This window comes from Lucilia sericata, unplaced genomic scaffold (assembly GCF_015586225.1).
Source record: "Lucilia sericata isolate MDLA Ls3-8-SP2 unplaced genomic scaffold, ASM1558622v1 Contig000448F_arrow, whole genome shotgun sequence".
Taxonomy (NCBI): domain Eukaryota; kingdom Metazoa; phylum Arthropoda; class Insecta; order Diptera; family Calliphoridae; genus Lucilia; species Lucilia sericata.
The window spans coordinates 33,121-172,500 of NW_023994463.1; the positions used below are offsets into that span (position 1 = coordinate 33,121).

General features: G+C 30.7%; 5 protein-coding genes across 5 annotated transcripts; 1 reads left to right on the forward strand and 4 right to left on the reverse strand.

The window, feature by feature from the left end:
* Positions 1-47,631: 47,631 nt before the first annotated feature.
* LOC119604986 (nuclear localization sequence-binding protein-like) lies at positions 47,632-48,359 on the reverse strand. Its single transcript, XM_037957924.1, has 2 exons — positions 48,197-48,359; positions 47,632-48,134 (listed from the first exon to the last, which is right to left on the reverse strand). The coding sequence occupies exons 1-2, from the start codon at positions 48,272-48,274 to the stop codon at positions 47,685-47,687; spliced, it is 528 nt and encodes a 175-aa protein (XP_037813852.1). The 5' UTR covers positions 48,275-48,359; the 3' UTR covers positions 47,632-47,684.
* A 2,309-nt stretch (positions 48,360-50,668) lies between these two features.
* On the reverse strand, positions 50,669-52,942 carry LOC119604985. Its single transcript, XM_037957923.1, has 2 exons — positions 52,428-52,942; positions 50,669-51,203 (listed from the first exon to the last, which is right to left on the reverse strand). The coding sequence occupies exons 1-2, from the start codon at positions 52,623-52,625 to the stop codon at positions 50,730-50,732; spliced, it is 672 nt and encodes a 223-aa protein (XP_037813851.1). The 5' UTR covers positions 52,626-52,942; the 3' UTR covers positions 50,669-50,729.
* A 941-nt stretch (positions 52,943-53,883) lies between these two features.
* Positions 53,884-58,932, reverse strand: LOC119604987 (AP2/ERF domain-containing protein PFD0985w-like). Its single transcript, XM_037957925.1, has 2 exons — positions 58,668-58,932; positions 53,884-58,596 (listed from the first exon to the last, which is right to left on the reverse strand). The coding sequence occupies exons 1-2, from the start codon at positions 58,764-58,766 to the stop codon at positions 54,097-54,099; spliced, it is 4,599 nt and encodes a 1,532-aa protein (XP_037813853.1). The 5' UTR covers positions 58,767-58,932; the 3' UTR covers positions 53,884-54,096.
* A 1,899-nt stretch (positions 58,933-60,831) lies between these two features.
* Positions 60,832-62,009, forward strand: LOC119604984 (mediator of RNA polymerase II transcription subunit 15). Its single transcript, XM_037957922.1, has 2 exons — positions 60,832-61,046; positions 61,161-62,009. Exons 1-2 carry the CDS (start codon positions 60,975-60,977, stop codon positions 61,818-61,820), a joined length of 732 nt encoding a protein of 243 aa, XP_037813850.1. The 5' UTR covers positions 60,832-60,974; the 3' UTR covers positions 61,821-62,009.
* Positions 62,010-78,659: 16,650 nt separating this feature from the next.
* LOC119604983 (cuticle protein 16.5) lies at positions 78,660-106,387 on the reverse strand. The gene is made up of 5 exons (XM_037957921.1): positions 106,208-106,387; positions 89,884-90,124; positions 89,113-89,529; positions 80,638-80,710; positions 78,660-79,150 (listed from the first exon to the last, which is right to left on the reverse strand). The coding sequence occupies exons 1-5, from the start codon at positions 106,217-106,219 to the stop codon at positions 79,084-79,086; spliced, it is 810 nt and encodes a 269-aa protein (XP_037813849.1). The 5' UTR covers positions 106,220-106,387; the 3' UTR covers positions 78,660-79,083.
* Between the last annotated feature and the right edge of the window lie 32,993 nt (positions 106,388-139,380).

Here is a 139,380-nt window from a genome sequence, read left to right on the forward strand (position 1 = left end):
ACAAGCTTAAATATTTTAAAATATTATTAAAAAATACTTGATTTGTTTTGAAAATATTTCAATATTTCAACCATAAAATACGTATGTAACTTTAACTAAAATTAAAACTTCACACTCCACTTACAAACAGAAATAATAGTATGTAATTCAATATCATAAAAAACAAACTTTAAAGCTTTTCCACAGGAATAAAACCAATAAAAATAAATCAACATCAAAATTCATAAAAAATAAACATAATAATAAAAAAAATATAATGTTGTTACTCTTATTAAATATTAAAAAAATAAAAATATATTAAATAAAACCAGTTGCTTTACTAAATAAAAAAATAAATTCACAACAGACAGTATAAACCGCAAGAAATAAAATCAGAATGAAATCAAAACAAATTCAAATGAATCTAACATTAACATTAAATGAACAGGAACATTATAATGGTGGTATTAAAAATATTTAATAAAAATTATTATTACAGAAAAAACAAACAAAAATTTATTAATTATGAAATGAACAAAAAGGTCTGTATAAGAAATCAATTAAGACACTCATCTCATCACTTTAAGTAAAAACATCAAAAATCGATTTTTTGAGTGAAAAATAAAAAAGTCCATTTTCCTTGAAAACTATAAGAGATAGAGCCAAAACAAGCGAAATCTGTGATCACTTATATTTCATATCAAAAATCGAGTTTCTGAGTGAAAACTTAAAAGTCCATTTTTCTTGGAAACTATAAGAGATAGAGCCAAAACAAGTGAAATCTGTGATCACTTAAATTTCATACCAAATTCGATTATTTGAGTGAAAACATAAAAGTCCATTTTTCTTGAAAACTATAAGAGATAGGGCCAAAACAAGTGAAATCTGTGATCACTAAAATTTCATACCAAAATTCGATTATTTGAGTGAAAACATAAAAGTCCATTTTTCTTGGAAACTATAAGAGATAGGGCCAAAACAAGTGAAATCTGTGATCACTAAAATTTCATACCAAAATTCGATTATTTGAGTGAAAACATAAAAGTCCATTTTTCTTGAAAACTGTAAGAGATAGGGCCAAAACAAGTGAAATCTGTGATCACTTATATTTCATATCAAAAATCGAGTTTCTGAGTGAAAACATAAAAGTGCATTTTTCTTGGAAACTATAAGAGATACGGCCAAAACAAGCGAAATCTGTGATCACTTATATTTCATACCAAAAATCGATTATTTGAGTGAAAATATAAAAGTACATTTTTCTTGGAAACTATAACCCAATAAACATCGATTCAAACCTGTGAATATTTTTGAAAATTTTCTTAACTAAATAATGTATTTTCCAAATTGTTTTCAAATTTTAAAGTTTAGCCTTTGAAATAAACATGATAATTTCAAAAAACGCTTAAAAAATATAATGTGTGATATTTATAAAATTTTCAAAGTTTTGTTTTAATTGAACTTAGAAAAGTTTCTTTCAAAAAATAAATTATTTTAGAAAAATAAAAACAGAACATTTTTTCTATAGCAAGGGAGCGAAAAAACGTTAAATATAGGAGAAATAATCGGAGATATAAAAGAAAAATATGCTAAAATAAATGTATGAATGTTTTATTTTCAGGTGATGTAAAAAAATATATGAATTTTGCAATAGTTAGCATCATAATTAGGGTTTGAAATATATATGAAAATAATAATAAAGAATACTTGAAATACGTTTGAAATTTTTTTTAGTTTCAAGCTTACCTCTAGCCTTTTTTTAAAATTTGAAATACATTTGAAAAATACGTTTGATTTCTAACTGCCTTTTTGTTTGAGAAGGCCATAATTTTCCATTTGAAAACAAAAATTTTCAAATTTGTTCTCAAAGGCTATGTATGAAATTTGAATAGGTTTTCAAATACACATTTACATCATTTCAAAGGTTTTTGCTTATTGGGAAGAGATAGGGCCAAACCAAGCGAAATCTGTGATCACTTATATTTCATACCAAAAATCGATTTTTTGAATGAAAACATAAAAGTCCATTTTTCTTGGAAACTATAAGAGATAGGGCCCAAACAAGCGAAATTTGTGATCACTTATATTTCATATCCAAATCGATTTTTGATCTGTGATCACTTAAATCTCATCCAAAAATCAATTTTCTGAGTGAAAACATAAAAGTCCATTTTTCTTGGAAACTATAAGAGATAGGGCCAAAACAAGCAAAATTTGTGATCACTTAAATTTCATACCAAAAATCGATTATTTGTGTGAAAATATATAATATAAAACATAAAAGTCCATTTTTCTTGGAAACTATAAGAGATAGGGCCAAAACAAGCGTAATCTGTGATCACCTATATTTCATATCAAAAATCGATTTTTTAGTGAAAATATAAAAGTCCATTTTTCTTGGAAACTATAAGAGATAGGGCCAAAACAAGTGAAATCTGTGATCACTTAAATCTCATCCAAAAATCAATTTTCTGAGTGAAAGCATAAAAGTGCATTTTTCTTGGAAACTATAAGAGATAGGGCCAAAACAAGCGAAATCCGTGATCACTTAAATTTCATACCAAAAATCGATTTTTTGAGTGAAAACATAAAAGTCCATTTTTCTTGGAAACTATAAGAGATAGGGCCAAAACAAGCGAAATCTGTGATCACTTAAGTTTTATATCAAAAATCGATTTTTTGAGTGAAAACATAAAAGTCCATTTTTCTTGGAATCTATAAGAGATAGGGCCCAAACGAGCGAAATCTGTAATCACTTATATTTCATATCCAAATCGATATTTTGAGTGAAAACATAACAGTGCATTTTTCTTGGAAACTATAAGAGATAGGGCCAAAACAAGCAAAATTTGTGATCACTTAAATTTCATACCAAAAATCGACTATTTGAGTGAAAATATAAAAGTACATTTTTCTTGGAAACTATAAGAGATAGGGCCAAAACAAGCGAAATCCGTGATCACTTAAATTTCATACCAAAAATCGATTTTTTGAGTGAAAACATAAAAGTCTATTTTTATTGGAAACTATAAGAGATAGGGCCAAAACAAGCGAAATCTGTGATCACTTAAGTTTTATATCAAAAATCGATTTTTTGAGTGAAAACATAAAAGTGCATTTTTCTTGGAAACTATAAGAGATAGGGCCCAAACGAGCGAAATCTGTAATCACTTATATTTCAAAACCAAATCGATTTTTTGAGTGAAAACATAAAAGTGCATTTTTCTTGGAAACTGTAAGAGATAGGGCCAAAACAAGCAAAATTTGTGATCACTTAAATTTCATACCAAAAATCCATTATTTGAGTGAAAACATAGAAGTGCATTTTTCTTGGAAACTATAAGAGATAGGGCCAAAACAAGCGAAATCCGTGATCACTTATATACCATACCAAAAATCGATTTTTTTAGTGAAGACATAAAAGTGCATTTTTCTTGAAAACTATAAGAGATAGGGCCAAAACAAGTGAAATCTGTGATCACTTAAATTTCATACCAAAAATCGATTTTTTGAGTGAAAACATAAAAGTCCATTTTTCTTGGAAACTATAAGAGATAGGGCCAAAACAAGCGAAATCTGTGATCACTTAAGTTTTATATCAAAAATCGACTTTTTGAGTGAAACCATAAAAGTCCATTTTTCTTGGAAACTATAAGAGATAGGGCCCAAACGAGCGAAATCTGTAATCACTAATATTTCAAAACCAAATCGATTTTTTGAGTGAAAAGATAAAAGTCCATTTTTCTTGGAAACTATAAGAGATAGGGCCAAAACAAGTGAAATCTGTGATCACTTAAATTTCATACCAAAAATCGATTTTTTTTAGTGAAAACATAAAAGTCCATTTTTCTTGGAAACTATAAGAGATAGGGCCAAAACAAGTGAAATCTGTGATCACTTAAATTTCATACCAAAAATCGATTGTTTTGAGTGAAAACATAAAAGTCCATTTTTCTTGGAAACTATAAGAGATAGGGCCAAAACAAGTGAAATCTGTGGTCACTTAAATTTCATACCAAAATCGATTTTTTGAGTGAAAACATAAAAGTCCATTTTTCTTGGAAACAATAAGAGATAGGGCCAAAACAAGTAAAATCTGGGATCACTTAAATTTCATACCAAAAATCGATTTTTTTAGTGAAAACATAAAAGTGCATTTTTCTTGGAAACTATAAGAGATAGGGCCAAAACAAGCGAAATCTGTGATCACTTAAATTTCATACCAAAAACTGATTTTTTTTTAGTAAAAACATAAAAGTGCATTTTTCTTGGAAACTATAAGAGATAGGGCCAAAACAAGCGAAATCTGTGATCACTTAAATTTCATACCAAAAATCGATTTTTTTAGTGAAAACATAAAAGTGCATTTTTCTTGGAAACTATAAGAGATAGGGCCAAAACAAGTGAAATCTGTGATGACTTAAATTTCATACCAAAAATCGATTTTTTTAGTGAAAACATAAAAGTGCATTTTTCTTGGAAACTATAAGAGATAGGGCCAAAACAAGTAAAATCTGGGATCACTTATATTTCATATCAAAAATCGAGTTTCTGAGTGAAAACATAAAAGTCCATTTTTCTTGGAAACTATAAGAGATAGGGCCAAAACAAGCGAAATCTGTGATCACTTAAATTTCATACCAAAAATCGATTTTTTTTTAGTGAAAACATAAAAGTGCATTTTTCTTGGAAACTATAAGAGATAGAGCCAAAACAAGTGAAATCTGTGATCACTTAAATTTCATACCAAATTCGATTATTTGAGTGAAAACATAAAAGTCCATTTTTCTTGAAAACTATAAGAGATAGGGCCAAAACAAGTGAAATCTGTGATCACTAAAATTTCATACCAAAATTCGATTATTTGAGTGAAAACATAAAAGTCCATTTTTCTTGGAAACTATAAGAGATAGGGCCAAAACAAGTGAAATCTGTGATCACTAAAATTTCATACCAAAATTCGATTATTTGAGTGAAAACATAAAAGTCCATTTTTCTTGAAAACTGTAAGAGATAGGGCCAAAACAATTGAAATCTGTGATCACTTATATTTCATATCAAAAATCGAGTTTCTGAGTGAAAACATAAAAGTGCATTTTTCTTGGAAACTATAAGAGATAGGGCCAAAACAAGCAAAATTTGTGATCACTTAAATTTCATACCAAAAATCGATTATTTGAGTGAAAATATATAATATAAAACATAAAAGTCCATTTTTCTTGGAAACTATAAGAGATAGGGCCAAAACAAGCGTAATCTGTGATCACCTATATTTCATATCAAAAATCGATTTTTTAGTGAAAATATAAAAGTCCATTTTTCTTGGAAACTATAAGAGATAGGGCCAAAACAAGCGAAATCTGTGATCACTTAAATTTCATACCAAAAATCGATTTTTTTAGTGAAAACATAAAAGTGCATTTGTCTTGGAAACTATAAGCCAAAACAAGTGAAATCTGTGATCACTTAAATTTCATACCAAAAATCGATTTTTTTAGTGAAAACATAAAAGTCCATTTTTCTTGGAAACTATAAGAGATAGGGCCAAAACAAGCGAAATCTGTGATCACTTAAGTTTTATAACAAAAATCGATTTTTTGAGTGAAAACATAAAAGTCCATTTTTCTTGGAATCTATAAGAGATAGGGCCAAAACAAGCGAAATCCGTGATCACTTAAATTTCATACCAAAAATCGATTATTTGAGTGAAAATATAAAAGTACATTTTTCTTGGAAACTATAAGAGATAGGGCCAAAACAAGCGAAATCCGTGATCACTTAAATTTCATACCAAAAATCGATTTTTTGAGTGAAAACATAAAAGTCTATTTTTATTGGAAACTATAAGAGATAGGGCCAAAACAAGCGAAATCTGTGATCACTTAAGTTTTATATCAAAAATCGATTTTTTGAGTGAAAACATAAAAGTGCATTTTTCTTGGAAACTATAAGAGATAGGGCCCAAACGAGCGAAATCTGTAATCACTAATATTTCAAAACCAAATCGATTTTTTGAGTGAAAACATAAAAGTGCATTTTTCTTGGAAACTGTAAGAGATAGGGCCAAAACAAGCAAAATTTGTGATCACTTAAATTTCATACCAAAAATCCATTATTTGAGTGAAAACATAGAAGTGCATTTTTCTTGGAAACTATAAGAGATAGGGCCAAAACAAGCGAAATCTGTGATCACTTAAGTTTTATATCAAAAATCGACTTTTTGAGTGAAAACATAAAAGTCCATTTTTCTTGGAAACTATAAGAGATAGGGCCCAAACGAGCGAAATCTGTAATCACTAATATTTCAAAACCAAATCGATTTTTTGAGTGAAAAGATAAAAGTCCATTTTTCTTGGAAACTATAAGAGATAGGGCCAAAACAAGTGAAATCTGTGATCACTTAAATTTCATACCAAAAATCGATTTTTTTTAGTGAAAACATAAAAGTCCATTTTTCTTGGAAACTATAAGAGATAGGGCCAAAACAAGTGATATCTGTGATCACTTAAATTTCATACCAAAAATCGATTTTTTGAGTGAAAAGATAAAAGTCCATTTTTCTTGGAAACTATAAGAGATAGGGCCAAAACAAGTGAAATCTGTGATCACTTAAATTTCATACCAAAATCGATTTTTTGACTGAAAACATAAAAGTCCATTTTTCTTGGAAACTATAAGAGATAGGGCCAAAACAAGCGAAATCTGTGATCACTTAAGTTTTATATCAAAAATCGACTTTTTGAGTGAAAACATAAAAGTCCATTTTTCTTGGAAACTATAAGAGATAGGGCCCAAACGAGCGAAATCTGTAATCACTAATATTTCAAAACCAAATCGATTTTTTGAGTGAAAAGATAAAAGTCCATTTTTCTTGGAAACTATAAGAGATAGGGCCAAAACAAGTGAAATCTGTGATCACTTAAATTTCATACCAAAAATCGATTTTTTTAGTGAAAACATAAAAGTCCATTTTTCTTGGAAACTATAAGAGATAGGGCCAAAACAAGTGAAATCTGTGATCACTTAAATTTCATACCAAAATCGATTTTTTGACTGAAAACATAAAAGTCCATTTTTCTTGGAAACAATAAGAGATAGGGCCAAAACAAGTAAAATCTGGGATCACTTAAATTTCATACCAAAAATCGATTTTTTTAGTGAAAACATAAAAGTGCATTTTTCTTGGAAACTATAAGAGATAGGGCCAAAACAAGCGAAATCTGTGATCACTTAAATTTCATACCAAAAATTGATTTTTTTAGTAAAAACATAAAAGTGCATTTTTCTTGGATAGGGCCAAAACAAGCGAAATCTGTGATCACTTAAATTTCATACCAAAAATCGATTTTTTGAGTGAAAACATAAAAGTCCATTTTTCTTGGAAACTATAAGAGATAGGGCCAAAACAAGCGAAATCTGTGATCACTTAAGTTTTATATCAAAAATCGACTTTTTGAGTGAAAACATAAAAGTCCATTTTTCTTGGAAACTATAAGAGATAGGGCCCAAACGAGCGAAATCTGTAATCACTAATATTTCAAAACCAAATCGATTTTTTGAGTGAAAAGATAAAAGTCCATTTTTCTTGGAAACTATAAGAGATAGGGCCAAAACAAGTGAAATCTGTGGTCACTTAAATTTCATACCAAAATCGATTTTTTGAGTGAAAACATAAAAGTCCATTTTTCTTGGAAACAATAAGAGATAGGGCCAAAACAAGTAAAATCTGGGATCACTTAAATTTCATACCAAAAATCGATTTTTTTAGTGAAAACATAAAAGTGCATTTTTCTTGGAAACTATAAGAGATAGGGCCAAAACAAGCGAAATCTGTGATCACTTAAATTTCATACCAAAAATTGATTTTTTTAGTAAAAACATAAAAGTGCATTTTTCTTGGAAACTATAAGAGATAGGGCCAAAACAAGCGAAATCTGTGATCACTTAAATTTCATACCAAAAATCGATTTTTTTAGTGAAAACATAAAAGTGCATTTTTCTTGGAAACTATAAGAGATAGGGCCAAAACAAGCGAAATCTGTGATCACTTAAATTTCATACCAAAAATCGATTTTTTTAGTAAAAACATAAAAGTGCATTTTTCTTGGAAACTATAAGAGATAGGGCCAAAACAAGCGAAATCTGTGATCACTTAAATTTCATACCAAAAATCGATTTTTTGAGTGAAAACATAAAAGTCCATTTTTCTTGGAAACTATAAGAGATAGGGCCAAAACAAGTGAAATCTGTGATCACTTAAATTTCATACCATAATTCGATTATGCATAAAACATAAAAGTCCATTTTTCTTGGAAACTATAAGAGATAGGGCCAAAACAAGTGAAATCTGTGATCACTTAAATTTCATACCAAAAATCGATTTTTTTAGTGAAAACATAAAAGTGCATTTTTCTTGGAAACTATAAGAGATAGGGCCAAAACAAGCGAAATCTGTGATCACTTAAATTTCATACCAAAAATCGATTTTTTTAGTAAAAACATAAAAGTGCATTTTTCTTGGAAACTATAAGAGATAGGGCCAAAACAAGTGAAATCTGTGATCACTTAAATTTCATACCATAATTCGATTATGCATAAAACATAAAAGTCCATTTTTCTTGGAAACTATAAGAGATAGGGCCAAAACAAGTGAAATCTGTGATCACTTAAATTTCATACCAAAAATCGATTTTTTTAGTGAAAACATAAAAGTGCATTTTTCTTGGAAACTATAAGAGATAGGGCCAAAACAAGCGAAATCTGTGATCACTTAAATTTCATACCAAAAATCGATTTTTTTAGTAAAAACATAAAAGTGCATTTTTCTTGGAAACTATAAGAGATAGGGCCAAAACAAGCGAAATCTGTGATCACTTAAATTTCATACCAAAAATCGATTTTTTGAGTGAAAAGATAAAAGTCCATTTTTCTTGGAAACTATAAGAGATAGGGCCAAAACAAGTGAAATCTGTGATCACTTAAATTTCATACCAAAAATCGATTTTTTGAGTGAAAACATAAAAGTCCATTTTTCTTGGAAACTATAAGAGATTGGGCCAAAACAAGTGAAATCTGTGATCACTTAAATTTCATACCAAAAAACGATTTTTTTAGTGAAAACATAAAAGTGCATTTTTCTTGGAAACTATAAGAGATAGGGCCAAAACAAGTAAAATTTGTGATCACTTAAATTTCATACCAAAAATCGATTTTTTTAGTGAAAACATGAAAGTCCATTTTTCTTGGAAACTATAAGAGATAGGGCCAAAACAAGCGAAATCTGTGATCACTTAAATTTCATACCAAAAATCGATTTTTTTAGTGAAAACATAAAAGTGCATTTTTCTTGGAAACTATAAGAGATATGGACAAAACAAGTAAAATCTGGAATCACTTAAATTTCATACCAAAAATCGATTATTTGAGTGAAAACATAAAAGTGCATTTTTCTTGGAAACTATAAGAGATAGGGCCAAAACAAGCGAAATCTGTGATCACTTAAATTTCATACCAAAATCGATTTTTTGAGTGAAAACATAAAAGTCCATTTTTCTTCGAAACAATAAGAGATAGGGCCAAAACAAGTGAAATCTGTGATCACTTAAATTTCATACCAAAAATCGATTTTTTTATTGAAAACTTAAAAGTGCATTTTTCTTGGAAACTATAAGAGATAGGGCCAAAACAAGTGAAATCTGTGATCACTTAAATTTCATACCAAAAATCGATTTTTTTGAGTGAAAACATAAAAGTCCATTTTTCTTGGAAACTACAAGAGATAGGGCCAAAACAAGTGAAATCTGTGATCACTTAAATATCATACCAAAAATCGATTTATTTAGTGAAAACATAAAAGTCCATTTTTCTTGGAAACTATAAGAGATAGGGCCAAAACAAGTGAAATCTGTGATCACCTAAATTTCATACCAAAATTCGATTATTTGAGTGAAAACATAAAAGTCCATTTTTCTTGGATACTATAAGAGATAGGGCCAAAACAAGCGAAATCTGTGATCACTTTATTTTCATACCAAAAACCGAATTTTTGAGTGAAAACATAAAAGTCCATTTTTCTTGGAAACTATAAGAGATATGGACAAAACAAGCAAAATCTGGAATCACTTAAATTTCATACCAAAAATCGATTATTTGAGTGAAAACATAAAAGTGCATTTTTCTTGGAAACTATAAGAGATAGGGCCAAAACAAGCGAAATCTGTGATCACTTAAATTTCATACCAAAATCGATTTTTTGAGTGAAAACATAAAAGTGCATTTTTCTTCGAAACAATAAGAGATAGGGCCAAAACAAGTGAAATCTGTGATCACTTAAATTTCATACCAAAAATCGATTTTTTATTGAAAACATAAAAGTGCATTTTTCTTGGAAACTATAAGAGATATGGACAAAACAAGTAAAATCTGGAATCACTTAAATTTCATACCAAAAATCGATTATTTGAGTGAAAACATAAAAGTGCAATTTTCTTGGAAACTATAAGAGATAGGGCCAAAACAAGCGAAATCTGTGATCACTTAAATTTCATACCAAAATCGATTTTTTGAGTGAAAACATAAAAGTGCATTTTTCTTCGAAACAATAAGAGATAGGGCCAAAACAAGTGAAATCTGTGATCACTTAAATTTCATACCAAAAATCGATTTTTTTGAGTGAAAACATAAAAGTCCATTTTTCTTGGAAACTACAAGAGATAGGGCCAAAACAAGTGAAATCTGTGATCACTTAAATATCATACCAAAAATCGATTTATTTAGTGAAAACATAAAAGTCCATTTTTCTTGGAAACTATAAGAGATATGGCCAAAACAAGTGAAATCTGTGATCACTTAAATTTCATACCAAAATTCGATTATTTGAGTGAAAACATAAAAGTCCATTTTTCTTGGATACTATAAGAGATAGGGCCAAAACAAGCGAAATCTGTGATCACTTTATTTTCATACCAAAAACCGAATTTTTTAGTGAAAACATAAAAGTGCATTTTTCTTGGAAACTATAAGAGATAGGGCCAAAACAAGTGAAATCTGTGATCACTTAAATTTCATACCAAAAATCGATTTTTTTTAGTGAAATCATAAAAGTCCATTTTTCTTGGAAACTATAAGAGATATGGCCAAAACAAGTAAAATCTGGGATCACTTAAATTTCATACCAAAAATCGATTATTTGAGTGAAAACACAAAAGTCCATTTTTCTTGGAAACTATAAAAGATAGGGCCAAAACAAGTAAATCTGTGATTACTTAAATTTCATACCAAAAATCGATTTTTTTAGTGAAAACATAAAAGTGCATTTTTCTTGGAAACTATAAGAGATAGGGCCAAAACAAGCGAAATCTGTGATCACTTAAATTTCATACCAAAAATCGATTTTTTTAGTGAAAACATAAAAGTGCATTTTTCTTGGAAACTATAAGAGATAGGGCCAAAACAAGTGAAATCTGTGATCACTTAAATTTCGTACCAAAAATCGATTTTTTTATTGAAAACATAAAAGTGCATTTTTCTTAGAAACTATAAGAGATAGGGCCAAAACAAGCGAAATCTGTGATCACTTGAATTTCATACCAAAAATCGATTTTTTTATTGAAACATAAAAGTGCATTTTTCTTGGAAACTATAAGAGATAGGGCCAAAACAAGTGAAATCTGTGATCACTTAAATTTCATACCAAAAATCGATTTTTTTAGTGAAAACATAAAAGTGCATTTTTCTTGGAAACTATAAGAGATAGGGCCAAAACAAGCGAAATCTGTGATCACTTAAATTTTATACCAAAAATCGATTTTTTTATTGAAAACATAAAAGTGCATTTTTCTTGGAAACTATAAGAGATAGGGCCAAAACAAGTGAAATCTGTGATCACTTAAATTTCATACCAAAAATCGATTTTTTTATTGAAAACATAAAAGTGCATTTTTCTTGGAAACTATAAGAGATAGGGCCAAAACAAGTGAAATCTGTGATCACTTAAATTTCATACCAAAAATCGATTTTTTTAGTGAAAACATAAAAGTGCATTTTTCTTGGAAACTATAGGAGATAGGGCCAAAACAAGTGAAATCTGTGATCACTTAAATTTCATACCAAAAATCGATTTTTTTAGTGAAAACATAAAAGTGCATTTTTCTTGGAAACTATAAGAGATAGGGCCAAAACAAGCGAAATCTGTGATCACTTAAATTTCATACCAAAAATCGATTTTTTTATTGAAAACATAAAAGTGCATTTTTCTTGGAAACTATAAGAGATAGGGCCAAAACAAGTGAAATCTGTGATCACTTAAATTTCATACCAAAATTCGATTATTTGAGTGAAAACATAAAAGTCCATTTTTCTTGGATACTATAAGAGATAGGGCCAAAACAAGTGAAATCTGTGATCACTTAAATTTCATACCAAAATTCGATTATTTGAGTGAAAACATAAAAGTCCATTTTTCTTGGAAACTATAAGAGATAGGGCCAAAACAAGCGAAATCTGTGATCACTTAAATTTCATACCATAATTCGATTTTTTTAGTGAAAACATAAAAGTGCATTTTTCTTGGAAACTATAAGAGATAGGGCCAAAACAAGCGAAATCTGTGATCATTTAAATTTCATACCAAAAATCGATTTTTTTAGTGAAAACATAAAAGTGCATTTTTCTTGGAAACTATAAGAGATAGGGCCAAAACAAGTGAAATCTGTGATCACTTAAATTTCATACCAAAAATCGATTTTTTTTAGTGAAAACATAAAAGTCCATTTTTCTTGGAAACTATAAGAGATAGGGCCAAAACAAGCGAAATCTGTGATCACTTAAATTTCATACCAAAAATCGATTTTTTTAGTGAAAACATAAAAGTGCATTTTTCTTGGAAACTATAGGAGATAGGGCCAAAACAAGCGAAATCTGTGATCACTTAAATTTCATACCAAAAATCGATTTTTTTATTGAAAACATAAAAGTCCACTTTTCTTGGAAACTATAAGAGATAGGGCCAAAACAAGCGAAATCTGTGATCACTTAAATTTCATACCAAAAATCGATTTTTTTAGTGAAAACATAAAAGTGCATTTTTCTTGGAAACTATAAGAGATAGGGCCAAAACAAACGAAATCTGTGATCACTTAAATTTCATACCATAATTCGATTATTTGAGTGAAAACATAAAAGTGCATTTTTCTTGGAAACTATAAGAGATAGGGCCAAAACAAGTGAAATCTGTGATGACTTAAATTTCATACCAAAAATCGATTTTTTTAGTGAAAACATAAAAGTGCATTTTTCTTGGAAACTATAAGAGATAGGGCCAAAACAAGTAAAATCTGGGATCACTTAAATTTCATACCAAAAATCGATTTTTTAAAGTGAAAACATAAAAGTTCATTTTTCTTGGAAACTATAAGAGATAGGGCCAAAACAAGTGAAATCTGTGATCACTTAAATTTCATACCAAAATTCGATTATTTGAGTGAAAACATAAAAGTCCATTTTTCTTGAAAACTATAAGAGATAGAGCCAAAACAAGTGAAATCTGTGATCACTTAAATTTCATACCAAAAATCGATTTTTTTAGTGAAAACATAAAAGTCCATTTTTCTTGGAAACTATAAGAGATAGGGCCAAAACAAGTAAAATCTGTGATCACTTAAATTTCATACCAAAAATCGATTTTTTTAGTGAAAACATAAAAGTGCATTTTTCTTGAAAACTATAAGAGATAGGGCCAAAACAAGTGAAATCTGTGAGCACTTAAATTTCATACCATAATTCGATTATTTGAGTGAAAACATAAAAGTGCATTTTTCTTGGAAACTATAAGAGATAGGGCCAAAACAAGCGAAATCTGTGATCACTTAAATTTCATACCAAAAATCGATTTTTTTAGTGAAAACATAAAAGTTCATTTTTCTTGGAAACTATAAGAGATAGGGCCAAAACAAGTGAAATCTGTGATCACTTAAATTTCATACCATAATTCGATTATTTGAGTGAAAACATAAAAGTCCATTTTTCTTGGAAACTATAAGAGATAGGGCCAAAACAAGCGAAATCTGTGATCACTTAAATTTCATACCAAAAATCGATTTTTTTAGTGAAAACATAAAAGTTCATTTTTCTTGGAAACTATAACAGATAGGGCCAAAACAAGTGAAATCTGTGATCACTTAAATTTCATACCAAAATTCGATTATTTGAGTGAAAACATAAAAGTCCATTTTTCTTGGAAACTATAAGAGATAGGGCCAAAACAAGCGAAATCTGTGATCACTTAAATTTCATACCATAATTCGATTTTTTTAGTGAAAACATAAAAGTGCATTTTTCTTGGAAACTATAAGAGATAGGGCCAAAACAAGCGAAATCTGTGATCATTTAAATTTCATACCAAAAATCGATTTTTTTAGTGAAAACATAAAAGTCCATTTTTCTTGGAAACTATAAGAGATAGGGCCAAAACAAGTGAAATCTGTGATCACTTAAATTTCATACCAAAAATCGATTTTATTGAGTGAAAACATAAAAGTCCATTTTTCTTGGAAACTATAAGAGATAGGGCCAAAACAAGCGAAATCTGTGATCACTTAAATTTCATACCAAAAATCGATTTTTTTTAGTGAAAACATAAAAGTGCATTTTTCTTGGAAACTATAAGAGATAGGGCCAAAACGAGCGAAATCTGTGATCACTTATATTTCACACCAAAAATCGATTATTTGAGTGTAAACATAAAAGTCCATTTTTTTTGGAAACTATAAGAGATAGGGCAAAAACAAGCATAGTCTGTGATCACTTAAGTTTCATACCAAAAATTGATTTTTGGAGTGGAAACATATAGGTCTATTTTTCTCGAAAACTATAAGAGATAAGGTAAAAATAAGCAAATCTGTGACAACACTTCCCAATAAAAATTAAATCATAAAAGACATACGAAATCAGCGATCTTTTTGAAAACATAACTATAATCGACTATAGATTGTTAAATGCTAATGTTTAATATCATAAATGGTCGGCCGGCCAGGCTTTATGTAAATTTTAAAAATAAATATTGTATGGGCCTTTGGCATAGGTATGTACTATGTGATTTAGTAATTGAGATGCCTATGTCTGCGGAAACCCATAACTCCCTGTCCTAAAGAAGAAATTATAAGAAAATTTTAACTCACCGTTATTAAGTGACTCAAGTTTAGACTGCTTGCTTAATCTTTTTTCTCTGTTGTTTATTTCTTTATTTTATAATGAATTCATACACATGAATGAATTAAACACAATCATTCCAGATTTTATTATTTGTTAAAAATAACCACAAACTATAAACATACATAAGTAAGAAAGTCTGCATTTACAAAAAATACTTTGTTCTACGGCACCGACTTTACAAGACATTTAGTTGTCACCTTAATCACTTTAAACTTTAACACTTGTAATAAATCTTCATATTCGTAACATGTATATTTTCCACTATAATAGATTAATAATGATGATACTCACAAACTAGTTTAATTAATAATAATACAGCACTTTAATTAAGTGCAAATTAATTTATCAACATTCCAACTACGTCTACTAACTGCCGCCAAATATAATTGTAGTTGGTGGCAAGTTGTCAAAATAGGAACGAATAGAAAAAAAAGAATGTTTATTTTTTGACACAAGTGTTAGCAATGTTGTGATTTTGTTTGCGATAGATAAAATAAATCGACTTTAAAATAATCGATAAATCGACCTTTTGTCGAAAAAAGTTTAAATCGACTTCAGTCCTAACGAAGTTGAAAAGTCGACTATCATGTATGAAGAAAGTCGAAGAATCGATTTTGCAAATAAAAGTCTAAATGTATGCTAAAAGTTACAAAAACAAAAGCTTAGAATGCCTTGAAGCGTAGAATACTTAAAGTATATACTTTCTACTTGTATAAAGCTGGAGGCCTATATCACGCGTTTTCGCTTGAAAGTATTGCGTGCGCGATTCTACATTTTTGATACATTTTTGATAGAAGCGTATAATATGAGAAATCGTAGAACGCATAATGTGTACAGTGGACGTCCACTAGTACGAATTATATAGTGTCAGGCCCTTTCGTAGTACCGAAAAATTCGTATTATTGAACAACACATTTTGTATGTTTAAATTCAAATAATGCACATAAAATGTTGGATTTTATTTATTTCTGTTTTATTTTTCATGAAAAATTACATAACGAAACAAAATATAATAAATGTGTATTATTTCAAATAAATTTCTTGTACATAAACAGGCATAAAAGGAACATATTTACGTATATGAATTGTTAATTTGAAAGTATCGTGAGTCCAATGGTTGAAATAAGATATATAAGGTTTTAAATTTTAATGTTTTTAAAAATATGTGTGCCAAAGACAATTTGCATGTACATATGTATCTGTTCTAAAATGTATTAAACATGTTCAGATTACATAAAACTTTTTATTAGAAACTTGAATGGAATATACCACTTTCAAAAACAATTCTCTAATTTATACTTTTCTCTTAAAAACTTGAAATAGTTAAAGGATCACATATAGTAATGCTTAAACCCGTTGGAATGTGGAGTCATACTACTTTCAAAATTGACAGTTCATATATATATATAAATAACTATTTATTTATTCGAAAATCCATCATTTAACATTGATGTTTATTACTTTGTAAAATGATACCTAAGCGCTTTTGAGGCTTCAATATTGTTCTCAGCAGAGTTATTGTCGAGAACTAATAAAATACTTCCTCATTGGCGTTATCATCCAATTTAATTTCTTCTCTTGGGTCATCGAAATTCCAAGAAAATAAATTAATAACACTAAATAATTGTTGATTTGTAAATATACATGCAGTAAATTTTGTGTGTATAGGATTTTTAAAAACACTTGTAATAAATACAAAAAAACTTCAAAATTACTGAGCTAAAGGTGAATGATACCGAAATAATAAAATAAAAACTTCATTCATATGTAAATAAAACCAAAATTCCCATAAAAATGCGTTATTCCTACTATCGAACAAAATAATTGTGACTTTATTCGTACTATAGAGTAGACAATGCAACAATTTTGACATTCGTATTATTGGACATTCGTCCAATAATAAGAATACGTCCACTGTACCTCCAGCTTAGCGTCACAAGCGTCGCACGAACATTTCAGCTGATTTTGTTAATTCATATTCTTTTTAAATGTGTATTTATCAAGTTTAATAAATTAAAAAGAAGTTTTTTGTGAATAAAATAAAAAAAAATACGTTTAAAAAGCGTCGCATGTAACTTGAAGAGTAGAATGAGAAGAAGGTATGAAAAGCACGCATATCTTTGACGCGAAGATGCGTGGTGTGGACCATCAGCTGAACAGCTTAATTACAATTGGAACCGTTGTCGACAAACCACACAAAAAGAGCGAGCGACGAATTAAAATTAAGCAAAAAATAAATGCAAAATGATGTTTTGTTTAAAAATTATAATTATTTTTTAAGAAATAAATAGGAATAATTGAAAAGTTATTCAGAATCAAATACGGGAACAGATATAATATGTTTTCTCATATTAATTTATTTTTATTTCATTTAGTATCTTCCATTAATAATAAAACATGGCGAAAAATGCGCACTATAACAACCCTGTTTTTGCAATTTTGTATGATTTTTAGCAAAATATTATAAAGCCCCCTTCACACGAGCACACAAGTAATATGATCTGTCAAAATTTTGTGTAGAAGAGAACGGGTGGGATCGTCTAAACGCAATATGTAATGAAACCATCACACATTGAGAGAAAATACGGATGGAAAATTTGACAGTCGTATGGCTCTCTTCATTTTTTGAAATGATTCAAAAAACAGGCAAGTCGCATTAGATCAGGGATGTATTTTTATGTAAACACATACAAAAAAAGTGAAACAGCTGTTCCATCTTACTTTGTTATTGTTTTATACCAATCGTGTAAACACAAAAAATATAAATCATACGACGAATTTCATTTTACTTTTTCATTAAACTTGTCGTACGTAAAGTGTGACCGTGTGAAGGGCCCTTAACGCTACGACATAAAAATAAGAGAACAATGACAGGAGCGCTAGAGAGCGCAATAAAAGTAGAACAGAATCTATCTCAACCACAATATCACCAACCACAAGACGATATTTTGCTCTCTATACAAAACTCATTGTCGGCAGCGGTTGTGGTTCCAATTGTAATTAAGCTGTAAGGGAGTCCAGAAACCCATCTGCTTTTTTTATTAGTAGATGTATTTAAAAATGCTTTTGTATCACTAATATTATATAACAAATTTCCAAAAATCCCTCCTTATATAACCAAAAAGACAGATATCGTTAATATACCTTAAAAATTGTATAATTCTAGGTTCAGTTGTTTGGGTTATGCAATGATGAATCCGTCAGTCAGTAACGCAACTCTTACAAAATAAACATCGCCAAAGTAAAATAAAAATCGCAACAATGTTTACACTCTTACCAATAATTCATCTTTTCATTTTCTTTTGTTTTGTTGACATTGATTTCACACTCTTTTACCCTTCACCCACTTTAAACGAACTCACTTGACTTTGTTTTGTTTTTGTATTTCCTCTTTTGACAACCTGTTTCTTATTGTAGAATAGTTTCTGGCGGCAATAAAAACAATACAAGAACGTGGTGAAAATTCTAACAATTACTTAATTAAATACAATTTAAATGCAAAGAAAAGTTATTGTTAAATTATAAAAGTGTAAAAAATGTGTAAAGAATTTCGGTATAAAGATTAATGACAGAGTTTTATGTTAAAACGGATAAATAGAATTAAACTTTTTGTTTAACTGGCTGGCTGACTGGCCGCTTCTAATAATAAAAATTTTTTATTATTCTACATTAATTACACTAAATAGGAATGTGTGTTTTAAAAATAAAATAAAATTTAATGTGTTGCAAGGAAAGTAATAAAAAGAAAATAAAAGTGAAAATAAAAAAATAAAAGTGTTTTGCTGTTATTGTTAATAAAATATTATGTAGTAAAAATTATGTTGGAATATAATATGTGCTTTATTTAATAAAATCAAATAAATTCCATAATATAGTTGGAAGATTGTATCTAAATAGAGGTACATAATAAAAATTGGTGTCAAATGAAAACTGTTGCTTCGCAAATACACAAATACATAATAAACTAAAGGAATAAAACTAGACCTGTGAAGAAGGTAAGTGGAATTTTTAATTTAATTCCTATCTAAGGAATTTTTTTTAAAAGAAATTGTTTAAAAATTATGTAATTTTGCTATGTTTTTATTTGAATATTATTTTCTGAAAAAGAAGTAGGACATTAAATAGTTGAAATTACATAAAGTAATATACAATCCCAAATATAAATACGTAAGTAATAGCTGAGTTGGAAGACTTGTGCTAACCAAAATTAACAACGGCGGTAGCTGATACACTGGAAGGCGACGGATAGATAGATAGATAGATAGATAGATAGATAGATAGATAGATAGATAGATAGATAGATAGATAGATAGATAGATAGATAGATAGATAGATAGATAGATAGATAGATAGATAGATAGATAGATAGATAGATAGATAGATAGATAGATAGATAGATAGATAGATAGATAGATAGATAGATAGATAGATAGATAGATAGATAGATAGATAGATAGATAGATAGATAGATAGATAGATAGATAGATAGATAGATAGATAGATAGATAGATAGATAGATAGATAGATAGATAGATAGATAGATAGATAGATAGATAGATAGATAGATAGATAGATAGATAGATAGATAGATAGATAGATAGATAGATAGATAGATAGATAGATAGATAGATAGATAGATAGATAGATAGATAGATAGATAGATAGATAGATAGATAGATAGATAGATAGATAGATAGATAGATAGATAGATAGATAGATAGATAGATAGATAGATAGATAGATAGATAGATAGATAGATAGATAGATAGATAGATAGATAGATAGATAGATAGATAGATAGGATAGATAGATAGATAGATAGATAGATAGATAGATAGATAGATAGATAGATAGATAGATAGATAGATAGATAGATAGATAGATAGATAGATAGATAGATAGATAGAAGATAGATAGATAGATAGATAGATAGATAGATAGATAGATAGATAGATAGATAGATAGATAGATAGATAGATAGATAGATAGATAGATAGATAGATAGATAGATAGATAGATAGATAGATAGATAGATAGATAGATAGATAGATAGATAGATAGATAGATAGATAGATAGATAGATAGATAGATAGATAGATAGATAGATAGATAGATAGATAGATAGATAGATAGATAGATAGATAATAGATAGATAGATAAATCGATAGAATGATTGATATACCTTGGTATATCAATCATAGATCGATATAGATACATAGATTGATGTAGATCAATATCGTCTACAAAATTTTGTAAGGGCCGAACAACTATAGCATTTTGCTACCACGTTGCTTGGATTCTAAGTCTCAAAAAATCTCCTAAATATGCCTATTAACATATTATACCTTGGTGGCATTGTAAAAGATTGAAGACCGCTTCATAAGCGACACTATTCTCTACGGACCAACTTTTACCTCCGGTCTTTTTTGTAACACATTTTTCACACACAATTTCTTCCAACATATTTTATAAACATTTTTAAGTTTGTTTACATTTTCTCCGGTCTTTTAGCATAATTAAGTTCATCTATTCCACGTAATAAAATAGTTACCTGTTTGCAAAATGCAATGGCATTAATTTACTAAAAGTAAACAGTGATATAAGGCGCTAGCTCTACTCTATGAGTTAATGAAAATTTTGTTTGTTGCATTCGTTTCGAGAAAACCCCATAGTCAACCATTTAAACATCCCCAGGTTCAGTCACCCGCACGTTTATTGTTAAATGCAGCATTAAATGACACATTTTACATAATGAAGAATGTAAAAATGTGCGCGTAAAATAACAAAAGCCATACATACTAGCAGCGTACTATATGTATGTATGTAGTACATATAAATCCTTAGCAAAGCGTTGGTATGAACAGGTAAAAGATAGGACAGACATAAACTAACAGAATGTTATTAATAAAATATAGAGTTTTTTTCATACTTAACTAAAGTATGTACCAGTCACTTGGCTATGTATAGTTTATAGCATTGTAAACATTTGCAGTAGTTTTACTCCCTGAAGTGTTTTGAAGGCATGGAAAAATAACAACAACAAACTTTTTAGTTTTTAACGCAATTTTTATCGATTTTGCAATTAATCACACATGTTTGCCTGACTTAAAAAAATTGCATTAGTTCGTTTTATTTGTTTATTTATTTATTCAATATGTCATAGATACACACAACTATACATATACATTAGCATCTATAGACTTTCCTGCAGTACAGGATGGCTATCCACCCACTCAGAATCGATTGCCGATTCTGAAAAACAAAACCCTTTATTTTGTGTCTCTTCTATAGATTACCTGGGTTCGCCAAAAGTAACTATTAATTCGATCTGGATGAGAACAAGTATTTATATCAAATGATCCTAATTACTCAAGTAGTTAGACATTTGGAGAAAATATTGATTAACACGGATACATTGTCTGCTTTGCAATACTACTGGGTAACGTTAACGTTTACCTTAACGTGTGTACAAACACTCAATTGCAGTAATTGCACCTTTGGCAACATATTGCCAGTTCTAGATACAAGTATTTATACTTAAATACGTGTAGAATGGCTGTTGAGTTTAGAGTAATAAAAATTTTAACTCTCAATGGGTGTATGGATAGATGTCTGATGGAAAATATGCGTTTTAATATCGTGTTTAACAATTAATATATTTTACTATGTTCCAGATATTAATGAGGTATTTATATGTAATTTGATAATTTAAAACTTTAACGTCTTAAGTAATAAAATACAAGATACTTTAATAAATAATAACGATGTTAGTTTAGAAATTTTGAACGTAACGTAATTTTGCAACTAAATGAAATCACATGTAGAATTCGTTAATAAAATGAACCCATTAACAAATATATGTATGTCTAGTCTATAGTCTAGTCTATAGTCTAGTCTATAGCTAGTCTATAGTCTAGCTATAGTCTAGTCTATAGTCTAGTCTATAGTCTAGTCTATAGTCTAGTCTATAGTTAGTCTATAGTCTAGTCTATAGTCTAGTCTATAGTCTAGTCTATAGTCTAGTCTATAGTCTAGTCTATAGTCTAGTCTATAGTCAGTCTATAGTCTAGTCTATAGTCTAGTCTATAGTCTAGTCTATAGTCTAGTCTATAGTTAGTCTATAGTCTAGTCTATAGTCTAGTCTATAGTCTAGTCTATAGTCTAGTCTATAGTCTAGTCTATAGTCTAGTCTATAGTCTAGTCTAGTCTAGTCTATAGTCTAGTCTATAGTCTAGTCTATAGTCTAGTCTATAGTCTAGTCTATAGTCTAGTCTATAGTCTAGTCTATAGTCTAGTCTATAGTCTAGTCTATAGTCTAGTCTATAGTCTAGTCTATAGTCTAGTCTATAGTCTAGTCTATAGTCTAGTCTAGTCTAGTCTATAGTCTAGTCTATAGTCTGTCTATAGTCTAGTCTATAGTCTAGTCTATAGTCTAGTCTATAGTCTAGTCTATAGTCTAGTCTATAGTCTAGTCTATAGTCTAGTCTATAGTCTAGTCTATAGTCTAGTCTATAGTCTAGTCTATAGTCTAGTCTATAGTAGTCTAGTCTAGTCTATAGTCTAGTCTATAGTCTAGTCTATAGTCTAGTCTATAGTCTAGTCTATAGTCTAGTCTATAGTCTAGTCTATAGTCTAGTCTATAGTCTAGTCTATAGTCTAGTCTATAGTCTAGTCTAGTAGTCTATAGTCTATAGTCTAGTCTATAGTCTAGTCTATAGTCTAGTCTAGTCTAGTCTATAGTCTAGTCTATAGTCTAGTCTATAGTCTAGTCTATAGTCTAGTCTATAGTCTAGTCTATAGTCTAGTCTATAGTCTAGTCTATAGTCTAGTCTATAGTCTAGTCTATAGTCTAGTCTATAGTCTAGTCTATAGTCTAGTCTATAGTCTAGTCTATAGTCTAGTCTATAGTCTAGTCTATAGTCTAGTCTATAGTCTAGTCTATAGTCTAGTCTATAGTCTAGTCTATAGTCTAGTCTATAGTCTAGTCTATAGTCTAGTCTATAGTCTAGTCTATAGTCTAGTCTATAGTCTAGTCTATAGTCTAGTCTATAGTCTAGTCTTATAGTCTAGTCTATAGTCTAGTCTATAGTCTAGTCTATAGTCTAGTCTATAGTCTAGTCTATAGTCTAGTCTATAGTCTAGTCTATAGTCTAGTCTATAGTCTAGTCTATAGTCTAGTCTATAGTCTAGTCTATAGTCTAGTCTATAGTCTAGTCTATAGTCTAGTCTATAGTCTAGTCTATAGTCTAGTCTATAGTCTAGTCTATAGTCTAGTCTATAGTCTAGTCTATAGTCTAGTCTATAGTCTAGTCTATAGTCTAGGCCTCTTCATAGTCTAGTCTATAGTCTAGTCTATAGTCTAGTCTATAGTCTAGTCTATAGTCTAGTCTATAGTCTAGTCTATAGTCTAGTCTATAGTCTAGTCTATAGTCTAGTCTAGTCTATAGTTAGTCTAGTCTAGTCTAGTAGTCTAGTCTATAGTCTATAGTCTAGTCTAGTCTATAGTCTAGTCTATAGTCTAGTCTATAGTCTAGTCTAGTCTAGTCTATAGTCTATAGTTAAAGCTGGAGGGAATACGGATCTAAAGCACAATGCTGGTAGCTATAGATGTCCTATATTTAGAAAGGCGTTAAGTTCCAGACACAAATGAAGTTTATTCAGCTTAATATAAACCATTGTAGTGCAGCGCAGGAGCTATTAAAACAGACCATCTGTGAACAACAAATTGACGTCGCCCTTGTTTGCGAGCAGTACAAAAACCTTGAGAGAAATGTTTGGGAAAGTGATTCAACAGGTAAAGCAGCAGTGTGGGCCTGCGGCAACAAAGCAATAGAGAAAGGTATGCACCATTTACAAGAAGGCTTCGTAAGAATTAAGATCGGTGGAATATTCGTATATAGCTGCTATATATCACCTAATATACCACAACATGAATTCGAGCAAATAATAGACAACCTAGTGAACGACGCAAATAGGCATAATCCAATTGTCATAGGAGGTGATTTTAATGCATGGGCAATAGATTGGGGTAGCCAAAGAACAAACAAAAGAGGCAAAATACTTCTGGACGCGTTTTCTAGACTTGACGTGATTCTAGCAAACAAAGGACAGGCACACACTTTTCGGAGAGCTGGTTATGGGTCAGTAGTCGACATAACCTTCGTGAGCTCTAGTTTATCAAAAGAAATGGATTGGTATGTTAGCGAACACTATACTCACAGTGACCATCAGGCTGTAATTTTCACAATTAATCCTAATACATCATTGAGTATAGTATCAGACAAATTTAAATTTCAAGGATGGGCGAAAGATAAGATCGATGAAGAAGCCTTTACCGAAACCTTTTCATACCAGCAAATTGAAAATGGCCCGGTATCCGATATGGCAGAAAAAGTCTTAGCAGCACTAAAGATGGCTTGTGATGCGTCCATGCCAAGAAAGAGATCAAACCATAGAAGGAAAGAAAACTACTGGTGGAATGATAATATATCAGCCCTTAGAAGCGAATGCTTGAGAAGTAGAAGAAAATACCAAAGAAGCAGAGGCAGACCAGACTTCATAGCTAAAAGGGAAATATATCACGAAGCCAGGAAAGGCCTACAAGAAGCCATTAGACGTAGTAAATCCGAGTGCTTTAAAGAACTATGCAACGAAGCCGATGCAAATCCCTGGGGTAACGCATATCGAGTTGTAATGTCAAAGCTAAAGGGGAAGAGGTCAGCCCAAATAACATGCCCTAACCTTATTAGAGAAATAGTATCAGTTCTATTCCCGGAAGGAGAACCGTACTCAGAGCCGTATTCAATCGTGCAACAAGGCGAGATAGAAGTGACAGAGGAGGAAATAATAAACCTCTGTGCGAGGATTGGCGATAACAAAGCACCAGGCCTTGACTTCATTCCGAATAGGGCTTTAAAGATCGCTCTAAAATCAAGACCAGAGATTTTTACCAGGCTGTTCAGCAGAAGTCTCAGAGAGGGGAAATTCCCCGAGATCTGGAAGAAACAAAAACTAATTCTGATACCAAAACCAGGAAAAACATTAGGTGAACCACAATCATACCGACCAATCTGTCTACTTGACACCTTAGGCAAATGCTTGGAAAGAATTGTCTATACGAGACTGTTAAAGGCAGTAGAAGAAACCTGTGGGCTATCGGATAGGCAATATGGATTTAGAAAGGCTAGATCAACAATTGATGTAGTGAATTTCGTAACTGAAACAGCTAAGAATGCAATCAATGGAAAAGGCAAGAATAGATATTACTGTGCCATAATTACACTAGACGTTAAAAATGCTTTTAATTCTGCGGGATGGAAACACATTATTTCCTCGTTAAGATCTCTTAATGTCCCCGAATACCTTATTGCAATAATAAAGGATTACTTCTCAAACAGAACACTGTGGTTCGAAACTGACAATGGTACGGAATCGTATAATATTACATCAGGTGTCCCACAAGGATCAGTCCTAGGACCACTCCTGTGGAATATTATGTACAATGGCATATTTGACTTAAGAATCCCAGAAGAAGCGACCGTTGTAGGATTCGCAGACGACGTCGCAATCCTTGTCAGAGCACGTCACCTGAATGAAGTCCAGTTATATGCGAACGAATCAATTGCAATTATTAGAAATTGGATGAAAGATATGAATCTGAAACTTGCAGAGCATAAAACGGAGGCAGTGCTTATAAGCGGAAAGAGGAAGAGAGAGACTCTTTCATTTACTGTGGGGACAACTGAAATCAAATCGTCTGAATCTATTAAATACTTAGGTATAATGGTTGACGATCGCCTAAACTTTAAGAAACACATAGAATATACATGTGAGAAAGCAACAGCTGTATCAAATGCCTTAGCAAGAATGATGCCAAACATCGGTGGCCCACGACAGAGTAGAAGAATTTTAATTTCAAGGGTAACGAACTCAGTTATTCTTTATGGAGCACCAATTTGGGAATGCGCAATATCTGAAGCATCTAGAAAAAACATTTCTGCAATACATAGAAGAAGCTGCCTAAGAGTATGTAGTGGTTACAGAACAATTTCTGCAGAAGCAGCAAATGTAGTAGCGGGCATAATACCTGTGGACTTAGCAGCCAAAGAACTATCGGCTGTCTACGAAGAGAAATCTAGAAACCCACATATCCCAAAGGTGGAAATAAGCCGGATAGAAAGGGAGAAAACTATGAGGGAATGGCAGAGGAGATGGGAAAGTACAAGTAAGGGCCGATGGACCTTTCAACTAATCCCAGACATCAATATATGGATAAATAGACGCCATGGTGAGCTGAACTACCATTTGACGCAATTCCTTACAGGACATGGTATCTATAGGAGCTATTTATACCGGTTTGGCCATGACAACTCACCAAGATGCCCGAAATGCCCAGATCTAGATGAAACAGTAGAACATGTCGTTTTTAATTGCCCACAATTCTCTGGACTACGAAGCAGGTTGGAATCGTGCATTGGTGAACAAATAAGGACAGACAATATAATAGAAGCAATTCTAAAATCAGAACATAACTGGTCATTGGTGAACATGTACATAACTTCAATAAATATAGCTCTGCGAGATGCAGAGATTATTCGCAAGGCCCAGAACGTGGCCTAGGAGACGAACTCTGAGAGTTAAGGAAGTTCAGCGTCAAAGCTGACCACCCCGCGAAGTAGTACCTGGTGGCAGTTCCGCGGAGTGTGGTGTTGACGATGGAGGTGGTTTTAGTCGGTAGGAATCCGACATACCCTTTATGGGACCTATGTAAGGTTTCCTCCTCCACTATACAAAAAAAAAAAAAAAAAAAAAAAAAAAAGTCTAGTCTATAGTCTAGTCTATAGTCTATTCTATAGTCTAGTCTATAGTCTAGTCTATAGTCTAGTCTATAGTCTAGTCTATAGTCTAGTCTATAGTCTAGTCTATAGTCTAGTCTATAGTCTAGTCTATAGTCTAGTTAGTCTAGTCTAGTCTATAGTCTAGTCTATAGTCTAGTCTATAGTCTAGTCTATAGTCTAGTCTATAGTCTAGTATATAGTCTATATAGTCTATAGTCTAGTCTATAGTCTAGTCTATAGTCTAGTCTATAGTCTAGTCTATAGTCTAGTCTATAGTCTAGTCTATAGTCTAGTCTATAGTCTAGTCTATAGTCTAGTCTATAGTCTAGTCTATAGTCTAGTCATAGTCTAGTCTATAGTCTAGTCTATAGTCTAGTCTATAGTCTAGTCTATAGTCTAGTCTATAGTCTAGTCTATAGTCTAGTCTATAGTCTAGTCTATAGTCTAGTCTATAGTCTAGTCTATAGTCTAGTCTATAGTCTAGTCTATAGTCTAGTCTATAGTCTAGTCTATAGTCTAGTCTATAGTCTAGTCTATAGTCTAGTCTATAGTCTAGTCTATAGTCTAGTCTATAGTCTAGTCTATAGTCTAGTCTAGTCTATAGTCTAGTCTATAGTCTAGTCTATAGTCTAGTCTATAGTCTAGTCTATAGTCTAGTCTATAGTCTAGTCTATAGTCTAGTCTATAGTCTAGTCTATAGTCTAGTCTATAGTCTAGTCTATAGTCTAGTCTATAGTCTAGTCTATAGTCTAGTCTATAGTCTAGTCTATAGTCTAGTCTATAGTCTAGTCTATAGTCTAGTCTATAGTCTAGTCTATAGTCTAGTCTATAGTCTAGTCTATAGTCTAGTCTATAGTCTAGTCTATAGTCTAGTCTATAGTCTAGTCTAGTCTAGTCTATAGTCTAGTCTATAGTCTAGTCTATAGTCTAGTCTATAGTCTAGTCTATAGTCTAGTCTAGTCTAGTCTATAGTCTAGTCTATAGTCTAGTCTATAGTCTAGTCTATAGTCTAGTCTATAGTCTAGTCTATAGTCTAGTCTAGTCTAGTCTATAGTCTAGTCTATAGTCTAGTCTATAGTCTAGTCTATAGTCTAGTCTATAGTCTAGTCTATAGTCTAGTCTATAGTCTAGTCTATAGTCTAGTCTATAGTCTAGTCTATAGTCTAGTCTATAGTCTAGTCTATAGTCTAGTCTATAGTCTAGTCTATAGTCTAGTCTATAGTCTAGTCTATAGTCTAGTCTATAGTCTAGTCTATAGTCTAGTCTATAGTCTAGTCTATAGTCTAGTCTATAGTCTAGTCTATAGTCTAGTCTATAGTCTAGTCTATAGTCTAGTCTATAGTCTAGTCTATAGTCTAGTCTATAGTCTAGTCTATAGTCTAGTCTATAGTCTAGTCTATAGTCTAGTCTATAGTCTAGTCTATAGTCTAGTCTATAGTCTAGTCTATAGTCTAAGTCTATAGTCTAGTCTATAGTCTAGTCTATAGTCTAGTCTAGTCTAGTCTAGTCTATAGTCTAGTCTATAGTCTAGTCTATAGTCTAGTCTATAGTCTAGTCTATAGTCTAGTCTATAGTCTAGTCTATAGTCTAGTCTATAGTCTAGTCTATAGTCTAGTCTATAGTCTAGTCTATAGTCTAGTCTATAGGCTAGTCTATAGAGTATTCTATAGTCTAGTAAATAAGTTGTCTTTAGTCTAGAGTCAAGTCTATGTTATGATATATATTCTAGTTTTTAGTTTGGTCCTTTGTCTAGCTTATAGTCTAGTCTATGGTCCAGTCTATAGCCTTATGTAAAGTCTAGTCTATTATCTGGACTACTTTCTTTTTTTCACTACTTTCTCAATTGTAGCTCTAGAAAAATCTTTTTAGCGGGACTAAAGTCTATCTATGATGGCAAATTGATTATGGATATTCAACATTCTTTAGCTTTATTAAATTTAAAAAATAAAATACTAGAGATGTTCCGGTCTATAACAAATTTTTCTTAAAATAGGTTTATCCCTTTACTCAATTACAATCAGATTTCATGTTCTTTATGGACACCGACTAAATTGACGTCAAATGTTTTTCCTGCATATAAGTTATTCCTAAAAAATTACACTAATACTTTTTAATACTGAAGATCAAAACTGTTAAGAGTCGGTTGAGTTTTCCCGATTATTAATACATCAATTCTTCTCTTCTGAAACATCGGTTCCAAATATTAATCAATTTTTGGTATTTGCTTATATATTTGCTACTGATTGCTTATCTGCTGCAAATAAATATGTATGTGTAATACGTTCATAGTAATGCACGTAAACACACGCTGTACATATTGAAAAGCGAATTATTTGATTTCATTTAAAAAAATATTTTATTTTATTTTTGCAATATTTGTTGCTATGGCTATTGCAATCGTAACATAAATAAAAAATAAATAAAAATATTTGCATTTTTTTCTTTAATTCAATTTAAATAAAAATTGCCCCTGTTATTTTGCCTTTCTAAATAAATAAATGAAATAACGTAATTTTTATTTATTGACCGTATGCAGAAAAACAAATCAATGTCTATTCTCGTTTTACGAAAACAATTCACTTTTGTATCACACTTCAGTCCACACTATGCGCAACAATTAATGCCAAACACGTTTAAAAATTGTGTTAAATAACAAAATAAAATTCCATAAAAAATAAGCAATTGTAATGAAGAGCATAAAATAAAGCTGAAAAATAAAATATTAAATAAACAATACTATTTAACCATAACATAGCAGGTCTATTTAAAGTTACAATTGTTTGTTACAATTTCCCGTAAATTCTTCTTTTTTTCTTTTGTTCCTCAAGTTATCGATTAAAATAGCATTAAAGAGAAGCCATTGGAAAACATTTGTAATCAATTCTTTATTAGCTTTTATTCATACAAAAAGAAACAAAAGTAAAATAAAGTTCATGTGCTGCTACACTGACATATCCTTTCTGAACCTTTAAACAATGTTTGTGCATATCCTCTTTATAATGGCTTTTATGTTTGTTTGGTTTTTTTTTCGTGGAGTTTCACTTAAAAATACATGAGTAGTTTCAACTATCCACCAACACCACCTTAACATTCTACAAATATTGTTCTTTACGTTCAATGGCCATAAATGTTCGAACAGAAATTCTTCATATCAGTGCATGCATCCATATTTGCATGCATGTTTCCCTTTAAATATGCCTAAGTTTATGCAACAGAAAAAGTTTTCCGTGTTTTTTTTTATAGTGATCTTTTCATTTGGGTTGGGATACCAGCATAACTGTTATAAATACTTTTGTTAGTACCCAGCAAAAGATTTTTAAAGACTTGTACTTAACAACTTACGTTTCAATGACGACAAAATAACAACCCAACAAAAACTTACATTGGAAAGTGAGTCATTATATTAACAAGGTGATCTCTCACTTACAAATAGGGAGTTAGATAAGTAGTTCCCTGTAAAAAGGGAACTAGTTTTGTTTCTGAAAAAAATCTCTACGATGATACGTCCACTGCTCACATTGTTCGATTCTTAGTTTAAGCTTTTTAACTTATTACCATTACTACTATTGTTAAACGATTTATGGGCTATTAACTGATTTTCTGTAGGAAGGCTAATATGGGAGATAGGGCAAATTATGAATCAATCCTCAATAAATTTTGCTTCTTATAAAACTTGTTTATGTCGATTTTAATTGTACGAGTCTTATTTAAAGGGGAATCTTACTTAAGGGCTAGGTCCGATGTGAAATGGTGGAAGGATATTTTTCATTTTCAATACCAAACAAACCTTATATATAATATTTGTTATAAAATACGATCCTGGTATGGGCCATATCGCGATTTTAACTTACAAACAGACTCAAAAAACAACATCACAATTTAAAAAAAAAATTCAGCATAGGCAGTTTTGGATAAAGATTTTTATAATTTTCCACTATAGTCCACACCACCATAATGGGTGTTTATGCTGATGTTTGTAACGCATTAAAATATTAGTACTATACCCATCTTAAAGTATACCGATTGACTCGAAATCACTTTCTGAGTCGATTTAACGATGTCCGTGCGTCTGACCGTAGTTTGCCATAAGATGGCAAACTATGTGTTATAGCAGCCTTGCCGAATTTCGAAATGACAGGGCCCCATTTCACACTAGTCAAAATACAAAATCGCCTTTATAAAATTATTTAAATTATATTTTGTTAGTTAGTAGTAGTTAGTTAGTTAGTTAGTTAGTTAGTGTTAGTTAGTTAGTTAGTATTAGTTAGTTTGTTAGTTAGTTAGTTAGTTAGTTAGTTAGTTAGTTTAGTTAGTAGTTCGTTAGTTAGTTCGTTTAGTTCGTTATTCGTTCGTTAGTTCGTTCGTTCGTTTCGTTAGTTCGTTCGTTCGTTCGTTCTTCGTTCGTTCGTTCGTTCGTTCGTTCGTTCGTTCGTTCGTTCTTCGTTTTCGTTTCGTTCGTTCGTTAGTTCGTTATTTCGTTTCGTTCGTTCGTTATTCGTTCGTTTCGTTCGTTTCGTTCGTTCGTTAGTTCGGTGTTTCGTTAGTTTCGTTTTTTTCGTTCGTTACGTTCGTCGTTCTTCGTTCGTTGTTCGTCGTTCGTTCGTTTCTTTCGTTCGTTAGTTCGTTCGTTCGTTCGTTCGTTCGTTCGTTCGTTAGTTCGTTCGTTCTTCGTTCGTTCGTTGTTCGTTCGTTCGTTTTTGTTGTTCTTTCGTTCGTTCGTTCGTTCGTTCGTTAGTTCGTTGTCGTTCGTTCGTTGTTCGTTAGTTCGTTCGTTCGTTCGTTCGTTCGTTCGTTCGTTCGTTCGTTCGTTCGTTCGTTCGTTCGTTCGTTCGTTCGTTCGTATCGTTCGTTCGTTCGTTCGTTCGTTCGTTCGTTCGTTCGTTCGTTAGTTCGTTCGTTCGTTCGTTCGTTCGTTCTTTCGTTCGTTCGTTCGTTCGTTCGTTCGTTCGTTCGTTCGTTACGTTCGTTCCGTTCGTTCGTTTCGTTCGTTCGTTCGTTCGTTCGTTCGTTAGTTCGTATCGTTCGTTCGTTCGTTCGTTCGTTCGTTTCGTTAGTTCTTCGTTCGTTCGTATCGTTCGTTCGTTCGTTCGTTCGTTCGTCGTTTCGTCGTTCGTTCGTTCGTTCGTTCGTTCGTTCGTTCGTTCGTTCGTTCGTTCGTTCGTTCGTTCGTTCGTTCGTTCGTTCGTTCGTTCGTTTCGTTCTTTCGTTCGTTCTTCGTTCGTTCGTTCGTTCGTTCGTTCGTTCGTTTCGTTCGTTCTTTCGTTCGTTTCGTTCGTTCGTTCGTTCGTTCGTTCGTTGTTCGTTTCGTTCGTTCGTTCGTTCGTTCGTTCGTTCTTCGTTCGTTCGTTCGTTTCGTTCGTTCGTTCGTTCGTTCGTTCGTTCGTTCGTTCGTTCGTTCGTTCGTTCGTTCGTTCGTTAGTTCGTTCGTTTAGTTCGTTTCGTTCGTTCTTCGTTCGTTCGTTCGTTGTTCGTTCGTTCGTTCGTTCGTTCGTTCGTTCGTTCGTTCTTCGTTCGTTCGTTCGTTTCGTTCTTCGTTCGTTCGTTTTCGTTTCGTTCGTCGTTCGTTCGTTCGTTCGTTTCGTTGTTCGTTCGTTTCGTTTCGTTCGTTCGTTCGTTCTTCGTTCGTTCGTTCGTTCGTTCGTTCGTTCGTTCGTTCGTTCGTTCGTTCGTTCGTTCGTTCGTTCGTTCGTTCGTTCGTTCGTTCGTTCGTTCGTTCGTTGTTCGTTCGTTGTCTTTCGTTCGTTCGTTTCTTTCGTTCGTTCGTTCGTTCTTCGTTCGTTCGTTCGTTCTTTCGTTCGTTCGTTCGTTCGTTCGTTCGTTCGTTAGTTCGTTCGTTTCGTTTCGTTCGTTCGTTCGTTCGTTCGTTCGTTCGTTCGTTCGTTCGTTCGTTCTTCGTTCGTTCGTTCGTTCGTTTCGTTGTTCGTTCGTTCGTTCGTTCGTCGTTCGTTTCGTTCGTTTTTCTCGTTCGTTCGTTCGTTCGTTCGTTCGTTCGTCTCGTTCGTTCGTTTCGTTCGTTCGTTCGTTCGTTCGTTCGTTTCTTTCGTTCGTTTCGTTCGTTCGTTCGTTTCGTTCGTTCGTTCGTTCGTTCGTTCGTTCGTTCGTTCGTTCGTTCGTTCGTTTCGTTCGTTCGTTCGTTCGTTCGTTCGTTCGTTCGTTCGTTCGTTTCGTTCGTTCGTTCGTTCGTTCGTTCGTTCGTTCTGTTCGTTCGTTTTCGTTCGTTCTCGTTCGTTCGTTCGTTCGTTCGTTCGTTCGTTCGTTCTTCGTAGTTCGTTCGTTCGTTCGTTCGTTCGTTCGTTCGTTTCGTTCGTTCGTTCGTTCTTTCGTTCGTTCGTTCGTTTCGTTCGTTCGTTAGTTCGTTCGTTCGTTCGTTCGTTCGTTTGTTCGTTCGTTCGTTCGTTCGTTCGTTCGTTTCGTTCGTTCGTTCTTTCCGCCCTCCCCCCCCGTTTCTCCTCCCTTTCCCTTCTTTCCCCTCCACTGCCTTGCCTCTGTTCCTACCCCGGTCTGTTCAAATATTTGTGTTTTTTGCCACTGCCATCTGTAAACCGGCACTCTGCCTTCTAATGCAGAATAAACAATATTTTTTAACGAAATTGTAACATGGATTTAAGTTTGGTAACAGCGCCATTTAAGAGGCCAACTTTTATTACTTACTGTAGAGCATAACTACAAGAATATAAATCCTATTACCTTTTTATATTTTTTCTGCAACAATTTAGATATTTTTTTTGTGCAAACTGACACGGAAATTAAGAACTTTGCGTGTGTGAACACATACACAAAGCGAAAAAATAACATTACATACATATGTATGTACATGTAAAATATGAGAACATTGTGTTAGATGAAATAATAATTTAACTTGCAAAAACTGTTTCTTTTTTTGTAATATTTTTGATTTTTTACATACATATTTGAAGGAAATGAAGGTTTTGTTACAACAGCTCTAAACTTTTATATATTTGAGACAAATTTTCATAGCTCTTCAAAAGATTATATTTCTAATTCCTTCCAGAAAATTTGAACTAAACTATTTTTATTTATTTAAATTTTAAAAAATTTCAAGTTTTTAAAAAAGTATGTATGTACTAATGTATTTTGAAAACATTTATTCCATTTTAAATAAAGTTAATTTCGTAAAACTTAAAATAACATTTCCTGTTTAGTTATTTCTCTGCATGTTTAATTTTGAAATATTTCGTTTAAAATTAACAAAAATAAAACTAGGAAATAAAACGTGTGTGCGAAGCATTTAAAATTCAAGAAGTAAAAAAAATACCACAAATTAACATTCTATGGTTGGGATAAGAAATCCGTGAGAAATAGGGGGCCGCGTTTAGTATATGCACTAAAATCTTAAAAATTTTATGTTTTTATGTTTTAGTATCAAAATTGGTGAAAATACACTTGGAAATTCTCAATTTATATTTAGGAAATTCCGAAGGCCCGCTTATAAGCCGCCTCCGTTAGTAAAATGTGAACTAAATGTATGATTTAGTTTTATCACACTGTATTTTATTTTGTACACAGACCGAAGAGTAAAATATATATATAATTTATATTTTATAACTGACCATAATCACTGAATTTGCAATTGTTACCGAAAATAAATGAAATAAAATGATTTCACATAATCTGCGATACCATTCATCGTAAATTGTAATGTAATGTTTTATAAATGCGATTGTCCAAATACATTCATTCATTTACTAAACTCATACGTAACAATGTGTAAATATCTTTCAGATGTCACGATGAAGACACGGGGATCCAAGCGTATGTTTTTAATATAGCAGCAGACTAGTTAAAATACATACGTGTGTTAACGACTTGCCGGCATATAAAATAATATAACTTTTATTTTAATGTGAGAAAAAAGTGTGGAAGTCGATAGTGGCAGAATTGCAGATATAAGAAACAATTGCTGTGACAGGTTTTCTTTACAGTTGGCCCTTTTATAATGTGAACCAAATGATTACAAAAGCTTAGTTATTAGCTTTAATGAAGCTGCAAACTATAGCTTTCTGTTAACTAAAGGTCCGTGGTTATGCATTCTATAATGCATTCCTGGCCTTATGTTGTTTAAGTTTGTTTTGTTACTTCCCTTAGTCCACAGATTATATTAAAGAAATTTCCCAAATATCTGTTTTTTTATTGACCAAATTCCAATCCCAAGATTATTGGCCTTATTGAAGGATTTCGTTTTCGATATTAATTTAACTTTAGGACTAGGTTCTATAAATCGAATTCTTGTAGAAGTTGACAATGTGGATTCTAAAGTGTGACGAAGTTATCAGTTCTTTTAGAGCCAAATGTAACAGGAAATCTTGAGGTGTACACAGAGGGAAAAGGAAATATACACGCTTGGTACCAAATTGAAACCAAAGAGTTTATAATTTTTCAATAACATCCGTTGTCATAGTATACACATACGTACGACAACACTATGTAATGTTGACAATGTAATGTTGACACAATAATTTGTTCAAGAATGTGAGTGTGTGTGTTTACGTATTTACGAGTAGTAAACGTATCAAAGTTAAATGTTAAGTTTATTGGCTTAAGTAGGCGACGTGTTGACAAACAATCCGTTGCCAATAGAGAGCTTACCACGTTTGTTAACATTTAGACAACGATTGTGTATAAAATTTAGATTTCGACAACGAATTGTTGCAATGTTGTCAACATTACAACATGTATATACTTTGACAACGGATGGTATTGAAAAATTATAAACAGTTTGGTGTCAATTTGGTATCAAGTGTGTATATTTCTTTTTCCCTCTGTGTAGTGTCTTCTGTTGGTACTCCTTCTGATTGTCGTTTGTTATACGGACTTTGTCATTACTGGGGACAGGATGTGATTACTTATTCGTTACATTTTTAGTAGTAAAATACTTAACTAAAACTTTAAAACAAACTTTATAGAAAATTATGTATAAACACTTTGTTCTTAGCACAATGATATTTGCTTCCAATGAAGAACTTTGCCGGTATTATACTTACATTCATTATGATCATTTTTTAATAAAAATCTACTAAAATATTAAAACCAGAACATTTTTAAAAGGGATCGACTGTAGATAACTGTTGATACTATTTACATTTACAGTCATGTTCAATAATATATGAATTTTATCTCGAAAGAATGCATTAGTCTCTAATACGTTCCTTGAGAAAAAAAATAAAATAATGTAATCCCAATATAAAATAAAGTTAAACTGAATATGCGATTTTTCTTTCTGTGAATCCCTATTAGATGTATTTAAAAAAAAACCCGATCGTTAAAATGAACTCTAACGACTTATAGCTATTATTTTCCGCAAAACTGTTTGGTTTAGTGTATTGTTATCATACGAATGTGTAAAGAATAACAATAATTTGTTCAAGAATGTGAGTGTGTGTGTTTACGTATTTACGAGTAGTAAACGTATCAAAGTTAAATGTTAAGTTTATTGGCTTAAGTATGCGACGTGTTATGAATTGAAAATGAAAATATATAAAAAGTGTTATATTGACAAATACATACATACGCATGCACTCACTCACTAACTCTCCCAACCACCCACTTGCTTAGTTTTTACTAGACTTCAACTATAACTAGCATGTGTTCGAGCAACATAACAATAACAACAATGAAACATATGGATGTATGCCATACAATTTATATTAGAGAGAACATTATTATTATTACTCGTTGTATTGTTATTGAAATCTAGTATGTGTATGAAAAGAGGAAAAACAACAACATTAAATATAATTGTTAGACTATTTTCACACTCATGCATATATATGTACATATGTACAAATATGCAGCGTTACTCTCAAGCCCGTGTAAGAAATGTTGGTTTATTGTTGTGTTTACGTGTGATTGTTAGTAAAATAATATAATTCATACGACTTGGTACTATCTCTCAGTGTTGCTAATTTTAAGTTTTTCCCCCCAAATCTGATGATTAGTCCATAGTCTAGTCTATAGTCTATAGTATAGTCTATAGTCTAGTCTAGTCTATAGTGTAGTCTAGTCTAGTCTATAGTCTAGTCTATAGTCTAGTCTATAGTCTAGTCTATAGTCTAGTCTATAGTCTAGTCTATAGTCTAGTCTATAGTCTAGTCTATAGTCTAGTCTATAGTCTAGTCTAGTCTAGTCTAGTCGTCTATAGTCTAGTCTATAGTCTAGTCTATAGTCTAGTCTATAGTCTAGTCTATAGTCTAGTCTATAGTCTAGTCTATAGTCTAGTCTATAGTCTAGTCTATAGTCTAGTCTATAGTCTAGTCTATAGTCTAGTCTATAGTCTAGTCTATAGTCTAGTCTATAGTCTAGTCTATAGTCTAGTCTATAGTCTAGTCTATAGTCTAGTCTATAGTCTAGTCTATAGTCTAGTCTATAGTCTAGTCTATAGTCTAGTCTATAGTCTAGTCTATAGTCTAGTCTATAGTCTAGTCTATAGTCTAGTCTATAGTCTAGTCTATAGTCTAGTCTATAGTCTAGTCTATAGTCTAGTCTATAGTCTAGTCTATAGTCTAGTCTATAGTCTAGTCTATAGTCTAGTCTATAGTCTAGTCTATAGTCTAGTCTATAGTCTAGTCTATAGTCTAGTCTATAGTCTAGTCTATAGTTTAGTCTATAGTCTAGTCTATAGTCTAGTCTATAGTCTAGTCTATAGTCTAGTCTATAGTCTAGTTTATAGTCTAGTCTAGTCTAGTCTATAGTCTAGTCTATAGTCTAGTCTATAGTCTAGTCTAATAGTCTAGTCTATAGTCTAGTCTATAGTCTAGTCTATAGTCTAGTCTATAGTCTAGTCTATAGTCTAGTCTATAGTCTAGTCTATAGTCTAGTCTATAGTCTAGTCTATAGTCTAGTCTATAGTCTAGTCTATAGTCTAGTCTATAGTCTAGTCTATAGTCTAGTCTATATTCTAGTCTAGTCTATAGTCTAGTCTATAGTCTAGTCTATAGTCTAGTCTATAGTCTAGTCTATAGTCTAGTCTATAGTCTAGTCTATAGTCTAGTCTATAGTCTAGTCTATAGTCTAGTCTATAGTCTAGTCTAGTCTAGTCTATAGTCTAGTCTATAGTCTAGTCTATAGTCTAGTCTATAGTCTAGTCTATAGTCTAGTCTATAGTCTAGTCTATAGTCTAGTCTATAGTCTAGTCTATAGTCTAGTCATAGTCTAGTCTATAGTCTAGTCTATAGTCTAGTCTATAGTCTAGTCTATAGTCTAGTCTATAGTCTAGTCTATAGTCTAGTCTATAGTCTAGTCTAGTCTATAGTCTAGTCTATAGTCTAGTCTATAGTCTAGTCTATAGTCTAGTCTATAGTCTAGTCTATAGTCTAGTCTATAGTCTAGTCTATAGTCTAGTCTATAGTCTAGTCTATAGTCTAGTCTATAGTCTAGTCTATAGTCTAGTCTATAGTCTAGTCTATAGTCTAGTCTATAGTCTAGTCTATAGTCTAGTCTATAGTCTAGTCTATAGTCTAGTCTATAGTCTAGTCTATAGTCTAGTCTATAGTCTATCTATCTAGTCTATAGTCTAGTCTATAGTCTAGTCTATAGTCTAGTCTATAGTCTAGTCTATAGTTTAGTCTATAGTCTAGTCATAGTCTAGTCTATAGTCTAGTCTATAGTCTAGTCTATAGTCTAGTTTAGTCTAGTCTATAGTCTAGCCTATAGTCTAGTCTATAGTCTAGTCTATAGTCTAGTCTATAGTCTAGTCTATAGTCTAGTCTATAGTCTAGTCTATAGTCTGGTCTATAGTCTAGTCTATAGTCTAGTCTATAGTCTAGTCTATAGTCTAGTCTATAGTCTAGTCAATAGTCTAGTCTATAGTCTAGTCTATAGTCTAGTCTATAGTCTAGTCTATAGTCTAGTCTATAGTCTAGTCTATAGTCTAGTCTATAGTCTAGTCTATAGTCTAGCCTATAGTCTAGTCTATAGTCTAGTCTATAGTCTAGTCTATAGTCTAGTCTATAGTCTAGTCTATAGTCTAGCCTATAGTCTAGTCTAGTCTAGTCTATAGTCTAGTCTATAGTCTAGTCTATAGTCTAGTCTATAGTCTAGTCTATAGTCTAGTCTATAATCTAGTCTATAGTCTAGTCTATAGTCTAGTCTATAGTCTAGTCTATAGTCTAGTCTATAGTCTAGTCTATAGTCTAGTCTATAGTCTAGTCTATAGTCTAGTCTATAGTCTAGTCTATAGTCTAGTCTATAGTCTAGTCTATAGTCTAGTCTATAGTCTAGTCTATAGTCTAGTCTATAGTCTAGTCTATAGTCTACTCTATAGTCTACTCTATAGACTAGTCTATAGTCTAGTCTATAGTCAAGTCTATAGTCAAGTCTATAGTCAAGTCTATAGTTTAGTCTATAGTCAAGTCTGTAGTCTAGTCTATAGTCAAGTCTATAGTATAATCTATAGTTTAGTCTTTAATCAAGTCTGTAGTCTAATCTATAGTTTAGTCTATAGTTTTTGTGATAAAATATTGGCAACAATGCTCTCATACATTTCATCGTTTGCCGAAAGATTTTAACTCATTTACTTTTGTTGTTGTTGTTTTTTATTCGTTGAAAAAGGTACGTGTTACAAAATATTTGTTGCTACTTAATTATTTATTTAGTTTATCATTTAAGTCTCTATTTTATTTTTTTTTTTCAAAGGAATAAACAAAGTTTAAGGCACGTGCGCTTTTATGAATGTGTGTTTATTGTTGAAAAGTGAAATGTAATGAAAATCATAAATTATTTAATAATAATTTGAATATTAATTTTAATTGTTATTATTATTGTTATGAAAATTATATATTCTTCGGATGTACAAAACATTTATGTAACTGTTTAGAGGATAGAGTGGTTCGATAAAGAGGTGTTAGTTTCAAACTTTTGGGGTTAATTGTATTAAGGATAAATGTTCAATATAAAGGTTAGTTTTCGTTGAATTTCGAAGATTAAGTATCGAATATGAGGTGTCAGAATAATTTGTTCCACGTTGTCTGATTTAGTTCAAACTATTTTTTTTTTCAAATTGACAGATTGTAACCTTTTAACAACTCAAATATTTTAGGTCAAAAGAGAATATGGACGTTACTTTAATCTTCCTGAACATTTTAAATAACACTTTTTATAAGAAACCCCTATATTATAAGTGACTAAGTGATAATATATAATTGTGTCTCTGTGTTTTTAGGTAAATTTAAATACAGTCAACTTTAGTACCCAATTATGACTCGCACCGTAACTACAAAAAAAAAAAAAACCTGACCATAGAAGAAATAGGGTCTGTTTATGTGACCAGTTTGTAGAAAGAAATTACTCTACTCGAATACATATAATTTAATGTTGCAATTTTTCAGCAGTACTTAACCACAGACATACATATTTGTTGCCACAAACCAAATAAAAATAGTATCTGTATGTTGGTGTTTTTGTTTATATGGGAAAAAATAATTTAATTTATTTGTACTGTGAACTTTATAACACGACTTTTTAATTTAATTGCATTCGCATACAGATTACCAAAAATCCAAAATTAGTATTTTATATGCAGACATACATATGTATATGTACATACATACATACTTCGTACAGTGAATCTTTCAATTCACTCAATTTGCATAAAAGGGAAACAAAACAGTAGTCAGTCAGTCAGTCCATTGTTGTTTTAATGCTCCTCATATGGAGCAAATTGTATAATTTAAAAATGATTATATAATAAGCTGTAGATAGTCGATGTATGTTTGTTTATTTTTACATATGTATTTGTTAACGTAATCTCATTTGTACGAGTATGAAACTCAATTAATTTAATTTTTCCTGAAATTTGATTTAATTTGAAAACACAAATATTTTAATAAGCAGATAAATTGATGAATTGCATTAAAATATATATTTGCGTTTAAATTAAAAATAATTCAAAAATATTTGCAAATTATAAATAAATATTTACATATATGTTTTCTGGAATATTTGTTAAAGTCAATAAAAAGATATAGGATCAACAGTTATATAAGTATGTATTTGACTTTATCCGTTGTTTTGTACCTCAAAACCCCCAAAAATATAAAGTTCTAGTACCACGACTTTTCGGCTTTTAAGGTCTTTTTGAATAGCAGATGTACGGATGAATAACTGATATGTTCTAAATGTTTTTCTGTTTAACCGATTTGAGCAAGTTTTAGTAAAAAAATTATGGACAAAAGATAGGTCTGGATAGTTCCAACGAGTAACTGTATATAGGAACCACTATTATATACATATATATAAATATATACATATATTTTTATACACAACTCTATATAGGTTCCACTTATATTCTAAAAGTCTTTTAAAAACATTTCAGAACATACACAGAAAAAAAAATAATTGTGTAATCCGTACCCAAATCAATCCGAAATGGTGTCAGAAGTAAATTTTTCCTTAAACCAAGCTTTTTATGGGTCAAAGTGATCTTTATTTGATTTCATCTCAAATGCATACTTGATTCGAGATCAAAATAAGATGGATTTAAGAATGTAAAGTTTTAAATTAATCATAAAATGGGCTTGATTTGAGCTCGATTCGTACTTGATTTTAGAATACAAAACATTTTGATTTACATATTCAATGCCGATGTATTTTAAGAATATGTATTATTAGGAAATATTGCTGTAACCTAGTTCATCTATTTTAGAAACAACAATTTTTGATAAATATAGGGAATTTGTTTAGGAAACTTCAACGATCCATGTTCTCACCTCTGAGAAATACAGGTTTATGCAAAATTTCAACTTATAGGGTTTAACTTCGTTTTGATTCTATCGCATTTTGGTTGTTTTTGAATATCGCATAGACCGCCCGTTTAGGCATTTTTAATTCCAAATACGTTTTTTGTTTCTGTGTCTCTTTCACCAACAATTTTTAATCGGCAGGGAATTTTTTAAGAAACTTCAGCGCCCTAGGTTCACACTTCAAAAAAATACATGTTTATGCTAAATTTCTCCGCCTCCGGTAGGTAAGTGGTTAATGTTCTAGTCTGGTAGACCGGCGGTGATAGGTTCGATTCCCACCTGAGGCACTGTTTAAGAAGCGCACAACAGACCCTATAGAGGCCTAGTTGTATATCTTCGGAAATTTCTACTTACTAGGTTGTTTTGAATATCAAACGAATATTTTATTTTAAGACATTTCGGATAGACAGTCCGTTTGTAAATTTTGAACTCCAGACATTTTTGTTCTGACCCTAGAATATCTCCATCATTATATCAGGTTTTCGAAATATCGAGTCCTGAAGTTTGAAAACCCCTGTTTTGGAGGTTATGTCTGCTTAAAGCCAAATCTATCTATGGATTATAAAATATATTTCCTTCTTCGAGATATCTTAACATGCTTTCAGGGTTTCAAGTTTTTCTTTTGGTCCGTGTAATTATAAATATTTAAAATCAGCCGAGACAAACTGTCGAAGGAATTGGGGTATAATGAGGATCATGTCGTTAATTTACGCCTAGATTAAAAGCGATATAGGCAAGTTATGCACTATTTGGAAGACCTGTTGATCTATTACGACCTCAATTGTGCTACGACTATTCAATGGATACTTGACGGCATTAGTTACTTAATTATTTGTCCATTACATTACAATACAATTACAAATTATATTCTAAGCTTATTTACCCGTTGTATTATAGCAGATCAAAGTCTCTGATGGGAATCGAACCCACAACTACCAGACTATTAGGCTAGCACGCTACCAAATAGCCTACCGGGGCAGTTATTATTTCGACATCTTCTTGAGGTGTTTTAAAGTTTAAAAGTGCTAACGGTCAAATAGGAGTGACAATAGAACCCTACATTGAATGATTTATTGTGTATATCCAATAGATTTCATTGTCTTGAACCGTGTATAGTCCTTGCTATCTATTACGCGAATAACTACTGTTTGGGTTTCAACCAATTGTTTCCCGAAGGGATCACACTAATTACCTGAACAGAAACAGGTCTAAGGTCGACTAATTCCCATGGCACCAGATGGTAAGTTGCTCAGATTAGAAGTCAATGGCTCCTTTAGTTGTCATTTTTGGATCTATCGGTTGATCGACAAGTTGACAACAGCTTTGAAAGAGTATAATTTGTCGTTCCGGAGTGAATATATAAGTCGAGGGAACAACAATTACTACTCTAGTTGCAGGTTCTGGTTGATTCAAAGTAATAGTAGCACATTTATACCCCGGGAATCTTGGCTTGGAGGTTAATGATAATACAAAGTAATTCATTTCATAGTCAATTATAATTACTTGTAATGTGTAATTGAGCAATAAACAATTACAAGTACTTGTAAAGAATAGTTGTAGCACAATTGAGGCGGCATTAGTTATTATTTCATCGTCTCGAACCGTATATTCCTTGATGTCTTTTACTCGAATAAATCTTATTTTGATTTTAACCAATTGCTCTCCGAAGGGACCACACCAATAATCTGAACAGGTCTAAGGTCGACTGATTCCCATGGCACCAGATGTGAAGTTGCTCAGATTAGAAGTCAATGGCTCCTACAGTTATCATCGTTAGTTTTATCGGTTGATAACCTTTGAAGGAGTATAGTTCATCGTTCCGGAGAGATTATACAATTGTCGAGGGATCAACAATTACTCCTCCAGTTAAAGTTTCTGGTTGATCCAAAGTAATAGTAGTACATTTGTACCCCAGAAATCAGGCTTGGAGGTTAATGATGATATAAAGTAATTCATTTCATGGTCAATTCCAATTACTTGTAATGTGTAATTCAGCAATAAAGAATTAGAAGTACTTGTAATTGAAGATATACAACTGTCGAGGGATCAACAATTACTCCTCCAGTTGAAGGTTCTGGTTGATCCAAACTAATAGTAGCACATTTATACCCCAGGAATCGGACTTTAAGGTTAATTGATTAATTCATTCCATGGTCAATTACAATTACTTGTAATTGAGCAGTAACCAATTACAAGTACTTGTAATGTATAATTGAGCAATAAACAGTTACAAGTACTTGTAATTGTAACTAAAGATCAACCAAGTAAACTACATGCCCCTGAAGCTCTCGAGACATATGGGAAATTTCCTGAGACGTTTTATTTTGAAAATTTGTTAAATATAAACACACTGTGCAGACATTTTTAATTAATTAAAATTTTTATGAAATTTCTATGCAATGGAGAAATTAACTTAAATAAAATTTTAATATTAAAAAAAAGTTAAAATATATTTTAATATTTTCACGTATAATACTGAGAAAGAAAGTAAACATATTTAAATGAAATATTAAAAAAAATCTTAATAATTACTTAAATTTAATATTTAATTAATAAAAAAGCTAGTGTAAAATTTAAAACATAAATAACTTTATCGACAATTGAAGTAAAATTATACATATGACAAACATTTCAAAATAAATTTTGTATGTGATTCAAAAAAAAAAGACAAATGTTTGGTATTTTTCAACGTCTTCTGCAAAAATTATGAGTGGAATAATTAATTGTGTTTTAAGTGTGTGTGTGTGTGTGAGTGGTTAATAGTGCAGGGTTTGACTGCCCTGGCATACTAACCAACTATCACTTTTTTGGACTCTAGGTTTTTTGTTTTTGGATTTCCACTAACACGCATATGGAGAAGAAAAAAACAACATAAAAAATAACTAATGTGACGTATTTTGTTAAATAATTTAAATTTAAATTGTTTTCAGTTGAGTGTTAATAGCAAGTTGGTTAAAACAATAAAAACATTAAACACAATATAAAATCATAACAGTTGCCAAAATCAATTTAAACCTTAAACAACTGTGAGTAAAAACACACAAAATATTTAAGCAAAATTAACAAAATACAAAAATTAAATAAATTTATTTTCTTTAAAGGATTAAAAGAAACACACAACACACATCTAAAACAATATGTTCGCGAGTGTAGCTAAAAAATCCACCTTTGGCTTGTTGGCCCTTGTCTGTCTTATTAATTCATGCACAGCTCAGTTGACATATCACACTGATGCCAATACAAATTCGTTCTCGTTAAAAACTCCCGGTTTACAACAGAGTTTTACACGTTTCTACGGTGGTAGTGCCCCACAACAGCAACAGCCCCAGCAAGCAGCCCAACCTGTCCAGGTAAGTTGTTGACAAAAAAGTGAAAAAAACAAATTCGACATTTCAACAAGTTGTTTACACCAAAAAAAGAGCATTTTGTAGAAAATTCGTATGAAAAAAGGACTTTAACGAATGTGTCCGTGAAATGTTGTTGCAAATAGTTGTTGTTTGTTTGTTAGAAGCAATAAGGAAACACATTTCCGTTCAGTTTTTAGTGAGACCTTTTAAATTTTTGTATTTTTTTTTTTTGAGTGATTCCAGCGGTTAAAGGATATTGTCAAATTTATACTAAAATTACAATCTCTCAAAAATACAAAATTTTTTAAAAGACAATTCTCAAAAAATGGGAACATTATTTGAAATTTGTTGTAGATTTGCTGCAAATTAAACCAAGTTTAAACTTGATGTAATAATATAAAGTCGTGTAAAGAATGAAATTAAAGTCGTTAACTAAATTTAACTTTAGTTTTCTCAACTTTACGCACTTCAAAATTTAAGAAAGATTTATTACTTAAAACAACTACTCATTCTTAAAATACACTGAAAATAATACATGCCTAATAAATACGAAAAATGTCGTACGTTGTACGAATGCTCCGTTGTTACGCACCATGAAATTGTTTCATTATATATACGAAATTGTCCGAAATATTTTCGTAACAAGTAAAATAATTTTAGAGATATTAAATTACATAAATTTCGAAATATAAATTTAATATAAATATTATGAAATTTATTTTCTGAAAATTAGAAAACGGTTTGATTAAATAATATTTCGTAATAAACACGAAATTTTCGTAAATATAACGAAAAAAGTAGTTACGATTTTTTTTTCGTAAAGTTAAACATGGTTGATATTCAGTGTAATTAAACATCAAGCTCGATTAAGCAAATCGATAGCAAAAATTCTTCAACTGATATAGAATCTTATTTTAATATGATTTTTTACTTATTTCAATCCTATTTCTTACTGAATTCAAGAAAACATTCATTCGCATTATACACATAATTCTCATTTAGTTAAGATTATTTATGCAATAAATAGGAATCAATTCAATCTTTGACATTTCTTAATCAATATTAGTTTTATCTCAGATCAAGTATGCATTTGAGGTTAAATCAAACTGAAAATTCTTAAACAAATACGTTGTCAGATCACTTTGACCCAGGGATGGCAAATGGAATTTTCAATTTATACAAAACAGCATTTGAAAGTGTACTTTTTTTCAATCCGATTGTACCAAATCTATATTTTTGCAAATTTATATTAATATAAAACAAAAGCTTTTCACGCCGACTTCTTCAATTACTAAACTAATAAATATTTGCATGTATCAATAAGCAAGTTCATTAGTCAATGTACTAGTGCATTGGCTAGGCAATAGGCTATTCTATTGAATAGATGGGATACTATAGACTAGTCTAGACAATAAACGTCTAGTTAAAAGTACTTTAAAACTTTAGATTAGTCATTAGACAAGTCAATAAATAAGACCATTTAGTCAATAGACTGGTTCTTAGTCTAGTTAATAGACAGTCTCTCTATGAACTAGAGGATAGAGTAATCTATAAACTAGTCTGTAGATTAAACATTAGATTAGTGTCTAGTCTATAGAACAGTCCATATTCTAGTCCAAATACTAATTCATACAAAAGATAAGCGATCCGATAAAAAAAATAATCCTAAAAAGAACTCTCTCTGTTAAATGTTCTGTGGTTATAATCTCTTCCAGGATTCTTTTCAATATCCTTTCGACGTTTAGTAAAACTTTGACCCAAGTCTTTGAAATTTGTGTTGAAAATACAATTTTTAAATTGTACAAAATGGGTCGAATTGTATCAAAAAAAAAGTACAATTGTACCAATTTTTCCAACCCTTCTTTGACACAAAAAAGTAGAGTAGGAAGAGCGTTCAAATTGATTTCACTCTCGCTTTATTGTGAATATATATTTTTTTCTCCTGAGTTTAAATGATAAAGCGGAAAATACATTTCTTTCAAGAAAAGAGTACAAATGAATTCTTCGGGACTTTTATAATATTGTACATATATGTATTCAATAAAAGAAACAAAACCGGTTTTGCCGCACACATTCTTTGTATGTGAGTTTTACTCAAATTCTATTCATTTTTAAATCTCTTACGAGAGAAATTAAAAAATCAAAATACATAGATATCGCTCATGAAGTGAACATAAAATATTAAGAGTTGAAATAAAAATACTTCTCGTGAGTTTAAAAATAATTCTCGTGAAAATGAGTTGTATAACGAGAGAAATAAATAAAATTATATTCACGAGTGCAAAAATTACTTATTCTGCAAAAAAGGTTTAAATTTGGTTTTTTTACATAACGGATCCGTACTTGAATCAAGCTATTAGAGGTGAAGGTGATTTAAGTTTATACCAAACAAATTTGAGAAATCAAGTCGGCTTTTCAAATCATCTCTTCAAGTAATGATGCATTTTATTAGGATCAATATGCTTTTTATATAACTAAATGTGAAAATTTTTTTCTTTTCAATTCAAATAAACCGTTTTATTTCTAAATAAATTCCATAAATATTAAACAATAAATCATTGCTTTTGCAAATACATATTCATTAAATCATTGTTAAATTGTTCAAAACTATCAGAATTTTTAAATTTTGACAAATTATTCAAATTCAAAGATCGCTTTGTTAAAACTTTTGTTTCTTGGGATTCAGAGGAAGACGAAGACGATGAAGAATAATCAGAATAAGAATAATCTTCATCATACAAATTCTCTTCCTCTTCCTCGTGCTCCTCCTCAATACCATTAATATCCTGCTCCACTGATCTTTTGCGTCTTTCATCCGACTCGGAAGAGGATGATGAATCGTCAGTACTGCGTTTTGATTTCATAGCATCACCAAAACCTATTTCCATGCCAGTTTTAACCTTAGCACCAAATAATTCAAATTCTTTATTATCCTTGGCGGCGGCGCCATTGTCTATGGTGTCCTTGATCTGACCAGCAGCCATAAGAGCAGCAGTTTGTAAATCCTTAGGAAATTTTCTTTTTATAGATTTAATTTTTATTTATTTTTTTTTTTTTTAACACTAACCTGTGGCTTGCCTAGCACTTTTTCATTTAGTATTAAAAAAATGCTTAACAAAACTAATAAATTTATTAATTTCAGCATTTTATTATTTTTAACGAAAATCGTTATTTCAAATTTTTGTTTGCCTTTATACGGTGGCCTTTTGCTTGGGTTTTTAACTAGTTTTTATTTAATTTAAAGAATTTTATATAAAATTTAACTGCATGTCGTTGTTTATTTTGTTTGCGTATTAATAATACTTGTTTTGTTTTCTATTTTTTTATATAAATCATATTAATTTATTTTAATTTTTAAATAATACATTTAAAGATTTTAATCATTCATTTTTCATATTGCATGTAATAGTTTGATTAAATTGTATTTCCTGTTTAATTTAAGGCTATTCACAGTTAAACATTTGGAAGTTTTATTATATATATATATTTTTTTTTTTGCATTGAAACTCTTTAGCTTATGATCATCCATTTACAAAAAAATTGTATTGCATACTTTTTCTATTTGCAAGCTTTAATAATTTGTGGTATACTTTAAGGCGCTTTATATTATTGTTATTTATTTTAGTTTGTTTATTGAATGCTTTATTACTAAACTATCAAATTAATACATTTAAAATTTTAAAATTTTTCAAATAATATACAGTTTTATTTAATTATGTATTAGCTTTCAAGTGGGCGTTTTTATAATTATATAAAATACTGTATCTTTTGGCTGATAACTTAATTATAGTTAAAAAAAATTAATAATGGTGCATGCAATTTGTAGAGCAAAATAATTAGTTCTTTCTTACCCACAACTCAGTGTTTCATTTCACCACTTTCATTTCATTTCACACTTAACCTGTTAAAATTCATATGGAATTAAATTTTTTCTATAATTCAATATGAAGAGAAATTCTAATTGTTATATTCCAAACTATTGAAAACCATATTTAGGTTAAATAGATCAAAGCAAGATCATTTGCCGTTCTAATAATATTTCTAAACATTAAGATCAAGACTAACTAGAATCCATGTTAATGGAATTTAGATCCTTTAAGGTTCAAGAACATTTTAATTGGTATATATATATATATATATATATATATATAATTATTTCGCCACACAAATCAAAGAAGTTAAAAGGTAGTTTATAAAACTAATTAACATACTGATAATAATCCATGATTAACTTTACTGCATTTTTCGTAATATTTACGAAAATTTCGTGTATAAAACGAAATAATATTTAATCAAACCCTTTTCTAATACTACGAAAGTACGAAAACCTTTTGTAACATTTTTTTTCGTATATTTAAAAAAAATTGTTTTATTTTATAAAAATAATTTCGTTAAGAATATGTAACATTTAACGAAACTACGTAACATTTCGTTCATTGTACGATACATATTTCATTATTCTCAATTTTAGAAATTAAAAAAAAAAATTTAAAACGATTTTATTACTTAAAACAATTACTTATTCTTGAAATAATTACACATGGGGATTGATTAAACAAATCGAAAGTAAAAGTTTCTTTAACTGAATATGAAAATCTATTATAAAGCGAGTTATACTTGAATCGTTTTTCGATCTCATTTTTAACTTAATTTAATCTCATTTTTTACTTAATTCAAAAATACTTTCATTTGCATGCTGAAATATAAACCCTCCTATACCACTTTAGTGGGGGAGGATATTATGCGTTTGTGCTGATGTTTATGACACCCAACAGTATTGGTCCTACATCCACCATAAATATATACCAATCGCCTCAGTATCACTTTTTTAGTCGATTTTATCTATGTTCGTTCGTCCGTCCGTCCATCCGTCTGTCTGTGTGTCCATGTGAACCTTTTGTGAACGCTACAGGTCGCAATTTTCAAGATAATTTGATGAAATTTAGCACATACTTTTGTTTAAGTTGAGTTCTAAATTCTATTTTCTAAATTTAAGTACGAATCGAGCTCAAATCAAGCTGATTTTGGGATTTATCGGTCCTACACCCACCTTAAAGAATATTAGTCGCCTCAGTATCAGTTTTTGAGTCGATTTTATCTATATCCGTCTGTTTGTCCATCCATCCGTCTGTCTGTGTGTCCATGTGAACCTTTTGCAAACGCTACAGGTCGCAATTTTTGAGATAATTTTATAATTTTTGGCCCAAAAAAGACTTAAATTAGGGATTTCTCGCTTAACAAATACGTACTTGAATCAAGAATTCAAAAACTGCTTGAAGTATAAAGTCATGTCTTCATAGTTTAGATATGAAAAGTTTCAGTATGCTCAGAGAAGGATTATTTGATTATTTTAAGTTAAAAATACTAATCAACTAAGCCTTAGCTAAATGTAAAACTAGCTTCCATGTTTCCTCCAAGTGATTCAATTTGTTTAAAGGTTATCTTTTACATATTTCCAAAAATAATTACACCTGACATTTGATATCAATCCTACTTACATTAATCATTATAACCACAAAATCTTACAACATTTTCCCAATTATTTTAACATATCTCTAAAATTTGTTTAATTATCACTTTAATAAACAATCAAAAATACATTACAATTTATTTTCATAAACTTCATTATCATCTATATGTTTAGCATGATATTGCTCTGACATAGCAACATGTAATTGTTGTAGTTCTTCGGGTGTCAAATCATCGACAATAGTTTCAGTAAATGAGGCACGCAATTTCTCCATACAATGTCGTATCGAATCAGTTAATGATTGCCACATATTTTTAAAACTTTCTGCTATTTGTTTGGCTGTTTCGGAAATTTGATCTCCTAAAGAAGGAGATTGGGAGTTACCATTTCCTATAGGTAGAACATCATAATTATCATCATCATAATAATAATCATCATTTGCTTCATCTTCAGCAGCGATATTTTCATAGTAGTTTTTGTGGGGACTTACAAAGTCTTCTCCTGGTTGTTGCTGCCGCTGCTCGTGGTGTTCATTAGCAAAAGTATCACGTTTATGACGTAATTGTATCAAAGATGAAGAACTTTGTAAAAGTTTTAGAGTTTTCTTGGATGTTGTTGGGGGGGAGGATATTATTTATTTTGTTATTACACGTTTCAATGGTTGAAATTAATGTTGATAAATGAAAGAAAAGAGAAAAATTAATATATATAATATAGAAAGTATAAAAAAGAAGGGTTAGAAATTGATAATAATATTAATTAATACACCATTTCCAACAAGGAGGAAAGCATTAAGGAATCATGGTTAAAATTTGGTTAAACTAGAATTTTGATATATATGTATCTATGAGGAAACTTGCGGGAATGGAATGGTACCATAAAATACAGAGAAATGGGAACTTGAAGAGTAAAAATATAATAAAGATATTTGGATACCGCTATGTTATTCTTGACACGATAAAGAAGAGAGGGCCTATGCAGAGGATAAAACCGGTAGAAAAGTACAATCCGTTATCAATAATGATCTTACCACGTTTTTTAACATTTAGACAACGGATGTGTTTAAATTTAAATAACACACAGTAATTATTTTGACAACCACCGTTGTAATTTTGGCAACGCATTGTTGTCATTACAACAACGCATTGTTGTCATTTCAATTACGCTTTGTATCACTTCGGCAATGCATCGTTGATGTTTCGACAACGAATCGTTGTCATGTCGATAACGCAACGTTCTGTTTGTTGTTTTGATAACAAATTATTAAATTTTTGTTGATTTATATGTTATTGAAAATTTATGAACTCTTTGGTGTCAATTTCGTACCAGGCGTGTATAATTTTAAAACATGCTCAACTTTACAAAGAATTTTTAACAACTTTTTTCGTAATATTTACGAAACTTTTGTGCAATTTCGTATATATTACGAAACAATTTCGTAGTGCGAAAAAAACGATTATTCGTGCAATGTATGATATTTGTCGTATATATTATGAATGGAATAATTTCAATGTAGATATTTGGAATTGAAAATAAAGCCTCAATTAAGGAACCTTTAAACAATCGAGAAATAAGATCCTTTAGCTTAAAATTCATAATCGATCCCTTTAAAGAGACAATTGTCTTTCTAGTAAAATGTTAGAACTAAAACTGATCCCCAAGAACTAGTAAGGTAACTAGTTAGTTTTTTCTCTTCTAAGACCAAAACGGTTTTGGTCTTGCTCACATATAAAAGTTTCCAAACCAATTTTTCCATTAATTTCAAATATCTAACTTTACAATTCTATTTGCTAAAGGAAACAGTGGCAATACCTTCAAAAATATTTACCTTCGAACGTTGAACTAACAATTTCGCCTCCACATTATTAACAAGACATTGTAATACAACCGTCATTAGTAAAAGTATTGTTAAAAGATACTTTCCTTTAACATTCCAGAAACCTTCACCTCTTCTGCACACTTTCTTGCCATTCCATAGAGAACGTTTCATTTCACCTGGATTAATAAATTTATGAAACATTTTCATTTAATTGCCATTTAAAATTCCTTGATTTTTATAACTTTTTGTTTTGTTTTCTTTTCTACAGCGTAATTAATTTATTTGTTTAATTTAATAAAGGTATAAATAACTTTTCTTCTTTTTTTATTCCTTTTTGATTTAAACTTTTATTTGTATTTTACAGCAATTATTTGCTATTTTTTCTCCTTTCTAATTTCATTTAATGATAGCAATGATGTTTTATAGAAGACTCGATTAGAGGATTTTGTTTTTGGGTCTTTTTATGTTTTCTTGGCTATATAATAGATAAATAGCCGTTTTTTGAGTTTAATGTCAGGTTTTAATTGTTAACTGTTGTAAAATGTTTTGAATTATTTTAGCATTTACAGTTTTTACAAATGTTATTACAAATATAATTACAGTTAGCTGGAAAAACCAGCAGTTTTTAAAGAGGTTGTAGAACAATTTTTCATTCATTGTATTCCAAATTGTTTTCAAGTTTCCTTCAGTTACTTTTGTTACTTCTAGTTACTTCTCTCATCCTTGGTAATGCAGCATGTAGGTAGTTATACTTATTTCCCCATAAATTGCCACATCAGTGATCATTTAGCTAACATTTAGTATTGTTTAGCATAGAACTAATGAAATAACTAGTGAAGAGTAATGCCAAAGCAGATAATTAAGTTAATTTCATACAAATTTCTGTTAACTAATAAATTTACCTCTGAGAACCAGATTCCATGAACTGCAGGTATTAAAAACAGTTTCAAATTACAACAATCTGTTTGCAAGAGGATGACAATGATTACGGCCATTGTATCCAGAACGGAAATGCTTATTACTGTTATCACAATTTGTGTATCTTTGTATCTGTTTCAATACAATTTTTTTTGCTTGTTATACAAAGTTGTTGTTTTATTTACATTTGTTTAGCTGTAAAATTTTTATACATACATTTCCGTTGGTTCAGATTATTTCATTTTATTTACCAATGATTTTGAATAAAAGGGTTAAGGTTTTTGAACGAAATAAAATGTTAAAATTTTGAAGCATTCTTAAAACTATGAACGCCAAATTTCTGAGTAAATACCGCCTATTGTTTACTTAGTTCACAGTGTTGCCAAATTTCACCATTTTTAAACAGCTCTGTCCCAGTAAATCTAAGTTGATCTTTTTATTACCAAACTAAAAGATATTAAAGCCTCTAAAGTCAAGGAAATTCATTAAAACCTAATTCCTTACCTAATTGCCAAATTTCATGTCTTTTAAAATTTTCTTAATTCTTTATTCGAAATAATAAAACACTCTTTTCATTTTACAGGTTTTTGAAAATTACATTTAAAAATTCCCATAATTCTTAAAATTTTATTAAACATAAAATAACATACTGATAAAACAGTTACCATATACCTATTTATATAAAATACATCTAAATCTTTAAGAAATTACAACTTATACTCTTTTTACCGCCTAAATTATATGCCTTGTCATTCGTATTTTAACCCATAATTTGATCCTTAATAGTCATTGTCACATTTAATACCGAGTGCTTAAGACTTTCAGCAACATTGCGTAATTTCTCACCGAAATCTTGAGAGTGTTGAGCGAAAAGATTGCCAATGTTGTGATTTAAATCATCCAATTCAGATTGTCGCTTGCGTCGCATTAAATCTTGATCATTTGTCTTCATTAGATTCGAATTCCGAGCACCAAGTTCATCTTTAATATTTTGGGTGGCTTTTCCAACAGTTTGCTTAACTTTTTCATCAATATTGGCATTTTGTGCCTGACGCTTGCGTCGTTTGAAAGCTAGATTCATGTTATTTGGAGACATTGTATTTGGATTTCCACCAAGAATTTGATCTTTAATAGTATGTGTAACATTTATTACCGAATTTTTAAGACTCTCAGCAACATTGCGGAATTTGTCACCAATTTCTGTAGCTTTTTGCATAAAATCATTTTGAGCTTGTCGCTTGCTTCGTTCCAAGGCTTGATCATTCGTACTCATAAGATTCGAATTGCCACCACCAAGTCTATCTTTCATTTTTTGTCTCACCTTTCCCACAGTTTCCTTAACTTTCCCAGCAACATTTTGTATTTTGTCTTTAATACCTTGTTTAAAATCCATGCTGCCACTACCCATGCTCTGATCATCAAATTGGGTTTGACGCTTACGTCGCTTGAAAGCCTGATTCATGTTATTAGGAGGCATATTATTGGAATTTCCACCAAGAATTTGATCTTTAATAGTATGTGTTGCATTCATTACGGAATTTTTAACACTCTCAGCAACATTGCGGAATTTGTCGCCAATCTCTGTAGCTTTTTGCATGAAATCATTTTGGGCTTGTCGCTTGAGTCTTGCCAATGCTTGATCATTCGTATTCATAAAATTCGAATTGCCACCACCAAGTCTATCTTTAATTTTTTGTCTCACCTTTCCTACAGTTTCCTTAACTTTCCCAGCAACATTTTGTATTCTGTCTTTAATACCTTGTTTAAAATCCATGTTGCCACTACCCATGCTCTGATCATCGAATTGGGTTTGTCGCTTGCGTCGTTTGAAAGCCTGATTCATGTTATTTGGAGGCATGTTATTTGAATTTCCACCAAGAATTTGATCTTTAATAGTATGTGTTACATTCATTACGGAATTTTTAACACTCTCAGCAACATTGCGGAATTTGTCGCCAATTTCTGTAGCTTTTTGCATAAAATCATTTTGAGCTTGTCGCTTGCTTCGTTCCAAGGCTTGATCATTCGTACTCATAAGATTCGAATTGCCACCACCAAGTCTATCTTTAATTTTTTGTCTCACCTTTCCCACAGTTTCCTTAACTTTTCCAGCAACATTTTGTATTCTGTCTTTAATACCTTGTTTAAAATCCATGTTGCCACTACCCATGTTTTGATCATCGTATTGGGTTTGTCGCTTGCGTCGTTTGAAGGCCTGATTCATGTTATTTGGAGGCATGTTATTTGAATTTCCACCAAGAATTTGATCTTTAATAGTATGTGTAACATTTATTATCGAATTTTTAACACTCTCAGCAACATTGCGGAATTTGTCGCCAATTTCTGTAGCTTTTTGCATGAAATCATTTTGTGCTTGTCGCTTGCGTCTTGCCAATGCTTGATCATTCGTATTCATAAGATTCGAATTGCCACCACCAAGTCTTTCTTTAATTTTCTGTTTCACCTTTCCTACAGTTTCCTTAACTTTTCCAGCAACATTTTGTATTTTTTCCTTAATACCTTGTTTAAAATCCATGTTGCCACTACCTATATTTTGATCATCGAATTGTGTTTGACGCTTGCGTCGTTTGAAAGCCTGATTCATGTTATTTGGAGGCATGTTATTTGAATTTCCACCAAGAATTTGATCTTTAATAGTATGTGTAACATTCATTACGGAATTTTTAACACTCTCAGCAACATTGCGAAATTTGTCGCCAATTTCTGTAGCTTTTTGCATAAAATCATTTTGAGCTTGTCGCTTGCGTCTTGTCAGTGTTTGATCATTCGTACTCATAAGATTCGAATTGCCACCCCCAAGTCTATCCTTAATTTTTTGTCTCACCTTTCCCACAGTTTCCTTAACTTTTCCAGCAACATTTTGTATTTTTTCCTTAATACCTTGTTTAAAATCCATGCTACCAGTACCCATGCTCTGATCATCGAATTGTGTTTGACGCTTGCGTCGTTTGAAAGCCTGATTCATGTTATTTGGAGGCATGTTATTTGAATTTCCACCAAGAATTTGATCTTTAATAGTATGTGTAACATTCATTACGGAATTTTTAACACTCTCAGCAACATTGCGAAATTTGTCGCCAATTTCTGTAGCTTTTTGCATGAAATCATTTTGTGCTTGTCGCTTGCGTCTTGCTAATGCTTGATCATCAGTATTCATAAGATTTGAATTGCCACCACCAAGTCTTTCTTTAATTTTCTGTCTCACCTTTCCTACAGTTTCCCTAACTTTTCCAGCAACATTTTGTATTTTTTCCTTAATACCTTGTTTAAAATCCATGCTACCACTACCCATGGTTTGATCACCGAATTGTGTTTGACGCTTGCGTCGTTTGAAAGCCTGATTCATGTTATTTGGAGGCATATTTGAATTCCCTCCAAGAATTTGATCTTTAATAGTATGTGTAACATTCATTACCGAATTTTTAACACTCTCAGCAACATTACGGAATTTGTCGCCAATTTCTGTAGCCTTTTGCATAAAATCATTTTGTGCTTGTCGCTTGCGTCTTGCCAATATTTGATCATTAGTATTCAAAAGATTCGAATTGCGATTACCAAGTTTATCTTTAATTCTTTGTGTTACCTTTCCTATAGTTTCCTTAACTTTTCCAGCAGCATTTTGTATTCTGTCTTTAATACCTTGTTTAAAATCCATGTTGCCACTACCCATGTTCTGATCATCGAATTGGGTTTGTCGCTTGCGTCGTTTGAAAGCCTGATTCATGTTATTTGGAGGCATATTTGAATTCCCTCCAAGAATTTGATCTTTAATAGTATGTGTAACATTCATTACCGAATTTTTAACACTCTCAGCAACATTACGGAGTTTATCACCAATTTCTGTAGCTTTTTGCATGAAATCATTTTGGGCTTGTCGCTTGCTTCGTTCCAAGGCTTGATCATTCGTATTCATAAGATTCGAATTGCGACTACCAAGTTTATCTTTAATTCTCTGTGTTACCTTTCCTACAGTTTCCTTAACTTTCCCAGCAACATTTTGTATTCTGTCTTTAATACCTTGTTTAAAATCCATGCTGCCACTACCCATGCTCTGATCATCGAATTGGGTTTGACGCTTGCGTCGTGTGAAGTCGTGGTTCATATTATCTAGATTCATCGTATCTGCATTCATATTATTGGAATTCATATTATCGGGACTTATACTATCTGGATTCATATTGTTTCCATTCATATTATTCGGATTATTTGGATTCATAGAATTGGTATTCATATTATCTGAATTCATATTATTCGGATTCATATCATCGGGATTCATTTTGTTTGCATTCAAACTATTCGGATTCATATTATTGGGATTCATGTTATTGGGATTCCTGTTATTTGAATTTCCACCAAATATTTGTTCTTTAATAGTCTGTGTTACATTTCTTACCGAATGCTTAACATTCTGAGCAACATTGCGTATTTTTTCGCCAATTTCTTTAGCACGTTGTTTGAAATCCTTTTTGCCATTGCCCATATTTTGGTTAGGGTCATCATATTGTGCTTGACGTTTACTACGTGTCAAAATTTCATTAGCTTCGTCCTTTACCAAGTAGGTGTTTCTACGTCGACCGTTACTTCTGCGGCTAGTTCTTCGTCCTGTGTTGGAATTTCTTCTGGTATTACTCTTGCGTCGGCGGGCATTAGCACGTCGACGAAGTTCCGGTATGTCCAGTATATCACCATCTAAACCAATGCCTCCAAAATCTATTCCACCAGCATCTCCTGCACCTCCTCCACCAAGACCTCCTAGACCTCCTCCTCCAAGACCGCCACCTCCAAGGCCTCCTCCGGCACTACCACCACTACCTCCACCACCTCCAGCAGCAACATCACCACCTCCTCCACCTCCATATCCACCTCCACCATAACCACCTCCTCCATAACCACCTCCCCCATATCCACTTCCTCCTCCTCCGCCACCACCACGACAAGGCGAACGTTTATCTCTATTCAAATATTTCTCATCCAATAAAGCTTCGTTGTCCAATAGTCCATTATGTTTTTGCTCCAAATTAACCAAACTTCTTTTTCTACGCCGCCTATCCTCTTCTGAGGAATCTTGTTCCTCTCTAAAAGCTGCTCCCGTTCCAATTTTAGTTGAGGAATTTACTTTGGCAAAGGGTAATTCAAAACCTTGTTGATCATTTATCATACCAGCATTACCCGCCATTTCAGCCACATTGCTCGCCAATTCCAAACCCTTGGTGGCAATATTTTCAAAAATATTGGTTTCCTTTTATCAAGAAAAATTTATTTAAAAAAAAGTTTAATAAAATCTTTAGCAATATTCCACTTTATACTCACCTCAGGTTCAGCATTAACATTTTGGGTCACTATTACTGCCAGCAATATTATAGCTGATGACCCTATTAAAGGGTGCAGTTTAAATAGGCGTAGCAACATTTTGTGACATGTAAATTTACAAAAAAATTTTTTAAATTTTATTTTTATTAGAATTTTATTTTATTGCACGTTTTGTTTTTGCATTGCTTGATAGCAGCTTTACACATTTAGTGGTTTTCTCTACTAACACTGCGGCGAAATATATTTGTTCAACAATTTTTATTAATTTATTTATATTTTATAATTTTTTCTTCTTTTACGTTTATGAATTAAAATTTTTTCGATTTTATGAATTAAGTTTCGCATGCAGTTGTGCATTTTATTGTGATATGCTGATAGTTTTGTTTGAAATTTTAAACTGATTTATATCAAATGCATTGAAATTTGTTTTATAAACAGTTGTAAAAAAGCGTATGTTTAAAAGCTGCAATTTTCAATTGTTGGTAGTTTTAATTGAAATAGAAAATATTTAATGTTTGGCTTAATTTTGTGATAAAAATTCACGATCAGTAAAACCCATTATAGGTCAGTAAAACTCGAACTCTATCTTTAATTTTATCCTAAGTACTTCTTGATGTAAACCTGATGCGTCACAAATATCGAAAAAACTATAGTTTGCCAAGAATGAAATTCAGTTATTCTTTGATTTTGTTCCATTTACAACTTATGTCATACATATTCTTAACTAAATGAGAATTATATAGTTTTTCATAAAACGATAGGGTACTTTTTGTACCCTTTACCTTCGTAAGAAGAGTATATATAAGTTCCGCTTGTAATTTCTACTATATAATTTTCTGACCCTATAAAGTGTATATGTATATTCTGGATCCTTATAGATAGCGATGTCGATTAAGCCGTGTTTGTCAGTCCGTCTGTCTGTCTGTCTGTCTGTCTGTCTGTCCGTATGTCTGTCTGTCTGTCTGTTTGTCTGTTTGTCTGTTTGTCTGTCTGTCTGTCTGTCTGTCTGTCTGTCTATCTCTGTGTGTATGTTGAAATCAATTTTCTGAAGACCTCATATATCTTTGGGATCTCAGTCTTCAATAATTCTATCTGACATGCTTTCGAGAAGTTTCCTATTTAAAATCAGCAAAATCGGTTTTTAAATAACGGAGATATGCGCGAAAATCTCAGACAAACAAGTTTATAGTATAAAATGTAAAATTTTTTGTCATATCGGAACAAATTTAATGAAAATTTTTAAGAAATCATGTTAACAATTCCCCTAAGTCCATTGTCAGCAATGTTTTGGTTGAAGTTTTTTCTGGACTACTCTTGAAATACTATAACATTGCTATGCATTGTTTAGACAGTTAAAAAACTGAACTAATTCCGAAAGCACTAGACAATAATAATGCTCTATAATATTATGAAGCACTGAATCCTGAACAAAACTTGCGTCACTGCTCAGTCATTTATCTAACACACCAGTAAAAGCTAAACAATACTAAACCACTTATAAGTAATCTAAAAGGTATATGGTACTCTTTACAAAGTAAAAGCGATATAATTTATATATAGTTTCTTAATAACAAATCTGTAACAAAACCTATTGCATACAATTAGTGGCAAAACTCTTAATTAAATCAATTACTCAACTTTAATTAAAGTTTTAATCAAAGAAAACCTCCTAAAAACTTCTTTAATGCTTGTTGTGTTAGGACAAAGTTTTAATTATTGCAATTAATTATTTAAATGAATCTGCAGTTTAAAAGCCATTTGTGTTAATTTAAAGACAAAAAAGTTTAAAATACCAAATATTGCCATAGACTTAAAAAGTAGGGTAAATTTGAAGTGCATTAATTAAAGTTTAAATTTTAATAACTTTTATTATTAATTTGCATGTTGACAACAAGCATTTAGCATGTTTTATGGTAAAGTTATCTTTAATTATTTCATTTTTCAAGTTATAATTAAAATTTAACAAATTGTTTTATTATAACTTACTACAAAAGCAGAAGCGGCGAAAAATGGGTGAAATTTGCATGAATTTCGCCATCTAATTTTCATGAAAATGAGAGATAATGTTCCTTAAACTTTAAACTTTACTATAATAAAGATCAACCAGCTTTAACCACCTTTAAAATAAATAAAAAAAAAGAATTTATTAATTGAAATTATTTATTCCTAGAAATCATAATCACTTTTAAATTATGTTTTTATTTTTCCAAGGAATTTAAATAAAAAAATATATAAATTTTAATTAAAATAAGAACAAATTCTCGATAATAATAAAAATTAAACGTGAAAAAGCTATAAATCAACGCTATGAACAATATGAAAACATTAAATATGCCAACGATAACAGATAAAACCGCGCACAAGTGTTGTCATGCGGTGGTGAGCAGCAACTTTAAAAAAAATGCAATTTTCAACATGTTTAATGCTCTTTTTTTGTTAAATAAAAACAAAGTGAAACCAATTTTTTTAATTAAATTATTTCCTTACTTGCAGTATGCCTCCGCTGTTCCACAATACCAACAATATCAGCCACAACAGCAACAACCATTTGCTGGAGCTCAATATGCCCAACCTTTGCAACAGGCCCAATATAATCCTGCCGCTGCTGCTGCTCCCCAAGTAGCTGCTTATCAACCAGCTGCCGCTACTCCCTATGCCCAAACTTTGCAACAATATCAACGTCAACAACAACAGCAACAACAACCTCAAGTACAAGCTCAAGCTGCTCAACAGCAATATGCTGAACAATTGAGAGCCTACTATGCCCAGCAACAACAACAACAGCAGCAACAACAGCAATTGTATGCCCAACAACAGCAACAACAACTTTTGAAACAACTCTACTCCAGCCAACCTACAGCCGCCTCTGTACAAGCCACCCCTGCCACCGTGGCTCAGCCCCAACAGGCCAATCAATACTTCACCGCCGAACAATATGCCAGCTACTTGACCAGCCAACAACAACAACAAGCCCTCAATGAACAACAATACTACTCAGCCCCCACCCAAGCTACTCACACTCAAGCCTATACCACCACTGCTACACCTGCCACTTCCTCCACCACTGCTCCTCGCAATGGTTTGCAATACTCTGCCGCCGATCAAGTGTCGCATGTCAAATTCCAAAGTGGCAATTTGGCCTATAACTTTTAATTTCTAGCTTAAACGCTTCCGTGTGAGCCTTAACAAAAAGGTTGCGGTTGATTAGCATCGTTGAGTGCCGCCTTTTTTGTGTTCTTAGTGTGTTTTGTTTTCTTTTATTTTTCAAAATTTGTTCCCTTTTTTTTTTTTTTTGTAAAATTATTTAATTATTTATCTTGATTTACCTAGTTTTAGTTGCAAAATTTTTAAATGTTCTCAATTGGAAATTAATTGTTTTCAAAATAAACAACAATTTGTTTAAAAACAAATTAATTTAAAAGTGTTTTTTTTAATAAAGGGGTAGAAGAAAGTGATAAATCATAAATATTTTGGAATTTTATAAACAAATTAAAATTACACATTTTTATATTTGCTTCGAGTTACGGGGTATTTAAATTATTAAGTACATTTTAAATAAAATTTGATTGATCTGAAAATGTGTTAAAGGGTGATACAAAATTTGTGCAAAATTTAAATTTTTTTAAGAACATGTTATCGCTTTATAGCAGTTAAATGCCGAAAATAGCTAAAATTTTTGATCACTCCAATGTTCTATCAACAATAGAGAAATGTGATCTCATATATTTTTCATCCGTAAACTATATTTCTATGATAAATTTAAAATAACTGCAGATTTTGTGGTGGTTTTCCAATTAAAAAATAGTGAAATATTGAAAAATTAAAAATTTGAAGTCATATGGGATATGCATTGTTCACCCAATTTTTCCAAATATTCAAATTTTTTAATTTCAATATACACATTTTTGCATTCACATGGGAATTGCCACGCCCCTTATTGTTTATCAACTAAACATTAAGGGATGTCAAAGTTGTTCATGCAAAATTTGAGGATTCTATAAATGTTCTACATTTACAGATTGTAGTTTATTCTCACGAAGGGTAGTAGAAGTCCAAGTGCATACCGTGAACACCTGCCGTGTTGGCTTTAATCCATGGTGGTACCTTTTCAACCACAGGGTGAGCTGATTAGACGACTTACAACCGCCCCTTTGTGTTTCTTACATGCCGTTAGCAATAATTGTTCATGGTTCTGCCGTTTCATATACAAGCACTTTGCTCAAGTATTCGAGCTATCTAATCTCTGACCATTTTGCTGCCGGTTGCTTAACTTCCGAGCAGTGATGCCAAGTGTAGGGATTTTTCCCTTTTTGTAGGGATTTTTTTCAAAAATTTCACGTGTAGGGAAAAAGGGAAAGATTTCTTACTATTGTCAAATTGTAGGGATTTTTCAATTTCATAGTTTTTAACAACTAAAAATATACTCTTTCATGTATTAAACTTTTAAATTAAAAATGAAATCAGTTTTAAGTGTATCGTTAGTAAAAATTCCGCTTGTAATTTCTACAATATATGTACCTACATATCGCTACAAGACTGGCATAATCCAAAATTCGGCTTTCTTGAACTAAGGTCTTCAAAACATGCGACATACTAAAATCTTTCATATAGATTTATCAAATTTCAAATATGTCTATTATTTTCGATGTGAAATCGATTTTTTGTAAACGTAAAAACTAAAACCCACGTTTTTGTGAATATTAGACAACTAAAAATTTAATTTCAATTTAGATGAGAAACATATTAACCTCAACTATCTGAATCTGGATTTTTAAAACCCCTTGATTTGTTTAAAAGTTATTAAAAAAATAGTTAAATGTCATTAAATATTCATATCCATTTTTCTTGAAACGACTTTTTGGATTATGCCAATCCTGTAGGGCGATATATTCTGACTCCTTATAGATAGAGTAGTCGGGGGCTTAATGCAGTAACTCAGGATTGAAAAAATGAATTTAATGAAAATTTCTGAAAATTTATAAAAGTAAACCGCAAAAAGTAAACGCAAAAGTAAACCTTATTTAAAATAATTATTTTATGAAAATTTTTTTGTTGGAGGCACATAAAATAAATTTTTATCACGATTCGATATACTGCCATAAATCTTTCAATTGTTTTTTTTTAATCTTAACTGAAGAGTCAGGGTTGGAAGATTTGTATGATGTAAAATTGAAAGAAAAAAAATTTAAATTCTAGAAATTTCATTCCTAAAAATTAAAAAAAAATACATACATATATGTATATTATAAAACGGAGCTAATATTTTAGTTTTTGATGTTATTTTTGTATTTTTTTAAGATAAACTTTGAAAAAAATGGAAAAAAGTAGTGTAGGGAAAAATGTAGGGAAAATAAAAAGTGGGTGTAGGGAAAAAAGGGATTTTTTCTCATAAGCGTAGGGATTTCTGAAAAAAATCTCCTGGCATCACTGCTTCCGAGATACAAAAACCTCATTTCCTTTTACATCCAGGCAGATGGAGCGATACACCAATCCATCAAATAAGCCAAAGACGTTTACTTACTTACAGAGAACACACTGTAATAAATCTGCTATGAACAGAGTAAACCATCAACATAATCCGACAAGGAAGGAAAATTCAATGGTATCACTTACATAAGATATACTTCATCCATCACCGTTCAACCCAGCATACTTCTCATTCATTCGACACACTCATAGAGAACAATATACAAGAGGATAAGGTCCGCCTAAACCTATATTCATTTCGTATCATATCCACTTAACAGCAACTCATTTCCAACGCTTAGTCCCACAGCCACTACTCTGTGGGGTATCTGTTGTCTCGCAACAGCACCGACTTATCCCGAATTATAGACTGGCACTTCCTCCAACACCTATCAGTCTTTTAATCGACAAAGTCCGAAACTCTGCCCTGCGGGCTATCGGTTCCCGTGATACCAGATTATGTGTGGCAAATGGGATGTCAACAGCACCTAGAGACGTAACCGGTGGACGGAAGTACGAATTCATCAAATAAGCCGAGACTTTGTTCCTACTCACAGAGGACAGACACACTGTGGTAAATCTGGCATGAACAGAGTTTGCTTTCAACATATCTGGACATGCACACTTCTCATTTATCCGACACGCTCATAAGATAACAACATACGACAGACTCACTCTAGGTATACGGACGGATAAGTTCCATATACTACCCTACATTCATCCAGTATCATTTAACACCAACTCATACTCCCTTTAACACCAACTCCGGTTATCGTTTAACCGTTAGATATTCTGCCGGTTAAAATAATTTTTGTATGAAAACTGTCAATTTAACCTTACGATAAAATATAACTAGACATCGAGATAATGGGGGTTAGTCCCACAGTCACTCCTCTGTGGGGTATCTGTTGTCATTCGGCAACAGCACCAAATTATAGACTTTACCGTGCATCAGTTTTTTAACCGATATTCTCTTTCCCGGTATAAGATAAAGTCCGTTTCTCTGCACAGCGGGCTACCGGTTTCCGTAGTACTAGATTATATGGTTCTTTGGTTCAACTTCATATCAAATCAATAAAAGGAATAACCAAGGATTCATTTGATCATTATTAGTTTATAGTCCCTGCTGTCTAAAGGTACTGGGATTGCAATAACTCAGGGGGCGTGAGAAGGGTATATATAAGTTTGTCATTCCGTTTGTAATTTATTAAATATAATTTTCCTAACCTATAAATAATATTGACAGTCATTATAGATAGCGGAGCCATGTCCGTCCGTCTGTCTGTGTATATGTTGAAATCAGTTGTCAGATGATCCGAGATATGCTTTCGGGACGAACTCTATTTAAAATCTGCAAATCTTCTATATTTAAAATATGAGCAAAAATCCGACCCAAATTCTAAAAATTTCGTTAAAAATTGAGATCGAGATGAGCGACAGCACACAGTGGTATAGGAAAAAAAAGAGGGAAATAATTCGATAACTTCTAAACGGTTAATCCGATTTTGATGAAATTTGGTATGCACAAAGAGGAGGTGTTGTCGAGTTTAGGTTTTGAATTTGGACCTTATAGGCCAACCAGGGGCCCGGCGGGGGGTCCTCAAATTAGGATACCTCGGCTATGTTAATTTCGTATATAGAATCTCCTCATCGAGCACTATAAAAAATATAATGTCGTCGTAGCAGTAAATTATCTCTTATAGTTTAGGAGATATTCGCATTTGAAAATTAAAATTTTAAAATTTTTACCGTCCTTACTTTAGTTTTTTGATAATAGCGGGTCCAAATATTCCCGATTTTCGGTTAACTCTTAAATTTGTTACATATATGGATGAAAATAATAGTGCTAGGTAAATTTTCTAAAAGATGTTGAGTTTTCCCTAATTAATTTGTCACTTAAAAAACATTAGGTAGGCATATATCATATATATATCAATGGAAAGGTAGTTTTGTCTATTTTTCAAAACTGTATATAATTTTTGAAAATTAAATTCGCGGAATACTTTTTTAAAAAAAAATTAAAAAATGTTTTTTATTCAGTTTTGCGAAGATACAAATTTTTCAAATTGCAATAAAAATTTTATTTATGAATATTTTTTGATGAAATTTTACAGTTAGGTAGATTTTTTTACTCAAAATCCAAAATTAAATAAAAATTTCGAATTTTCTTATTAGAAATCCCGGAATTCCCAAAAAAGTTTTAAAAAATCCCAAAAATGGGATTTTTTGGTTTTTTGCCTATTATATCCATACCAGGGGCGGGGTTGTCGAAACCCGTTACAAAATGATTAAGAACATATTGGGTCATATAAAACAGGTCACTATAATTTGATATCGACTATGCGATTTGAGAATTTTTGCTCAAAATTGAATTTTCCATAAAAAATAGGGTTTTTTGGATGGACCTGGTCCCCTCGGTATTTTTATTTATTTATTTTTAGGTTTTGTTTCATTTATCGTATTTTATGTAAAGTCAGCTTTCCAAAAAGTATAAATTCTATGAACATCTTCTTAGAAACTTTTTAGATAACTTAAAAAGAAAAAGATACTTTTTTCCCAAAAAAATGACAAAAAATCGCCTTTTTTAATTTTTTAAATTAAAATGCCTATAACTTTGGACTCAGTCATGATTTTTACATAATTATTTCACTGCTTGATATATAAACTTGTTGTTAAGCGAATAAAAAAAAATGGCGAAAATCGGGAATATTAGGACCCGCTATTATCAAAAAACTGAAGTAAGGACGGTAAAAATTTTAAAATTTTAATTTTCAAATGCGAATATCTCCTAAACTATAAGAGATAATTTACTCAAATGAAGAAATAGGATCGTTTTAAAAATTTAACATAGCCGAGGTGTCCTAATTTGAGGACCCCCCGCCGGGCCCCTGGTTGGCCTATAAGGTCCAAATTCAAAACCTAAACTCGACAACACCTCCTCTTTGTGCATACCAAATTTCATTAAAATCGGATTAACCGTTTAGAAGTTACCGAATTATTTCCCTCTTTTTTTTTTCCTATACCACTGTGCAGCATCATATGCTAAATTTTGTTATTGAACTTAGTTTGCTTGTTTATAATAACTAGACCAAAACATAGCAAGAATCACACGTTACGAATGAAGCTGTGTGCTGTGATCTAGGGAACATGATATTAAATAAAAGAGGTCATTTGGTACTTTTAGAATTTTCTATAATATTGATCTTATGGACACGCAATTAAATAACAGAGGTCTTTTGATACTTTTTCGTACTGCAACTGGTACTTTTTGAGTTTTCTAAACATGCATCATCCTGATTTAATATAAAAACATTCTGGTGCCGCTCTTCATTTGTTATTTTTTAATTTTGTGTAATTTTAAGATTAATAAAATTTCTTTTCGAAAGGTTTTCGTACTTCCATAAAATTAGACAACGATTTGGTTAAATAATGTTTCGTATTATAAACGAAATTTTCATATATTTTACGAAAAAAGTAATTTCAACGTATTTATTACTATTTCTAATTTAAGTTGACCTTCAAATGATTAAAGAAATTATACATACATATATGTAAATTTATTTTGCCTTTTAATACTTCAGAATTTATGCCTAAATATATGTATAATTAAATTTTCCTTTTCCATGTTTATCTTTTTATGAAAATCAATACTCTTTAACCTCTTTAAAATATTTATGATTTCTTTCTAAAATCTTAAAATAGCATCTAATCGTTAAAGCCCAGATTGTATTTGGTTTCATAAATTTGCAACATTATATTGTGGTATGTTTTTTGTATTCTTAACATCTTATTTAAAATTTCATATTTATGCACAATTTCGTAAAGTCTCAAATGTTTTTCTTTCATTTTTTGTGCAGTTTGTCGGAGACACCGACTAAAGGTTAACAAATAATTTGGCAAGCATTCAAAGAAAAACTGAAGTCATCATTTTGGACCGATGACAAATAAATGAAAAAAGCAATTGTTGGCTATGCCTAGCATTGTTCTATTACAGCCATTGTATTGTACTCTCTCTCTAGATAATTTGTTGGAAAATTTCCACTTTGAACACAGTTTTTTTTTTGTTGCAAATTGTGCATATTACAAATGTGAATGTCCTGAATAAAATACAAAATGAAATTATTGTTGTCCCTTTGAAATGTAAAACTATGATTATTGTAAAGTCATAAAATGCAATGGTAGAAAGATACTTTTAATAGTAAAACATTTTACTGCTTTTATTTGTTAAATTGAGATTTTCTTTAATAATTGAACTAGACATTGAAAGACCTAGTAATGCAGTTAAAAGTCAAAGGTGGAGTTTTATAATACCCTATAGCATTTTGGTTTCTTATAAAATATTATTGCCGATATGTTTAAGCGATTTATTAATGACAAACTAATTTTCTGAGTGAGGATTTATAGGGGTCCAATCGATAAGTATCGACTAAAAAAATGGAAACTCTGCGAACAAATTAGACTTTTCTAAAGGGAAATCCGAATCTGAACTCAGATGTTAACTCCATCACATCTGGGATTTGTAAAAAAGTAATTTTTTGTCCCTTGTTCTGAATGTTCATTCTGTCAACTTAAAAAAAAAAGGTTCAACATCTGACTTATCTTCTTTCTTCTACGAGATATCTTCACTTAAATCTCGAAAACTAATGGTTTTCGGTGTAATCATCGTATTTATATCCTACACTACTGCAGTTCGGAGGGTATTATTTCACGTTGGTCTTTTTCATCCACTAAGTAGACTAGAGACGGTCTACCACGCGCCCCTGAATCCTTCTATGAAGAACTCAGGTGGCAATTTTTGTACATGGCTGAGCCGGTCCATGTACAAGCACTTTGCTGAAGAACTCGAGCTATCTAATCTCTTGCCATAGTAGCTCCGTTGCGAAATGACAGGCAGCATGGGATCAATGCCAATGCAAACCCCGACAAGGAAAAAGCAATCACTGGTCTAAAGTCAATAGAAGGGGCGACAAACATCAACATTAGGAGAAACCAATCTTCCGGTATACCGGAAGGTGACCACCCTTTTGATGTTATGCAAGATTCAATTATTTAAAATGTAATCCCCATCAACTAATGACCCATTCCAATGCATTCCTTAACTTCTTAAAGTCCGCGCAACCTCACTACTGAGATGGCTCTGTTGATTCGGCAACAGCACCTAGAGACGTATTTGGTAGCCCGATATAGCCAGCTAATAAATCTGAATACCTCTGTATGACAGATATTGTGACAAAGGATGTAGAAATTTCCAAAGTCAATTCGAACCCAATAATTGCCCCGACGAGTTGTGGGAACGGACCTCAACCATATGTCGCGTAGCATAAAACAATATGAATCCTGTTGATATAGCAACAGCACCGAGAACTTTCGAGAACTAAAAGGTCTACTAAATCAGTATTAGTCAACTGTCGGGCAGAGGAGTCTTTCCCGATCGTTCACCGATTACATCAGTTCCATTCTCAGACCATAAAGAACGATCTACGTAATAACAGGCAACTACCAAATGTCAACCTGAACATTTCCCAACATAAACTGGCGCCGTACTACGCGAAGAGTAAGAGATACTCAACGGGTTCAGGAATCCAGTATAAGTTGCTTTGTCACATCACCCAGTGACATCTGTTGCGATGGCAACAGCACCGGAGAGAGAATTTAGACATATTTGGCATTTGGATATATCAGTTCTTAAACCAACATTCTCTTCCCGCGAATTTGTGTATTAACCACAGCCACTACGTGGATCCCGAAAGAACCTCAACCATTTGACCGGTCACGACTAGGTCCTGTAGGTAACCGGCCATCCGTAGTGCCAGATTATATGGTACTCTGGATAGACCCCATGTCAAATCATTCCAAGGAAAGGCCGAGGATACATTTGATCATCACCAGGTATTGGTAGCACCTCTATACCCCGGGATTGCAATACACCAAGATGGAGTTATTCATAAAGGAAGCATGCCCCGGGGGGTGTTTATAATGAACAAAAATACTTAATCCACACCTAACTGAGAATGTTCCAAATGACTCAAAATCACTTTCTGATTCGTCGTGAGGATGTCTGTCCGTCCGCCAACTTTAACGGGTGATATCTCAGCAACTACAGAGGATTTTTAAAACAATTCAGAAAGTATTTTCATGAGAAAAAATGTGAAAAATTTTAATGTAGATATATTTTGTAAAATAAATGGCCAAATGTAAGAAAAAAATAAAGTTTTTGGCAATTTATTGTTATATAAAGCTTTAGGCGAAGATATCTCGAAGAAGATAGAAGATATGTCAGATGTTAAGCTTTAATGTTAAACTTAACAGAGTGAACTTTCAAATTATAAATAAAGTTGTCTTTGGCGCTGTTGTAGCCTCTCAAAAAGTCACAAAAATTGTGCTTTTTCAAATTTCAAGACGCGATATCTCAAATCCCAGATGTTGTGGATTAAATCAGATTCGTATTCAGCGTGGCTCAATCCTTTAGAAAAGTATAATTTGGTTTCTGACTTAAAAGTTATTCGACCTGCGTTATTTATGACAATTTTCATCAAGATACTGAATGTTAAGGTTAAATGTTGCCCAATGTGTACGGGTAATAAACCGTCACCTTGCTATTATAATGGATCTAGGGTATAATTATGTTTGATTCGTATTGAATACCATTTTTTATAGGTGTTACAAAAGGTCAATAATTAATTAAATATTTTAAGATACTTTTTTACATACATACATAGTTTAAGAATAGTTTATTCTCAATATTATTTTTATTCCATTGGGAATGAAGACTTGCATATACATTAAGTTGGCTCGAAAATAAAAGTTGCTCCAAAAAATGTTATTGAGTTTACTATAAGTTTTCTCAAACATTTTTTTAACAAAAATCGTAAACAATATGTCAAGAGGAATTGATTAGGAATTGAGGCTCTTTGAAAAAAAATATTCATTGTTTGAGTGATATTCCTACGGGACACCCTAATGTCCATATATCAACATTATACTGCAGTAAAGGTGAATATATGGAATTCAATTTAGAAATTCTTTTCTTTGATACTTTTTCCTATAGTATTATTTTTCTTCGAAAAATCAATAATAAAGATATAATAACAACTTATTCATCTAAATGTTATTTGTACTGCTGATGATGTCCTGTAGATGAAAAATAACTACTTACATATCTGCGTCATAAGGTGTGGATGAAATAAAATTTCATAGAAAGTGTTAGAATAAAATGGTTCAAATAACATGCATAAGTATGTAGGTATCATCTAAATTATAGGACCATGTGCAATCAAGCCTGTTTGACAATATGAACTATTCAATAAGTGTCAAATTTGACTAAAACTCTTTAATTAAAGATTTTTGTAAAGGAAGATTTTAAAATGTATCTGTTTGATTGCCTTTATAAAGAAATATTTGCTTAATGAAAACTAATAAATATGTACATTAGACTGGCACCGTTTGTAAGGAGTAAATATATGGTGTTCCCACCAAAAATTAATGATTGTCTTATTCATCATTTCTCAAAATTTTACGAACGAAGTCCTTTGTAAGAAATATGGAAAATATCATAATAAACTCAAAAAGGATTATTTTATCCTTTGATATAACTCATCAAATATTGATGTCAGGACAAAAAATATTGAGAAATATTAAATGAACTATTCATTGCCGGTGGGCCACCCGAATGTACATACATACATATGTATACACAGAGGAAAAAACCGGTAGAAAAGTACCAAAATTAACACAATCCATTGTCAAAAGCGAGCTTACCACGTTTGTTAACATTTCGACAACGGATGTGTATAAAATTTAAATAACTCCCAGTTATCATTATGACAACTTCCGTTGTAATTTTGAGAACGCATCGTTGTCAATGTATCAACGCATTGATTCGATTACGCTTTGTGTCATTTCGGCAATTCATCGTTGTCATTTCGACAACGCAACGTTCTTTTTGACAACATAGCGTTGTCACTTTGGTAACTTTTTTGTTTGTTTTGATAACGTTGTGTATTTTTTTTATTATACGTTTGTGCTGATGTTTGTAACGCATAAAAATATTGGTCGTACTCCCGTACCTTAAAGTATACCGATCGACTCAGAATCACTTTCTGAGTCGATTAAGATATGTCCGTCCGTGCGTCCTTCTGTCCGGCTGGCTGGCTGTCCAATTAAACCTTGTGCGTAAGCCACAGGCCACAATTTTCAAGATATTTTGATCAAATTTGGAAATTAATAGGACGATGCCTATGGTTGAAATCGTTCCATTATTTCACCTAGCCCCCATAAAACCTTACCTTCCGATTTAGGGTTTTTAACTCATAACTACGTCAAATATACTACTATCTCTCCAAAATTTGCACAAATAAGTTCTATATAGGCATAAATGACCAAGCCAATTTTTATATTGATCGGCCGTCGTTTGACAAATACCCCTTTATAACATAACTTAAACGTCCAAAAAATTACTTATAACCATTAGTATCGCGATGAGGTTCAAATGAAACTCCCATATAACGCCTCTTTTAGAAATTTAGTTTTTCATCAAAAAATTAATTAAAAGCTTCTTTATGAAAAATAAATAATTTTCAAAATAACCCATAGTGTAGGGCATCATATAGTCAGCCATGTCCGACTATACTTTCCTACTTGTTTTGTTATTGATTTGACAACTACCTGTACATACTTTGACCGTGGATGGTGTCAATTTGGTACCATGCGGGTATACTTTTAAATCGTATTTTTTCCCTCTGTGTACTTATGTATATAATTATTAATTTGGAATAATGAACAATAAGATTATTATTATTTATTTGTCAGATATAAACTATTTTCTTTTCCAAAAAAAAAAGTTAAAACTAATTACAAACTTGTAATAATTTTATTAAAAATTTTTACCATGAACAAAATTGAAAACACTTTAAATCAAATAAATATTCATCCTTCGCCTTATCCTTGATGCTTGCAATAATATTCTACTAGTTCGTTTTTATTCTAATTTACATGTTTACCACAAAATCATGTTACATTGATTGTATGATTGAACCAAAGTTAGTCAGTGACCATAAACAACAAAACCATATCTAGTTACATAGAAATGTTAACAAGAGTTACATACATACGGTGAACGGTTTCAGTAATAAATATTTAGTCCATGTAGTCCACGAATACATTGGGTTACTGTTTTTCATTAATAAAATTATAATACGGATGTCAAAAAAAAAAAATATTGGGATGGATAAATAATGAATTTGCGCAGTGTTACAAACATATACTAAAGTATATTTGTGGTCATATTTTTTATCAAAACTTCTGATTTTATAAAAAAAAATCAATCGGTGACCACTTATATTTTGTTAAAACAAAATGCTATTTTTGTTGTGAAATTTGGAATTAAATCGTATAAAATTTATGACAAAAATTTTATGCACAAATAGTGTTCTGCATGTCAATATTATTTATGGTCTCACTAATATTAGGGTAGTGTCAAATTTTGGGGGTTTTTATAGATTCTAATATTTGAGCATTTTTAGTGATTTTAAAATCCATATCGCTCTGTGTGCCATGTATGAATCCTTGAAAATTATTTATGTTTTTTTTTCCATAATTTTAGGTCTAACAAAAAATTAAAATATTTTATTTATTTTCACTTTTCTGCCATTAAATTATTAAACAACACAAACCGGAAGAATGGCTTGCAAAGCGGATGTGTTGGAGAAAAAAGTAGCGAACCGGCAAAAGAATGCATAAATGTACAATCCTTTTTGGTTATACGAAGTTATTGGGAGGAATATGAAAAAATATGAGAAACAAATAAAATAAATCTCTATAAAAGGAAGTTGTTAAAATGAAATTCGCTGACAATGACAAAATTAGCAACATTTTTCGTATTAAATATTTAGGGGTCTAGTAGAATAAAGACGACTGTAGTTGACCATAACAGAGACGACTGGAGTCGACTAGAAAAGAGTCGAATGGAGTCAACTAGATTAGAATGGACTGGAGTTAACCTGAATAGAGTGGACTGAAGTCGACTAGAATAGAGTCGACGGGAGTCGATTAGAATAGAGTTGACTGGAGTCGATTAGAATAAAGTCGACTGGTGTCGACTAGAAAAGAGACGACTGGAGTCAACTAGAATAGAATGAACTAGAATAGAGTGGCCTGGAGTCGACTGAAATCGACTAGAATAGAGTCGATTGGATTCGACTAGAATAGAGTCGATTGGATTCGACTAGAATAGAGTCGATTGGAGTCGACAGGAATAGAGTCGACTGTAGTCGATTAGAATAGATTCAACAGGAGTCGAATAGAATAGATTCGACAGGAGTCGAATAGAATAGAGTCCATTATAGTCGACTAGAATATAGTCGGCTGGACACGACTACATAGAATAGAGTCAGACTGGAGTCAACTAGAATAGACTTAACTAGAAAAGAGTCGATTGGATTCGACTAGAATAGAGTCGATTGGAGTCGACTAGAATAGATTCGACAGGAGTCGACTAGAATAGAGTCGACTGTAGTCGATTAGAATAGAGTCGAATGTAGTCGATTAGAATAGATTCGACAGGAGTCAAATAGAATAGAGTCGATTGGATTCGACTAGAATAGAGTCGATTGGAGTCGACTAGAATAGATTCGACTGGAGTCGACTACATAGAATAGAGTCGACTGAAATCGACTAGAATAGACTCGACTGGAGTCGACTGGAATAGAGTCGACTGGAGTCGACTAGAAGAGACTTAACTAGAATAGACTAGATTAGAGTCGACAATATTAGAGAGTCGACTACAATAGCGTCGACTAGAATGGATAGGAATAGAGTCTGCTGAATAGATTCGTTTGAAATCGATGGAGTCGAATTTCTGGAATAGACTAAAATAGAGAAGACTTGAGTGGAATAAAATCAAATGAAAACAATGAGAATAGAGACGAATGGAGTCAGCTAGAGTCGACCAATATTGTCAATTATAATAATATATATTCCAGTCTCCTCTAGACGACTCATAAAAATTAAAAGTTTTCCAAAATTTCTATTTAACCTCCTTTACAAGTAACTAAAGTTCAACTAAAAATAAAATGTCAATTATTTTAAAGTTCAAATACAAAATATCTACAATCAATAAATGCAAATATTTCGAATAAAGTTTGAAAGTGATGCAAACAAATTATGTATAATGTTTATACAAAAAACCATATAAGATCCAAAAGTCGGAAAGACTCAGACACTTGTGACTTATTTGCCACCTGAGCTTTTATTTAATAAATGGAATAGAAAAAAAACGACAAATGTTTCAATCATCTATGTATAAGAAGAACAAAATTTTCCATTTTTTTTTCTTGTTGCTTGCTGCATGGCTCCTCTACCAACTTGTGCAAATGTTTATCCTGGTCTTATCGTTTTGCTTTTTATTTGCTTAAATGAATGACACTAAAGTATTAATACTACTGTATCCTGTAGTTAATGTCATTGTGTATTTTTTCCTCTATCACATACACTTTTTTGTTTGTTTTTATGCGAACTTAAATTAAATACTTAGTTAAATATATTTCATTGAAGTCAATCATGCTTAAAACTAATTGATGACACATGATATCGAGATTGTTATGCATTTGAGAGTCGCCCTGAAATATTTTAAATTAATTAATTTTTAGTATATATTTTTTAGTGAAAGAATTAATCAGAGATCACTTTTACATACCCTACTGATATTTAAAAAAGTTTTTTATCTCAAAAGTTTTTAAATCTTTAACTCTTGTTTATTACATATTTAATAAACAAAATGTGCACGATCCCTGACATTTTAAATATCCATTTTAAAATCGTCTTTAACTTTTTTACCATAATTTTAATAAAGAAAAGGTGTGTGATCCTGGATCTTTTAGATTTCCAGTGTTTGATCTTATAAATGAAAATTTGCCTTCCTTGCCTTACTACAAAAGAAGATAATTTATCGCTTTCTTACTAAAATATATATATTTTTTTTCTGTGATCATTTATATGATCATAGATCGTACATTAATAGTCATTAATTTAAAAACCTGTTGAATCATTAATAATATTTAATTAATTTTTTAATTTAATATTGTTTTAATTAGGAAAAAATACTGCACTCCCGATCTTATAGATTACAAATTAATATCCAAATATTGAACTAAGTCTTAAAATTCAATCGTTTTTAATCATCTAGATCAGTGACCTCTGAATAATTTTTTAAGTACCTACTTATATGTTTAATCTACTTGATCGAAAAAAGAAGCTTAGTAAAGGAACTTGATCAGTGATCATACTATAATCCAGTTATTTATAAAAAAACATAGAACCTTAAACATCTGTTTAATGAGCCCGATCAATGATGATTATTATTAAGATTTCTGATCTACTTGATCGAAAAAAAAGAAACTCAGTAATGAAACTTAATCAGTGATCATACTATAATCCAGCTTTCCATAAAAATATAAAATCTTAAACATCTGTTTAAAAAGCGCGATCAATGATCATTATTATTATTAAGATTTCTGATCTACTTGATCGAAAAAAGAAGCTTAGTAAAGGAACTTGATCAGTGATCATACTATAATCCATCTATTTATAAAAAAAAACATAGAACCTTAAACATCTGTTGAATGAGTCCTATCAATGATGATTATTATTAAGATTTCTGATCTAGTTGATCGAAAAAAAGAAATTCAGTAAAGAAACTTAATCAGTGATCATACTACAATACAGCTTTCCATAAAAAAACATAAAATCTTAAACATCTGTTTAAGGAAAGCGATCAATGATCATTATTATTAAGATTTCTGATCTACTTGATCGAAAAAAGAAGTTCAGTAAAGGAACTTGATCAGTGATCATACTATAATCTAGCTATTTATAAAAAAACATAGAACCTTAAACATTTATTTAAAGAGCTCGATCAAGGATGATTATTATTAAGATTTTTGATCTAGTTTATCGAAAAAAAAAGAAACTCAGTAAAGAAACTTGATCAGTGATAATACTACAATCCAGCTATCCATATAAAAAACATAAAATCTTAAACATCTGTTTAAAGAGCTCGATCAATGATCATTATTATTAAGATTTGTGATCTACTTGGTCGAAAAAAGAAGCTCACTAAAGGAACTTGATCAGTGATCATACTATAATCCATCTATTTATAAAAAAACATAGAACCTTAAACATCTGTTTAATGAGCTCGATCAATGATGATTGATATTAAGATTTCTGATCTACTTGATCGAAAAAAAACTCAGTAACTCCAGCTTTCCATAAAAAACAAAAAATCTTAAACATTTATTTAAAGCGCGCGATCAATGATCATTATTATTAAGATTTCTGATCTACTTGATCGAAAAAAGAAGTTCAGTAAAGGAACTTGATCAGTGATCATACTATAATCCTGTTATTTATGATAAAACATAGAACCTTAAATATCTGTTCAATGAGTCCCATCAATGATGATTATTATTAAGATTTCTGATCTAGTTGATCGAAAAAAAGAAACTCAGTAAAGAAACGTAATCAGTGATCATACTACAATCCAGCTTTCCATAAAAAACATAAAATCTTAAACATGTGTTTAAAGAGCTCGATCAATGATCATTATTATTAAGATTTGTGATCTACTTGGTCGAAAAAAGAAGCTCAGTAAAGGAACTTGATCAGTGATCATACTATAATCCAGTTATTTATAAAAACACATAGAACCTTAAACATCTATTTAAAGAGCGCGATCAATAATGATTATTATTAAGATTTCTGATGTACTTGATCGAAAAAAGAAGCTTAGAAAAGGAACTTCATCAGTGATCATACTATAATCTAGCTATTAATAAAAAAACATTGAACCTTAAATATCTGTTTAAAGAGCTCGATCAATGAAATTAAAAACTTTACTTAGCTTTTTTTGTAAAGTTGTGTTTAATAGAGACGATCTTTGAAACTTTGTGTTTGATCCATTAAAGGAGCTTGATCGCTGATCACTTAAATAATGTGTTTATGTATGTATTTTAATATGAAATCTTAAAGAAACTTAATCTATGATCACTTATATTTCTGAGCTAACAAATCTAAGAAATATTAAAAAAAAAAAAACTTAAACTTCTTCCATCTCTGTAAGTATCCTGCGATCATACCTTTTTCGGTAAATAGCATCAACAAAAGACTTTGAAATACGTTCGAGGTGGAAACTATCTTATTACCTAACTCCTCTCAATGGGTTAAACAGTATTTGCATAATTCTCTATCTATTTTAAACAACAAAATGCTAAATAAGATTATTTTTAATTTATTACCTTGATTTAAAAATAAAATAAATTAAAATTTAATATTTTATGTTTGTTTTTTTTTTAATATTTCTCTTTTATTTCGACACATCATTTATAATTGTTGTTGTTGTTTTTTACATAGTAAAATTTAACCGCGATAAATTGATTAAAGTTTTATTTACAAATTAAAGTTTTTTTTTTAAAAGTTTTATAACAAAATTTCGGAAAAAAGGAATCATAAAAAGATGTTTAGTTTTAATACTAAATTTTTTGCTCTCTTCTCCCCTTTTTAAAGTGTTTGTGTTTTTTTTTTTTTGTTATATTTTAGTGTGTAAATCCTTCGATATAGAGTTCTTTCTTACTTCACATTAAAGCAACAAAAGTAAATTAAATATTTACAGAAAATAAATATTTTTCATATTTCTTTCTTTTTTTCTCTTTAACTTTAATTTTAAGAGTATTTAAAGGTAAAAGAAAAAAGATGGAAAGTATGAAAGTTATTCAATACATAAAATAACAAGGTTCTGGGTTGGTGTTTAGTTTGTTTTCGTTTGGGTTGGTTTGGGGCAAGCTATTCGGAAGTTCTGCAATATCATCATAGTTTTCATGTTTTTTTTTCTTTGCTCTCTTTACTTCTCTTATCTTATTATTTTTCTTCTTTTTTCCCTGTAACGCGTTGAAAGTGTTTAGTAACCGTAATGGACACCATGACCGGCAACGGATGTATGCACTAAAGCTGGAGCAGCTACAGCTCTGTAAAGGAAGTAAAATAAGTTGAAACAGTTTCTTTTTTTTAAACATTCTTTACTTAAACATTCTTTACATAAATCAGCAGTATAAATATAAAAAAAGGGAAAATTGTTTAAAACATGTTTTAATATTTTACAAAGTAAAAACTAAAGGTAAACATTTTATGGAGAGTGTTTGTTGTTTTTTTTTTTTTTTTCTTTTTATATATCCTAAGCTAAAGGAGAGGTTATAATGTGTCTGCGTGCCTATTTGCAATAACCACGTGTAATGTTTCGTTTGACTCGAAATCCAGAGTAAGAAAATTTTGCATTCGTGAGTACAAATTCATTCATTTCTCTCGTTATAAAACTGATTTTCACGAGATTTTTATATTTTTATTTCAACTCTTTAATATTTTATGTTCGCTTCACGAGAGAACATTTTGTGTTTTTAAATTTCGCTCGCGAACGTGTGAGCTGAAAACGGTTTTATGGCGAGCACAAACCGGTTTTATGGCTTTATTTACATGATTTTATTTACAATATTATAAAATTCAGGAATTATTCATTCTTACTCGTTTCATGAACAACTTTTATTTTCTGCTCTTTAAAATAAAATATTTCTCGAGAGATTTATTATTTAAATTGATGAGAAATATTGGAAACTAATTTTATTTCAACTCTTAACTTTTTTATGTTCGCTTCACGAAAGATATCTATCGATTTGTTAATTTTGCTCACGAGAGAAATTATAATGAACAGAGCATGAATACAACTCATACACCAAAATGTGTTCACGGAAACTAGTTTTATGTTCGCTTCACGAAAGATATTTATCGATTTTTTTTAATTTCGCTCACGAGAGAAATCATAATGGACACAACGTTGACTCAAATCATATACAAAAATATGTGAGCGAAAACTGGTTATATGACGAAGAACAGTTTTTCTTTCTATTAATTACTTTATGTACAGTATTATAAAATTCACAAAATATTAATTTTTACTCTCGACACGCAACAAGAATTTATTTTGCATTAAATTACTTTATGAACAATATTATAAAACTCACGAAATATTAATTTTTATTCGTTTCATGGACGATACCTATTTTCCGCTCTTTACATTAAAATAGCTCTCGCGAGATGTATTATTTAATCTCACGCAAAAAAAAGAAATATTCACGATAAACTGAAGAATTTATTTGCCTCGAATGAAGTTCTTTCGCGAGAGATAACGCTCCTTTTACTTTGTTTTCACGAGGTAAATCCTTTTTCCCAAGTAAGTAAACATTTTTTCATAAATGGTTTATTTTTATGCATTTTGAAAACTGTTTCAATCGGTCCTAATGGGTTCAAGGTGTACAACTTTCCAAAAACACTTATTCTTGTATTAATCGTTTTTTAATTCAAGAATAAGCCTATTTATGATCACAAGTCCGTGATTAATCGTGTAGTATATCGGTGTTCACTTTCTTCTCGGTTTCTTTTGCATTCCTTTTTTAATACTTACTTAACGAGAGCAGGGGCAGCATAGTGGGCTGGAGCCAATCCCAAACCATGACCAGCTAAGATGGCACCATGAGCTGAAAAGAAGTTTAAGGTTGAAAATATTAAAAATAAGAACTTGATAATGTTAAAATACATTTGATAAAAGTTATGTAAATCAATTTTTTCTTAAATTGATCTTAAAGATCCCACTGGCTTTGGAAATGATGGAAATTTAATAAGAAAATTGATTTCAGCTAAGATTGGTTAGTTTCGAAAACAACGATCAGATGTAGATTGATCGTTGTTTTCGAAACTAACCGATCTTAGCTAATAAAGCAAAAACTTTATTAGTTGCTCTGCAGCAAACTCTTCTTAAGTCTATTTTGTATCCTAAAGGGAAAAGAGAAATGATCCTCTTGATGTTCTTAAATAAATTTATCATGTTTATATAATAACATTTCGAAATTCATAGAAATTTTATGATCTTTAAAGAAATGCCAATATTCGTTTAAGTTTCAACATTTTTCAAGGACAACTTTTCCATTAATTTCGTTTTTTATTATCCTTATTCTTTTCTGTTTTTATGTAAACTAATTTTTTGCTCGTGCAACAATTTAAAACAACTTATTAAGTGTTTCAATTGAAAGAAAGCATTTTCCCTAAAAATTATGAATAAAAAACCTTTTGCGAAATCAACTAGATTGCACAAAGAGTAAAAAGATAATAAAATAATAAAAGACCCTTGAAAATACACTTGTATAATTGAAGAATAACATCTTCAGCTGTTTCATTTCTTATATAATATATAATTAAAATTACACACGTTTTATACAGCATACAAGTCAATTGTTTACTCTACCTATTATTGGTAAGCTAGCATGTAATCATTTGTTATATAACTTTGTAGTTAAACCAAACTAAATTTTAAAATTTCTCTTTAGAACAGCTGAGGGGTTCTGTTTTTTTTTAGCTTTTTTGTTCTCTTGTGTGAGAGCTCAAACATTCATACTTAGTTTATCACTGCTTTACTATAGCTAGTGGTTTTAAAACTGAGAAAGGTGAAGAGCTTTCATGCTTACTCACATACGTGTGCTTACATATGAAAAAGACAACGAGAGAGAGAGAGAGAGAGAGCTCATTTATCACTAATTAAAAATAGAACAAAGACAAAGAAAATATTTAAAAAATTCTACTGACAACGATAAAGAGCTATATCGCTTTCTTACGTACGTATGCTTACATATGAAAAAGACAAAGAGAGAGAGCTCATTTATCACTAACTGACGATATCTGTTCTAAAATTTTTTTTTTTTTAATTTCCCAATTCCTTGAATTTTATAGGTTTTTGCAAAGAAATTTTTATATTACAATTTCATTGTGCGTTGCCTCCATTAGGTTAGTGGTTAGTATTCTTGTCTGTTAGGCCGGAGGTCGGGAGTTCGATTTCCACTTGAGGCACTGTTAAGGTAGCACACAACGGGCCTGATGAAGAGCTAGGTGTATTTCTTCGGATTTGATGTAACATACATTCTTATTGTAGTTATACACATAAATTAAAATTTAACTAAAAAATTTAGCAAGAACTGGAAAATGTATTAAATTTAACACTTTAATTTTTTAATATATTCACATCACTTTAATAAAATACAACAGTTTTTCTCTTACAACTTTAATATTTAATGACCCAATTTTACATTATTATTCCAATTCATTTATTTAAACGTTCGAGCATTATATGTACAATTTATGATGGTGGTAAATAAGAGACACATAATTATCCTTAATCAATATATTCATGAAAAAAGCGAAAACATGAAAAGAAACAAAATCCTGTAAATGTCTAACGTGTAAAAAAAACAGGAGACAGAAACTCACACGGATATACAATCATAATTGTAAAAGAACCCAACAAACATGAATATTTAAATTAAAATTAGCTTTTCTCAAAATTTTATAATATGAACGCTCATTTTGGGAATAATTTGAAACTCAAGCTTTTAACTCTCTAGTGTAAAAGAGAAACTAATTAAAGAGAATTTTTGCTTAGTTTGAGAGGTAAAGAAACAAAGGCAGCAATCTCCATTTTAGTATTTTTCAAATTGAGTAAAATAAATCATAGAGAAGTTTTCTCGAAAAGTGAGAAACTAATTAAAGAGAATTTTTGTTTAGTTTGAGAGGTAAAGAAACAAAGGCAGCAATCTCCATTTTAGTATTTTTCAAATTGAGTAAAAAAATTCATAGAGAAGTTTGCTCGAAAATTTAATTCAAAGCTTTTAGTTAAAGTCATGGTTAAAATGGAGTTTACTGCTTTTGTTTCTACACCACTCAAATAGAAAACTCAAACTTTTGAATTATATGGCCGGCGGACTCAGAAAGTGAGTCTGAATCAATCGGTTCTAACATAAACCTCAATATAAGTAGAAGATAACTTCGAGATTTAAGGTTACTGAAAAAAATAAGCATTGATCTTCTTTTGTTTATTGGGTATTCACTTTCATAAAGACTCATACATTAAAGTCGCTGATAATTTGATTGATGATTAAACTTTTTGCCAGCCATTTTCCTGTGAAATTAATATAAACTTGAAATTGATATGAGCGACTGATGATAAGCGAGATGAATTGGAAAAATAGCATAAATGGAGTAGCGCGATAAAAAATAATATACCAGGAATCTGTAAGCGATAAAATCACTGATGAGCAGCCACTTTTAGTGTGACAAATAATTATTGAAAGACAAATGATAAGTGAAGAAAGCCCTACATAAATATTAGGGTGGAGTTAATCTTAAAAATTTGAAAGTAATTTCCAAATTGCTTTTTTTATTACACTTTAAGCTTCAAAAAAGTCTCGATTAAAAAATTTTAACACGATTTAAAAGTTAAACTTTTTCTAAGCTTTGTTTCAACAATTAATTTAAATATTCATTCGGACCATTTTGGTTCTAAGCTCACCAGAGGGTTAATTTTCACTTTAATTCTATTGCAACTTTATTTCTAAAGCTGGTGAAAGATTATAAAGATTATAAGAGTATTTAAGTCAAAATTGTATCCGTATTTATCATAATTTTTCTCAAAACTTTTCAAAATTCTGAATATTAAAAAAATATTTTAAATTCTCCCCTCTAATGCACATACAAACACACTTGAATGTATTACTTTAATGGGTTTCTGTGTATGTGTGTTTATCTGGAATAAGGTTAATGATTTTGACTTTTTACCTCATAATAATTGAAGTGCAAGTAGAAATAAAAAACGAAAGAAGTCATATCAAATTAAAACTGACAAATTGTCATAACCCAAAAGCTTTGTACTTTAAATTTGTAAAATTCGGTAAAAAATGTCTAAATGCGATATAATAAAGAAGGGTTTTACTTTACAATTCCCATTCGCTTTTTATATGCGCACAAGGTTGACATGGACATACACAGAGAGACGGATAGATGGACGGACGGATGGATAAATAGACGGACGAAAGTAGGTGCAGGACCAATAATTTTTTTGGTGTTACAAACATCAACACAAACGCATAATACCCACCCCAGCATAGTGGTGTAGGTCTTAAATACCCTTCAAGTACAAGCTAGTTTTTTATTAACACCCCGAATATTTATAGAAATCTACATTAATAAATTTTTGTACTTAATAACAAACAAATAGTGGACCGATCCAGAAAAAGGGGTCCAGAAAAAGGTTTGCATATATATAAAGTGGTTCTTATATGGGAGCTATGGACCGATCAGGAAAATATAAATATAAAACATATTCCTGTGCAATTATATATCAATATCATTGTTAAATGATGAGTTACATATTTACGATGAAGGAATTTTGAGAAGAGGACCACATATGGGACCAATTATGGGTCGATCCGAAAAAAATTTGACACAATGATACAAAATACATTCGTAACGAATTGGTGATAAAATTATTAATTCAAAAGTTTTTAATGATTATGTCATTTTCTGAAAATAACTTTATGTAAAAGATTTGACCTATTATGGGTCGACCCGGAAAAAATTTCGTTCAATACTTAATGTATTTACACAAATCTTTAGTGTTAAATATTGTCCTGATATGATGATTTTTTAATGAATTATATTCGTTTAATTGATTTTCGTAAGTGCTCTTTATATGGGAGCTATTTGCTATTGTGGACCGATCCAGGATTCACTTAGTTATAGAATTTCTATTGACATTAGATTGGCCAAAATTTTGTGGTAAAACCGATATTCGCGAGGAAGTTATTAACAATAAATCCTTTTATCGGTAGTATGTAAATTTTGTAGAAATTACAAACGCAATGACAAACTTACAAACAAACAAACGAAAGTGAAGGGTATAAAAAACATTATGATTAGTTAAAGTCATCGTTGTTAAATGTTTTCCAAGAAAAAATGATAAAGCAAATTGAGAGCCAATCAGCTGTCAAGTGTGTTTTGAAAACAACTAGCCCAGCATTCCCAAACATATGGGAAAATGCTACTCTAAAGACACTTATAAGAGATTTCGATACTGAAACAATTAGCATACTGCGAGATCATTATAGGGCTGTTGTCAATTGCTTAAACAAAATTCTGTATATGTATTTAAGTACACACACACACATATATCAGTGAATACTTCCCAACTCTGACTAAAAATTAATCAATCATTTTGCAACAACAACAAGGAAAAGCAAACAACATGTCTATTGCCATGTTTACAACTACAACAATGACAACAATGCTATTTTATGCGAAATGCATTGTTGTCATATCAAACGAACTAAAGATAACTGACAGCAGCAACAAAATAAAGGACATCAATCACACACAGACAGTGACGCACACATACACATACACCACAACGCGCGCATATAAATGTCTGCATATCCTTTCATTCAATATGGCCGAAATGTCATTAATGCATCTTTCTACTAATAAATAAACAACAAACAAACAACAATGATTCTCAATGATGGTAACAATAGCAATAACTCCTCCACTGATATTAACTAAAAACATACATATTTATGAATATTGTTAGTCCTTTTCGCAAAGCTCGTTATAAATTTTCTTTCTTCTTCTTCTTGTACAGCTATAGAATTGCTTTTCTTAAGATTGTAATGCTAATGATGATGACGATATTTTATTCTTGAATAAGTGTAGGTGTCTGGGAGATTGACATTTACTTCATTGTTGGTGTTGCAAAACATTTCTAGTTGATTGGCTAAAATGCTAATGTAACGCATATGCAAAATCTCATTTGATTGTAAATGTAAGGAAAAATCAAATTGTTATTGACAATTATAACTGAATAATAGTGTCTGCAAAAAAGCAAATTGCATGCAATATTTTCTTACGAAGATTTACCAATTAATTGGTAACGATGTTTGTGATATGTTATAATTCGATGTAGGTTGAAGGGATTTTTTAAAAGGAAACATTTAAACAACATTTGAATTTAAAACTTGAGCTTATTGGTCAATAATTTTATGTTCTAAACTAGCCATACTTGGGAAGATATTGAAATCTTATTGAAAAAAATAAAGAAAATCCAAGAAAGTGATGCATGTGCCAGTCTATTGTCCAGTCTTTGGACTAGCTAGACTAGTCTATAGTCTAGTCTATAGTCTAGTCTATAGTCTAGTCTATAGTCTAGTCTATAGTCTAGTCTATAGTCTAGTCTATAGTCTAGTCTATAGTCTAGTCTATAGTCTAGTCTATAGTCTAGTCTATAGTCTAGTCTATAGTCTAGTCTATAGTCTAGTCTATAGTCTAGTCTATAGTCTAGTCTATAGTCTAGTCTATAGTCTAGTCTATAGTCTAGTCTATAGTCTAGTCTATAGTCTAGTCTATAGTCTAGTCTATAGTCTAGTCTATAGTCTAGTCTATAGTCTAGTCTATAGTCTAGTCTAGTCTATAGTCTAGTCTATAGTCTAGTCTATAGTCTAGTCTATAGTCTAGTCTATAGTCTAGTCTATAGTCTAGTCTATAGTCTAGTCTATAGTCTAGTCTATAGTCTAGTCTATAGTCTAGTCTATAGTCTAGTCTATAGTCTAGTCTATAGTCTAGTCTATAGTCTAGTCTATAGTCTAGTCTATAGTCTAGTCTATAGTCTAGTCTATAGTCTAGTCTATAGTCTAGTCTATAGTCTAGTCTATAGTCTAGTCTATAGTCTAGTCTATAGTCTAGTCTATAGTCTAGTCTATAGTCTAGTCTATAGTCTAGTCTATAGTCTAGTCTATAGTCTAGTCTATAGTCTAGTCTATAGTCTAGTCTATAGTCTAGTCTATAGTCTAGTCTAGTCTAGTCTATAGTCTAGTCTATAGTCTAGTCTATAGTCTAGTCATAGCTGTCCTATAGTTCTAGTCTATAGTTCTAGGCTTATAGTTCTAGCTTTCGTCTAGCTTTAGTTAGTCTATATCTAGTCTATAGTCTAGTCTATAGTCTAGTCTCTAGTCTAGTCTCTAGTCTAGTCTCTAGTCTCGTCTAGTCTAGTAGTCATAGTCTAGTTAGTCTAGTCTAGTCTATAGTCTCGTTAGTCTAGTCTAGTCTATAGTCTAGTCTAGTCTATAGTCTATAGTCTATAGTCTATAGTCTATGTCTAGTCTAGTCTATAGTCTAGTCTAGTCTATAGTCTAGTCTATAGTTAGTCTAGTCTATCGTCTAGTCTATAGTCTAGTCTATAGTCTAGTCTATAGTCTAGTCTATTAGTCTAGTCTATAGTCTAGTCTATAGTCTAGTCTTAGTCTAGTCTATAGTCTAGTCTATAGTCTAGTCTATAGTCTAGTCTATAGTCTAGTCTATAGTCTAGTCTATAGGTCTAGTCTATAGTCTAGTCTATAGTCTAGTCTATAGTCTAGTCTATAGTCTAGTCTATTAGTCTAAGTCTAGTCTATAGTTTAGTCTATAGTCTAGTCTATAGTCTAGTCTATAGTCTAGTCTATACTTTATAGTTTATAGTCTACTAGCTATAACCAGTGTGCTTTGCTACCCTAAAAGGAATATGTATAATAAATACCAGATTTATTATATAAAGATGTCAAGCAAATTATTGCAAGTTCGCCAGTTTCTATCTATCGCCAATTTCTATCTATCTATAAAAAAAATTAATAATATAAGAGTTTCCAAGATGCACGAAATTTTTTATTTAATTCATATATGTTGTGCCAAGCCACCCATTGAAAGTCCCGTTATGCTCTAAGTGTTCACATGAATTTCAAAGTTCTCCATGAAAAATTTGAAGATTCTAGCTCTTAAAGTTTCTCACATATACGAATTTTTCTATTTGATTCATGTGGGAGCTTCAAGACCCCCCAGATGAAAGTCCGCTTTTTTTCCCCAAAATGTTCAGATGAATATTTAAGTTCTTCGTGCGAAATTTGATGAATTTAGTTCCATTAGTTTTCCAGATAAACGAATTTTTGTCTTTAATTAATATGAGAGGTGCCGCTCCCCTCATGGGTAGTCCGCCAATTTATTACCCAAAATGTTTAGATGGATGTTAAAGATTTTCGTGCAAAATTTGAAGATTCTAACTGTAATAGTTTCCAAGATAAACGTATTTTTGTATTTAATTTATATGGGAGGCGCCACGCCCCCTAATGATAGTCCGCCTACTTTTTGTCCTAGATAATTATATTAACACTCAAGTTCCTCCGACAAAATTTGAGGACTCTAACTATTATATTATCTAAAATATACGGATTTAATATTTTCTTTATATAGGCGTGGCTCCTCGCCCACTTGGAATTTCAAAATAAAAAGTAGCCTATTACCTATTCCAGATATACAGGAATACGCTGTGAATTTGAATAAAATCGGTTCAGCCGTTTAGTAGTCTATAACGTTCAAACATACAAACATATAAACATACAAACAAACACACATTCATTTTTATATATATAGAAGATAGTCTATTGTCTAGTCTATAGTCTAGTCTATAGTCTAGTCTATAGTCTAGTCTATAGTCTAGTCTATAGTCTTCTAGTTTCTAGTCTAGTCTATATGACGTGATGAATCTGTTCTTCCGCTTTCAAGATCGGAATTATAGATCTCGATCACTAATGTATCCTCAGTTGTATTTTATAGTAATATTTTTAAATGAAAAATAATAAAGCAACAATGATCAATCTACAAAAGCAAATTTTTAAGCGATCATAGGCTTTCAACGGATTGTCGAGAGAAAACGTTAAAAGGAAATTCTAATTCAAGACCGAACTGATTTTCTTGAATTCAAAAATATAAGTAACAATATATATAGGGTATTATTTACATCCTAAAGGGATGTAATCTGCGCTATTAAAAAATATGTATAAAATATGTGTATAAAATTTGATACATTTTTAATATTGATGCAATAGTTTAACTAAGATCCTTAAACTAATGTTAATAGACTAAATAATTATGGGTGCAAATAGTTTTGACTACAGAACAATTATCTGTGCAAATTCTATGAAAGCATTAAAAGCACTTAAAATCTAGATTACCTATCCTTTTGTTGTTGTTAACCTACCAATTGAGGGTGCTGAAGTATATTTGATGGCAGCAGGTGCGGCATAACCATGTGAGATGCCATGCGAATACAAGCCATGTGACAGAGCGGGTGCTGCATAAGAAATGCCATGTGAAATGGCAGGAGCGGCAGCAGCATAAGAATAGCCATGTGAGATGGCGGGAGCAGCAGCCGCATAAGAAATGCCATGTGAAACGGCAGGCGCAGCAGCAGCATAAGAAACACCATGTGAAAGAGCGGGAGCGGCATAAGAAATACCATGAGAAATGGCAGGCGCAGCAGCAGCATAAGAATAACCATGAGATAAGGCAGGAGCGGCAGCAGCATAAGAATAACCATGTGAGAGAGCTGGTGCAGAATGACCAATTAAGGCGGGACCATGACTGAGAACGGCAGGTGCAGCAGCAACTACATGACCTTCAGTTTTATATATTTTTTGATATATTTATGGGGTTAGATTATATACAAATGGTTAATTTCAAATACGATTTCACAATACAAAAATGATCAGGCTTTTTACACCGTTTGTAGATAATGGAAAGGAAGGACTTGTTTAAGTTTTTAGTGGATTAAAGTTTGTTTCAAAAATATGTTTAGGAAATCGGGCAAAATGGGATAGATATATAACAAATATTACTGTGCAATATTTTTATGTACAAAATGGTGCTGAAGTTATAATTATTTTATATAATATTTTGTTTTCATATTGCTAAAGGATTTTATAGGATATTTTATGTTTAAGGGGTTTTTCTTTTAAATCCAAATACTTACCGGGAGCAATAGCAGCATCATTGCTAATGCTGGAGCGTTGTACATGAGATTGTGAGTGTGCGGTTTTAACTGCACTTGAGTATTCCGACTGTGAGGATTGACCATAATGACCCTTAACGGTATGCTCTTGTGATTGACCTACTGAAGCATGATCAATACTGGGGGCGGAAATTGAGTAGGCAGCTGGACCACCAGGTTTAGCATAAGCGCAGGCAAGGAAAGCAGCCAAAACAAATACAATCTGAAAGGAGAAGAATTGAAAAGAATTTGAAATATTAAACAGTTTTAAAACTAGAAATTTAATAAAGTAAAGTATGTATTAAGGAGTCTACTGTTGGAAAAATATGTAGCATATTTTAGGGAGCCATATTAAAATATTTCTTTTAGATATTTAAATAAGAAAATTCCAGCAATTTCCGCTTTAGTTTTTTCTTCAAATTTAAATCTTTTTCTTTTAACAGCTTATTTTTTTCACACATGCAAGCAATTTTTGGCACTTTATCTTTAAAGAAAAACTCATAAATTTTTTATTGCTGCAGACAGGTATAAAATCTCAATTGTTGAACACTTTGACAGCAATAAAATATTGTCTATATTAAACATTAAGAGCCAATGACTCCCACTACTTAAAAAATCCATCATGTAGACATTATGTGAATAATAATCTTCTTTCTTGCCTTAGTTTTCTTTTATACTAGGCATTTAATATCAAAATCTTAAGCCAAGTTAATTCTTTACTGAGTTATAAATCTTAAAATAATTGCAGTCTGTTGTTAGGCGCTATTTTAAATGCTAAAACAATAAAACTTTTACTAGTTGCAAACGAATGGAAAGAACGAACAAAGGCAACTACAACTGCAGCAGACAGTTACAGAACACATCACATCAGTATGGCTATAAAACTGGCCAAGAAAAACTATGGCTGAAAAACATGATATTTGTTGGCATTAAAATGCAGCAAATGAAATGCTTAATTTCCGCTTAGTGTCTAAAGAAACGTGAGAATTCAGCAATACATGGGATTGCAAAGAAGACACACAGCAGCAAAAAAAAAAAAGATTATGGCTACGATTTTTGTTTTTCTGTTGGAGAATATTTTGGCAGTCAGCTAAACTAACAAAAACATTTATAAGTAGAGATTTAGGCGGCCAGAAAAACTGTAAACACGCATACAGCAGCTAAAAATAATTTAGTATAGTTTTAGGGATTTTTTGTTCAGCTTTATTCTGCTAGAGAAAAGAGTTAATTTCGCATTTAAAAAACTACTCCCACAGCCTTAAGTATGCTAAAGTTTTAAAAACTGTTTATCCATTTAATGTTATGAAAAGTAAAGCATACTTTTAGTTAGTCTGCTTAAAAATATATCATGGCTTCTTTTTAGGCGCACATTTTAACAAAATCCTATTATGTTATCTAACTATCCCTTGTGGTTTGTACAGAGGGATCAGAAAAAAGTTTATCTTTTACATTTAATGAGCATAACATATATACATACATAAATTCAAATTTAATATAAACTAATTAAGATAAAAACATTTCTTCTTTTTGAAAATTAAAAACTTACTTGGCTGTCTTAAAGTAAATAAGTTTTTATAAATATAAATTAATTAATTTTCTGCTAAAAGTCATTTTCAATTATTAAAAATCATAATCATCACTATGGTGTTTAAATATTACTATAGTGGGGATGGTATTATGCGTTTGTGCTGATGTTTGTAACACCCATAAATATTGGTCCTACATCCATCTTAAAGTATACCACTAGGCTCAGAATCACTTTCTGAGTAAAAATATGTTATGTTAAATGTTCTTGTATCACTTCAAAAATCGTTAAAACTTAGTTTACGGGCCTCATTTGACCCTATCGCCCATACAAAGTCCCTTTCCCTTGTCAAAATTCACTTTTAAACACTAATATCATGATAATATTCTGCATAAATAACTAATGTAGACGTAAATCCCTCTACCAAAATTTATTTTAAGGATAGGACCATATTAGCCCCCTGCCCCCATATAACCCTTCATTTATAAAATACCTTTTTTTGTCAACAAATTGTTAAAATATTTCTGAATTAAGGTAAAAATGAAATTCAATACTTTATTATAAAAAAAATAATCAATATTTTTAACATAATCACTGGTGTAGGGCATTATATGGTCGGCCATGTCCAACTATGAGTTCTTACTTGTTTATCATTAAATTTGCGTATATATATCATCATGCCTCAATAAGTTGGTAATAAAATTGAAGACAAAAGTTTTAGCAATTTTTTGATAAATTACGTATGTAAAAACAAAATATTAAAATAATCAGAACTTAGAGTCTGCAATACAGACAATGTCTGCCTTATGTTATCATGTCATAAACAAAATTATTGAACGTTTTTGTTTTTCAAGAAATTATTTATTAAAGCAAAAGTTCAAGTTTTCTTTCTTTTATAAGAGAAAGGGAAAACAAAATAACGTAATTATTAAATATTAAGAAAATAATAATGGAAAAAGTCTTGATTAAAGTATACCTAAGTTTTCTAATCATTAAGGTGGTATGTATATCTCTAGTAATACATTAACTATTCTTGCAATCAGGAACATTAAATATGTAATAAAGCTGCAGGAGCGGATGGAATTTTCCATTTTTGCTGATGGATGCGGGACTGGTTTCTGCACATCTTTATGCTTTAAATTGACATATACCCAAACCAGAAAAACCTAGTTATGCGACACCTAAGTCCTATCGACCAATGAGTTTTCCGTCCCTTATGTAAAGGGACGATCGGTGGAAACTGCATTAAACGCAGTTGTCCATTATATATGTAGGTGAATCCTTCGATAGCAAACTACTTATATACACAAGCGGTATGCATTGACATCGAAGGATTCTTCAATAACGTGCACACTGATAATATTATCCAATCCTTAGACCAGTTTAATGTTGACCGGGTGCTCAGCAATTGGATCAAGATGCAAGATTTAAAAATCCCCTCTACTCTACTTGACTGTTCACGCACAGTGAACTACCACGATAATCATATCAAGAAAGTGGTATTTCGCTGGTTAACCACGCTTAATAGTCTCCTAAGGACCCTAGCCCAGAAAGGACTTAGACCTGTCTGCTATGCAGACGATGTCGTAATACTTCTAATATACATAATACATTGGTTTTATAAAAGTGTAATTACAACGATTCTAACTTATGCTTCATTAAACTGGTAGACTTCTTTGGACAAAAAGTACAATATCAAATTACTACAGGGAGTGCCATGGTGCCATGAGTACAACGTCAATTGAGGCTCATTGAAACATATATAAGATATACGGCGACACTGACAAGCCAATGGTTCATAACTTTAGGCGAACTGGCCAAAAGCGATTATAAGACACGTCATCAATGTATACTGGACACATTGGAAGGCTATACACAATCATCGGACGTTCCCGTTCACCATATGCAGAATAAACCGGAAAATTGGAAACACTAATCCCAGATAGAATGTCTTGATCAGGCGGAACATTAGGGTAGGAATCCGTTGCTACACGGATGGCTTTAAATTGGGGGAGAAATTGAGCCTATATTGAAGACCCATTGTTTACCTAATAACAACACTAGCTTTCAGGCAGAAGAAGTCCGAGCAATAACGGAATGTGTAAATTGGATAGAATAAATATGGCGCCTACAGGGCTTAACATATTTACCAACAGCCAGAAGGCAATTAGGGCGATATCAGATGTTAAATCTAAGGACGTATTGGATTGTAAGAAGCTCTAACCGTATACTCTTCTAGATGTAAGGTTTACATCATATTGGCACCAGGCCACTCGGTAGTAGTCGGCAACGAAAGAGCGAATGTAAACGCTTCAAGGTAGTTAACCTGACGGAGGCATAACCATTTGACGCAATGAGGAATGAAGTTATCTTGAAATATTGAAACGGTGGGTAGAACTACAAAGATCCTATGGGGTGAACGAGAGCAAGACGATTAAGTCTGAGGTTAGTATGATGGTACGTATTCTGAGTGGACACACAGGATTACGGGCACAGTTATACAAAATTGGACATGCGGATTCTAACGAATATAGAACATGTAGAGAGGACAGTGAAACTCTGAAGCACTTTCTCTGCCATTGTCAGACATTCGCCGAAATTAGATCCAAATATCTGGGGAGTGATATTATAATGGATATAACATCCCTCACGAACACTGATTGGAAAATTCTCAGGAAATACGTCCAGGAAACTGATAAATATTGAATAAAATTTGTTTGTAAACATTGTTTATAAACATAGTTAAATAAACTTTGTTTATAAATATCATGTAATCAAAATAGTTTTAAATAGTTTCTAAAGATGTTTATAAACATTGCGGCTCAACTTGATCTATTAACCTTGTTTACACTTTTGTTAACCTAGATATACTAGAAACCTTAAGTTTTCGAACCCCACTTATGAAAGCTCAATTTCACAAAAAAATTTTCCATATAAACATGATAATTTCATTTAACTTCTATATATTTTTCTTGATTTTGCTTATATGTCCTTCAAATTAATAAATTGCAGCTGCCACCAAAAAAATCGACACACACAAATAGGACATAAACAGAATATCGTTATAAAAGTAGTAAATTTTTGATGATGCAAAAAAATAAAACAACATGTAGACAGTTAATCGCAACGACACACTTCAACAACGTGTATGGAACTTTTTCAAACTCAAAACATTTTGTGAAAAAATGTTGAAATATTAAATAAAGGGATACAAAATGAAATCAATGAAAATACATTCTACATATGGATGTATTTGTGAAAGTACAAATGACAAAAAATATGGTTTTTATATAGCCAACATGTGTTTAATAGATACAAATTTGTTAACAGTTTGTGAAAATGTGATTATTTCCAGTCATTTGAGACAAAAAAGGGTAAACATATAAAAATGAGCCTAAAAGTAGGCTATCAATAGGGGAAATTGAACTGGCTAACCCAGCAGTTTTCCAAGTAGATTAATATATACACAAATGTCTAACTGCTCGATTGACTCAAATCCTGTCTCGGTTAATATAGTGTGTAGTCAAAAGACACTTTTCTATCTCCAGGTAATCTAGTGTGTAGACAATTGTACTGTACAAATGAAGTTATTTGACTTTAATCTATTGCAGTTGTTGTTGTTTTTAGGTAAAATCACTAGTTCAGGGACTGTAACCCTGAACAGCTGGGTTATTTTAGTACCAATAGAGTTGACCATATGTCAGTACCTTGTAGTTTGTTTTTTTTTTTTTTCCAATATAAGATAATGATGGTAATTGAGAAAAATTATTTAACATTATCACCTCATGTTGGAAAATTTTGAAATAATTTACGAGATAAACAACAGCTAACCCCCATTATGTTTTTTCAAAGTAAAATTTTGTTCTAAAATCTATAACGATATTCATTAGTCGCTATCTCTAGTTCTCATGAAAAATAGATTGATTTTCAGCGAACAATTCCGCATCCGCAATTTTAAAGCATTTTGAAAATTTTCTATCTTAAAACAAGTATGAATGTATTGTAGGACATGGCCAACCTTATGATACCCTACACCAGTGTAGTATGTTAAAAATGTGGATTAATTTTTAATTAATAAAGCATTTAGTTTGTTTTCTACCTTAATTCCAGAATAATTTTACTTTTTGTTGACAAAAAAAGAAGAGATTTTCTACAAGAGGACTAATATGGGGGTAAGGGTAAATATGGGCCTATCCTAAAAAAATTTCGGTAGAGTGATTTACGTCTACACCAAAGTAATTTTTGAAGAATTTTATCGTGTTATTAGTGTTTATAAGTGAATTTTGACATTCATGTCTTATTCTGAAGAGGACTAATATGGGGGTAAGGGTAAATATGGGCCTATCCTAAAAAATTTCGGTAGAGTAATCTACGTCTACATTAAAGTTATTTATGCAGAATTTTATCGTGTTATTAGTTTATAAGTGAATTTTGACATTCATGTCTTATTCTGAAGGGGAGTTTGTATGGGCGCTAGGATCAAATGATGCCCGATCATTACGAAAATCGGCAGTGTCATTTAGACATTTATAAAACTAAGTTTTGCCGATTTGACATCCTAGAACGTTTAACATAATTATGAGCTCAAAAGCCCTATTGGGGGTACGGTTATATGGGGGCTAGGCGAAATAATGGACCGATTTAAACCATTTTCAATAGGCTTCGTCCTTGACTATGTACAGTATGTGCCAAATTTCATCGAATTATTTCGAAAATTTCGACCAGTAACGTTCGCACAAGGTTTACATCGACACACAGATGGACGGACAGACAGATGGACGGACTCATTATGTGATTCTGAGCCTATTGTTATACTTTAAGATACTTTAAGTCCTTGGCTATATACAGTATGTGTCAAATTTCATCGAATTATCTCGAAAATTTCGACCTGTAACATCGCACAAGGTTTACATGGACACACAGATGGACGGACAGACAGACAGACGGACGTAGCTTAATCGACTCAGAAAGTGAGTCTGAGCCAATTGGTATACTTTAAGATGAGTGTAGGACCAATGTTTTTGGGTGGTACAAACATCAGCACAAACGCATAATACAATTCCCACTATAGTGGTGTAGGGTATAAAAGGAAACATTTATGAAACATTTTAGAAACAATTCTTTACCAACTAGCAAAAACTATTTTTGTTCTTCTGAAAACTTATGTTATTTAAGATAGAAACTATTGAATATAGTCACTCGATATGTTTTCATTAAATTTTGATAACTTTTTTAAGTTTACTATACTTTTACTAACTAAAACTAACTCCATAGACAAAAAGAAAACTTCAAATATAACTAAAGTTAAGTCCCTATGTGAAAAAAATTCCATTGAAAAAACTAATTTCCACAAACACTTAAATGTAGATGACCTGCAATTGACATAAAAGGTGATGAAAAAAGAACAAGTGTTGAGAAATGTGTCAGGCAATAGCAGTACCAGCATTATTTCTAATAGCTACCATTATGTTAAAACCATATTTTTTTCCTAAACAAACACTAGTTGATATCCTTAGTGTTTTCTTTTTATTCTATCCTTAGTCCTTTTGAAGTGTATTATAGTTTGAATGAATGTGTTATAGACACACAATCTAAACTGCCACTTGTTTTAAGTGCATTTTATTGAAATTGAAATAAAACTAATGTTAGCAATAGTAGTGTCAAAGTAGTTTAAACAAAAAGTGCAGAAAAAATAAAATATTTTTATAATGTAAATACTATTTGAAAATTAAAAGTTTAAACGTTTAATAGTTAAAAATTGGTTTTATAACATTTAAACGGAAGAAAATTGTTTTACAGAACTAAAAAAAATAAGAATTTCTTGAAATCGTCGAAAGGACCTTCTGCCCTCAGTCTTGTACTAACCATATGAGTATATTATTGTTAGAAGGTGTCAGAATTCCTTCCAGCAGCGATTGATGCCGAGCCAATCGGCTCAGAATCAATTTCTAAGTCATTTTAACTATGTCCGTCTTTCCGTCTATCCGTCATTCCTTGTAAACCTTGATCTTCGATTGTCCTAGGGACAAAGGCTATTGAAAATAGTTAAGATAATGGTTTACATTCTATTTAAAATATTTTTACACCCTACACCGCTATAGTGGGTGTATAGTGAGTCAATTTAACTATATCTGTCCGTCCGTTCGTCTGTCTGTCTGTCTGTCTGTCTGTCCGTCTGTCTGTGCAAGTAAACCTTGTGTGCACGCTACAGGTCGCAATTATCAAGATTGATGAAATTTAGCACTTACTAACTCTAGCACATACTAAAACTAAAAATCACTGGTTTAGGGTATCTTATTGTTGGCCATGTCCCACTATACATACTTATTTGTGTTGTTTTAAACTTTGTGTTATAATAAATGTCACTCTTGTAACTAACCTTTTCACAACTTTACTTTTCAAGGAACTTTTTAAATAACATTTAAATAGTTTATTAAAAGCTTAATTATATTTAATATGAATTATCCGCATTAACGATACTTAACAATTTAACCACTAAAAAAGCATTAAACTTTTTTTATTAAATTATTTTAAAGCGGACAAAAAACCGACTGAGATAAAAGAAAAAAATATGTTTTGTGAATTATAAACTCTGTTATGAGGTGGCCAGACTATTCAAAAATTAACTTACATTTCTTAAAAACATCCTTCAAATAAAATATTGAATTTAAATTCAAACTTTTCCCCCAAATTTTTCCTTAATAGTGTTTCGCACGAATTGTGTTATCGATTTTTTTTTTCTCACACCATCTGGTCACTCTATGTTTTTGATTTTTAAATTGCAACATTCAATAGAATTAAATTAAATTGTTAACCTTTACAGAAAATAATAAAACCCAAACAACTTGGTTAGATTAATTCACATTTTTTTTCTTCATTGTTTAATAAATTTTAAATGCATGATGTCGTTTGGTTTGTTATTTTATTCGTATGGTAAAACATGAAATACCAAAACAATTAAAACATTGACTATTTATACCCTACACCATTTCAGTGGGGAGGGTATATTGGGTTTGTGCGGATGTTTGTAATGCACAATAATATTGGTGTTATATTCACCTTAAAGTATACCAATCGGCTTAGAATCATTTTCTGAGTCGATTTAGCTATGTCCGTACGTCTGTCAGTCGGTCCGTCCGTCTGTCTGTCTGTCTGTCTGTCTGTCTGTCTGTCTGTCTGTCTGTCCGTCCATGTAAACCTTGTTATCAAACTACAGGTCGCATTTTTCAAAGAAATTTGTAATTCAAAGAAATTTGGCACCTGATCTTCTATTGTCTCAGTGAAGCCTATTGAAAATGGTTATGATCGGTCCATTATTTCACCTAGCCCCCATACAATGAACCCGCAGTAGGGCTTCATAATTGTGTTCAATATACTCGTATCTCGATAAAACCAAGTTCTATACTAGCCTTCATGACCCTGATGAATTTTTTGATGATAGGGCCTCATTTGGCCCTAGCCCCTATACAAAGTCCCCTTCGAAATATGACTTAAATGTACACAATTTTATTAAACCAAAAATGACTAAAGTATATCCGAGACAAGGTACAATTCAACTTAAATGCTTTATTATGTCACATTTGTTTATAACTGGTGTAGGGTATTATATGGTCGGTCTCGCCCGACTATAACTTCTTAATTGTTTTTTTTTTTTTTTCTACTTAATGGCAACAAAATAAAACATGTTGTGTGTAAATATTTTATTATGTATGGTTTAGTTTTTTTTAACAAAAAAAAAAGTTAAATAATTTATTATAAATAAAAACTGTGTTTATGGTTTATTGTATTCAATAGCTGCCACACTGCGTATTAGTATTGCAACATTGAATTGCAATTCCATTATTATTTACAGCGCACAATGTCAATCAAGATTACTTTGCTGCAAATGCATTTATAGAGGAACAAAAAAAGTTTTAACCTTATTTGCTTAATGTTAATCGAAAATTCAAAAGCAGCAGCAACAGCTAAAACATTCATAGAAAATGAATAGCTTTTATGCTTAGGTTTTCTTTCCTGTAAGTAGTAAGTAGTGTACAGTAGGGTGTGGTACTATGGGACAAAGTTTTAAGATATCACTAAGGAATTTGCATGATTTCATTTTAATAGCATATTAAGGTACATTTCGAATTCTTTAAAGCATATTTTACCTATTTAGCGTAACTCAGCAAAAACTCGGTAATGACTTATACTTACATAACCACTTACTTTTAAGTACTCTTATAATGACTTATATAATCAGATAAGTAAGTACTTTATTTTGAAACTAGTTTTTCTGTGTGAAAACCCTTGTTTGACCTACAGTAAAATAACTAAGCAGTGCTGTTGTCAGTACGACTGCCTACTGAAGTGATTATTTATTAAAAATTAGGTTTCGGCTATGCGCAGGTTAATAATTTTTTTTATATTCAAATTAAATCCCTTTTTTGGAAAATTGACTAAAATTGACACAGTTCTTCTGCTGGTTAGTTACTGTAATAAATACAATTTAGAATAAGGGTCACTCAAAATGTAACAATTTTCCATTATGCCACGAAATATTAAAATGAAATCTAAATAGGGTTATACCCTACATTATAGTGGTAAGGCTATATAAGTTTGTCATTGTGTTTGTAATTTATACAGTAACTAAATACACCCAGTGTGCTTTGCTACCCTTAAGTCAATATACGTAAATAAAAACCCCACTTTACGAATTTTGAAGACTGTAGCTCTAACAGTTTCCCAAATATACGAATTTTTATATTTAATTCATATGGGAGGTGGCAAAGCCCTATTTAAAGTCCGCCTAATTATTACACAAATGTTCAAATGAGTGTCAGAGTTTTTCATGCAGAACTTAAGATTATAGTTCTAATAGTTTCCCAGTTATAAGAATTTGTGTACTTAATTCATATGTGAGGTGTCAGGACCTCTTGTCTTCTTCGTACAATATTTAAAGATTCTAGCTTCAATATTTTCCTTGATAAACGAATTATTAAATTTATTTTATGTGGGAGGTACCACGCAAATCTAGTGCACCAAATTATTACCCAAATGTACACATGGATGTCACAGTAGTTAATGCGAAATTTTTAAATTAAAAAATTTAGCTCTAATAGTTTCTCAGATATACGAATTTTTGTATTCAATCCGTAAGGGAGTTGACAAGACCCCTTTATGAAAGTCCGCCCTTTTTTTCTCCTAAATATACTCATGGATTCTAAAGGTCTTTGTGCAAAATTTTAAGATTTTATCTACAATAGTTTCCCAGATAAACGAATTTTAGTATTTAATTCATATGGAAGGTGCCACGCCCCCTATTTCTAGTTCGTCCATGTTTTGTCCTAAATATTAATGTTGATACTAAAGTGGCTCCGAGAAAAATGTGGACTTTAGCTGTTATATTTTCTTAGCTATACTAATTTAGGATTTTCTTAATATGGGAGATGCCACGTCCACTATAGCTAAGCTCCGCATTTTATCCTCATGTATTCATATGGTTATCAAAGTTGTCCATACAAAATCTGAGGAATGTAGCTCTTGCAGCTTCTGAGTTATGCTTATTTTGCATGTGGGCGTGGCACGTCGTTCACTTAAAATTTTGACGTAAAAAGTAGCCTATAGTTCCTTTCAGATATGCAGGAAGAGATTGTGAATATTTCACAAAAATTGGCCCAGCCGTTTACCTGTCCAAACAAACACACATTCATTTTTATATATGTATATAGAAGATATTGTTCATATTTATGGGATATCAAGGGATTATATTCTAAAATCTCTATCTTAAATGACGCCAGTTTTCAGGAGAGCAAAAAAACTATTTATTTCGCTAGTTCATAAAGATTTCTTTATTTGTTCTTCTATAATATCTTATTGTTTCTAAAATTTTTTTCTGAAAAGTTTCAAATGAAAGGTTTCTAAAATTCGTGGTATACGAATGTAACACTTAAACTTCTTTAATCTTACTTCAAAATCACATTTTTCCCTCATAATCCCCTGTGCAGCATAAATACTTATTGACCTCTAAACAAAAAGACAAACTGCGACTTAAGAAAGAAAAATAAAAGTAAAAAGTAATAAAAGAAAAATAAAACGAAATATAACTACATACTTTCAACAGTAAAGAAAACTGTTCCAAATTTTAACTTATAAAAAAACTAACTTCTTGTACCCGGCTTTGACCGGGTATTAAAATTATTTCATATATTTTTGTGATTTTAAGAAGAAAAGTCATGCCTGTCTGAAATATAAAACAAGCTAGAAATATTTTAACAATTTTGTGACAAAAAAGGGAGGGGTTATATGGGGACAGGGGGTTAATATGGTCCCATCCTTATAAATTTTGATAGAGAGAGATTTACGTCTACATCAGTTATTTAGGTAGAATATCATCGTGATATTAGTGTTTATAAGTGAATTTTGACCATCAAGTCAGTTTCTGAAGGGGACTTTGTATGGGTGATGGGGTCAAATGAGGCCCGATCATTACGAAAATCAGCAGTATCATTAAGACTTATATAAAACTAAGTTTTGCCGATTTTTGAAGTGATACATTTAACATATTTATGAGCTCGGGGAGTACGGTTGTATGGGGGCTATACAAAATAACGGACCGATTTTAACTATTTTCAATAGCCTTCGTTCTTTGGTCTAAAGAAGAGTATGTGTTACATTTCATCAAATCATCTTGAAAATTGTGACCTATAGAGTGCGCACAAGGTTTACATGGTCACACAGACGGACGGACAGATAGTCAGTCAGGAGAAATAGTAGACAGTTTTGATCCATTTTAAATAGGCTTCATTCTTCGTCCCAAATTTCATCGAATTATCTCGAAAATTTTCACCTGTAACGTTCGCACAAGGTTTTCATGGACACACAGACAGACAGGCAGATAGACAGACAGTCAGACAGACGGACGGACATAGCTAAATCGACTCAGAAAGTGATACTTTAAGGTGGGTGTAGGACCAATATTTTTGAGTGTTACAAACATCAGCACGAACGCATAACAACCACCCCCCACTATAATGGTATAGAGTATAATTAATAATTCAGAGTCCTGGTGAATGAAAATCCGTAGAAAACTTTGGTACTATTTCCTTCTTCAACGGGTACTTTTTGGGTTTTCTGCAATATTGAACCTAAAAACATGTAATCAAACTTATAGGATGAAAAACTGAAAGAGTGAATATTTCAGTACTTTTTGTTCTTCAACTGGTACTTTTTGAATCTTTTATAAAATCGAACCCTAAATATTTATAAAAGTGCAGTTTCTGGTACTTTTTCATCATACAAGTGGTACTTTTTGATTTTCGGAATTATTGATATAAGATTCTGCTATTAAATTCAGTTCTATTAAACCATTCTGATTGAATGAAAATCTATAAAAGAAAACTTTCTGGTACGTTTACGTTTCCCAACTGGTAGTTTTTGATTTTTCCCCTTTTTGTCCCTTAATGCTCTTGTAATGAATGAACGAACAAACAGACTTACAAATAGATTGTTAAAATTCACGTTTAAATTTATATACATATTTCTTAAAATTCTTGTTTTCCTGCTGTCTGTAGCAACTTCTTTGATATTGACGACAAAAATGGTAGAATAAGAAAAAAAAAGGAAAAACTTTTTAAAAAGGGAAAAGTAGCACATCTTGTAATGCTATTTACTACATTTATTTTCAGCATGATTTTGTTTTACCAATCCCTTCTTCCCTTATATAAAATGCAGCACAATGCAGTATTTGAAGCAGCTGGTGTCGCTGCTGATGAAGAAACAACAGGACTCAAACAGGTCCTTTGCAACTGAAGCAAAGGACGACGAATGTGTTGTAAAACATTGTATGAAAAAAAAACTAAGAAAATAAACAAAAAAAGTAAGTAACTATATGAACTTTTTCCTTGTTTTAACTTGTTGTTTAAAATGTTCTTGAGTTTATGTTTGCAAAACACTCTACTGACAAAGTGTTTGATGTTTTAAAAGGCCGGTAACGTTGTTTAAACAATGATAAATGAGCTGTAAAGTTAGTTTTTTTTTTTAATTACAGTTAAAAATTTTCTATATCCTGGATTTTGAACTTAAGTTTATATAGCACATGAAATAATCATAATATTTATCTTTAGCTCTTTAACAAAAATAGCTGCTTCCTGAGTCCAGTTTAACTTTTTAGACAGTTTGTTGTTGTTGTTGTTGTACTATTTCCCAAGTTTTTCTTTTAGTAATGCTCAGCATGTTAAATAACTTTTTAGTTAGTTTTTTTCTTCTTATTTTGCTCTAATACCTGCTGTTTGCTGAGAAAACAAACTCTATTTTTCCCTTTTCCCCTCGAACTCGACCCAAATGTTAAAGTAATCAGACAAAGTTAAATGGTAAGGGGTGCTAGCTGACTAACGCAAAAAAAAATTAAGTAAAAAACTAAATCTCAAAAACATTTATAATATAAATGATGGAATGTTTGAAGTAAATGTAAAATTAATTAAAATTAATGTTGATTTCAAGCTGATTTGCATTAATAGGAATTCAATGCACTTTTTGCTTTATGTGTTGGGAAGCAAATGTTCCTTTCTTATACCCTAGATAGTGGGGAGGGTATTATGCGTTTGTGCTGATGTTTGTAACACCCAAAAATATTGGTCTTAACCCTACAATCGGCTCAAAATCACTTTCTGAGTCGATTTAAGTTGTCTATCTGTCAGTCTGTCTATCCGTCTGTCTGTCTGTCTGCCTGTCTGTCCGTCTGTCTATCTGTCTGTATATCTGTCCGTCTGTGTGTCCATGTAAACATTGCACACGCTACTGGTTGAAATTTTCATGATAATTTAATGAAATTTGTCACATACTCTTTAAGGACGAAGGTTAAAATCCATCTATACAACCGTACACCCCGAATAGGGCTATTGAGCTCATAATTATGTTAAATGTTTTAGAATGTCGCCAAAAATCGTTAAAACTTTTATAAAAGTCTAAATGACACTGCCGATTTTCGTAATGATCGTAGATCCACTAAGGAATGATTTCTATAAATTTGTACATTTAGGGGTAAAAAAGGGGGAAACGGGTAAAACAAGTTTTCTTAATTATCTTACACAGTATTACTGATACAAGAAACTTTTTAAACACATCCGTAACTACTCCTAAAATGAGCAGATGGGTGTCTAGTACTTTTTTGAAATTTGTACTTTTAAAGGGTGAAAATGTGTAACATAGGTGATTTTGGTACCTTTTTTTTGGCCCTTTATAACATTTTAACTAATAATCATAATAAAACTTTTGTAAATATTTTAGATACATCTTTGAAAATTATGAGATACCTGTTTCGTACTTTTTTTAAAATTCAGTACTTTTTGGGTGTAAAAGGGAGAAAACTGTATTTTTGGTACTTTTTTTTAGCACATTAAGAAAAGTTTTTCGACTTACATACTAATTCTGTAATATTTATTGAAACAAAATATTTCCTATTTCACTGGGGAAAAAAAGTACCAAAAAGGGGTAAAACGGGAAACTTATTCAAACTAATTGAGTCAATTTTTATAAAAATTGAAAAAATTAGTTAATTAGCTATTAGTATATTATTTTGGAATTCTGGTACTATAGGACCAAATTCGGGTAAATTATTTGGTACAATTTTTCTGAAACAAATGAATGCAGATTTGAATCGTTTGAGCTTTATTTGTGCTATAAAGGTTTAAACACAGAATATATTAACTCCTAATTTTCAAAAAAGTGTATTCCTAGGCGATAAGGCGGAAAATTGTACTACCTTTTTATTATGTAGTACTTTTGGTAAAATTTATTACACTTTTGGTACTTTTTCTTTCTTAAAATTATACTCTTTGTATGTTGTATAATATGAAGCCAAAACACATGATTATTAAACATAGACAATCCTTATTGAATAAGATTCTTTAGGATATAACTTTTTAGTACTTTTTATCTATCAAATGGTACCTTTTGAATTTTCAAAAATATTCAACCTACAAACATAAATTTGAACAGGCATGGTCCTGTCAGAATAATAATCTGTAAGTGGGGACTTTTTGGTATTTTTCCATTCTTCAAATTCAAAAACATTTGATTGAATGATAATCTCTAAGTGCTATTTTATAGTACTATTTGCTTACCAAATGCGAATTTGTTCACGAGATAAATTTCAATAAAACTAAACGTAAAAAACATTAAAAAAGCTTTTAATCAATTAAAATTTTCTATAAAAGTAATCAAAATTTTGTATGCATGTAATTTTGGTTAGGGTAGCGAAGCACCCAGGGTATTCTAGTATTTTTATATTAAAACCAATATAATAAAAATTTTTATGCATTTTATTAAAACTTGGTTAAATAAAATCCCTTATTTTATTTAAACTTTTTAAATAAAAATTTTGAATTTTTTTAACATTTTAATTTATGTAGTTAAAGGACTAAAAAGGAAAATGAAAAAAGCAATAAATATTGAAAAGGAAAACTATATAGTTTTCTTCTTATGCACAGCATTCAACGCAACAATTCAATTATATCGATGAAAACTTTAAATTAAAAAACCTGAAGAAAGTAAAATGAAATCGGAAAAAAGCTGAAAAAGAAATCCTTTTAGCATTTTATAATTGTTTTTGGTTAAGGAAACACAAACACACACATTTATAAAAATCCTTTCAACACACATAACACAAAACATTTTTCAACTTTACAATGTCCTTTTTTCAATAGTATTGTTCTGAGATTTGGTTCATTTGAAAATACTGTTGTTCTTTAGTTTTTTCTTTTAAATTTATCCTTTGGATTTTGAAAACACTTCTTCTTTACGCACCTTGAAAGCCATTTTTATTTTATTGTTGTTTTTTTTACTTAATGTTTTCTTAGTTAAAAAAAGAAATAAAAACTTAAAGTTTTTTAATTTTTCTAAAATTGGCACCGTTTTATTTGGAGTACGTTAAATAAACTGTTTTAATTTGAAATTCTGGCACTTTATTTATACTTTTGGGTTTGTATTGGCTGGCATAGACACACCAGCAGCATAATTTGCTGCTGCCACATGTAGTAGCAACATTTACACTCACACTTACACACCTAAACGTTTATATTAACTGCCGCATAGATTTTTGCTATAAAAATCTTAAAGAAAACTAGTTTTTTGTTTAGATGCTTTAACATGATTTAGTTTTTCCAGCTTAAAAAAAAGTTAAATAAAATAAAATGGTTTAAAACTGAAAACTGTTTTAAATTTTTGAAAACTCTCTTTATCTCTTATACCAAAATGTGTGTCTTTATGGCTCTATTGTGAATGATTTTGTGTAAGTGATTTTTTACTCTTATTTTAAATCTGGTTTTTAAATTTTTATAATTTTTTAGTTCATTTCATCTCTTTAAACTAAATTTTTATTAAATATATTTTTTTTGAAATATTGTTTGCAGTACTTTTGCCTCAATTAATAATTTCTGCTTGTCGTTTTACTTAAATTGGGTGTAAAAATTAACCGCAGATTTATAACTCGTATTTCATAATTTATCCATAATTAAGAGATTTTATTTAAAAGTTTTTCTTTTTTATTAATTCAATGCATGATTGGTGCTTGTTTGACGTTGCAATTAAACTCAGTTTCATATTAATTTTCTTTTTTTTTTAATTGTTGCACTAATTTAATTGCTTGACACCATTGAAGTTGTTCTTCTATGCTTCACTTATTAATTGTAATTATTAAATGGTATAACCAATTATTAAGGGTTCAAAAGTACTTTATTATTTAAATAACTAATTTACCTTGGGTGCTTCGCTACCCTTATCGAAGTTAAATTAAACCAAAATTTAGATTGAAAATTATCAAAGGGTTAACATGTAAACCAGGCATGGATAATTGATACTTTGATATAGTAGTACTAACTTCTAACAAAAGGAGTACTTTTTAGGTTTCAAAGAACTAAACTAATTTTCCGCTGGAATGTAGACTGTACCTTAACTATAGTCTAGACTAGAGTATAGACTAGACTACTGACTAGAGTATAGACTAGACTATAGACTAGACTAATAGACTAGACTAGACTAGACTAGACTAGACTATAGACTAGACTATAGACTAGACTATAGACTAGACTATAGACTAGACTATAGACTAGACTATAGACTAGACTATAGACTAGACTATAGACTAGACTATAGACTAGACTATAGACTAGACTATAGACTAGACTATAGACTAGACTATAGACTAGACTATAGACTAGACTATAGACTAGACTATAGACTAGACTATAGACTAGACTATAGACTAGACTATAGACTAGACTATAGACTAGACTATAGACTAGACTATAGACTAGACTATAGACTAGACTATAGACTAGACTATAGACTAGACTATAGACTAGACTATAGACTAGACTATAGACTAGACTATAGACTAGACTATAGACTAGACTATAGACTAGACTATAGACTAGACTATAGACTAGACTATAGACTAGACTATAGACTAGACTATAGACTAGACTATAGACTAGACTATAGACTAGACTATAGACTAGACTATAGACTAGACTATAGACTAGACTATAGACTAGACTATAGACTAGACTATAGACTAGACTATAGACTAGACTATAGACTAGACTATAGACTAGACTATAGACTAGACTATAGACTAGACTATAGACTAGACTATAGACTAGACTATAGACTAGACTATAGACTAGACTATAGACTAGACTATAGACTAGACTATAGACTAGACTATAGACTAGACTATAGACTAGACTATAGACTAGACTATAGACTAGACTATAGACTAGTTTGTTGTGTTTCCCATTTATTCCCACAGTGTTTTAGTAGCTCCTAGAGATATGTCGATCCTCGTACTTACTTAACTTCTTACATCTAAGTTCCTACCAAATTCCTTGCTTGTAAGCGAGCTTGGTAAGTACTTGCTTCCAATGTCTTATAATGACTTAAAATACTATTGTGTAAATAAATTTTACCATTTTAAGCGGTTACTTTTCAATTTAAGTTTTTGCTGGGTATTTATGATATATCTTAGAACCTATTGTGTAAGTACTTACCTATTTTATCCTAAAATATTTTTAGTGCTGACAATAAGTCATGTCAGTTAGCGTTACTTTGGTACTGTTTTATTGTAACTATTGAAATGGGACCAAATAATCTATGACAGTTTCGATAACCATTTTACTTCTAACTAAGTTAGGAGATCCATTGCCTATATATATTATAGACTCGTGCCACAAATTATTAGACAAATGATCTGTTTATTACATGCCATAACTTTATATTATTTTTTTTTTATTAATAAAAAAATAAAATTAATTTAATAATCTAATAATTTTATTATTTTGTAATAAATTTATTAGATTATTTCGACAAAAATTTTTTTAGGATACATAAAATTTACTCATTAGCGTGTATTTACTTAAAATTCATTTAAAATTTATTTACATAATTATTTTACATAAGTAAGTACTACTACTTCTGTTTGCAGCTTAACTGTGTTTTTGGCAAGTTGGCAACAAATTTATAAAAATGTTCTTGATTTAGTTTCCTTTTTTTTTGACTCACTTATTTGCAGTAATGGCAAAATTTTATAAATTTCATAAAACTGATTATGATAATTTTTAAATAAATACGATTTGCGTGTGTCAAAGTCTAGCTATTTTGGGGTGTGGTAACATCGAAACATTGTGGGAATTTTGAAATTAGTTTTTTTTGTGCAAATAATTTTGTAATTTTAATAAATATTTTTATTATTATTTGAATTTAATAAAAAAAATTAAATAAATAGTTGGTTTCTACACTTTATAATATATTTTATGTGTCTAACACCCATATAGACAATGTTCTATACTAAAGACATTTAAAATCGATTTATTTAAAATTTATTAACTTTAATTACAACCCTCTGTTTTCGTTTTAGTTGAAAATAAAAAATCATGTACGAAAACGACCCACCTCAAATTTTCAAAAAGTTAATAAATTTGTTACAAAAATAATTCATTTATGAAAAAATTGTTTAGTTTATTAGTGGCACAAAATATGCCTATAGTTAATAACAACAGTTACTGGAAAAAGTGTGCGTACAAAGTAAACATTAATAGCAGGCTTTAAACAGTAAAGCCTATCCGTAGTTCTTTTTAAGAACCGACTTTCAGAATTCTAGGATTCTATAGTAGAACGGAGGTCAAGGGTTCGATTCCCATTGGAGACATTGATAAAAGAACCACAAATGGGTCCGAAGGATTCCTATGTTATAATCCTCTTCATTCTAACTAACTAGACTAAACTAACTAACTAACTAACCTAAACTACTAACTAACTAAATAACTAACTAACTAACTAATAACTAACTAACTAACTAACTAACTAACTAAACTACTAACTACTAACTACTAACTACTAAACTAACTAACTAACTTAACTAACTAACTAACTAAGAACTAACTAACTCTAACTAACTAACTAACTAACTAACTAACTAACTAACTAACTAACTAACTAACTAACTAACTAACTAACTAACTAACTAACTAACTAACTAACTAACTAACTAACTAACTAACTAACTAACTAACTAACTAACTAACTAACTATTAGCGGTCACTGTCTCTCAATAACCTCTTTGTGTAGCAGCTCGCTGTTGCAATCAACAGCTAAAAACCGACACCTTTACAAGATCCATTGTCGGTTTTGAACGTCAGTTCATTGGCGGACTGTCACACTTACTCATACGCATGTTTGATTAGGCCTACAATAACGATTTTCGCAATTTATGTATATTTAAGTTTTTTTTTTTCTTCAAAATTATACAAAAATAACACATATACCATGTAAACAAGTCTAGAAAAATAAAAATAATTTCAAAAGAATTCAAAAATGGTTTTTAGTTGTTGTTGTTGGTGGTGTTTCTGCTGTAGACATATAAAACTAAATTGTTGATTGATTTAAAACTATTAAATTTATGTTGCTATACAACAAGAAAATGTTGTAATAAATACATAAAGATAAATTTCATTATAAATGCACAAAAAAAGTTGACTATGGAACATTTCAACTTTCAGAATTGTGAAAGCAAACAATATTTTGTACAAAAAAAAATTAACAATGAAATGGTATGAAACAATAAATAAATAATTATTGGTAGTAAAAGTAAACAATTATATAAATTTTTCTTTAGTTTAAATTATTTTTTTAACAGTGATATTTTGTTCAATTCCTTTACCTAAAAGTTTTTCCAGAGTCATAAAGTGTTGTAGAGAGCAATATTTAAATAATATTAATCATACGCCACCTGGAAGATCTTTTATAAACATTATTTTTATTTAAATAAAAGTTATTTTAGGTAATTTTATTAAAAATAGACTTTGGTACCAAGCAAAAACTTTAAGTCCTTATTTTAACACAGCGATCTAAAACGATCGCTAGCCAATAAAGAGTTAAGTAAGTTGTTTTAATTTGTTTTTCGTTTCTGTAAAAAACAACATAAGTACTTACATATACATTTATTTGAAAGTCATTACTAGACTAGTTCTTGTTGTAACTTGTTGGGTAAATAAACGTCATTACGATAATTTTGCTGGGTAGTCTCTCTGTCAATAATGGAAAGACAAAAAATATCGTGAACCCCTTATTTCAGAGTTTAACTTGAGCAATGAATATTTAAAATGCAGCAAACGTATTGAAACATTTACTTTGTTTATCTTAATGTATCCCTTTTGTTGTTAGAAACACAATGACCATGTAATGTCACCCTTATTTATTTTTATTCCACCAATTATTTCAGTACATGTATTACCCTTGTCTACATAAAATCTTCTTTGAAATGATAAGTACCTATGTACATACTACATGCATTTGTAAAATCTATAAGGAATATTTCAAGTACTTTTAATACTTTTCGAGAGGCGTCTACTTAAAGGGACTGTGATCAATCACACATAGATTTATACTCATAGTACAACACATTTGTAAGATTTAATTCAAATTATACATTAACCTTTAGTCTATAGTCTAGTCTATAGTCTAGTCTATAGTCTAGTCTATAGTCTAGTCTATAGTCTAGTCTATAGTCTAGTCTATAGTCTAGTCTATAGTCTAGTCTATAGTCTAGTCTATAGTCTAGTCTATAGTCTAGTCTATAGTCTAGTCTATAGTCTAGTCTATAGTCTAGTCTATAGTCTAGTCTATAGTCTAGTCTATAGTCTAGTATATCTAGTCTATAGTCTAGTCTATAGTCTAGTCTATAGTTAGTCTATAGTCTAGTCTATAGTCTAGTCTATAGTCTAGTCTATAGTCTAGTCTATAGTCTAGTATATAGTCTAGTCTATAGTCTAGTCTATAGTCTAGTCTATAGTCTAGTCTATAGTCTAGTCTATAGTCTAGTCTATAGTCTAGTCTATAGTCTAGTCTATAGTCTAGTCTATAGTCTAGTCTATAGTCTAGTCTATAGTCTAGTCTATAGTCTAGTCTATAGTCTAGTCTATAGTCTAGTCTATAGTCTAGTCTATAGTCTAGTCTATAGTCTAGTCTATAGTCTAGTCTATAGTCTAGTATAGTTAGTCTATAGTCTAGTCTATAGTCTAGTCTATAGTCTAGTCTATAGTCTAGTCTATAGTCTAGTCTATAGTCTAGTCTATAGTCTAGTCTATAGTCTAGTCTATAGTCTAGTCTATAGTCTAGTCTATAGTCTAGTCTATAGTCTAGTCTATAGTCTAGTCTATAGTCTAGTCTATAGTCTAGTCTATAGTCTAGTCTATAGTCTAGTCTCTAGTCTAGTCTATAGTCTAGTCTATAGTCTAGTCTATAGTCTAGTCTATAGTCTAGTCTATAGTCTAGTCTATAGTCTAGTCTATAGTCTAGTCTATAGTCTAGTCTATAGTCTAGTCTATAGTCTAGTCTATAGTCTAGTCTATAGTCTAGTCTATAGTCTAGTCTATAGTCTAGTCTATAGTCTAGTCTATAGTCTAGTCTATAGTCTAGTCTATAGTCTAGTCTATAGTCTAGTCTATAGTTAGTCTATAGTCTAGTCTATAGTCTAGGTCTATAGTCTAGTCTATAGTTCTTAGTCTATAGTCTAGTCTATAGTCTAGTCTATTAGTCTAGTCTATAGTCTAGTCTATAGTCTAGTCTATAGTCTAGTCTATAGTCTAGTCTATAGTCTAGTCTATAGTCTAGTCTATAGTCTAGTCTATAGTCTAGTCTATAGTCTAGTCTATAGTCTAGTCTATAGTCTAGTCTATAGTCTAGTCTATAGTCTAGTCTATAGTCTAGTCTATAGTCTAGTCTATAGTCTAGTCTATAGTCTAGTCTATAGTCTAGTCTATAGTCTAGTCTATAGTCTAGTCTATAGTCTAGTCTATAGTCTAGTCTTATAGTCTAGTCTATAGTCTAGTCTATAGTCTAGTCTATAGTCTAGTCTATAGTCTAGTCTATAGTCTAGTCTATAGTCTAGTCTATAGTCTAGTCTATAGTCTAGTCTATAGTCTAGTCTATAGTCTAGTCTATAGTCTAGTCTATAGTCTAGTCTATAGTCTAGTCTATAGTCTAGTCTATAGTATAGTCTATAGTCTAGTCTATAGTCTAGTCTACAGTCTAGTCTATTGTCTAGTCTATAGTCTAGTCTATAGTCTAGTCTACAGTCTAGTCTATAGTCTAGTCTATAGTCTAGTCTACAGTCTAGTCTATAGTCTAGTCTATAGTCTAGTCTATAGTCTAGTCTATAGTCTAGTCTATAGTCTAGTCTATAGTCTAGTCTATAGTCTAGTCTATAGTCTAGTCTATAGTCTAGTCTATAGTCTAGTCTATAGTCTAGTCTATAGTCTAGTCTATAGTCTAGTCTATAGTCTAGTCTATAGTCTAGTCTGTAGTCTAGTCTATAGTCTAGTCTATAGTCTAGTCTATAGTCTTGTCTATAGTCTAGTCTATAGTCTAGTCTATAGTCTAGTCTATAGTCTTGTCTATAGTCTAGTCTATAGTTTAGTCTATAGTCTAGTCTATAGTCTAGTCTATAGTCTAGTCTAGCTAGTCTATAGTCTAGTCTATAGTCTAGTCTATAGTCTAGTCTATAGTCTAGTCTATAGTCTAGTCTATAGTCTAGTCTATAGTCTAGTCTATAGTCTAGTCTATAGTCTAGTCTATAGTCTAGTCTATAGTCTAGTCTATAGTTAGTCTATAGTCTAGTCTATAGTCTAGTCTATAGTCTAGTCTATAGTCTAGTCTATAGTCTAGTCTATAGTCTAGTCTATAGTCTAGTCTATAGTCTAGTCTATAGTCTAGTCTATTCTAGTCTATAATCTAGTCTATAGTCTAGTCTATAGTCTAGTCTATAGTCTAGTCTATAGTCTAGTCTATAGTCTAGTCTATAGTCTAGTCTATAGTCTAGTCTATAGTCTAGTCTATAGTCTAGTCTATAGTCTAGTCTATAGTCTAGTCTATAGTCTAGTCTATAGTCTAGTCTATAGTCTAGTCTATAGTCTAGTCTATAGTCTAGTCTATAGTCTAGTCTAGTCTGTCTATAGTCTAGTCTATAGTCTAGTCTATAGTCTAGTCTATAGTCTAGTCTACAGTCTAGTCTATAGTCTAGTCTATAGTCTAGTCTATAGTCTAGTCTGCAGTCTAGTCTATAGTCTAGTCTATAGTCTAGTCTATAGTCTAGTCTATAGTCTAGTCTATAGTCTAGTGTATAGTCTAGTCTATAGTCTAGTCTATAGTCTAGTCTATAGTCTAGTCTATAGTCTAGTCTATAGTCTAGTTTATAGTTTAGTCTATAGTCTAGTCTATAGTCTAGTCTATCTAGCCTAGTCTGGCAGTATATTCTAGAATTACAAATCATACGAAGCCTGTAAACAATTGCAATTTTACAAGACCAAAGAAAGAGATGTTAAAATTACAATATGCATACAAAACTAAACCATATTGGTTGTTCCAAAGAAAAGCAATGGTGTGACGGTTGAGAACCAGTATTCGTTGTTTTTGTATTGCTAAAACCTTAATTTTTTGGCATTGCCATTTTGCAATGATGTTCTTCCTTTCAAATCTACAACTACACTTATATGAAACTTGCCAGATACAACAGCAGCAATTTTGAGTTCCTTCTGTGGTTTATTTAAAACATCACACTATTTTCTAACAAATTTTAAATATTTATGGTTTTATTTTTTTTATGTATATTATTTTCCCCACCAGACAAGGTTAATAAAATTGTCTTTATCGATGGCACCATCAACATGTACACTTTAAAGAATTGTGTTGCTTGAACACTTTAATGTAAAAACATTAATCCTTGCTACGCTCCTTTATCCTTTTGCTATGCATTGTGTTCTAAATAAAACAGGGACATGCTGGTCACACACCAAGAGTATAAAGTATTTTTTAGAAGAAAAAAATACATGAAACAGCTTTAAAAATTCAAGGTTCTTTTGGTTTAAGCTGTCTGCAGATTTATAGTTTTATGAAACGCATACATTTTATAACATTTTATAAATTTGCGTTTCAATAACTAACTTAAAGACAAAACAACTTTAAAGTTTGTTTTTGCGTAAAACAAGTATTGGTTTAGTGTTTTTAAGGCTTTATTATGATGGTGTCTAAATCAATGGTCGGCAAGAAGAGAAAACTTTAAGCCTGAGGATTACGAAAAAAATATTATAGGATTTTAAAAGCTTTACTACTATTGAAGCTGATTTTTGTTTTGTTTTAAATTTAGAGAAGTTTATGGACTTTGGTGTGTGACGACTTAAAGGTGCTGCTCTCTGTTCTCTTTTTGCTGACATTGATTCTGGTTAATTTATTTAAAATGATTTATGCCTTTTTGCTATGACATGCCCAGATAATTGCAGTGATTATGTTCAGTTTAACAAGTTAATTTTTTTGTTAATTTTTTTTTTTGTGATTGCGAGATAAAAATAAAATCAACGGATGTTAAAATTAGATGAAGTACAGTGAGTGACTAAGAAAATCAAAATAATTTGAATTCTTACAAAAAATCACTAGATTTCTAAAATAATTCTGCGCCCTGAAGCTCCATATAAAACATAAAAGTAATTTTTTTCCTACATGTCCATTTAATTTTGCCACCCACTGTTTAGTTACATATTAACAACGTGATTAATTATCTTTCTGCGTTCACTTTAATTACAGCGTTAAAAACTTTAATTAAATACGAGTATAAATTTCAATTAATATTAAACTATTTCGCAAAATTTAAAATAAACATATTATGCTCTAAAAAGTTTAAACAGCTTTTCCAAAAAATTTAATTCTAAGAAGAGAAGAAAAGAAAAACAAGAAAAACTCACTAATGTCTTTGTTCTTTTGAACAATTAAAAACATGCAGCAAAAATGCCACCCGAGCATAAATGTGTGTTTTTTAGCTAAAGTCCTTAGAACAATAAAATAACATAAAAATAGAAGAAGAAGCGGAAAATTCATCTACAAAAGAAGTTTGTTAAACGGCTACAGGATAATGCTAACAATATCATTTTCGTCTAGGAAAATTAAGCTAAAATATTTGAGTGATTGCATTAGAGAAAAGAATAACATTTTCAGATTTTACTGCATACTGCTTACTAAAAACATTACTTGTAAGCAAAAGATTAAGTAGGCCAGCCTATAAAGCCACGACAACATTCAGCCCAAATGCTTGTAACATAAACACTTAATAAACGAACCCTTGCCTGCTATAGGGTGCTTCATTTAACTAGTGACGTTATATCACAATCTTTTTTTCGAAATCAAAAACTTTTTCTCTAAACTACTTCACTCACAAAACATTTGACTCTGTCTTGTGTATACCTATATATGCTTTGTGATAAATATTATCTCTGTGCCAGTCATGTCTCTTTTCCTCTAATACAGGTAATTCATTCTTTCACTAATTACCTTTTTCCTACAAGTACTCGTATGTTGCGGTTCTTTTTTAATCACAAAAAGAATAAAAAGAAAAGCCAACTTTCTCTTTGAAATGAAACATAATACTAATGGTGTAAGCACTTTGTGTATAACTATTTTTCAAAGACTAACTAACTTTAAATTGTAACAACAGTTGCGAATAAAAGTTTTCGTATGCTATAGATAAATTGTTGAAAAGAAACAAAATAAACATGCAACAATTTAGAAAAAATTCGATCTGTGTTATAGAAATTTTCGACATTTTTAAAATTTAAATACGAAAGACTTTCCAGCTTATGATCACTTATTCATTGTATCTAATATAGTTATTTTCTAAGAAATGAATTGGAAATTGATCAGTGATCGAAAATCATGTTTTACAAATAGATAGAATAGATAGATAGATAGATAGATAGATAGATAGATAGATAGATAGATAGATAGATAGATAGATAGATAGATAGATAGATAGATAGATAGATAGATAGATAGATAGATAGATAGATAGATAGATAGATAGATAGATAGATAGATAGATAGATAGATAGATAGATAGATAGATAGATAAGATAGATAGATAGATAGATAGATAGATAGATAGATAGATAGATAGATAGATAGATAGATAGATAGATAGATAGATAGATAGATAGATAGATAGATAGATAGATAGATAGATAGATAGATAGATAGTAGATAGATAGATAGATAGATAGATAGATAGATAGATAGATAGATAGATAGATAGATAGATAGATAGATAGATAGATAGATAGATAGATAGATAGATAGATAGATAGATAGATAGATAGATAGATAGATAGATAGATAGATAGATAGATAGATAGATAGATAGATAGATAGATAGATAGAATAGATAGATAGATAGATAGATAGATAGATAGATAGATAGATAGATAGATAGATAGATAGATAGATAGATAGATAGATAGATAGATAGATAGATAGATAGATGATGATAGATAGATAGATAGATAGATAGATAGATAGATAGAAGAGATAGATAGATAGATAGATAGCTAGATAGGATAGATAGATAGATAGATAGATAGATAGATAGATAGATAGATAGATAGATAGATAGATAGATAGATAGTAGATAGATAGGATAGATAGATAGATAGATAGATAGATAGATAGATAGATAGATAGATAGATAGATAGATAGATAGATAGATTAGATAGCTAGATAGATAGTTAGTAGTTAGTAGTTAGTCTAGTTAGTTAGTTAGTTATGTTAGTTAGTTAGTAGTTAGTTAGTTAGTTAGTTAGTTAGTTAGTTAGTTAGTTAGTTAGTTAGTTAGTTAGTTAGGTAGTTGTAGTTAGTTAGTAGTTAGTTAGTTAGTTAGTTAGTTAGTTAGTTAGTTAGTTAGTTAGTTAGTTAGTTAGTTAGTTAGTTAGTTAGTTAGTTAGTTAGTTAGTTAGTTAGTTAGTTAGTAGTTAGTTAGTTAGTTAGTTAGTTAGTTAGTTAGTTAGTTAGTTAGTTAGTTAGTTAGTTAGTTAGTTAGTTAGTTAGTTAGTTAGTTAGTTAGTTAGTTAGTTAGTTAGTTAGTTAGTTAGTTAGTTAGTTAGTTAGTTAGTTAGTTAGTTAGTTAGTTAGTTAGTTAGTTAGTTAGTTAGTTAGTTAGTTAGTTAGTTAGTTAGTTAGTTAGTTAGTTAGTTAGTTAGTTAGTTAGTTAGTTAGTTAGTTAGTTAGTTAGTTAGTTAGTTAGTTAGTTAGTTAGTTAGTTAGTTAGTTAGTTAGTTAGTTAGTTAGTTAGTAGTTAGTTAGTTAGTTAGTTAGTTAGTTAGTTAGTTAGTTAGTTAGTTAGTTAGTTAGTTAGTTAGTTAGTTAGTTAGTTAGTTAGTTAGTTAGTTAGTTAGTTAGTTAGTTAGTTAGTTAGTTAGTTAGTTAGTTAGTTAGTTAGTTAGTTAGTTAGTTAGTTAGTTAGTTAGTTAGTTAGTTAGTTAGTTAGTTAGTTAGTTAGTTAGTTAGTTAGTTAGTTAGTTAGTTAGTTAGTTAGTTAGTTAGTTAGTAGTTAGTTAGTTAGTTAGTTAGTTAGTTAGTTAGTTAGTTAGTTAGTTAGTTAGTTAGTTAGTTAGTTAGTAGTTAGTTAGTTAGTTAGTTAGTTAGTTAGTTAGTTAGTTAGTTAGTTAGTAGTTAGTTAGTTAGTTAGTTAGTTAGTTAGTTAGTTAGTTAGTTAGTTAGTTAGTTAGTTAGTTAGTTAGTTAGTTAGTTAGTTAGTTAGTAGTTAGTTAGTTAGTTAGTTAGTTAGTTAGTTAGTTAGTTAGTTAGTTAGTTAGTTAGTTAGTTAGTTAGTTAGTTAGTTAGTTAGTTAGTTAGTTAGTTAGTTAGTTAGTTAGTTAGTTAGTTAGTTAGTTAGTTAGTTAGTTAGTTAGTTAGTTAGTTAGTTAGTTAGTTAGTTAGTTAGTTAGTTAGTTAGTTAGTTAGTTAGTTAGTTAGTTAGTTAGTTAGTTAGTTAGTTAGTTAGTAGTTAGTTAGTTAGTTAGTTAGTTAGTTAGTTAGTTAGTTAGTTAGTTAGTTAGTTAGTTAGTTAGTTAGTAGTTAGTTAGTTAGTTAGTTAGTTAGTTAGTTAGTTAGTTAGTTAGTTAGTTAGTTAGTTAGTTAGTTAGTTAGTTAGTTAGTTAGTTAGTTAGTTAGTTAGTTAGTTAGTTAGTTAGTTAGTTAGTTAGTTAGTTAGTTAGTTAGTAGTTAGTTAGTTAGTTAGTTAGTTAGTTAGTTAGTTAGTTAGTTAGTTAGTTAGTTAGTTAGTTAGTTAGTTAGTTAGTTAGTTAGTTAGTTAGTAGTTAGTTAGTTAGTTAGTTAGTTAGTTAGTTAGTTAGTTAGTTAGTTAGTTAGTTAGTTAGTTAGTTAGTTAGTAGTTAGTTAGTTAGTTAGTTAGTTAGTTAGTAGTTAGTAGTTAGTTAGTTAGTTAGTTAGTTAGTTAGTTAGTTAGTTAGTTGTTAGTTAGTTAGTTTGTTAGTTTGTTAGTTTGTTAGTTTGTTAGTTTGTTAGTTTGTTAGTTGTTAGTTTGTTAGTTTGTTAGTTTGTTAGTTTGTTAGTTAGTTAGTTAGTTAGTTAGTTGGTTTGTTAGTTTGTTAGTTTGTTAGTTTGTTAGTTAATTAGTTTTATTAATTATACGCCCAACTGTATGAAAATCAACTAAATTTGTATTTTACCCTTTTTTGCCTTCAACTATCAAAATGTAAAGTTTATTTTTTCGCCACATTTACTACGGTTAGTTAACTGAATACAATTGAGTTGTCCGAAATCATTAAACATTCACCATGGAAAATGAAACTTTGGGTCAATGAATTTATCTTTTGCTCTTGCATTTTAAAGTAACACACACACAAACGCACTAAAAGGAAAAGGACCTTAATAAAAATAATTTAAAATTCACTATCGATCGCTTGTGGCAAAAAGAAGAAATTAAATGAAACAGAAATGTAAAACCGACAACCAGAATTTAAATATTCTCATTTAATCTTGTCTTGTTTAATAAAAGCAGCAAAGCAAAAAAAAGAAAAAAGAAACAAAACGAGAAAACGTTGAAAACCCAGATAAAAACAAGAGGATATTTTTAATGCAGATTTAAATGAACTTTTGTCCTGTTTTATTTCGTTCATTACAATTTGTGTGATTTTGTTTTTCTTCTTTAGGGGCTCTGGCTGTTATTTTAACTTTTGACCAACAAAAATGTGTTGTTCTGTTCGGTACTTTTGGTACAATTTTGGCAATAAGAATGTGTGTCGCATGTTTGATTCTAGTTACAGGCACGTTGCCAATATTTACACAATACATTTAACTATTATTTTATAGATACAACATTTCGACATACATACATACATACATACTCTCTCTTTTGTCTGTATAGGTTGTAAAAGATTTTTCATTTATTGCATGGATATGTGCAATACTCGTATGAATGTAACGAGTATCTGTGTTAAATTGCTGTTTTCGCTTGTTTTGTGTCTTCTTTTTATATACATTCTTTATTCGTTTTTAACCGGAAATTTTATGTTTTCTTTTGTTGTGCATTTTATCGCTGCAAATGGCAAAAATGAATTAAAATCTTAGTCATTCCATTAACAGTGAATTTTGCTCATTTTTTTATCTTCTTAAATTTTCTTTTGTTTCGAAACACTTTCAGTTTTCGTGTGCACATATAAAGTGCTATTTTTTGCTCAAAACCATCTTCTGAATTTAAATTTTGGAGTCATTTAAAGAAGTGTTATATTAAAAAGCAAAAAAGTAGGTCACAAGTAGATATTTAAATAATTAAAAACTCGTAATTCGCCAATAATTTTGTAAACAAACGCAGTTTAGAGTTTTCTTCATCGATTTGTGTCTAGTCTTGTCTATAGTCCAATCTAGTCTAGTCTATAGTATAGTCTAGACTATAGCTTAGTATATAGTGTACTCTATATTCTAGTCTACAGTCTAGTCTATAGTCTAGTCTATAGTCTGGTCTATAGTCTAGTCTTTAGTCTGGTCTATAGTCTGGTCTATAGTCTAGTCTATAATCTAGTCTATAGTCTAGTCTATAGTCTAGTCTATAGTTCAGTCTATTTCTAGTCTATTCTATAGTCTAGTGTATAGTCTAGTGTATAGTCTAGTCTATAGTCTAGACTATAGTCTAGTCTATAGTCAAGTCTTTAGTCTAGTCTATAGTCTAGTCTATAGTCTAGTCTATAGTCTAGCCTATAGTCTAGTCTATAGTCTAGTATATAGTCTTGTCTATAGTCTAGTCTATAGTCTAGTCTATAGTCTAGTCTATAGTCTAGTCTATAGTCTAGTCTATAGTCTAGTCTATAGTCTAGTCTATAGTCTAGTCTATAGTCTAGTCTAGTCTATAGTCTAGTCTATAGTCTAGTCTAGTCTATAGTCTAGTCTATAGTCTAGTCTATAGTCTAGCCTATAGTCTAGTATATAGTCTAGTCTATAGTGTAGTCTATAGTGTAGTCTATAGTCTAGTCTATAGTCTAGTCTATAGTCTAGTCTATAGTCTAAGGTATAGTCTAGTCTAGTCTATAGTCTAGTCTATAGCCTAGTCTATAGTCTGGTCTATAGTCTAGTCTATAGTCTAGTCTATAGTCTAGTCTATATTCTAGTCTATAGTCTAGTCTATAGTCTAGTCTATAGTCTAGTCTATAGTCTAGTCTATAGTCTAGTCTATAGTCTAGCCTATAGTCTAGTCTATAGTCTAGTCTATAGTCTAGTCTATAGTCTAGTCTATAGTCTAGTCTATAGTCAAGTCTATAGTCAAGTCTATAGTCTAGTCTATAGTCTAGTCTATAGTCTAGTCTATAGTCTAGTCTATAGACTTTTTTTAAATTTATTTTGATCACTCATCTGATCTTTACTAATAACAATTATTTTATATTTCTTAAAATTTCCATTACAAAGAAGGGAAAAAAGCATTTGTTTTAAAATTTCAATGAAAATCTTGTCATGATTCCCTTGATCCCCGTTGTGCTACTTAGACATACTACATATGTATGTACATTGTACATGCATACTTACATTTCTACACATGTTATGTTTCCATTGTTGTTTGTCTTCATACGTGAGAGTGTGTATATGGATGAATATCGTTTCCATACTCCACATAATGTAAGGTGTCATAAATTTATTTATGAATACATTTCAGTTGGCTTTTGTGAGGCTGTTTATAAAGAATGGGGCTTTAAAGATTTCTGTTTTAGCAATGAGTGCGCTGTTTTTCTTATTCATTATGAATATCTGTCTGTGTGTGTGCCTTATTTTGTATAATATATCTGCATCTAAGACCTTCATTGATACTTTGAGTATGAGTATAGTTTTATTTGGGTGTGGTTCCTTTGAAGTAGTTTTATAGTTATTTCTATTGAAACTTAAATTTAAAAACACACACAATAATAGTGCCTTTGTTTTGTGGCGATTTTTTTCATTCGATTTCTTATTACAAAATAATATTAAACAAAGTGTGTTTATTTCTTTTTTTTCCAATAAATCTTTGGAGTTAAAAGTCTTAAAACTTATATTATTGTCTTAGAAAACACAAATCGTTAAATGTCAACCATTATTACACAAGTTTTTTCTACTTAATTTTTCTATTTCATTTACCAAAAGGTCAATATGTTTGGTGAGAATTGTTTCAGTTTTAAACTCTTAATAAAATGATGCTGTTTATTGAAACGTGTTAAAAAACATCATCAAAAAATTATTCAAACAGTCTGGTTTTCTATCATTCGCTGTTAATTTTAATTTAGCCCAGAAAATGAAGAAAACTTTGTTAAAGATATACATAATTACGGGCGTGTGTATGTAAAATTAGACTTCTATTTGAAAACTTTTTACATTAAAATACATATTTACTTGGGAAAAATAGACAACAAGAAAACAGCAGCAACTGCCACAAGTAAACTTTTCGTATGAATTTAATATAAGAAATTATCTTAGAAATTTCTTTATACATACTATGTGTGTATGTAGTAAAGGCGTTAAGAAGACCAACTAGAAAATATTGTTGTTAAAGTATATAATATAATACATGAGAGATTTATCGAATTGGATAAATAACAAACAATTTTGTATAAAACATGAAATCGTCTTTAAATCCTTAAGTAAACGTTTATATGATTAAAAAAAGTATGAATATCTAACACTACTTAAATTTTCCATAAAAACGTAGAGCAGTAAATAGGAAAGGAAATTTTTTTCTGGAAATATTTACATTTTAACAATTTTGGAAATGAAAATGTAAATGAGTTTTACTAAAATTAATTTATCACGTTTTAAAAATATTTCTGGTTGGTTACATGTCCTTAAACTGCAGTGTTCGTCATTCTCTAAAGATTCAAATATTCAGTACACAAGAATACAGGAGCAGCAGAAACAACTTCTGCATTTACAAAATACTGCAACATAGCAGCAACAACGAAAACATATGTGTGACAGCATTATCAGCAAAATGTAAACAACATGTGCCCATTATATACTTCAGACTTAAAAGACCAAAAACAAACATCAATCCTGGCAGTATTTGAATGTAGGTGGTGTCGACATGAAGATGTAGACATGTGTGTAAATTTTACTAGACAGATCGTTGCACGAGTACGAGTAGTTGTATACAATGTACTTTTCACCATAATTTACAGACCAAAAGTTAAGGCAGAGGGTTCAAGTAATGTGAACACATATATGATAACTAACGTAACCACGAAGACAGGACAGAACGAACGAACGAAACGAACGAAAACGAACTAAAACGAAACGAACAGAAGAAGGAACGAACGACGAACGAACGAACGAACGCAAAGAACGAAACGAACAAGAACGAACGAACGAACGAAACGAACGAACGAACGAACGAACTAACGAACGAACGAACGAAACAACGAACGAACGAACACAACGAACGAAAACGAAACGAACGAACGAACGAACGAACGAACGAACGAACGAACGAACGAACGAACGAACGAACGAACGAACGACGAACGAACGAACGAACGAACGAACGAAAACGAACGAACGAACGAAAACTAACGAACGAAAGAACGAACGAAACTAACGAACGAAACGAACGAACGAACGAACGAACGAACGAACGAACGAACGAACGAACGAACGAACGAACGAACGAACGAACGAACGACAACGAACGAACGAACGAAACGAACGAACGAAACGAAGAAACAACGAACGAACGAACGAACGAACGAACGAAACAACGAACGAACGAAGAACGAACGAACGAACGAAACGAAACGAACGAACGAAACGAACGAACGAACGAACGAACGAACGAAAACGAACGAACGAAGAACGAACGAACGAACGAACGAACGAAGAACGAACGAACGAACGAACGAAAGAACGAAACGAACGAACGAACGAACGAACGAACGAACGAACGAACGAACGAACGAACGAACGAACGAACTAACTAACTAACGAACGAACGAACTAACGAACCGATAACGAACTAACTAACTAACTAACTAACGAACTAACGAACTAACTAACTAACTAACAACTAACTAACGAACTAACTAACTAACTAACTAACTAACTAACCTTAACAACTAACTAACTAACTAACTAACTAACGTAACTAACTAACTAACTAACTACCTAACTAACGTAACTAACGTAACTAACTAACAACGAACTAACTAACTAACTAACTAACTAACTAACTAACTAACTAAACTAACTAATAACTAACTAACTAACTGACTGACTGACTAACTAACTAACTAACTAATAGCTATCTGAACTCCTTTGGACAATTTCAGTGCGACAGTTCTTGACCGAAACTAGACTAAAAACTTTGACATCTATATAAATATTTTATGATAAAATGGGTGGACTAGCATTAGCGGGCGTGGCATCTTCCATATTAGTCAAATAATAAAATTCGTATATCTATGAAATTATAACAGCTACAGTCCTCAAATTTTGCCCCGTCAACTTTGACTTCCGTATAGAAATTTTTGAGAAAAATAGGTAGACTGACATTAGTGGTCATATTATGGCCATATTATGGCCATATTAATCAAATACTAAAACTTGTATATCTGAGAAACTATAATCTAGAGTGACAACACTTTGAACTAGTGACTTTAGTATAGATATACATTTTTAGGGATAAAATGGACGATATAGAATCGGTGGGCGTGGCATCACTCACAAAATACTAATATTTATATATATGTGAAGCTATAACAATTAACGTCCTCGAATTTTGTACGGTCAACTTTAACATCGATATGAACAGTTAGGGGGAAAATGGACGAACTATCAATAGTAGGCGTGGCATCTCTCATAAAATACCAAAATTCATCTATAGCAGCTAGAGCCCCCAAATTGTGTGTGATTTTATTGGTATATCCTAAAAATATTTAGGACATAGAAGTACTAAATATAGTGGGCGTCGCACATAAATATTATAAACATGTTAGTGACTTAAAATGAAGTTTAAATACCTTTACATCTCTGCACTAACAACAAACAAAGACAATTTAACAATGTATATGCAGCCTATAACTCTACTGCTATATATTAAACTGCAGACATTAGCTTCGTATCCCACTTCTTGTATTTAGCTTATATTGTACTAAGAATTTATATAGTCATAAACAAAAGTATTCCTACAGCAAAGAGTTAAAAATAATAAAAAAAATTAACAAAGACATTATTATAAGATGTTATCATTCATTACTTTTATAAGGAACAGCTATGAAAATACTAGATCTTTAAAAACTGCCAAAGTTTAGATATTTACTGTACTTGATGGAAGTGTCAGCCCTAGAGCTAAATATAAACTTTTTTTTTAAAGTAGAACTTTGTTTTATCTTTCAACTTTTCTTTACTGAACTTTAAAATTTGTTGCAAACAACAAAATATTTGTGAGTATTTTTCTTATTTGTAGTTTTTCCTGCATTTATAACTGTAAAAGTGTATCCTTTTTAATGCATGTTTATGTATGTATGTGTGTTAGTATTAGTACTTCTCTGCATAAATACAGTTTTGGGCCAAAATGTTGTTTTTCTTTTATGGCTTTCAAGTCATTACAAAGAGTTACGACTGCAGTGCAACAAGACAATTGAAAAAGACACAACAACAACAACAACAAATTTATGTCTCTGATGTAGTAAAAACAAAATTTCATTTAAAGTTAATTTCTTAACAGGAAACTTGGGGGAGGTGGAGGAGGGAGGAAATCATGTAGAAACGGTAATTTACAACATTTCTAATGCAATATAAATGCTTAACAAATGTTTCAAATTATTGCTGACAAATCTCAATGATTGTTAAATTCAATTTCGACAAAGCTATTGGTTGGGGTAGGGAAATCAGAGGTAATGAATTATTTATACTCTAATAGTTAAAGCTAAAAGGCTGTTGACTAAAGTAACAGCATTATTTTCCTTAAGAGAGATTTATTTGAAAATTTAAATTTTATTTTAAGCCATAAATTTTGTATGGCTTTTTAAGGATAAAATGTGATTTTGTTAAGTGTATTTATTAATCTTTTAATAAGATTTAATTTGTCAAGAAAAGTCAAGGACGTCAAAAGGCCTATAAATTTTGAAATTTTTATAATTGCCTAAAAGTATGTTATATAATCCAATAAATTTGAGAAATATTCTCGAAAATGGGCTCCAACTATTGTAAAGATATTTTAGTATTAAAACAAGAACCAGTTTCAATTTTTTTACAATTTTCTTAAGCAAATTTTAAAATTGAGAGAAAATCTTCATGAGACTTATGGTCATCAAAGAAGCGAATAAAATAGTAAAGAAATTATGCACTTTATATAAAACCTTTTCAAAATATAAAATTCCAGATAATAATAAACATACATATGAAATTTTATATAAAATCGAAGAATATAGTTCTATTAGTTTCCCAGATAAAAGAAATTTTGTATTTAATTCATATGGGAGGTGCTAAGTCCCCCATTGAAAGTCCACCCATTATACTCCAAATGTTCAGATGATTGTTGAAGTTCTTCAAGTAAAATTTGAAGATTCTAGCTCTAATAGTTTCTAAGATATACGCATTTTTCTATTTTATTCTTATGGGGACTCCAAGCCCCCAGATGAAAGTCCGCTCTTTTTCCTCCAAAATGTTCAGATGAATATTAAAGTACTTCGTGCAAAATTTTAAGAATTTAGTTCTACTAGTTTCCCAGATAAACGAATTTTTGTATTTAATTTATATGGGAGGTGCCATGCCTCCTAATGCAAGTCCGCCTACTTTTTGTCCTAAATAATCATACTGACACTAAAGTGGCTCCGACAAAATTTGAGGACCCTAACTGTTATATTATCTCAAATATACGGATTTAATATTTTCTTAATATAGGCGTGACTCCACGCCCACTGAAAATTTCAAGAGAATCGGTTCAGCCGTTTAGTAGTCTAATAGATGTTCGTAATATATAAACTAATTATCCAATTCCATATTCCGAGAAAATTGTGGGTGATAAAGAAAAATGTATATCTGATCAGCACCTAAAAATATATGAAGTCGAGTAAAACTGGTTTGAGAAGTTTTTATAAAGCTTCACTTTGTTAGTCCGTAATTAGTTAGTTAGTAAGATAGTTAGTTAGTTAGTTAGTTAGTTAGTTAGCTAGCTAGTTAGTAGTTAGTAGTTAGTTAGTTAGTTAGTTAGTTAGTTAGTTAGCTAGCTAGTTAGTTAGTTAGTTAGTTAGTTAGTTAGTTAGTTAGTTAGTTAGTTAGTTAGTTAGTTAGTTAGTTAGTTAGTAGTTAGTTAGTTAGTTAGTTAGTTAGTATTAGTTAGTTAGTTAGTTCGTTAGTTAGTTAGTTAGTTAGTTAGTTAGTTAGTTAGTTAGTTAGTTAGTTAGTAGTTAGTTAGTTAGTTAGTTAGTTAGTTAGTTAGTTAGTTAGTTAGTTAGTTAGTTAGTTAGTTAGTTAGTTAGTTAGTTAGTTAGTTAGTTAGTTAGTAGTTAGTTAGTTAGTTAGTTAGTTAGTTAGTTAGTTAGTTAGTTAGTTAGTTAGTTAGTTAGTTAGTTAGTTAGTTAGTTAGTTAGTTAGTTAGTTAGTTAGTTAGTTAGTTAGTTAGTTAGTTAGTTAGTTAGTTAGTTAGTTAGTTAGTTAGTTAGTTAGTTAGTTAGTTAGTTAGTTAGTTAGTTAGTTAGTTAGTTAGTTAGTTAGTTAGTTAGTTAGTTAGTTAGTTAGTTAGTTAGTTAGTTAGTTAGTTAGTTAGTTAGTTAGTTAGTTAGTTAGTTAGTTAGTTAGTTAGTTAGTTAGTTAGTTAGTTAGTTAGTTAGTTAGTTAGTTAGTTAGTTAGTTAGTTAGTTAGTTAGTTAGTTAGTTAGTTAGTTAGTTAGTTAGTTAGTTAGTTAGTTAGTTAGTTAGTTAGTTAGTTAGTTAGTTAGTTAGTTAGTTAGTTAGTAGTTAGTTAGTTAGTTAGTTAGTTAGTTAGTTAGTTAGTTAGTTAGTTAGTTAGTTAGTTAGTTAGTTAGTTAGTTAGTTAGTTAGTTAGTTAGTTAGTTAGTTAGTAGTTAGTTAGTTAGTTAGTTAGTTAGTTAGTTAGTTAGTTAGTTAGTTAGTTAGTTAGTTAGTTAGTTAGTTAGTTAGTTAGTTAGTTAGTTAGTTAGTTAGTTAGTTAGTTAGTTAGTTAGTTAGTTAGTTAGTTAGTTAGTTAGTAGTTAGTTAGTTAGTTAGTTAGTTAGTTAGTTAGTTAGTTAGTTAGTTAGTTAGTTAGTTAGTAGTTAGTTAGTTAGTTAGTTAGTTAGTTAGTTAGTTAGTTAGTTAGTTAGTTAGTTAGTTAGTTAGTTAGTTAGTTAGTTAGTTAGTTAGTTAGTTAGTTAGTTAGTTAGTTAGTTAGTTAGTTAGTTAGTTAGTTAGTTAGTTAGTTAGTTAGTTAGTTAGTTAGTTAGTTAGTTAGTTAGTTAGTTAGTTAGTTAGTTAGTTAGTTAGTTAGTTAGTTAGTTAGTTAGTTAGTTAGTTAGTAGTTAGTTAGTTAGTTAGTTAGTTAGTTAGTTAGTAGTTAGTTAGTTAGTTAGTTAGTTAGTTAGTTAGTTAGTTAGTTAGTTAGTAGTTAGTTAGTTCGTTCGTTCGTTCGTTCGTTCGTTCGTTCGTTGCCGTTGTAATGTATGATTAATAACTATATCTTCTCTGTCTACCCTCGTACATTTACTTACTTCCTAACAACACATTACCCCCAAAAGCTAACATTCATACAATTTAAACTGAAAATATAGAATGAAACAGCATGTTGAATGCAACAAACTACATATTTGAATAATTTACATGTCTAAAGGGAATTTATTGTTTGGAACGCTCTCGTTATCTTCAACAAAGTGTTACACTGCCACTGCTGCTGTTGTTTCTACTGCTATAGCTGCTCCAAGCACAACTTCATCATCATCATCGTTACATATTTGACTGTACTTGTAGTTGTATTTTGAGCAAGTGCTCCACTTAAATAAGTGTTCTAAAATCCAAAAATTACTGTAATCAAAAGAGGAGCATTATGGTTTTTAGTAGTAATGCGTTTATTTTGTACATTATTATTATTCTGTTTATTTTTTTATTTCCGTTTTTAATGTAAAGCATTTACTTAGTATGTTTAAGTAGTAAGTAGTTATGGATTATGATAATAATGATGATGATGATGTTATTTTATGACAAACAACAAAATTTAAACTTTATGAAAAAAACCAACAACAACAATAATAAAGTATTTTACTTATTTATCAAGATGTCTAAAGGGAACTTTGATACTACTTGCACTATAATTAGATTATAGTTCTTTATGGGTAATGGGATTTATGAGTAAATTACTATTTTGGTAAGGAAATGGAAATGTGTATCACTAAGCTAAAAACTGGTTTTAAAATAAAAAAATATTTAATAATATCAAGGTGCACTATTATAGTTTTAAAATTCTGATCATTTTCTTAAAAATTTAACTTTGAATTTTGAACTTCAATTATTTTTACTATAATGTGTGACAATATTAACAAAATTACATTAACTATAAGTGAGAAACCAAATTAATTTCTGTTTTTTACATTTACAATAAAAGCAATTTTTTTACAAAATGTGATTATTGCCTCCTCAAAACAACTAAAAAACAAGCAAATTTAAATTATAATGAAAATGCAAAACAATTACATAAATTGATCATTTTCCACAAATGTAATAAAATTCTCTTAAGGCCTGTAATGAGGTTAAAAACATAATGTGATTTTAGCTTAAGGCCTCAAAAGAAAAAAGCAACAAGTCTCATAATAACAGCGAACAACAAACGTTTAAAATGTTTTATATTTTTTTTGTCACCCATATAACAGCAATAACGCATATGCGTTGCCATACACATGCCACCCAAACTTACTCCATTTTAGGCTTAACAACATTTTAAACGTTTGTTCTTACAACAAAAAAATGAATGTTTTTTTGTAAATTATTAATTGCTGCGTTTATGTATAATTTATTAAGACAATCATTTTTTAGATTGTTTTTAGTATTTTTTGTTTCAGCTTTATTATTAAGTGGTTTTGGAATGCGTAAAATTTATGTTAGACTCTCCTAAGTTGGTTGGACTTTTGTTAGTTGTAACAGCGGATATCTGTTGTTGACTTAAAAACATAAAATTTTCTATACGCATTTTATTTTGTTCAATAAATAGTTAATTGGTTTTGTTTAGGGGGGAACAGAATAATTTAACTTTAGATATGTATTAAAGTTTTATTAGGGGTATAAATAAATTTTGCCTAAATCATTGATGGAAAATTGTGTGTGAGAAATAGAGCTCGACCTACCTGGAAACCTATAAAATGGCACATTTTGGTACTTTTTCGTTCTTCAAAAGGTGACATTAAGCATGTAGAGCGCGGTGTAAATGAGAACCCAAAAAAAAGGTACTCTGTGGTAATTTTTAGTTCTTCAAAAGGTACTTTTTTAATAAGTGAGAACTTAAAAAAAGGACATTTGGTACTTTTTTCCATGATCAAAAGGAACTTTTTGAATTTATTATTAAACCAAGAAGCTTGACATTAAGCATGTGAGTCCGGTGTAAATGAGAACCCATAGCAGGGCCTTTTTTCTGCTTTTTCGTTCTTCAAAAGGTACTTTTTGAGTAAGTGAGAAACTATAAAAGGGATATTTTTATACTTTTTAGTTCCTCGAAAGGTACTTTTTCTATTTTCTATAATATTGTACTAACAACCATGAAATTGAGTACATAGAGTTCAGTTTATATGAGAACCCATAAAAAGGGTTCGAAAAGTATTTTATGGTATTTCGAAAAGGTACTTTTTCGTTCTTCAAATTGTACTTTTTAACTTTATATAATATTGAACCAAGAAAAAGGCACTTTTTGGTACTTTTTCATCCTTCAAAAGGTACTTGTTGTGTAAGTGAGTACCTATAAAAGGGGATATTTTATAGAACAATAAAATTAAGTACGTAGAGTCCGGTGTAAATGATAACCCATAAAAGTGTACTTTTTGGTGCTTTTTCGTACTCCAAAAGGTACTTTTTAAGTAAGTGAGAACCTATATTTTGGTACTTTTTCGCTCTTCAAATGGTACTTTTTTGATTTTAGACCCTATAAAAAGACACTTTTTGGTACTTTTTCATCCTTCAAAAGGTACTTGTTGAAAAAGTGAGTACCTATAAAAGGGGACATTTTATAGAAAAATAAAATTAAGTATGTAGAGTCTGGAGTAAATGATAACCCATAAAAGGGTACTTTTTGATGCTTTTTCGTACTTCAAAAGGTACTTTTTAAGTAAGTGAGAACCTATATTTTGGTACTTTTTCGCTTTTCAAAAGTTACTTTTTTGAATCAACTATAATATTGAACCAAGAATCATGAAATTAAGTATGTAGAGCCCGGTGTAAATAAGAACCCATAAAAACGGACTTTTTGGAACTTTTTAATACTTCAAAAAGTACTTTTTGAGTAAGTGAAAACCTATAAAAGGGGACATTTTGATACTTCTTCGTTCTTCAAAAGGTACTTTTTGAAGTTTCTATAATATTGAATCAAGAATCATGAAATTAAGTATGTAGAACCCGTGTAAATGTGAATCCATAAAAAGGTATTTTTTGGAACTTTTTCGTTCTTCAAAAGGTACTTTTTGAATTTTCTATAATATTGAACCAAGAATCATGAAAGGAAATATGTAGAGCCCGGTGTAAATGAGAACCCATAGAAAAGGACATTTTGGAACTTTTTAATACATCAAAAAGTACTTTTTGAGTAAGTGAGAACCTATGTAAGGTGTACTTTTTGTATTTTCAGTTTCTGTATTGAACTTTAAAATCAGAGACCTGATGAAATGAAGGTTTATAAGTGTAAACTTGTTGATACTTTCTCATTATTCAGCTGGTACTTGAATCTTTTTATACCCTACACCACTTGAGTGGGAGGGTATATTGTGTTTGTGCTAATGTTTGTAATATACAATAATATTGGTCCTATACCCAATCGGCTTAGAATCATTTTATGAGACGATTTAGCTATGTTCGTCCGTCTGTCTGTCCGTCGGTCTGTCTGTCTGTCCATGTAAACCATCTAATCAAATGTACACAATTTTATTCTACACTTATATTGGTCCTATACCCACCTTAAAGTATACCAATCGGCTTAGAGTCATTTTCTGAGACGATTTAGCTATGCCCATATAAAGCATGTAATCAAATGTACTCAATTTTATTCAACAATAAATGGCTTAAGTACATCTGAGGCAAGGTACAATTCAACTTAAATGCTTTATTATGAACCCTAAATTTTTTATAACTGCTGTAGGGTATTTCATGGTCGGCCTCACACGACTATAATTCCTTACTTGTTTAATATTACAAATATCTATAAAATAATAATACAAAAATCAATAAAACTCATTCCATTCGTAGCCAAGAGGACAAATCAAAGAAAAAGTGCATTGACTCCAGATTTCAACTACGACAGTAAGCAAAAATAAAATAAATTATTCACAAAAAAAATCACAATCTTTAAAACTCTCATACACAAAAACCAACTTAAAATGATAAATTACAAATTGATTACTTTATAATAAATTGTTTAAATCCTGTTGCTGCAAATAATTGTAACTGTTTTTATTTTCATGTTTGTAATCCATTTTTCAGCAACATTTTGACAAATTCAAGTAGTTAAGAAAATATTACAATTTATTTTCCAGCTTTTGTTCTATCAGAATTACGTTACATTCAACAAAAACTGTCTTGATTTTTGTGTGTTAACAACTTGATCTTTTAACTCTCAACAACAACAAGCAACCAATACTTGTAATGTATAAAATTACAATAATAATTTTTCATAAAATATTCTTTTTAACAAGATTTATTGTTCTTTTTTTTTTTTGTCACACTCCCTAAAAATAAGAATAGAGATTGTTTTCAAATTTATTTGAATTACTTTTTGTCTCCCAGCAGCAGCAGCAGCAGCCTACATTGTCTGTGGCAAATTCAACAATCGATAAAAAGTTCAGAGATAAATAAATTTATTTGTTAAAATATTAAATAAATTTGAAAATAATCGTATTCTCTACTTGACTTTGTAATAAGTTAGTTTTTTAAATAAAACACACCTTTAGATATTTTTTACACCAACATTAAGGTCTAGATCATATTTTTAAAATATTTAAACAAACTAAGGTAGAAACATCTTTTTTTAACAAAATAAACTAAAGAAGTCAATCGGTTTTTGTAAATTCATATATTCTAGTTTATTCTAGTTTATTACTAAACAAATAGATTAACTAACTTCTTCGTGCAACAAATTAGCATGGAATTAAAATAGACTAAGTCCATTTTTAAAATTTCCCAGAAGTATGAATCTTTTTAAAAAACTAATTATAAATATTTCTTAAATTGTGTTCTTATTTTATAAGTTTTGTAAGAAAAAATATACAAAAAAATGTAGTTAACACTTTTTACACTAAAACTAACAATTTCCTTAATTTTAACACAGTTTACCAATAACTCTACCTAAATTCCTTAAAATGTGTGTCAATACTTAATTTCCACTTTAAACACAATCTTATGATTGGATTAATTTCTTATCCACTAAAATTATTAAAATCATTTTTTAAAAACTCTTATACAAATCTTTTCACATATGTATGTGTTAACTTGAAAAACGCCTTAAAATATTTCCAAATAAAAAATTAAAAACTGTTAGAAAATTTGCTCTAAAAACAAAATTGTGTAATAGAAATTAATGAGGCATGAAAATGGGCCAAACTAAACTGAAAATTGTGAACAAGGAAAAATAAAAACAAATAGAATTCGATACTAATGAATAAATATTTGGAAATGGGGGCAAATTAAAAAAATTAAATTGCTCCCAGAGAAGGAAATTATTGAAACAAATTATTTGACAGGAAAGTAAATTATTTTAGTTTTTTATGTCCGAATTTAATTTTTATTTAGTCCCATATTAAAATGGCAATTATAGTTTGGAAAATTTGTATAAATTGCATTAAGTATTTTTCATTAAAAATTAAAATTTTCTGTTTTAATGTCTTGCTGTTGTATTTCCAAATCAGTGATTCAAAGTAACGCCTTTTACTTGCTTCGCATAACTGCAATGTTTTTCTTTAATGATTTTAAGTCAAAAGATTAAATTTGAGAAAAAAATTAACAAAATTGTTGGCAATTTTTATAGAATGAACTTAAAACGACTTCGGCTAAAGCAAATCAAACAAATTGTACGCGCCGCCACTTAACGCACCAATAGTTGAAGAGTGGACAGAATTCAAACTGCAAGCGTTAAGCGAGGTAATAATGCAATCAGAACTTTTTATCAGATCTGTTATAGACTAACTAACTAACAAACTAACTAACTAACTAACTAACTAACTAACTAACTAACTAACTAACTAACTAACTAACTAACTAACTAACTAACTAACTAACTACTAACTAACTAACTAACTAACTAACTAACTAACTAACTAACTAACTAACTAACTAACTAACTAACTAACTAACTAACTACTAACTAACTACTAACTAACTAACTACTAACTAACTAACTAACTAACTAACTAACTAACTACTAACTAACTAACTAACTAACTAACTAACTAACTAACTAACTAACTAACTAACTAACTAACTAACTAACTAACTAACTAACTAACTAACTAACTAACTACTACCTAACTAACTAACTAACTAACTAACTAACTAACTAACTACTACTACTAACTACTAACTAACTAACTAACTAACTAACTACTAACTAACTAACTAACTAACTACTACTAACTAACTAACTGTAACTAACGAACTAACTACTAACTAACTAACTACTAACTAACTAACTACTAACTAACTAACTAACTAACTAACTAACTAACTAACTAACTACTAACTAACTAACTTAACTACTAACAACTAACTAACTAACTACTAACTACTAACTAACTAACTAACTAACTAACTACTAACTAACTAACTACTAACTAAACTAACTAACTAACTAACTAACTAACTAACTAACTAACTAACTAACTAACTAACTAACTAACTAACTAACTAACTAACTAACTAACTAACTAACTAACTAACTAACTAACTAACTAACTAACTACTAACTAACTAACTAACTAACTAACTAACTAACTAACTAACTACTAACTAACTAACTAACTACTAACTAACTAACTAACTAACTAACTAACTAACTAACTAACTAACTAACTAACTAACTAACTAACTAACTAACTAACTAACTAACTAACTAACTAACTAACTAACTAACTAACTAACTAACTAACTAACTAACTAACTAACTAACTAACTAACTACTAACTAACTAACTAACTAACTAACTAACTACTAACTAACTAACTAACTAACTAACTAACTACTTTTCACTGACTACTGCATGCTGTCAGTATTACTCTTAAGTACTCCTGTTTTATTTGCACATTTTATTTGATCGCATCTGAACAACTGCTTTTTCCATAACCACGAAAAAAATTCTTTTGATCGAAACTCATTTTTAGACGCTTTAGTTCACTCTTGGTTAGAACTTATTGAAGTAGTTATTTGTAAATAAACATGGTATATACTTCCCTCCAATGTCATCACCGTGTTAAAATTATTAGTGATAATGATAACGAAGATGTAGTAGTTATTTAACTCATTACTTTTCAAGGTAAAATATTGCTGGGTTACTATTAACTTCACTTCAGTCCTCAGTATTAAATAGTGAAAGAGTGCGAAGAAATTTTAATTAAATTTTTAAAATTATATAAAATTTTCAAAACTTAAGTCAAATTTCATTTCGAGAGATCCCCCATTAGTACTAAAGTATTTAGTAATTAATATTAAAACTTAACGCCAATCGTTTTAATTACATTTCTTCTTAATCTTTAACTCAATTTTGCTTTTAAAATTAAAACAAAAAAAAACAAATAATATATTCGTATTACAAAAACAACACAAACTCAATTCCGTTTCTTTTCAGCTATAATGGTTTTTTAGTGCATTGCATACAAACATACACTCACACACTTTACGTCTCTAAAAGATTTTCTTTAAAGGTTTTTGCGATTAAAACGCCACGTTAACGCCTTAAATTTTTAACATTTTTCTAAAATGTTTTAAAGAAATACATTGGAACCGCAACTAAACACGCATTACAGACCCAAAATTCAACAACAAAAATCTTAATTGTAACAAAAATAATAAAAACAAAAGAAAAACAACCAAAATAACTTGTTATTTTTTATTCAGAACAAGTGAAGGCTGTAAAATATTATTATTTTTTGCGTTTTTGTTTTTTTAATTTTATTATTTAACAAAAAAGTAAAAGGCTGTTTATGCCGTTTGATCGCACAAAAAAATATACTTATGCCTAGTAATTCAAAATCTAATGGACGGATATTTGTTTTTGTATTAAGACAAAAATTCATAAAACTATAAATTGTTTAGTAATGAAATGCATAAATGTATGTTCGTTGTCCGTGCTGCGAATGTGTATCATAAATTTTTCTGCCAAATTGTGCAACTGGACCGACCAGTCATGTAATTTTTAACCTTAATCTGTTGGAATTTTTTGACACATACGCCCTGATTTATAATGGATATTGAAAAAAAGGCAACAGTTTAACGGATTTGCTTATGAAACATGTTTGTGAAACAAATTGCGAAATATTTTATGAATTGTGAATATTTTCAACAGAGGAAGAACCTTTTGAATTCATAATAAATTTATTTGAGACAAAATAACAGAAAAACAAACAAAAACCCAAAAACATAATGCGTTTCCATAATACTAAAATTGTTTTTTTTTTTTTACTTTAAATTGGATTATTGGAAATTCATAGAATTCATAAGGGTCGTTCTAGATTTGAAACACCTACAAGTTACTTAAAAATGTTTTTGTGCATTATTTCATTCATTTCTTCCTTTATTTAGGGTTTTTAATTTCCCCAGATTAAGGTACTTTTGTAAAAATTCCCTGAAATTTATTAGAATTTCTAAAAATTTTGAAATTGAAAATTCTATTCTATTGACTTGACTACAAACTGGACTATAGACTAGAAATCGACTAGACTATAGACTAAACTGTAGACTAGACTATAGACTAGAAAAAAGGCTAGACTATAGACTAGATTATACACTAGACTATAGAATAGACTATAGACTAGACCATAGACTAGACTACAGACTAGATTTTACACTAGACTATAGACTAGATTATAGACTAGACTATAGACTAGACCATAGACTAGATTATAGACTAGACTATATACTAGACTATATACTAGAATATAGACCAGACTATATACTAGAATATAGACCAGACTATAGGCTAGACTATAGACTAGACTATAGACTAGACTATAGACTAGACTATAGACTTGACTATAGACTAGACTACAGACTAGACTACAGACTAGACTACAGACTAGACTACAGACTAGACTACAGACTAGACTACAGACTAGACTACAGACTAGACTATAGTTTTGACTATAGATTAGACTACAGACTAGACTACAGACTAGACTATAGACTAGATTATAGTCTAGACTATAGACTAGACTATAGACTAGACTATTGTCTAGACTATGGACTAGACTATAGACTAGACTATAGACCAGACTATAGACTAGACTATAGACTAGACTATAGACTAGACTATAGACTAGACTATAGACTAGACTATAGACTAGACTATAGACTAGACTATAGACTAGACTATAGACTAGACTATAGACTAGACTATAGACTAGACTATAGACTAGACTATAGACTAGACTATAGACTAGACTATAGACTAGACTATAGACTAGACTATAGACTAGACTATAGACTAGACTATAGACTAGACTATAGACTAGACTATAGACTAGACTATGACTAGACTATAGACTAGACTATAGACTAGACTATAGACTAGACTAGACTAGACTATAGACTAGACTATAGACTAGACTATAGACTAGACTATAGACTAGACTATAGACTAGACTATAGACTAGACTATAGACTAGACTATAGACTAGACTATAGACTAGACTATAGACTAGACTATAGACTAGACTATAGACTAGACTATAGACTAGACTATAGACTAGACTATAGACTAGACTATAGACTAGACTATAGACTAGGACTATAGACTAGACTATAGACTAGACTATAGACTAGACTATAGACTAGACTATAGACTAGACTATAGACTAGACTATAGACTAGACTATAGACTAGACTATAGACTAGACTATAGACTAGACTATAGACTAGACTATAGACTAGACTATAGACTAGACTATAGACTAGACTATAGACTAGACTATAGACTAGACTATAGACTAGACTATAGACTAGACTATAGACTAGACTATAGACTAGACTATAGACTAGACTATAGACTAGACTATAGACTAGACTATAGACTAGACTATAGACTAGACTATAGACTAGACTATAGACTAGACTATAGACTAGACTATAGACTAGACTATAGACTAGACTATAGACTAGACTATAGACTAGACTATAGACTAGACTATAGACTAGACTATAGACTAGACTAGACTATAGACTAGACTATAGACTAGACTATAGACTATAGACTAGACTATAGACTAGACTATAGACTATAGACTAGACTATAGACTAGACTATAGACTAGACTATAAAGACTATAGACTAGACTATAGACTAGACTATAGACTAACTATAGACTAGACTATAGACTAGACTATAGACTAGACTATATACTAGACTATAGACTAGACTATAGACTAGACTATAGACTAGACTATAGACTAGACTATAGACTAGACTATAGACTAGACTATATTCAAAAAAGAAAATTGGTTTCATCCCCCCGAAAATCTCTGTATAGAAACCCTATTTATTTTCAACCAACATTTGTTTACAAATCACTTGTGTGGAAAATAATTTACTAAATTATTATTATATTATTTTCATCATTATTATTGTTTCTTCTTCTACTTTTTTTATCCCAATAATACAATAAAATGAAAATAATTTACCACTCATGCTCAGAATCATGCAATTAAATCTATTTTTATTACAATTAAATTAATCCAGTTTCTATGGAAACATT

Excerpts from the sequence above, each read along its gene's own strand:
- LOC119604986 (XM_037957924.1), bottom strand. The coding sequence starts at position 48,274 with ATGCTGAAATTAATAAATTTATTAGTTTTGTTAAGCATTTTTTTAATA. Across the intron at positions 48,135-48,196 it reads AAGTGCTAGGCAAGCCACAG|GATTTACAAACTGCTGCTCT; the intron begins GTTAGTGTTAAA and ends AAATTTCCTAAG.
- LOC119604985 (XM_037957923.1), bottom strand. The coding sequence starts at position 52,625 with ATGAAAATGTTTCATAAATTTATTAATCCAGGTGAAATGAAACGTTCT. Across the intron at positions 51,204-52,427 it reads TGTTAGTTCAACGTTCGAAG|AAAACTCTAAAACTTTTACA; the intron begins GTAAATATTTTT and ends ACAACATCCAAG.
- LOC119604987 (XM_037957925.1), bottom strand. The coding sequence starts at position 58,766 with ATGTTGCTACGCCTATTTAAACTGCACCCTTTAATAGGGTCATCAGCT. Across the intron at positions 58,597-58,667 it reads ATGTTAATGCTGAACCTGAG|GAAACCAATATTTTTGAAAA; the intron begins GTGAGTATAAAG and ends TCTTGATAAAAG.
- LOC119604984 (XM_037957922.1), top strand. The coding sequence starts at position 60,975 with ATGAACAATATGAAAACATTAAATATGCCAACGATAACAGATAAAACC. Across the intron at positions 61,047-61,160 it reads ACAAGTGTTGTCATGCGGTG|TATGCCTCCGCTGTTCCACA; the intron begins GTGAGCAGCAAC and ends CCTTACTTGCAG.
- LOC119604983 (XM_037957921.1), bottom strand. Across the intron at positions 89,530-89,883 it reads TGATGCTGCTATTGCTCCCG|GTCATGTAGTTGCTGCTGCA; the intron begins GTAAGTATTTGG and ends ATAAAACTGAAG. Across the intron at positions 80,711-89,112 it reads TACTTCAGCACCCTCAATTG|CTCATGGTGCCATCTTAGCT; the intron begins GTAGGTTAACAA and ends ACTTCTTTTCAG.